Source organism: Manacus candei, unplaced genomic scaffold (assembly GCF_025592945.1).
Source record: "Manacus candei isolate 608988 ecotype Guabito, Panama unplaced genomic scaffold, ASM2559294v1 h1tg000025l, whole genome shotgun sequence".
NCBI lineage: Eukaryota > Metazoa > Chordata > Aves > Passeriformes > Pipridae > Manacus > Manacus candei.
Genome location: NW_026138073.1, coordinates 565,383 through 708,617, shown reverse-complemented (window position 1 = coordinate 708,617; position 143,235 = coordinate 565,383). Strand labels below are relative to the sequence as shown.

General features: G+C 50.1%; 2 protein-coding genes across 6 annotated transcripts; both read right to left on the bottom strand.

Annotated features, from left to right (window-relative positions):
- Positions 1 to 10,776: 10,776 nt before the first annotated feature.
- RAD18 (RAD18 E3 ubiquitin protein ligase) lies at positions 10,777 to 42,585 on the bottom strand. 2 transcript variants are annotated; one of them, XM_051788692.1, is made up of 13 exons: positions 42,449 to 42,585; positions 42,018 to 42,099; positions 39,369 to 39,430; positions 37,860 to 37,930; positions 32,825 to 33,177; positions 30,990 to 31,089; positions 29,029 to 29,213; positions 27,845 to 27,921; positions 27,091 to 27,151; positions 24,494 to 24,628; positions 21,195 to 21,351; positions 14,314 to 14,376; positions 10,777 to 11,851 (listed from the first exon to the last, which is right to left on the bottom strand). In XM_051788692.1, exons 1-13 carry the CDS (start codon positions 42,506 to 42,508, stop codon positions 11,743 to 11,745), a joined length of 1,515 nt encoding a protein of 504 aa, XP_051644652.1. In that variant the 5' UTR covers positions 42,509 to 42,585; the 3' UTR covers positions 10,777 to 11,742. The 2 variants fall into 2 exon arrangements, with proteins under 2 accessions (XP_051644652.1, XP_051644653.1); XM_051788693.1 differs by having other exon boundaries at positions 10,777 to 11,848.
- A 15,479-nt stretch (positions 42,586 to 58,064) lies between these two features.
- Positions 58,065 to 141,444, bottom strand: SRGAP3 (SLIT-ROBO Rho GTPase activating protein 3). Of its 4 annotated transcripts, none has more exons than XM_051788632.1 (22): positions 141,076 to 141,444; positions 101,131 to 101,323; positions 98,275 to 98,437; positions 92,231 to 92,293; positions 87,603 to 87,788; positions 86,034 to 86,162; positions 79,962 to 80,183; positions 79,398 to 79,499; positions 78,970 to 79,167; positions 77,578 to 77,662; positions 75,389 to 75,416; positions 73,509 to 73,611; positions 71,661 to 71,721; positions 71,179 to 71,256; positions 70,024 to 70,158; positions 66,978 to 67,083; positions 66,508 to 66,735; positions 65,549 to 65,628; positions 63,676 to 63,856; positions 62,945 to 63,094; positions 62,150 to 62,477; positions 58,065 to 61,288 (listed from the first exon to the last, which is right to left on the bottom strand). In XM_051788632.1, the coding sequence occupies exons 1-22, from the start codon at positions 141,140 to 141,142 to the stop codon at positions 60,872 to 60,874; spliced, it is 3,303 nt and encodes a 1,100-aa protein (XP_051644592.1). In that variant the 5' UTR covers positions 141,143 to 141,444; the 3' UTR covers positions 58,065 to 60,871. The 4 variants fall into 4 exon arrangements, with proteins under 4 accessions (XP_051644592.1, XP_051644593.1, XP_051644594.1 ...); XM_051788633.1 differs by lacking the exon at positions 73,509 to 73,611 and adding an exon at positions 72,384 to 72,414; XM_051788634.1 differs by lacking the exons at positions 58,065 to 61,288; positions 62,150 to 62,477 and having other exon boundaries at positions 62,941 to 63,094; positions 141,076 to 141,442.
- Between the last annotated feature and the right edge of the window lie 1,791 nt (positions 141,445 to 143,235).

The window sequence follows — 143,235 nt, the reverse complement described above, 5'->3', positions numbered from 1 at the left end:
CCTCTCCGGAGCGCGGCCGCGGCGGGGCGGGGGCCGGTCCCGCTCGACCGGCGGCCCCCGGGCAGTCCCGTCATCCCCGGGCAGCCCCGTTACCCTACACAGCCCCGTTTCCCCGCAGCCCCTCTCCCGCACAGCCCCGGTCCCCCCGCAGCCCCGGTTCCCGCACAGCCCCGGTCCCCCCGCAGCCCCGGTTCCCGCACAGCCCCGGTCCCCCCGCAGCCCCGGTTCCCGCACAGCCCCGGTCCCCCCGCAGCCCCGGTTCCCGCACAGCCCATCTCCCGCCCGCCTCCGGCCGTGCCCGGAGCGGGGAGCGGAGGAGCGGCCGCGGTGCCGGGCGGGGTCCGGGGCAGCGGGGCAGGCAGAGCCCCGGGGGCCGCCAGCGCCCGACAGCACAGAGACCTCCCGGCACCGGGCAGGCAGCGGGGCGGGAGAACGCTCACCAGGCTCATCTCCCCGCTCCGGGCTCATCTCCCCCGTCCCAGGCTCACCCCCAGCACAGCCCTGTCCCGCTGGAGCTGCCGTCGCAGGACCCGCAGATAATGTCCCCCAGTATCTTCCAGCCCAGCCTCGTCCAAGGAGCAGGCGTGTGCATCGGTCACTTGGCAGTTAAAACATCCACCAACAACTTCACCTTTCTTTCAGGAGGATTATTTCAGAGTATTATTTCTATAAAAGAAGGAGAGGTGGCTCTGTGACACCATTTGCCACCAGCTCATTAGCACAGTTCACTGGTTTTCCCTGTTTTCAGGCTCTCTACAAGGGACCTAAGAGTGCAGGTGGGATGTTCAGAGAAGCATCAAACCCACCCAGCCCCCCCTCAGCCCAGTGGCAGCTGCCACTGAGTCACTCCCAGACCCTCAAACCAAAAAGGTGTCCCAGCCAGCAGGGACCTGCCTGGTCTGGCCCTGAAGGCCCCCAGCATCACCCCCATGCCCCTGCTCTAAAGCCACATCTCAAATCCTGCTCAGCCCAGCCTTAGGCCCTGAACAAATATCCCTGCAGTTATTTTTAAAGATTTTTGGGAACCTTTAGCTGCATGCAGGATGTAGAAATCTTAAATACTTTGGCAAGTTCTTCCCTCCAGGGTTCACGTTCTTCCTCCTTCAGGCAATAAAACTGCTGTGGGAATCGCTGTGGATCACGGCTCACCATGTGCAATGCTTTTTTCATTGTTCTGCCTTTTTTGGGAGAGCTCTGGAGGAGGACGTGACTGGGGTAAAACCGTGGCTCCAGTGGAGGCAAGGAGAGGTTTGCCCTTGGCTTCTGCGTGGCTCGTTGAGCATCTCGCAGGCACCGAGGGATGGAAATGTGCTTGAGGACCCAGGTGGGGTGGCAGCACGGTGAGATGCTGCCTCAGGTGAGGCAGAGCAGCCATCGCTCCTCTTTGGCCTTGGAGGAGGTGTCACTCACAGCTGCACAGAGCCCAGCTCCTTCAGACCAGACCTGAACTGCCAGGAAGGAGCCCCCTGCCCCTTGTGCAGCTCCTACACGTGGCAGCAGAGCACCTCCAGGGTGGTTGTAACTGTGAAATACATTTGATTTCAGCAGCCAGTCACAGGTGCTCAGCTGGGGAAGAGCTCTCCAAGGATTCATCCTGTTTCTCCCTGTGCCAATGCCACGCACTCCCAGGGCCATGTTCTCTGGCATGCTCTGTGCTGACCCGGAGTGCACGAGTGCTCGCAGGCAAGGTGAAGGGTCACATGCCTGGGGACTGAAATTTGGGGTTAAAAGGCCAAGCCATGGAAGGGGTTCATTAGTTTTACTGTAAGTGCTTGGCTCCAGCCTGGGCTCCATGCTCAGGGGCAGGGACTGAGCCGGGTGGGAGCAGTGCCGTGGGAGCCTGGGCCTGGATGCTCCAGGCACAGCCAAGCCCCGCAGTGCCAGGACAGCAGGACAGGGACCCTGCAGGGCTGAACCTCACCCCTGTCCCCATCAGCTTCAGTCAGGTCCACATGGTGCTCTGGACACAGGGTTGTGCTTTAGATGGTGCCCCTGCCCAGGGCAGGCTGCAAGGATCAAGGGGTCCCAGAAATCCCCCTTCCATGGCACTCCCAGCCAAGGTCCTGCCTTATTTCATCCCAGATCTCAAACTGCTAAGAAAAAAAAGGAACTCCCCCTGCAACTGCAAGGACTGTTACCTGCCCCAGGAACTCACAGCCCCGACACACATTAATTTGGGCAATTAACGCTGGCCCGGGCCCAGGTTGGCTGCAGCTCCTGGAGCCAGCCAGCCAGTCCAGCCTCCCAGCCCACGAGGACAATAACACTGTCACTGGGTGACATTAAAATGCTTTACTGCTCATTGGGTGCAGTTGCTGCCTGCTGCATGTTCGACTGTGGGACAGGTTTGGTTCTGCTACTGGAAGCCAGCACTGGAGCCAGACTGCTGGGGGTTCCCTCATAGCAGAAGAGGAGACAGACAAGGTTTAATCATTCTCTCCATATGTCACTTTTCTCACATAAATTACCCAGTATTAAACCCATGAGGGGCTCAGAAAGTGGCACTTCTGAACACAAGGTCATTGCTGCACTGGCACAGCCCCAGGCACAGCAATGGTGGGGAGGCAGCCCCACGGCTGGAGCTTGGCCCCATGGACCCTCTCCATGGGCTTTGGGTGGCCATGGCTGAGTCTGGTCAGGGTCAGATAAAAGGATCCAGCCATAAGGTTTTAATGCCCTTCCCTTCCTCTGTAGTGGGAAGAGAGTGGAGGGAATTGCCATGGCAAAATGTGCCACCTACACCAAATGGGATGTGGGAGCTCAGGACAACCAGCTCCTGGTGCCCTTCCCTGGGTGATCCTGTCGGGTCTGGGCACTGGCCCCCAGCAGCCAGAGATGCTCATGGTCCCCTGTAACCCCTCGGTCCTTATTCAGGCAAAGCTGCAGTTGCCCCACAACTAAAACCCAAACACGTGACTTTAAAGTAAAGAATCCTGTGAGAATCAGAGGGTTTTCTGAGTCATCCCCTGCTCCTTCCAGCTTTAAACATTCAGGGATGCCATAGAGCTGGAAACATTCTTATTTTAAAAACACATGCTTTGGGATAATCAAAAGCACAAACACTACATAAAGCTAAATTTAATTGCATGTTGGTTCACTGCTGAATCTGAAATAGCTGTTTTTCCAATAGCTATCTGGAATCCCAACTTTACGGTCCCCATGACACAAGAGGTCTGGCAAAACGTCAAGGCCAGGCCATGGCTTTGCAGATGGAGCTGCAGCTACCCATGAACTCCTGTGTGTGGCTGTGGCCCACAGCAGGCACTGCAGGCTGCAGAGCTGGGATATTTTATCTGGCTGCTCTGGCATGGGAATTTCTCTTTATCCTAGAAATTGTCCTAGTCCTCACGTGCTGCACTCAGCCTGCAAGAAGGCCAATTTTGGTAAATTCACTAGAACCACAGAGATGAGCAGTCTCACACACACACCTTCCTGGAGGAGGTGTCTCTGTGTGGAACACAGAGCTGTGAGGGCTCTGGGCCTTATGTGAGGCCTGGGAACACACGAAGGCCAGAGTAAATTACAAGTTTTCTGTGTCTTCCTTAAATGTGCACATGATTAAATCCCCAAGTCAGATATCAGCTTTCTCCATGGCTCACCAGCTGGTTGTGCTGATTTCCAGAGGAATACAGAGTCAATATTGTAAAATGTTCTGTACTGAAGGCAATAAGGCTTTGGAGACAAACCATGGAAATACCAGCAATGCACAGAATTATGTGGACCCAAAACTTACTCAAAACTCATTGTGTTACTGAGTTCACTTATCAGTGGTAACATACCTCCATCTGAACATGCTGTGTGGACTGGGTTAACACAGTTACACTCCTGGATAATGTCGTGTCACCCATCACATCACCCACCTGAACTGTGCTCTGGCAGTGGTAATTCTTTCTGTTAGTTAAGAAAGAAAAAAAAATCAAAAGGCAAAACTAGTCCTCAGATTGATCACAGTAAATAAAAAATGAAAAGTACAACTGCAGCCCATGGTCAGTCCCAGCATTTCTGCCCCAGCACATGACCCCACTGCCTGAGCTCTGTGCAGGGCTGGGCCATGGCTGGGGGAGGTTCTGGAAACTGAGTCACTGGAAGGAGAAAAGGAGCTGGCGAAGCCACCTTGTATGTGGAGAAGGGAGGAACAACTTGGAACCTGAAGCCTCGAGCTCTAGACAGCATTCACAGCAGAAAGAATTTCCAAGATCATTTCTTCTGTTCCCTTCTTTTTGTTTATCTGGGAACACGCTGAACTTACTCAAGGAACTCAGTGTTAAAGATCCCTTCACATCATGTCCCTGAAAGGTTCATGGGATTCAAACCACTTCCTTCGAAGAAATCCCCAACTCACTGAAATGTGTCAGCCCCTGCCCCAGTGGCCTCCTGCCCACACCAGCGCTGGAGCCCGGCTCAGGCTCACCCAGCTTTGGGACAGAATGTCTGCAAAAAGAGCCTGAATTTCTTGGCATTAAGCCAGTACCATTTCTATACCATCACCACTGGCACCCTAAGGGAAGCCTTGGAGCCTCTGGAGACACACTGGGTTTCACCTGGTGCCCAGAGTGCAGTGGGATGCACCTCCTGCCCCGAGGCCCGGGGATCTCACCTGGGCTATGGCAGCAGTGCTGCCATCAAATCCATGAGCTTAAAGCCATTTAAACCAAAGCAGACTCTGGATCCCACTGATCCCTTAATCCACACTGATCCTACCATTCAGAAAGTCCCATTCAGGCTGGGGCAGACCCTCACAGGGTAGAGGTCTGTGATTTCCACAGGGAATCCCCCCTGCTCCCACCCCCCTGCTGCACACAGGCCACATCCAACCACTGAAAGGGTGACAAGGCTCTCCCCAGGCACCTCCCTGAGGAACTGGGTCCGTACAGGGAGCTGTTTGTGCTAAAATGTTTCTCACTTCATCCTGTTACAGCCTCAAAGCCATAAAAACCAATGGAGCCTGCACAGACCCTGGGAATAACAAGCTGGTCAAATACAAACATGAATCCATACAGTTTTTAACAAAGAGGATTCAGATTCAGCTGTTGGGAGATATTATATAATGACTTTACTATTTTGGGGGGGTTTACTGTATTTGTGAGTAACTTCAGGCTGTTCATTTCAGCTGCCCTGAAATGTCACTCACCAAACAGGAGGAATGAAAAGCAAACCAGACACAGTGAGATGCAGTGCCCTGTTCCCAGGCAGCCATACCCACAGCACTGGGATTCACACCTGCAGCAACAGTAGGTCTCATGGGACCTGCACACCCCAGGAACCAAGGGACACACTGAGCATCATCTCCTGGAATTTTAGATATTAACTAAACATTTCCATAGCCAAAGGTATGGATCACCCAGCTACTGCCAAGCACCAGATGCACAGCACTGTCCCGTGCTGCAGCCTGAACCCCTGCACACACAGATGTTCTGCACAATACAATGAGGCACTTTTCTACTTGAGCAAAACATCTGGTTAGGCAAAGGTACAGGAGCCAGAACAAGACCAGAATATACCTGACTGCCTATTTCAATACATATTCATACATAACTTCTACAATAAACATATATGTGAAGGAAAGTGAATCAATATTGCTGCTCATCACTACTTCAACAAAATCCATGCTGAGCGATACAAAAGGGGCTGCAGTCCTCAGGATGCTTCAGTATACACATGTATATATGTGTGAATGTGTAGAAGCACGTGCACGTCTGGAAATGCCCACACAGGTGAGGGGGTTTCCACCCCCACCCATTTCTCTCCCACTAAGTACCTGCCATGAAACCCCCAGCCCAGGCTCCAGGAATGCAGCTGTGGGGCCAAATAACCAACCAGGCTGCTGAGCTTAGCTCTGAAAATGAAGCCCAGCTATATTTATACAAACTTTTCTGCCTTACTAATTACTCCCCATTTGTCCTCCTCTTTATTTAATTGCAGGTGGTTGATTTGGAGCCAACTCATCAGTTTGTCTGAATTGTTTTGAATTCGGCCCCTCTGACTCCTCTGGCTCCTCCACTGCCAGGTGGGACAGAACCACAGTTATTCTTTCCTCTGGACAGCAGGTCCCAGTGTTGGGTTTGCCCAGCAGGCAACAGCGATGATCCAGCTGCAATTCCTGCCCTTGGGTAAGGTGTTCCAATTCCAGAATATCTGTTGTTCTGTCAAAAGACTCACCTTAAACTAAATATCATTTATTATTAACTCCTGCCAGTAACACAGCACCCTTGGAGAAGTGGTCCTGAGGGACCTCGACCCCTGCCTGTCCCCTGCCCACCCTCGGCTGCTGCAGGTCCATCCCAGGGGTGCAAGGGGAGCTCTCCAGTTCAGGGCAGCACATGGCCAGAGCACAGCCAGCCCAGAGCACCATGTCAGTGTGATGATGGGAATCCCACAGGGATCCACACCCTCATTCCCACCCAGCACAGGCACAGCCCAGCACCAGCTCCAAGCCCCCCCGTGTCCCAGCTGGAGCAGCTCGCTGAGATGGAGCCCATTTCCAGCCAGCAGCAAGAGTGGCTCACAGGATCCAATGGGACAGCAGAGCCAGCACATGGAGCATCCCCAGGGAGAGGCTCACTTTTCTGGGAAGCAAGCAAAATCTGCTCCCTCTGCCCTCTGTGAGGATGGTCGATGGCCCTCAACCCAAGTGGGCACTGGGCTTGGGCTGGGACCTGCAACCAGAACCAACCACCCGGCTATGAAGAGAGCCAGCATTCAGATCTCAGCCTAGGAAAGGGCTCTTCCTACCCACAGCCAGACACACCCACTCCCTGAGCCCACAGTGTTACCAGAGATGGCATGAGGGGGCTGGAGTGTGGACTGTTTATCTTAGAGAATGTGAACTCCCCAAAACATAGAAATTTAACAAAACATTAGAGCTGGAAAGACAATGAAAAAAACCCAAAAGGTCAGCATTAAAGTGAATCCTTGCTGTAAAAGCCCTCATTACCTGGGAAAAAAACTTTTCTCCCCTGTGAGAAAAGTGGAGGTGGAAATTTTTCAAATCACCTGATCCCAGATCCACTTTCAGAAAACTAAGCCATTTTTCATCTTGTTCAGATTCTGAAGCATCGACCAAACACAGCTGCTGTTCTGGTATTTGTGACGCAGAACATCCAACCAAAGGCTGGAGGAATTGGCCCATCATTGCAGTTCTCCTGCAAAACCAGAACTTTTGAGAAAACACCAGAAAACACCCTAGCACAGCCATCCCTGAAGCAAAACCAGGTAACCCCCAGCTATTTGATTTGGAGGGGGACATGGGGTGAGAGCACACAGGGAGCCCCGTGCCTGTCAGGGTGACTCCAGTCCTGCTCTCTCCCATTCCCAGGACCGCTGTCTTTCACATGGCTCCACTGCTGGGCTGGGGGAACAGGACATTTTTATTGTCTGTGATTATTTTGTTTCCAGCTTTGCCCTCCTGCCCTGGCCTGAGGGACTGCTCTGTGACTAAATTAATTTCCTTCTGAATGGATTCGCCGCCCAAAGCAGCCGTTCCCAAAGCCTTCCAGTGGCAGCCCCCCCACATAGCCTGGCATCGCCCCAGCCCGGCTGCCAGCACCACTATGGGCCCCCCAGGAGCTTCTCCCCACTCCCAACTCCCCAGGGAGCCACAGCTGTCAGGGATCTGCTGGCTGGGGATGGCTGCAGAGGGGCTGGACCCGCAGTGGGGCAGGATGGAGGGTCCCCAGGATCCCACATCCCTGGCAGAGGGTGGGATGGAGGGTCCCTGCAACACCACACTCCTCCCAGCACAAGGCACATGCTGTGGGTGATGTAACAAACATCAGTCATGAAAAGGTGCAAGGAGAATGCAGTAACTTCATGATTACTCAAACCCCACCACTGTGGGGTTCCTCCCCTCTCGCTGGGGCCGCAGCTCAGCCACGGCAACGCTGGGCAGGAGGACACGACCCAGCCTCTCACTGTGCATCACCACTGCAAAGCTCCTCCGTGCTGGGACTGCTGTCCCCAGCCCGGCTGTTCACAAGTCCCCAACTGCTCCCACTTGCCCCTTGACTTGGTGACGGAGGAGGAGCCGCCCAGGGGAGCGAGGGGACAGGACAGCGTGGGGAGGACACTGCGTTTCCTTCCTCGCTGTTGTTTTTTCCCTTACGTTATCCAATTTCTGCGAATTCAGGGCTGGGGAGATGTGCAGCAAGAGTCATTTATGGCACCCAGGGGATCAGCAGCCACTCCCAGCAAAGGCCAGACCTGGCAGTCCCTGGCACTCGCCTGGGGCTGGAGCTGGCCCTGGAGCTGTGTCTGGCAGGATCCTACCTGGGCACCTGCTCTGTCAGGGTGGGAATGAGGCATAGGACCATCAAATGCACACTTTTTCCTAAGTCTCCACATTGTCCAGTGTGTCTGCTCCATGCAGCCTCCCCCAACACCTCAACCACTGTGTCACATCCACACGCCCTGCTCAGATTTGTCACTTCTACAAACACCATCACCCACCTCTGGCACCAACTCACAGCTCCTTACAAAAGGGAGGGGAAAAAGCCCCATCTCTGGTAAAGGTCACCAATTTGGATTTAAATGGTGAGTTCAACAGTAAGAGATATAAAATAATGAATCTCCACAGGTTGTCAGGGAGCCAGTTTGATTTACATCCATATTTAACGTGTCATGGCTTTTCTCTCTCCTACTACACCAAGTAACTGTCTCGCTATCTTAACGCCCCAGTTCCTGTAGCAGCTCTTCAGTTCACTGTCAGTGGCCTTACCTGCAGCCACACCAGTGCAGGGAACAGTGCTGGGGCAGGACTCGTGTCCTGCTCATCCCCACGCACCAGCAGCTGCTTTGCCAACACTTGGAGAAAGCTCTTTACAGTATTATTGCTGCTCTAACACCAAAGGTTTCCCAGTTTGCCCAGTTGTGCATGGCAAGGGGTTTTTCTGAGGAGCAGTAGAGAATTTTTATGAGAAAAACTATCACATGTCAGCAGTGAATGAATCTGTGAGTTGCTGTCAGTTTTCAGTGATTTTTAACTACTTGCAAGTCATTTCCTTTCAGCCATGAAGGACTTTGCTGAAATAAACACACTTCCTTCAGCTGCTCTTATCAATGGCACTAAATACAGCAGCCAAGCAGTTTTTCCAAGTAGCAACACTAAAAAAAAACTCAGCAAAAAAAATCCCAAATCCATGAGAAATCAGGTGAGACATAACAGCACAGTCACCCTCCTGTCCCCATCCCTTGGCACTTGAGGTGTCTGACAGCTGCCAGTGCTGCTGGGACCACATTGGGGGGAGTATTTCAGTGTGTCTCTGCCTATGCTGTCTGGGACCATGGCTGACATTCAGGCTCCAAAATCTTCAGGGAGTTTAATAAAAAGGTTAAACTTTGAGAAATATTTCAGAGTGTTTTCTTTCCTTTTTATAAAGGTGCCTTTTGAACTGCTTTGGAGGGCAGCTCCTCTCAAGGTTTCCTTTGTCTGAGCTGCATTCCAGCAGGCAAAACACCCCCATGAAAATCCAAGCATTTTCTCATAGCACAGCAAGGCTGTCATCCAGTAAACCCCAGACTGGGAAGGGTAAGGGCTGTTTGCAAACTCAACAGCAAACACACCACCATGGGAGTGTTTGAGGGCTCTCTGAACCCAAACCAACCTCTTCACCACGAGGTGCTTTAGGAACCACAGGAACTCCCCATTCTGCCCAGGCTGCCAAGACAGGAATCCTTGGAAGTGGATTCCAGGAGGGACTACAGAGGGACTGAGCCCTGCTGGAGAAACCACAGTGTGATTGAATGAGCAAAGGAAAACATCATTCCCAAAGCTCATGGCTTTGTACACATTCTGAGCACAGCTCCAAGGACAACACTCTTCCTTGGGTTCTTCAAGAGCCACAGGGGACATATCCTGAGGTCACCACAACAGTCAGACCGTGACGCTGCTGTCCAGGAGCTGTTTCTTGTCTTGCTCGGAATCCCCACCAGCCCTTGGGCACCAGGATGCCAGGACAGAACCCCCTGCCAGCCCCTCAGGCACCCAGGACAACAGGACAGAACCCCCCACCAGTCCCTGGGCACCAGGATGCAAGAACAGAACCCCCAGGACTCGGTTCATGAGGGTTCACTCCCCCTTGGGCACTTGCCCAATACTGATTTTTTCTGAGTACTTTCCAGCCCGTACTTACTAAATTAGACTATTTCTCCTTCTTGGGTAGGGAAACATATTTTTCTCTCACCTCAGGAGTTACTGCCAGTAACTGCAAATTAACTCTGGGAGACAGGAAGGATCTGCCGCTGATCCGACACGTTTCCAGCCCGTTCCCTGGACTGAAGGCAGAAGCCCCTGGGAGTTAAGATTGCAGGACCCCAATTTTCCCTACAGATCGAGGTAAGGACCTTGAGCAGCACCTGGTGTGCCATTTCCAGGTTGAGCTTAGGCAAGGTGGGCACGTGCTCCCTTAGGCTCTGTCAGCAGCAAAACCACACTGCTGACAGCCCAGCTCAGGGTTTATCTGCCAGCAGCACTAACAGAGCCTTCCCAGGCTATTCTCTGTGTGTGACAGGGGACATCGTGACCATATTAAAGAAAACTCTGCTGCTAACTCAAACAGAAGTAAACCACACCAGTAAACCCTTCCGGGGCTACCCAGCAGCTGATGCAAACCCCATCCACATCGATTCCATGGCCATTCCACACATAAACATCTTTATTCCTCCCTGGCCAACTGCACCCAATTTCAATGCCTTGTGTGAGCTACTGTGATGAAAAGGCAGCCCTAGAACAGACACCAAAAATTTTCTTTCAAAAGGTTTTCTTTAGTAAAAATGAAACAAACGCAATCAGCTTCCTGCTTTGCCTCTGCCCCTCCTCACCTTGTGCAGTTATGATGGTTTATATTTGCTGTGATTCAGCCCGTTCCAAACACAAACGTTCCTGGGAACAACAGCTTGAGGAGGAATACTTATAAAAGTCAAACACCCAGGCCCAGCTACAGTCTGAAGTCAACTGGCACACAACTCTCAATTTTACCCAGATTTTGTGCCTTCTTTGCCAAGCTCCCCTGATGGGCTCTGACCAAAGCTTCGGGGCTCAGCAGAAGCACCTGTGAGTATTTTTCATGGGATGTATTTTGCTTACAAGCCATATTTTTAAAAACGTCCCCTGGTGTTCAGATTTACTTTCATCTTCTTGCATTGCTTTATTTCATTACAAAATTCTACTACCTTCCAAGGAAGACCAGACTTTTCAATGTTACTATTTATTTTAAAGCTAGAATACTTTGTGTCCAATGACCTTCCAACTTCCTTCCAGTTTCACTACTTCAAACCAAAATAACGAAACATAATACCGAGCAATTTGACACAGACATATATAAAAAAGCCTATTTCTGTAGAGCAGAATCCCCCAGCATCCCTCTGCCTCCCCCCACCTCCCCAGCTGCACCAGGGAACTGGGGCACCAGCACCAGCCCAACCCCAAGCAAAACACTGTCCTGCAGCTGCTTCCAGGAGTTTCCACGGGGTATGAGCAGGAACAGCAGCAACACACAGTCCTGCACTGGTGAGGGGACACGAGGGACAGGAGCCAGCTCACGCTCCCACAGGGCTCTGGCACCCCGGGCCCAGTCTCAAAGGTAAATGGCCACAGTGCTGTGGACAAACCCACCAGCCTTGTCATTAAGGCAGTTGGAATGGCAGTGATGCATAAATTCAGCGCTTTACTCAGTATTCAGACACACTGAGGATGGGAAAAAGCCAAGCAGTGTTTCCCAGCGTTGAGGATTCCCCATCCCTGCAGCACTAGCTCCTCTTCCGCTTGCTCCTGGGAAGAACTCCATCGTTCTCCGGCATCCGCGGCCGCTGCGACTTCCTCCTGATCACTGTCAGAGCCAGGGAGCTGCTGCTGCTGCTGGAAAAAAAGGAAAATAAGGAAAAAAGGGAGTTGCAAGTGCCCTAAACACAGCATGCATGACCCTGCTGAAGCGCTGGGAGCAGCACAGGGGCACCACATATGCACGTGTTCCTGGCCATGGGCAGGGAAAGGACCTCAGAGCTCAGCTCATCCCACCCCCCTGCCATGGGCAGGGACGCCTTCCACCAGACCAGGCTGTTCCAAGCTCTGTCCAACCTGGCCTTGGACAATTCCAGGGATGGGGAAATATTGCTCTGCCTTCTCAGCTGAAGAAAATAACAACACCCACAAACCCAGTGTCGTGGTGCCTCTCCTCCTGTCCCCAGGAACCAGTTTGGAATACAAGGAGGAGCAACAACCTCCCAGATTCCTTGTCCGTAACTGAGAAGAGCCCCTGGTGCTGAGAAAAAACCATGATGATGTTCTATCAGAAAATGCCAACTTGAGTCACTGTCCTCCTTGGGGGCACAGTCACCCAGGCACAGGACAAGGGCTTGGTCAGGGTTACCCCTGAACGAAAGCGCACAGGACTCCCAGCTTTGCAGACACCCTCCTCATTTATGGACAAAGAATTTTCCACTGGAAACTCAACAAGTGTTTTCTTTTTAGTCACAGAGTTAATTTTAAAGAAAAAATTGTTAAATTAGCCATATTTAAATGAAGCAGCTGATTTCCATCATTCAGCCTTGGAGCTTAAAATTCCACTTATTGTTGACATGAAAGATGCCGCTCATCTGTCAACAGTTTTTGCTAATTAAACATTTCTTATAAATACACTCTGTTTTATACCATCTGCTAGGCTGAATCCATCCTGCAGGGACTATTAATTCAACTTAAACTGGGAATTCACAAATGAAAATAACAATGGAAAACTCTCAGATGCCCAAGTCCACATCTGCTGACTGTCATGAGACAGGTAACGATATAATAAAGAGATTAGTAGGAACAACTCGTGTTTCAGAGCTGTACCACGATGGAAATGGAGTTCTCACATCCCTGAGACCACTAACCACACCCAGGGAGATCTGTGTGAATCCCAGCTCTGCCAGATCCAGCTGGTACCTCGGCAGTGTGACTGAACACGCGTACCCTGAGTGCCAAAGGGAGGGACTACGTGGATCCATGGCCCTGTCCAGCTCTCCCCACTCACACTGTCACAAAAATTTCTCCCCAAACCATCACTAACAGACTGCCACTGTCACCTGCAGACCCCAGAGTGGGTTAAGCAAGCACTTGTTGCCTGAGGCAATTTGGAATGTAGATCTCCTGGAGCCCTGAACCTGCCAAGTTTCAGGCACTTGTCCCATGCCATGTGCAGCAACACGCTGGCATCAACAGAACTATTCACATCCACAGCTGCTGCCAGGAGCAGGTCACTATCAACACTTAGCTGCACAAAGACACTGCTCAGGAGCAGGAACTTAATTTATATGTGAGGGATTAAAACCTCACTGTTTCTCAACCTGAATTTACACCTACTTGTCCACCAATAAAGATTAAGTTGCCAACAGCACAGAGTAATAAATAACTGTAGTTCATGGGGGGAACAGGAGATGATTTGAGAATTCAACTTGGGGAATGGGGGCCACAGACCAGAGAAAAAAGACTGACTGTGGCTGAAGGACTCAGCTTATGGAGCAAATGCCTTCTCCTGAGAGCAGTGAGGTGTCCTGCCACAGTGAGCCTGGTTAACACACAGCACTGTGCTGCTGGGGAGCTGCTGCTTACTGAGCCTCCAGAAAGGAAGAGTTAGAGGTGATTTTAATGGAGTCAGGCATGTTCTTCACTCAAAGAGAAAGGAAGTCAACTATTTTAATAACAAACTACAGAGCATTTAACTCCAAACTGTCTCTCAGCGGAACACTTTAAAAGCACAGGGAAAAAGGTCTCTGCAGGACATGGCTAAACACACACTGAACTGGGACAAACATTTCTCATCTTGGATTGAATTCCACAGCCATTAATAGGGAGTTTTAAGAGCCATCCCAGTCTATGACCACATACATGTAACAGAAGGGGATTTTTGGTTTAAAGAAGTAAGATGTTAATGTCTTAGCAACAAGAACTCTTCCCACTTCAAAACAGATGCTCGATTCCAGCATGTTCAACTTGTCAGCCTTATATACAGCTCTGCCAACAGTGGAACTTCAAATACAACAGAAGATCAGATTGAATTTTCCATAAAAATCAGTCTCCTCATTTTTTTCTCAATTAAAATATATATTTATACTCGTGTACCTTAGTAATAATCTTCAATTGGGCATCTGTGGATTCTTAGAGCATCCAGGTATTATTTCTCAAGGATTCAAACTCACTGACAAAATCCTGCTTCCCACAACTGTGAGGATTCTCCAAGTACCTGACTTTCCAGAGGCATTTGCTTTTCCAGAATTCCACCAACTGCAAACTACTGATCTAAACCCGTCGCAAGGACTTCAGTGTGTGGATATTCCACTCACCTGTCAGAGGACACTGAACACGTCTCAGACTCTTCCACATCTGCCAAAATGTCCGAATTGGTGCTGAAGGGGAAAATAAAACAGATGTAAATTATTTTAGCAACACAGCAGGGCTCGACTGGCAGTGGTAGCAGAACCTGTGGATGAGACCGACCCCTCTCATAGCACTGGCAATGAGAAATAACTTCAACCTACAGGACAGGTCAAGAACTTCTGTCTCTGCATTGCTTAATTTTTAGTTATTCCCAGGTCTCAATGTCATTATTTAACACACAAGACAATTCTCTCTGTTCGTGTCTCCTTAGTGGTATCTAAACAGCTTTGCATTCCCAGGCACCAGGCAATTTCACTGGAGAGGATCTGCAAGATGCTTTGGTGGGTAAAGTGTAGGTAAAGTGCATTTCTTTCCTAGAAGCTTTTCTTCAATAAATCAATAAATGATATACAACTTCTAGAAGATGGTAGGATTTTTTCACCCTTTGCCATTTTGTCTGCTCTCTGAAGTGAGAGTCATCAGCTGTTACTGTGGCAATAACTAATACAGAACCACCAACAGGAATTCAGGTGGACAAACAGAGCCATGTTAGAGGACCCTCTAACTCGTGCACATACAGTCATACAGATATAATAGAAAAAGACACCAAAAATGGATGGGGAAAGTTTTGAAGCTCAGCATTGTTTTTACTCTCAGAATTAAAAGTCCATCAAAAGCTCATTTTTGGTGCACAAACTGGATTCCCAGGGAATGAGTTATTATCATATTTCCAAACTACTCTGATGTTCCGATTACATTTAAAAAAAGAAGTGGGGCTATTTGTGTGCTTTTAGTCCCCTAAAATAGAAAAAGAACAGGTTTGAGGCCTGAACATGATGTACTCCCCTGCCTTGAAAACCGCAGCATTATCATCATTTATCACCCACCGCGTTTGCCACCGCAAAACAATAAAAATGAGAAAACTTGGCTAACACTCAAACCAATACTGCTTGTTCAGAATTTTCATGTGGAATCCTTGGTCTTTGCCTACCAAATTTTTTTAAAACTGAGCACAAAATGTCCTGGAGCGAGTTCCCCCTTGGCCTACACGTGGAGCTGTGAACGGGCCACCAGAGGGTCCCCAGAGAACCCAATTAACTGCTCTGTCCTAACTGCAACGAGACACTGAGGGGCTGCAGTAACTGTACAAACCAGGGTTCTGAACTTCCCAGCTGTAGCTAAAAGCTCTTTGTTTCAGGATTCCTTCCAACATCCCACTGCTCCCCAGCAGCCCCCCACTGAAGCAGTTCTCTGCATCGCGGCTCTCCCAGACACCAGTTTTGGTTACAAAGCCCAAGGAAGGCAGGATTTGGAGCTGAGGTAATTATACACCTTTCTGCCACGTGCCAGGAGACAAAAGTGTCTGAAAATTTTAAAAAAAACCCACTTAAATATGCCACAGTTGAAAAGCAATTATCAAAAAACACTACCAACTAAGCAAAAACAGTTTTGACCACCAAGTGAATTCATATTTTAAATTAATTCTTTTCATCCCCTGAAGAAAACGCCTCCCCCCTCTTTGCATTTAATGATTAGCCCTGAAGTGGAAGAATATGAATTAAAAACCAAACAGTTGCCTTGTTGTGGAGGTTGTTTCTATACATTTTAGCCCAGAGGGGTCACAGAGATCACAGAATTTAGAACAGTTTTGTTAATTTCTTCGGTATTTTCTGCCTTTTCAGTACCCCACAGGTACCTACCTACACTGAGGTCAGGCACAGCAAAACATCATCAGACTTTATTCAGACTCCAAATCCAAGACAAATTCCCACAAGGTTTTCTGTCCTTTTCGTTACTAAAGGTCATTACTCTCCCAAGATTTTACAGATCATTTCCAGAGGAGTCAATTTTTACAGCAAAACCATTAAATTTCTGCACCTGAACTGCTCGAGATGCAGCCAGCATCCGGTGCCAGGGTGAGGAGAGGTTTCAGTTTCTGCTCTTATTCAAGGCCCCATGTTGGGAAAAGTACAGCTTCAGTGAGTCAGGCCATTCCCCAGTTCCTGCAGGACTGGTTTCCCTGAGCCCTTATGGACAATCAGCCAAGAGTCAGCTCTTCCTTTCTTGACCATCAGTGGGGTTTGATTTCCACCCCTCCTTTTTTTTTTTTTTTTTTTAAGATAAACACACAACTCTCAGACAGAGAGAAAAAAGTTGACATAAGTGTGAGTGACATGTCTTGTTCTAGAACCGAGAGGAGCAAGCAGCCCTTTGACCCTGTTTGTGCTGGGCAGACACAGCTCTCGTGTGAGCAGCCAGTGCCCTTCCCATCCATCCTGCCCTGCCTCGGGGACGTGCCTCTGCACGAGCCCTGGGCATTTCCCCTCAATGCTGGCACGAGAAATGAGCTCCAGCCTGTCTCATTTTGCCAATGTCACTTGGAGGTGAGTGCCCAGTTGAGGAGAGGTAAAATAGTTTTCTCCATCTTGCAATCCTGCTTCCACTGTGTCCTGCCTGTGATGAACTGGATGAGCTCACTGCTAGAACAGCCCAAGCACTGGGTGATATCCAAGATTACCTGTGCATCACAGTGCCTTCCCTGGCTTCCCAGGACCTCCTCTTCAAACCACGCGCCCGTGGCTTCATCGTCCTGCCTTTGGAGGAGGGCTCTCGTCTGAACCAAACCTTACACAGGTTCCACTCACGCTCTCACTGTTCTCCTTTACCCTTTCCAGGCTTCCTGGGCTTTCCATGGTATCCTCTGCAGCCCAAAACCATGCCTCTGAGGCTCTGCCTTTGGAAAAGGGAAAGCTCTGCTGGCTCTATCTGAACTCCTTCCCTCAGGAGCGTGGCAGCAGCTGGGCCATGGAGGCTGAGGCACCAGGAGCGCTGCAGACCAGCACTCCTGTTTTCAGGACTCAGATGTCCAGACCCCACAGCTCTCGATCACAGACCCATGTCTTCCTGGACACAGGCTGGATGTAATTGCTTCCCCCAGGCCCAGCTGAGGCCACTGATTGTCATGATGTCCCTGGGACTCTCTCCACCAAACCTCACAGCTCCTGCAATTTGTTACAGCTCACAGTTTTGGGGAAAAAAAGTATGAATCAACACCATAGCAGAGAAGTATCATCATCCTTCCACAATGAACCCATGTTTGAGGCCAAAATCCACAGATCAAACACTCCTGTCTAACACTGTGATATACATCATCTCTGAGCCAAAGTAGTGCAAGATTTATTAAGTCAAAAATGTACTGAAGAACTGAAAAAGGCAGTTATTGCCCTAATCAACACATTTTCATACACTTCTCTCATCTGACAGCAATGGCCAGGGAGCAGGACGGTGGTGCCTTTGAACTCAGACTGCAGCAACTGCCAGGGAGGAGCTCACACAGCCCTTCCAACCACTCCACCCTGCCAGCTTTGCCAAAGCAACGTCTGCTGGGTGGGTCTGGGAGGAGTGCTGCCATCCAGTGAACTCCTGGGTAACTGAAACACAGCTCCTATCTCTGCCTCTTCTGCTGCTGCTGAACTAAAGCCCATATTCTGCAAAGCACATAAATCCAAGGATAAGGGACCCATTAAATCCAGACCCTGGATCCTGATCAATGGCTCCTGAGCTTACAGCCAAAACCCCACACATCCTGCAAACAAGGCCCCTCCCCTGGGCATGAACCTCCCCTGGCACACACTGCAGTGGCTCTGGGCATCCCAACAGCAGAGGCATTTACACAAGCTGTGCAGGTAGCACTTTCCCACCACGATTCCAGAACTAAATCATCATGTTTCAGTACTTCAGATAAGGTCAGTGTTCTATTTTATCTGCTGTTCAAGTCTCTCACTCTAGTCATCAAGAACCAGCATTTGTCTCTAACATAAAGTTTTAAGAGAAATAATTTGCTTAAAAAACTGTGTATTATCCCCATTACATAAAATAGTTGTAATGGAATATTTCCTCTACATAGCTCATTAACCGGCTTATCATTGTCCCTCCTCATCTCTCTCATTTCTTCTCTAATTTCCCTATTGTTTAAGTAGTTATGCAAAATTTGGCTTCAGTCCCAGGAAGTCAAAGAACGCCACAGGACTATTTGTATGGAGCACTGCAGCCCTGTGGAAGCTTTATGTGTAACTGTGACTTCAGAGCTTTGAAAAATTACCCTTTCAAAGCCCCGGCTGTGTTTTGGTGTTTATCTATTACGCACAGTTTGCTCTCTTGGTGGGATCATCAATCTCTGCAGAGCCCAGGCATGTTTGGGCTGATGCTGCAACCTCCATTGCTGCAACCTCCATTCCTGCCCTGGATCTTTTCTCCAGCAGGTGTAAAACTCTTCTCCATTAAAGCATCAACTTTTGAATAGTATCAGTTAATCAGTGATTAGTGTACAATGGATGAATTTCTTATCTTGACCAACTGATATGAGACTGACAAAGGACAGGCCTTATGAAGGAGGAAACAGAAGAATTACTGATTTTCTTGAAGCATCTTTTTGCAGAACAGACATTTCATCTCTCCAAGTTGCAGATTGTTCTGTTATATTCAACGTGCTGCTCGATATCCTTGTCCCATCATAGCACCAGACCTCCATTTATAAGTGCTCTCCTCACAGGAACACAGCATGCAGATCTGGATTTTTGAATATATTTCAAGTTTTGACATTTCAATGTGAAAAACATTTACCCTTGGCAAAGGATATCCTCTTAATACTCAGAAATAAAACACAAGCCTCACAAAACCATTACTTAGTACAATAGCACAATGCTACTCAAAGCATCAACATATAAATCATTGTTTGATTTGTGCTGTATTTCTTTCACTACAATTAAAAAGATATCAGCCCCACAATAACCAGAGTGACCAAATACATCTTTTTTCATGCAGTTTATATGACTACACCTACTTGTTAGGGGCCCTGCCAATGTTGATACAATTATTTTGGATACACCAGACCTCTGAGCAGTGTGCTGGGAGGATGAGCCTCATTCCTGGATGGAACTGTGTGGTCCAAAGCTGGTCCACGGGCACAGCAGGACCCAAGAGATCTCCAAGGGCCAAACCAAGCCCTGGGCAGTGCACTGAGCCATCAGCCCTTTTGCTCCTTCAGAGCAGCTACCAAGGAACACAGTCAAGACAAAAAGCACATTTAACTCCTTTCCATAAGTGTTCAGAGAAGGGGTGGTCCCTGTAATCTTTGTTTCTCAGAAGACACAGGTAAACACTCCAAAGCGCTCTTCAGGAAGGTGCAGTGCGGCAGGAGGAACGTGGTGGTCAGGGGAGAGGGGCCTTCCCTCCTCACCAGGCAGCATCTGTCACTTCACTGAGCTTTCACTGCTTCACTGTTGGAGTTTTCATCTCTCTTTGAGCAGTCCAAGGCCAGGGGCTGCATGGAAAGCAGCAGAAGCTGCAGTGTGTGATGTCCCAAGGCTCAGGGGGCCTCTCCAGCTGCCTCTGCCCTGTGCAGGGTCAGACCAGAGGGTCACCCAAGCTCTGCAGGTCAGTGTGCCCCACTGAGGGCTGAGGAATCTGCTCTGACCCCACACACCTGCACGGGAGACACTCCAAAATGGGGTATGACAATGTGTGAGGGCTGCAGGAGCCCAGAACACTGGGCCCTGTGGTAAAGGTAAAGAAACGACCAAGAGAACAGTTCCCTGACCACAGGGAAGGAAAAACTGTCATCATCTGCATCCTGAGAAACTGAGATAAAACTAATCCCACACTAACCTTAACGGCTTGTTACATATGGAACAGCAAATAAACTGATATGCTGTGTTTATCAATTTTACAGTACCAGTTCAGGCAGAAAGACACAGACAGCACAGAGGGGAAAGGCCACGGGAAGGGAAGGGCTTTATTGGTCTATAACGCAGGGCTGAGGCCAAACAGAAATGCAGTGATGCTCTGCAAGGGCAGCAACGACCTTTCCTGCCTCCACACAGTGCTCTGCCAGCCAGCATATTGTTGTTTACTGACAAATATTTACTGTATGCTCCCATTTATTCAAGCAAATGGAAACAGGCAGCAAAGCCTGATCCTGTAAAACAGAGACATGTACAATTTGATGCTCTCTAACCCCCGACCTGATCTTCCTTTTCCAGTGTCTCCCCAGGTTTTCACTCACCATTCAACATTTCCATCTGTGAAAGGGAACCCTCGTGACAGCTTTTTAAAAGTTCTTTAGTTTCTGTTAAACTTTTTGATTAGATTGATCTGTTCATAACCAACAATAAAGCCAAGCACTACATTACTTTTAATATTTGCAGAACAAGGAGGAAGAGGCAGAGTGCTATGGCTGTAAGGGGTGGGAAATTGAGAAATGTCACTCCTAGCTCAGCTGATGACCTCGAGCTACTTCCTCTGATTATCTCCCACTTCTAAACCTTTTTAGTCCTGGTAATGCTGACCTGCATTCTCCTCTCATTTCCTTTATCAACAAGATAGCCAAATCAGCTCTCTTGCTTTTATATCAAAACCCAATTATTCTGTATTTGTTGTCAATTATTTTTTCACTTTTCCTCCAGAAACTGGGGTCACACTTCCTTACAGCAATACTACTTAAAAGACTTGGGCCGTTATCCATTTTGGGACCTCTCTAAATAAAGCTTGCAGCAGAAGGGAAGGTGATGCACTGGAAGGAATTCACCAAATGTACTCCTGATACCCCAGACATTGCCCTCCCTGTTTCTGTCCCAAAAGGGACATTTACACTATCAACCCCCTATGAAGTCATTACAATACTATTTGAGCTCCATCCCTCAAGCCACCAAGCATCCAGGAACACAGAGAATGGATCTGTGCCCACAGCCCAGCACCCATCCTGTGAAGCAGGATACAGGCACTGCCAAGTTCATCCATGTTTGGTCTAAGCTGGCACTAAGCAGGGAGAAGACACCACCTCACTAACCTGCTTGTTGATCCAGATGACAGTGAGAGTTCAGGAGAGGCAGATCTCTGGCCTTCCCCCAGGCAAGGAGATTCACTTCTCTGGCCATCAGGAGTATGTGAATGGAGTTCCTGGGCTTCTCCCAGGACAGCAGCTGTGGGATGCTCTTCCTGAGGCTCTACCAAGGGGAAAGGCACAGATTAGAATGACAATACAAAATACTATTGTTTAAAGTTCTACAGCCAGGAGACAGATTTTTAAGAAAAAATAAAGTTATAAATATTTAAATACCAACACCTCATTCCCACTTACTTGTTTCTCAAAGCTTTCCCAGGTTGAATTTTCAAGAGTTTAATTTCTTTTCCTAGATAAAAAAAAAACAAACAAACCAAACAAAACTAACCACCCTCTGAGAACCAGAAGTGTTTCATGTTTCATTGTTGAATTTCAAACAGAAACAAGGAGAGGAATAAAGGGGAAGGATATGTGCTACATTTCATAAGATGGAACTTTATTTCAGAAATTGGCAAACACTTAACAAGACAGTGCTGTTGGCTGCTTGTGGTACCAATCCCCTTCATCCCCTGCATCAAACAGCTTGACAGCTTCAAGTTTTACAGATCAAGTTAACAGGCTTGTTTTCAGTTGTGATTTATTTCCTTATGCACCTTAGAAAGACAATGTCAATCCAGATAATTGACATTTCCATTTCTATAGGAAAAATAATTTCTAGACAAACACATATGGGATAAAAATTGTAAAACCATTCTGTTGTTTTTATGTCAAATGTTTTGGTCTATGAAAAGATGAACAGTTCTCTGAAAAGATACTTTCTGCCTCTCCAAAGAGAAAACAAATATAGACTAGAAATTAAGGTAGAAAAGATCTTTATACCATACCCACAAATACTTTCAAAGTAGTTATTTTACTAGAAAGCTGCCCAGGACATTAAACCCTCCCCAGACCCATCTCACTGACAACTGTGATTGGGACAGTCACAGACATGCCCCTTCGAGGCCCAAGCTCTGACTTTTCCACTCCTCCAGCAATATTTTGGACAGAAAAGGCCAAGCAGAACTGTAACTGGAGTGTGGAAGGGCTTCACAGTCTTTGGATTGAGCTCAGCTTGCCATTTCCCTCCAGCTAACAGGCATAATTAAATATCAGGGGCATATTTTTGTCTGCTGAAAACAACCAACATATTCCAGTGAGTCAGTTGTCCAACTAATGAAACACAATTCTGAAATTAGCAGGGTAAAAATAGCAAAGGTCTGTGCAATAATGCAGACCAGCACAGCCAATACTTATCAAATCAAATTATTTATCACCAGTATTTATCAAATGTTTTTGGCACTTTCCCTCAGGCAAAGCAAAGCTTCACATTTAAAAGTTATAAAAACTGGAAAACAGACATTTTAAGCTTAAAGATGCAAAGTAAGATGATGTAAATCAGGAACAGGTGATTAAAACACCACCACAAACAGAGTGAGATTTTCAGAGAGGTTAAATTGCATCAACCAATACTACAGGAAAGGGCAGTGGGAGAGATGGAGGGGGGAAAATAAATAAACTGACAAAACCCAACCCCAAAAAAGGTCTGTTTTAATTCTGTACAATTCCACCACTTCCATAAGAAGCCAAAGGAAGTGGGTAAGGAATGCAGACAGAGCCTTTCCATCAGGTCACTGCTGGTTTGTTCCTTTCCTGTACTGTAATTCCCATTTAATACAAAGGTAATTGCTGTTAACAAGGAACCCTGAGGAAATAGGCTTTAGGCATCTGTTCCTTCAACCATAAACCATCTTTTTGTTTTTTTCAATGGTTTACAAACAGTCAACTGGGTGCAGATGTTTGGCATAAAACTAGGAACTGCAATTCCAAGGATTATTGGAAGCTCAGTGGACTGAGTGCAGTGGGAATTGTGCAGGTTTGCCGGATCCAGACCAGGTGGTGCCACGGACTGAACACAGCACAGGATGACACACCTGAGCCAAGTTATCTTCTACCTGAGCACTCTTTTGGAAGAACTCCATGGCTTTAATTCAGCTTCTCAGAGCCTGTAGGGCAGCACACACAGGGGAGGTGGTAACCTGAAAGCCACAGCAGTCCACCCTGCCAGGGCAGAGCTGGAAATAAAGGCTGTGGTCCCACCATCTAACAACACATCACCTCTGCCTCTGCTATAGATGAGGAACATCTTCAAATCTTTTATCCTTGAGATTCCTTAACTTTTACCCTTCACACAGAAAGGATTATGCATTGAATCAAGGTCTGCAGGAAATGATCAGGATAAAATTCATATTATTTTACTGGGTTTTCATTTCTTTTTATTCTTGAGGACTCTGCTGGAGGAGACAGTGCGGGAGAGAGACACAGATTAACTCAGCTCAAGAGCACAGGGATTTGTGAGAGCTGGGGCAAACTGCACTGCCACGTTTTCCCAAGGGCACAGACAACAGCACATCCCATTCTGGCCAGCGGAATTCCCTCCAAAACTCAAGTGTCTTGAATAGATTATAAATCCACAAGTTCTATTAGGCTGAGGAATGTTCTTCTAAATCCCACATTCAAAGCTAGATGTTCCCTGCCAAAGCAGCCATGAAGCACAAACCAAAGGAGACCAAAGGATCCTGCAAGGAACACGCTCAGAGCACACTTGGTAAGGTTTGATGCTGCAGGGAGGGAGGATCACAAACAGGCTGGATGCTGTCCCTAACTCCTAACAAGTGAGTAACTGCAGCCCTGCATTCCCACTTTTTACTGAGCTCAAGTATATAAACACAAAACAAGGCAAGTTAAAAACAGAGGCAACATCCTGCATAAACAGCCTGAAAGAAGACCAAGTATTTTATTGCTTCAGCCTCAGGACAAACAAGTCCTGGATCCAATCCACACAAATACCTCAGCAGTTCCCAGTTACTGACTCCCTCTCACAGTAGGGATCAGGGAAGGCTCAAAGGCAGTGAGAGCACTGACCATCACCTTCATTCCAGAGGTGGCCACATGCCCAGCTCAGCACCTGCAGCACACCTGGATTGGAACCTGAGATCCCTTTTCAACAACTGCCTGCAACGTGTCCCCAGACAAAGCACATCCAGACACAACCCACTGAAATCAAACCCAGATAATCATTATGGGTCTTGCTTATGTTCCACACCAAAATCAATGGTAGTCAATTGTTTTAGGGTCTGTTTGACCTTTATGTTATTTTTTCCCTTAAAGGCTGTAGGAGAAGAACATCAGGAGAAAACAGCATTTCTTTGGGAACCCCCCACTTCTTAGTGTGGATCCAAGAGGGGACCATACTAAACAACACTGACCTGTGGCTGCTGGTAGCTCTTTGACAGCAACTTCTTTTTTGTTTTGAGCACTTTCTGTTTTCCTCTCACCACTCTTCTTCCACCGGTTATTTACTTGATCCATCAAGAATTTGAATTCCTTTCTGTGTTTGTTTCCTGAAAGGTAGCAGAGCATCACTAACTATCCCCACAGGACTAAGGTACACCATAAACACTGAAATGAGGTGAAGAGAAATGGACACAAAACACTGAATTAAAACCATTTTTGTTACAGTAACTGAAAACCAACTCAGCACTGCAATATGGTCCATGTTCTATTAATGATCCAAATGTGTGTCTGTGCTTTTCCAGAGCTACCCACAGCCAAGAATGCTGGCACAGATGAACACTTCATGCTCCTGTGTCATGCTCATTACACTGCTGAAATTCAGACCCTTTAAATCAGTTAATAACGCAAATACTCTTTGCACTTTCAATCACTTGGTATGTTTTAAGCAATCTTCTGGTGTTCAGCCAAAGCAATGTTGTTGTTTCATCTGGATACTTCAAATTCTTTACTCAGAGGCTGGGAAAATACCCAGTGTCCTCAGCCAGACATTGTGGATCACCCATCCCTGGCCAGGCAGGGAGGGAACACACTGACAAGGAGGCTGGAGCCAGGTGGGGATCAGCCTTTTCTCCCAGGGAACAAGTGACAGGACAAGAGGAAACAGCCTCAAGCTGTGCCAGGGGAGGTTGGGGTTGGACATCAGAGTTAGTTCTTCACAGACAGCATTGTCAAGCACTGGAACACCTCCAGGGTGGTGACTCCACCACCTCCCTGAGCAGTCCATTCCAATACCTGACCACCCTTCCAGTGACACAATTCTTTGATATATTCTATGATAAAATAACACCAAGTCCTGCCCCACAGAAGGAAAAAGATTTGACATAACTCCCTTTCCCTGAGCAGCTGAAAGCACCACAAAAGGCCAAAAACTCCATTAAGTAAAAGCAAATTCTGTCCCAGATGCCAAGTCTGAGCCACTGCACACTTGCTATGGAATTCCTTTAGCATTTCAGTTTTCACAGCACTGCTTTCTTTTGTTGTCCTGGTTTATGGTGTGAATACAAAGCTTTGCAAAAAGAAATGTCCTGGCACACAAGCACTGCTGAGCTGTGCTGTAAATCCCCGTGGTGCTGAAATGCCACACCACACACAGCACAGCAACCTGCAGCATCTCAGTAATAAACCAAACTGCAGCATTTCAATAAACCAACCACGGAAAGAACTACAAATATTTAAACACAAGACAAAGCAGTGGAGTTCTGAAGAACAATGCAAATGGAAAGATTTATAAGCAGAAAAGGCAACAGAATACATTTTTCAACAAATGTATTTCTTTTCCTGTAGATTTTTTAACTCTTTAACTAGAGACCATGAAAAAAAGCAGAATGGGGTTGACACCAGGGTGAGGGTGTCCCTGAGTCTCCAGCAGCAGAAGGAAGTGACAGCAACTGTAATTGCACCTTCCAGGCATGGACTCCAGCAGCTGCTCCAGCAGAGCTCCCAGACAGCACAGGAACCATCCTCAGCTCCAGCAAGCAAAGTATTAATTGGTATTTCATAAATGGTAAAAAAAAATACCAGCAGTGCAATTCACAATTTGCCAAGAGCCTGGAACAGTGCAAAGAAGCAGAAAAAAAGCACTTTCTCCAGCTGGTTTGTCTTGCCTTTCCCAAGGCTGTTCACAGCCCCAGTGTGTTCTGTTTCATATGGAAATGCAGAACAAAAGTACATGGTGGGGTTGGGATTCTTTATCCAGAACTTACACCAGAGTTAATTTATTCAGCTGGGAATTAGGGACCTCGAGTGCAAATGTTGTAAAATAAAAGAAAAAAAGAAGTTCATTGTGCAATAAAGCTTTTTAAAGTCCATCTGTGGTACAGTGAAAAAACGGCCTTTGATGAAAGTTCTTTTAATCTGTCCTTGAATTTTACTGTACAGTTCTTCTTTCATGCTTAGGATTTCCTCCTTATTGCTTTTATGAGAAATAACTACCTGACACCAGTTACTACTTACCTCTTTGATCAACACTTTTTATTAGTTTGGAAACCGTATGTTCCCCTTAAAAATCTCCTTTCTTTGCTTCTTTCCTATTTTTTTTTAGATTTTTAAGTGTTCAGTTAAGCTGCCTGAGACTTATTCTCTTGGAGATCTTGCTAATTTTGAAGCCATGTCCTTTTAACAATATAAACTCAATTTTTCAAAGACAGGAATTTTATTAAGATAGTATTTAATTTTTTGGTTTTGTTCTAAATGTGTATAACAGACCAAGAAAATGAAACCAGAGGCAGGAAGGCCAGTCCCTGGCTGGAGCTCAGGAAGCCCTTTCAGAGCAGTTCTGCTGTGGAGGGTTCCCAGTGACACCACACAACTGCACATCTCACAGCTCAGCAGGAGACACAGACACCCTGCTCTGCTCTTCTGCAGGTCCAGCAAACATGAGAGGACACTAAGAGGGCACAAAGTGCATAAATGGAGATGCACTCAGAGGCAATCAGTGTGTATATTTTAGTTCAAAGGAAAAGAAAGTGAATTTAAGAGCAAAACAAAGTGCAACTTGTGCATTACTCACGATATTCAGCGTGGATCTCATCTATTTCTTCCTCTGTCTGGTCCTTTGTGAAGGTCAAGCTCTACAGAAATCACACAAATGTTTGTTTTTAACAGAAATAAAAAGATGATAGGGCAGCAGACTTTGAAATTAGAGACTTCAAAGTGGAAGAAGAAGCAGTTACCTGCTTTTCCCCCTCCAGCTCTCAGCTTCTCATCAAAGACCCTTATACATTTCCAGAACACATCCATGGTGTCCTGCTCCACTTCCACCCAGGCACCAGGACCAAGTCAGCCCCTGTCACACCCAGCACACCTGGGCCATAAGATATTTCTTAACTCTGTGCAACAAACAGGCTTCAGAAGTCACCAAAGTACCCAGTGTCACGGGAAAAGAACAGGCGCTATTGCCCCCACGGAAGCATGGAATTTGCCAGCTAAATCCTGCAGGATTCCAGGAAGTGAAATATTCCCCACACTGCCATGGAGGGTCAAAATCCTCCAGTGTGGCCAAGGGGAACATTTCTCAAGAGCTTTTACTGCAGTCAAAGAAGTGCTCCCACTTCAGTGGTTTGGGCAGAAAGCTCAGCACTGCACCAAGGGCTGCCCACGGCAAAGGCGTCGTGTGAGAATATCGGGCTGATTACAGGATGGCATGTGAATTCCAACACTGAGGCTGGGAATCCCCACTATAAAGCAATAGGCAAACATATTCAGTGCCCACCCTGCAGTTTCTGCTGGCCACCCCTCTGTGAGAACAAAGATCAGTCACCTACATTTTCACTGGGTTTATTACATTCCAGCTGAACCCGAATCTTCTCGTTCTTTTCCAGCTCTTTAACAACCTCTGCAACTGTTCAGAAATAGAAGAAAGGGATCGCTGAAACAGGAGCTGTGTAATAAAAAGCTGTAACAGCACTGAATGAAACTACCATGACTTTAAAACACAAACAGCATCAGCACTCCAACAATGAAAGCTCGGGCTCGAATCCCAGGCAAACCTGCCATCTTTCCAAATCCCACTGAACCTCCCTCCTCCACACTACAAGTGTTTCTGTGGTGCACAGGTATGTCATTCAGAAAGAGTTTCCATTTTAGACTGGATGTTTCAATGAAAGATATAATAATTGTATCTTCTGTTTATCTTATTTTACCCCCAGACCACCTTCCAGTGTGCAGGCTCATGGCCAAAGCACACAGATGAATCACAACCTACCCCAACGATTATGTCAGACACGTTCAAAGCCTACAAACAGACATAGCTGTGTTTCTTAACATTTAACGAGAGCCACAGCTATGCAGGACCCTGCACAGTTTATTTTGACATTTACTTTTACAAATCTGTTCCTGCATTTCATCATCTCCACAGCACTGCCAGGTAGCTGCAGGCAGTTATCAAAACAAACACTTTCACCAGACAGTGAAGCAGTCAGAGAACAAAAGCTTAGTAAGCTGTGAAGGAATAAAACCTGTTCCAAACTGGTTTAAGCAAACTCCCAGAATTTGGCACCTCTGCTTCCTCAGAAGCTCAGCTACTCCTGTTACATAGTGACCTCAGGCTCACTGCTACTACCCAAAATGCATGTCTGCATCTTAAGTGTGAGTTTAATAATTCACCCTTTGTGCCCAGGGTTTGAACAGAGGAAGAGTTTTGCATTATTTAGGGTAGAGCAGCTGAATTACACTGAACACACCCTGGCACTCTTCCTTTAGTCTGGAGGAACAAGGCAGAGACTTGGAGCCACTTCATCACCAGCACGGAGTGAAGAACCCCCCTGAGTACCCCCCACATTACAGGAGTATTTTGCATTACCCTTGTTTTACACAAGATAAATTCTTCCAGCTCCAGTTCCCCCAAACCATTCAAACCAGTGTTCCTCCCGCCCCAAGAGCCAACAGAGGGAGAAATGCAGACAAATGGGTTGTGATGGCAACAACTTCCCTACAGCTTCTCACTTACCTGATTTGGGACTTAGGGAATCACACTGAGCATTGTACATGTGCACAAATTCCTGGTGTCTCTTAATGAGCTGCTGACGGGTCCCAGAGGTGGACAGACCATGTTCCTTGAGCTTCTTCTTCAGGTCTCGGTCCGACAGCAAGTTATAAACAACTTTAGACATCGGCTTCCTTTTGTGAGTAGAACTGCCAAAGGAAAAGGAAACAGACTTTATTTATTACTCCTGTGAAAATCAAAATACTGACAAATATTTAAGGGCATTTCACCCACTCGAGATGAAAAATACCTGAAAGAAACTTCGGTTCTGCAGCAAAACAAAGTTCAGCTGTACTGCTCTGGATTAGAGAGCAGTTAACAGCTTTCCACAGTGACAGCAAGAGATTTATTTCAAAACTATTCAGCACTTTCAACTTTCACATTGAAAACAAATTTCACATTGAAAAAAAGGCTTACACAAAAATTGTTATTAATTCATTTGCTCTCATCCAGCCCCTGAGGCACAGTTGGCAAAAAGAAGATGGATTACTACAATAGACTCTTCAGGGAAACTTTTTTCAGATTCTTTTGGGAAATATAAAAAATGTCATCAAATAATTAAATCTTTTGGAAGTCCTGCAGAAGCTTGGTGTGTATTCCAGTTCACCAGCAGCATGACCTAAAGAGTGCCCACAGCTTTGCCAGCAGCCACAGGAAAACAGCTCACAACAGGTTTGGATTTGAATGTTGCTGGGTTTTCCCCACCTTCGAGAGGTGCAGTGTTCTCTAGGAACACACACACACACGTTGGAATTACCCCTGTGAAAGTTTGGGGGGTTAAATTAGCAGTTTTGCTAAAATACTGCTCAGCCATGTGCTCCTGCTTTGAGAATAACAGAGCTCCCATTCCTCAGAGAAGCACTGGGGATGTGCTGTTACTGGAACCAAACATCACAGTCATAAACCACACCCTGCCAAGAGCCAGCATTTACCCCAGAGAGCCAGTCCCTACGGGGCAGTGTCTGGTGTGACACATACTGAAGGTCTAAGCAGCCTAGAGATAAAATAAGCAGAATTTAAAATCCCGTTAGGGACATGAGTTTGACACCAAGGAAAGATCTGGCTTTTATGTGCATTTATTGAGAGCAGAGAAAGCACTAAAAACATCCCAAATGGAAATTAAAATATAACATCAAATTTCAATATTAATTTATGATTTTTTCAACCCCAAAGTCCTTTAGCTTATATATTGCACTTTAAGCATGACTGGGCAAAACAAGAGCTTTAACATAAAATTACTTTCTAATTCAAGTTTCAGAGGACTTGGGAAAATAAGCATTGCAGTAGAAGCCCCTCCCATTTCTTCAGCCTGATCAGTCAGAAATAATAACAGCCTACATTTCTGCTGTAAGTAAAACAAACTGAAATCTCCATTTCTGATGTGAATGTGGCGACCGTGACCAATGCTGGGGCAGGGGCACAAAGCCAAAGGAATGCATCAATCTTATGGAAATTAAGATCTTCAGGAAACTTGAACAGCCCCACAGTGAGGAGAGAAAGGTGCAATTTTTATTCTTTAACTTGACAGCTATTGAAGCAAATGTCTCCTGGCCCACCTGAAGTGAGGGAAGTGATTCATTCACTAGGTGAAAAATGGGAACCGGAGTTACCCAGAGGGAATGTCAATGCCAGGGAGCAGAACGGGGACAAGAACAGTGCACAGACTGAGGGCTGCTCCCCGTGCTGAATTCTTTAAAGCACTGGCCAGTGTTTTCTTGCCACTAAAAGCCAAAAAGTAATTCTACTGGCAATCCACATGCTTTCTTGAGAGGTCACAATGCCCACAGCGTTTCATAGTGCTCTGTGCAGCAGGTAAGCCAGAAACAAGCACAGCCCACTGCTATTACACCCCAGCAACTGAGAGGAATTTCAGCAGAGCACAAAACCAGCCACGAGCACGGGAAAGTTCTTAAAGCTGTCCTTACCTTCGGAGGCTGTCCTTCTTCTCCTCTCTGGTCAAGCAGCTATCCAGGTGTTTGTTTATATATTGCTCTGGAATAGCCACCTCACAAACAGGACATTCCACTGAAAGCAAGCAGGAAGGAATTTACTAGTGTGGATATAACAGCAAAAAGCAAATGTTTTCATCTGAGAGAATAATTGCTGATTGAAGAAAATGAAAATCCAGAATTCCAAATGTCTTGTTTGAAAAGATCTGGCACGTCTATTCAGAATCTTCCTTTTTAGCTTTCATTTTCGTTCCACAGCACTGAATTCCCTCTCTATGTAATAACAGAGTGGCTCTCATCTTCCCTGCAGACAGATGGAATCAAATCCCTAATAACCTAGACTAACACACATCCTACAAGAAAACCCAAGGGCTAACAGAAACAGCAGCAGATGTCCCTGTTAATGCTTTCCACTTTTGCAGTATTTCACTTCTAAATAAAGGAGGTTGCTTCTTTTTGACAAAACACTATAGCACCGCTTTTATTCTTGTTAACATCGTGTTCCCAATGTATGGTTCTTAGGACAGTCAATCCACAAGTTAACTCAGCCTCACAGGAATCCCATGATCCAGCCAGACCCCCCACTCATTTCTGGATTCTGTGCCTGGGCTGGAGGCTCAGGAACATCCCATGGCACAGGCCCACCCCACTCAATCACTCTTGCATCATATCTGCAAGAGGCACCTATAAACACTGCCTGTCAAGGCAGACAATAAACACAGACTTAAAACATTCCTCTTTAGCAATCAGATTTCATCACAAATGGTTAATTTTGAATGAACAGAATGAGAGTCTTTAACTAACACCCTCTGTGTCAGTGTGAGGGAAGCCAGCTCTGATTTAAACAAAACAAAAACCAACCTCTGAAATGTTGGTTTTTCACAACTGTGAAATATTGTGGGATTTGAGAGTTCTCTGGTAATACTGCTCTGCAACTCCTGACTCCCAACCACGTCATATTCCAAAGGTTAAACACCCCAAACAGTTGGGACAGTAACAAAAACCAGGACAGGTTTCCCATGGCTCCTTTCCTGGCTGTGATACATCTTTAAGAAGGATTTACCTAGCTAATGAATCAATATGAACTTCAGAATTGAATACATTGTTAAACAAAAGAACAGATAAATCGGAACTAATAAGAACCAGGGTTCTACTCCTACATGGTCTTTTATTTTAATTTAGGCTTTTAGCTGGGTCAAGAGGATGGCTGCCAGCACGTCAGGACTAAGAAGATTCTGCCACTTTATTGTGGTTTATTAGTATAAATGGGTATTTTCATGCTTCAAAATAAATTAACCTTAACCCTGTGGAATTACAGAAGAATAAAGCAGATGACTCTTTTGGAGAGTGTATGAACAGGAACATTAACAGAACTGCTGCCATGTTCACTTCGAGTTTGGACTCACCCCTCAAATAACAAACACAGTATAAAATAACCTGCATCTGGGTACTCAAGGACACAAAGGCAGAATGAATGTTGGTGTCTGTCTAGTCACTGGGAGAAGGAGAAATTGCTTCATTTTTACTAAGTCTGTTGCACAACTATTGTTTTTCAGCATTGTTACTCAAAGCAAAGGAATCTGTAAGTGCTGAATTCCATTTCATTCCTTGTCAGCAGCCCAAGCTTCCTCATCAAGAACATGCTTGGAGCAGAGCACAGCCAGTTAAAGGGGAAGGAGCTGCATGTGCCAAGAGGGATCAGAACCAGGCAGAGAAACGGGCTGAGTGCCACGTACTGAGGGTCCTCTTACACACACAGCTGGCTCCCCTGGCAGAGAGAGCAGGGCATAACCAAAACCTAAACAACTCACCTTTCTTGACTCCTTTGACCACAGATGTAGAAGGTTTTTCATGACTTTTGGTGCACTCAGGACTCTCCTGTGATCCCACTTCACTGTCTGTATCACCAGCCTCTGCAGAAGTGCCATGAAGGTCACGGTGTTCCTCACTTTTGAAAGTCCCCTGATCAGTCCCTGCCAGGCCCCCTGCCTTTGCCAAGGTGCAGACTTTGTCCTTTCTCAAGAAACTGTCCATCACTGGCAGCTCCTTTGACTCTGGCTGAGAAGCAGGAGCCCTGCCATGGCTCTGGGCAGCTGGACTCCTGCTGCAGGCCAGCGGGGCCGGAACGGCGGGAGCATCCAACACCAACTGGAACAGCTGCTGCCTGGGAGCATCCAGGAGAAAGCATGCAGTTATCCACGTTGGACAGTGCTGGGGTTTTTTTGGAGAAACGAGAATGCAAACTGATGGAGTTTTTTCCCCATTCCTTCTTCCCTCTCCCCCTTGCTCACATGCAGCACTTGGGGATTGCCCATCCCACAGGAACCTGGACCAGGAGCCAGCCAAGCCTTACCACACTCTGCAGAACCTCAGCACTGTCTTCCTGATTTCAGACTAAACAAACTGCATTTTGCAAATGCAATGAAATGCCTCTCAAAAGTCACATGGAACACAGCAGAGACCCAATAGCTTTCCCCCTCACTTGAATAGAAGAGCGTTTTCAAGTCAGAGCACCTCAAACAAGGTGTCACCCAGTTGTGACAGAGGCTCCCGGAGCCAAGGGCTCAGCAGCAGCCACTGCCATATTCCATTGCTCTGTAGCCAAATGCCATGGCTTTACAGCTCTGTGTGACACAGTTCACTGCAGCTGGGGTGACAAAGCCCCTGAAAGCACACAGCTGTGGCTCCTCAACTTGCAAGGTTTTTAACTGGGGAACGCTAAATAACAGCAGAAACAATTTGGATTCCCATTCCTTTAAAAGGAGGGGACTGTGAGTGATATTCCTACACAATCTGCACACCACAGAAGTCTTTCTCAGAGCACTTCCCTGAAGCCCCAAGGCCCACTGCCCAAGGAGAACCAGCTCACTTCATATGCAGGGTATTGGCTTCACATGAAGGCAGCCAGGAGAAATCTGAACAGAAACTTCAGATTCTCTAGTAACAGTTGGCTCAATAAAATACAACCTCATCTAAGATAAAGAAACTGGAAAAACAGTACAAAACTCAATCTATCCTAACAATAATTGAATAACAAACGTTGTTTTAATTACACCACTGATCTACAAAAAATCCTGGGAGCTTTTCTTCATATTGAAACATAAAGACTTGGGAATAGACCTTCCAAAGGGATCTGATCTTGGCACAGAATCAGTGGAAAGAACACCAGGACGAGAACTTGAAAATTTTTTGCCAAAACACACTTTTTTTTTTGGTGGGAAAATACAGAAAACTCTAGTACTGAATGCAAAAGAGGAGAGAGCAGTCCCAGGCTGGTTTTTCCCAGAATGTGGTATTTTGGGCTCGTGAGCAGCTTCCCTGGCTGGGTGATGACATCTAGTGGTCCCACCCCACGGATGGAAGAGCTGGGACACAGCCCTGAGCTCTTGGGTAGCACTTTATCACCTGCCACACCTCCCTCAGCCCCAGAGCGAATGACTCAAATCTCTGGTTATTCAGAGATCTGGACAGGCATGACTAGACTGGAAGACTCATCCATCATTCAGAGAGCCCAGAGAAAGCATGGAATGATGGGGAAGTCCAACCTCTGCATCACCAGCCTGTCCAGCTCACCTGGAAACCAATTCTATGGCAAACCTCAATTCAATTTTCAAGAAGCTCTGTGTTTTGTGTGGTCTTCATTGCTATCTAAGACTCTCCAGAATTGCTATCAGTTCTGAGAGGTCCCAGCAGACACAATTAACCTTCCTGGCACAAAGCAGTAACAGCTGACAGAAAGCTGAATTCATGAGCACCAGCAGCACCCCTCCCTTTAAAGGCTGAGAGATGAATGAATCAGGTGTCAGGGAGTCCAGACCCGCTGTTATAGCCAGCACCCAAACCCTCCTGTGAGACCCATCCTCCTTAATCCTGGGTCAGGTCAGGACAGGCACTTACACTGCTTTTGTTTGACTAAAAATGGGATGGTTTAACACCCTCCCCCAGCACACTCCCTCTGCTTCAAAAACAGCACAAAAAACTTGCCACCTTTTTTATTTCAGATCTGTAAGACCTGCAAAAAGGTTTTCGGAGTCCTTCATCAGGAATATGGTTCCCATTTTATGGTCCCTTTAATTCTCCCTTGCCAAAACAGTAACAAAGCGAAGTCACAGGGAATTTAGTGCTTCCACATAAACAAATTCCAGGGAAGAGCTGGAGTTGTGAATCTTCCCAGGAACAGCTCACACAGGATGGTTCTACCTGCACTAAAGGCAATGCATCTCCTTGAAACTCTGTCTGCATTCCTGCTGGAGGTTTAATCAGTGTATCAGCAGTGACAGCACCTGCTCTCTCAGCACTCAGAGTCCACGTGTTTATTCCTGTGAATCACTACCTGTCAAGTTGTCCCGATTAGGAAACTAAGATATAAACTTGAAAGTAACAGCATATTTTTCTTCCCTATGTATGAAGAAAAGCAGAGATCCTTGTCAGCAAGGACTACTTTTCTGCCTATGCAACTGTAACTCTAATTTCTATCGCTAAATTTTCTAACAAGGTGTCGCAAAAACTTACAAATTTTATCAAAATAATCTCTTTATTAGAGGACAATGAAATTAATTCTTTACACTTCACACAAAACTTTACACTTATTTTTGAAGACACTGGCCTTACTGCAAGTGATAAAAGTTCATAAAGGACAGCTGGCACAAATACTGCTCCTCGTCTTTCTCTCCTGACATGTCCAGAGCCAGGAATTCCATCCCAGAGCACCGGCAGGTGAGGGAAAACAAAACTGCTCATGTCAATGCCCCCCTGAGCTCCTGTGCCCCTCACACAGGGCACTGTCATTCACACCCATTACAGCCTGGTCAGAACTGCTCCTCTGCCTTTCACACTGAATAAAACATCGATGGGCCATGAGGAATGACAGGACACCTCCACTTTCACTGGGAAACAGGACAGCCCTCTCCCTGGATGGGGAGGGAGCAGCATTCCCACACATCACCCCAAGCACACCCACACCAGGTCACCCTGCAGACCCTTGGGCACAGGGTGTAAAGCAGAGAGTAGAGTACAAACGGGATCAGCACCTGGCCCTGGCTGGAATGATTCCTATTCCCTGCACACGCTGACCTTGGAGCACAGCTTGCACTCTAGGTACCACCAACATTACCATTTTCTTCCCCTCCAGGCCTGACTTAAGGAATGGGTTTGCACTTTGTGAAATGCTGAGAAGATTTAAGGTCTAATTTTCATAAACACTAAACCACCCAAGGCTCAAAGTCAGGTCAGGACAGACTTGATCTCTGAAATGTGCTGAGCTCTTCAACCCCTGGACTTTGGATTTGTTATGGGAGGGCCACAGGGAAACAAAGCAGATGGGGAAGCAGGGGGGAGACAGAAGATTTGTCCTATACCAACATCATCAGGGCAGAAATCAGCAATGGGGTTCTGATTCAGTGACACTCATCTCACACATTGCTCTCTGGCCAAGCTGTGTCCCCTCAGCCCAGGACATGGCAGAGCAAACACAGCCCGGGGGGTGCCCAGCACCTGACTCATTATCTACACTGCTCTGAGGGGTCTGTCTCATTAGAGCAGTCATTAGTGAGCCTTCATCGTGGGGCCTTTCCCACCCAGCTCCAGAGCAAGCCCTGTGCCCACTCCCACCCACCCCAAACGGAGCAGGGGACAGGGCACCACCACCCTACTGATCCCACCTCATGGGAGACACTGGCTGAACTCCAAGTCACACAAGGAAAGGTTATTAAACTACTCTCACTGCTAAGATTTATACTGATCCATTAAAGCAGCCAAAGAAATTAATGTTTAAGATTCAATATCATAATGGATCCAAGTCAGCACTACTTGTTCCCTACAAAATTGGATATTACCAAAAAAATAGTAATCCATTTATCACTAGGAAGCACCAGAGTTCAAGCTAAAACAATGGAACCGTAGGATTTAAATTATTCAAATAAATCACTTCAATCTAGCAGTGGTCATGTAGGAGATAAGATCTATCTACATTCTATGGTTTTCATCACAGAAAAATTCTCTCATGAAACAAAGCCATCAACTGAACTCTGTTTCCTGTCACTTATGAAGCCAGGTCTCATTGACTTCCAGCTTCAAGTTAATTTCAGAGAAAAAAATGAAAGTGCATTTATCTCCCAAAGACACAGGAATACCCACAGAATCCCCAGCAAACACTGAGCTGCTTCTCATCTAAAGGAAACAGATAATACAAGGAGCCTCATGCATCTACTGTGGTGAGAACTTACCAAGTCAAACTTATTCTGTTGTTCCTGTCTTTTAAAGGGATGAAATAAAAAATGAATTAAACAGGAAAGTAGCTAAGAAACCCAGGTGAAAGCAGAGCACTCCATTACTTCTCTTCCCCAGGAAAACTCACATTTGTGGTCCTTCAATACCTATGTTTTTCCCAGCCAGTGACTTCACCAAGAGAATTCTCTTGCAAGTTGATAGTTACCACTGGACAAAATCTTTCTGTTCAGAATTTTCCCTGCACACATAGCAAGGATCTTAGCAGAAAATCTTTATTACCATTATTTTTCCCACAGAATCCTGACATATCTGCTTGACTTCCTACACACTGGAAGAGACTGCAACTTACAGGGCAGTTAACCAGAACCAGGACCAAAACAAGCTTGTAGAGCCTCCACACCTCATCAAGTGGGCAGCAACCTTCAGCCAGAACCCTGTAGGATTTCTCCAAAAGTGTAAACATCCATCTTTGACAATGTTTCTGTGACACCACAATTGTTTTGCTCAGTCCTCACACCACTGCTCTCCAAGGACTCCGAGCCTGGTCACACACAGGCAGTCTCTTCTTTCCAGCTGCCAAACTAGAGAGAGAGAGTGGTCATAAAATTACATCAATACCTTGCAGAATTGAAGCTCTTCACTAGATCATCTAATGTTCGGTTGTTTTTCAGGTCAGATTCCGAGACTGCCTGTTGGAAAAGAAAGAGAGAAAAAGCAAAAAAAAAAACCAACCAAACAAACAAACATTCAAATGCAGTGAAAACAACAAGTGCCCAGAAAATGTTCAAGTGATCAATAACTTGCTACTTGGCTCAGCAACTCAACTACCCCCACTAAAGTGCTCTGAAAATGAAGATGTATAAAGGGTAAATGCTTTTTCCTGAAAAATATGTCATATTAAAATAACTGCCTGAGAACTGTAAGTCTGGAAAATTAGGGTAATAGATAAAAATGAAGTCTAAAGCCAAAGGAACAAAGCCCAGCATACCCAGGCTCCAACAATGGTCTATTGTAGCACAGGTCTAATTATTTTGAAAACCAAATCAAGGATTTTATGAAGGTGATAAGAACATTAAGCAACAAAGCATGAAAACCCATGAAGGGAAATGTTAATCTTCTGATTATGGAATTAAAATATGAAATATGAGATGACTTTGTGCATTCAATTCATTCTTTTGAAACAATTTCTGATTTTTATCTCTCTGTCTCTCTGTTCTTCTTTTTAACAAAGCTTCCATTAGTTTTTCTCATACCAATACCTGTGAGTTTTAAGCAGGTGGCAGTAAAATGTACTTCATCAAGTAGTCTGCACTTGTTTGGATGTTTAAAAACTGGCAAAGCCACAAACAGATCCATTTTCCAGTCTTGAAAGGTCTCATCTGTTTCATGCTTTAGAACACAGACCAAAATTACTCCTATTTTGCCAATACTCCTGAAGCACCATTCACTTGTTTGAGTTACTGTTTTTAACCACTTTCAGGAGGTCGATAAACCCCAATTGGCTTCAGGAGAAAAGTTAGATTAAGGCTTAGAAAAAATTGCATTTCATGTTCTTTAATCAAAAAAGGGCTTCAAGTGAGATCCTAATAACAAGCACCTGCAGAGCAGCTCAACCTGCCTCCAGTGCTCTGCACACTCAGCCTCCTGCTCCTGGCAAACACCTCCTCTCCCCAGAGCAGAACAGAGCCCTCTCATGCCCAAAAAGGCTACACCAGCCACTGTCAGGACTAGCAGGTTTGTGAACACTTTTAAAGACTCCTTGAGAGATGAAATGAGGCCACTCAAACATGGGAAATTTAAGTGCCTAAGTTTCAGCACTCCTGGTTTAAACGATGGTGTATTCTGACAAATTAATATTAAATGTTTTGTGACAGACTGTATGCACAGCCCTGAGCCAAACCCCAGGCTTGATGCTCCATCCACTTCCGCCTGTGCTGACAGAGAGCAACTCTGGAGCAGAAGAATTCCAGCTGTAAGAACATCCCACTTTGCCCAAAGAGCTGCTCACCAAACAGAAAGGTGGTAACGTGATCACAATTATTTAGCACAGTCCAAAGGGAAAAGTTCCTGAGATTTGCCAAAAAAATAAACAAAAAAACAAGCTGAGGGGGAAAGAAAAGCACTTACCACGCAGCACGTTGGACACTGAGTTTTGTAGGACAAAAACTTGCGGATACAAAGGGAACAATCTGGAAAAAGGAAATACGTCATTTTAAAGAAGGCATTCTTCCAAAGGCAGTTTCAAGTCCTTACTTGTGTATTTTCTTATTGTACAATATGTGCAAGCTATTCCACAATACACCAATGTTGAAAACACACCATCTTTCCATGGAATTGAGATTATCATTGTAGCAAAAAAAACCCAAACGTATTGTATGCAAACATATTTCAGTACCCAATGTCAGTCCCTCTGTCAAAAGATGATGTTCATTTCCTTTTGTTTCCCAGTGCAAGACAAGAAAACCTTGGTCAGCCAGCACCACTAAAGCCATGCTTGCACTGCTCACTCCCCCCACACTGGGTTTTTGACATGACTAATGTGGGACCACTTCCATCTTCCTGCACAGCCCCAGACACCCTCTGTCTCCTCCTCTTCCCAGGCTTTTCTGCTCCTTTCCAAAACCATACCAACTTGTTAGTGAAGGAAAAGGCTAAACAGAATGGAAGCCAGCACTGGAAGGCTGAGAGACAGCTTAATGCTTCCCAGGGAAAGCAAGTCATGTCATCATCACAGGATGGTTCAACAGACTGTGGTGAAACATGCCATAAGCTTCATTTTGTCACAGTAGATTTCTGAAATTGTTCTACTTTGTCAACTTATCTATGAGCTTTCACAGCCACTTAAAGATATAAAGTCTCATCACTCTCCAGTAAAACAGACATTCACTCACTAGATCATTATGGGTCAGAGTCTCAGCATTTAACACTCAGCAGCAGCTCCCAAAGCAGATTTATATTTCATAGACCCTCTGGGAGTGAGTCTGAAAAGCAGCAGGAGCATTAATTAATCACAGACTGGTTTGGGTTGGGAAGCCCCATCCAACCTGGCTTTAATGCACCAAATAACACTTAAACCACAAATCCAGCTAAATACTCAAAAGTTACTATATCTTTTAAGAAGTTATACAGGGTGGGAAATCCATAAAAAAAAACAAATTAACTTTAACTGTATGAATATGAATGAACTGGCAGATCCAGCTTGCTGACATCCAGCACACCAACACCAGCCTGCAGACAGAGCTCATGCTCCCATACCAGGTATAAGAAATCCCAGGGCCACAGTTCCTTCCATCCATGCTAGAGAAGACATTCACCTTCAGATGCCTTTATCATGTGAAAAAAATATGGATGGCACATCTATTCTGTCAGTAACAACACAGTCCAAAGCACCAGGACAGTTAAACAACTGCTGTCACATGAGCTACTGAACACTCCTGACACCCAAGGAGCAGAGGAGGAATTTAAGTGGCTACAGGTGCAAACACATCACAGGGATGTCTAGAGACCCTGGAATAGATCATTAAGAAAATGAGAGTCAGCAGAAAGGTTTGCAAGCAGACATACTTCATTTTCATCCATTCACAAACAATTACTCATTAAAGCAGAGGGCTTTTGGCTCCACTTGTCCAACCTCAGTTGACTCAAGAGATTAGAGACAAGCAACTGAAAGTGCTTCAAGAAATCTTGAGCTACTGTAGAAAACTTGGACCTTCTGCAGTTTGCATGGGGAAATAAATGTGTAACCTGTTAAAGAAAAGGCAGACAGATTCTTTCCAAAGCTAAGGGTCTCTGAACCCCACTGTGTCACCAGCGAGTAGAGAATTTCCAGTGCTCCCCACCACAAGAATACTGGTTTCAATGGTGAGAGCTTTGCCAAGCTAAACTAAACTTCACTGCCAAACTACAATGACCCCCTTCATGGAAGGAAGGGGAAGTGCTACAGTTTCTGAAGCAAACAATTACAAGCTTTTATTTTAACATGAGAAAAGCTAACATATTTCCCTCTAATCTGGCTTTCAGCAAACTGCTTGGGTCCAGGTTCCAACAGATATCAGCCCAAGGCAGGCGGAGCAGCATGGAAAATTTTAGCTCATAATGCTCTCTACATACAGCTTTGCTCCACCCTCAAGATGTTATGAAAGATATTTAAATGGAGACCTGTAGAAATAGGCAGCATTTTAAGTGCATTGATCCAGATGCCACGTGTTTATGCTGCAGCAGGAACTGCACGAGGGAAGGTTCTGGCTGCTTCCACCTCACAGACCTTCTCACAGCTTCCATCCCAAGGAGAACCATAGAATGCTGGAATGGTTTGGGTTGGAAGGGACCTTAAAGCCCATCCAGCTCCACACCCTGCCATGGGCAGGGACACCTTCCACTAGCCCAGGTTGCTCCAAGCCCCGTCCAACCTGGCCTTGGACACTCCCAGGGATGGGGCAGCCACAGCTTCTCTGGGCAACCTGTGCCAGGGCCTCACCACCCTCACAGCAAAGGATTTCTTCCCAATATCCCATCTAATCCTACTCTCTGTCGGTAAGAAGCAACTCCCCCTTTTCCTGTCACTCCAGGCTCTTGTCAACAGTCTCTCTCCATCCTTCTTCTAGGCTCCCTTCAGGTCCTGGAAGGCCACAATTATGTCACCCTGGAGCTTTCTCCAGGCTGAACAAACCCAATTCTCTCAGCCTTTCCTTACACTTCACACTCAGGAAGTTCACACAGGAGGCAGCAGGACTGGACAAGTCCCACCAGAGCAACAACCCCTCCCAGCAGACTCACAGTTGTGGGAGCACTGCGGGATGATCACGGCGATGCTGAAGTAGTCGAAGCAAATCCCACAGCGCAGCAAGTCATCCACGTCCTGCAGGGAGAGCGGGGTCAGCCACGGGCACGGCACGTGTGCCCGACACGGGGGAGCGGTACCGAGCGGGGGTGCCCGACACGGGGGTGCCCGACACGGGGGTGCCCGACACGGGGGTGCCCGACACGGGGGTGCCCGACACGGGAGGTTCGCTGTGCGAAGGGGCCGCTCAAGGCAAACAGGCTCGTGGGGCGAGGGCGGATCCACCGGCAGCGCCGGGATGTGCTGCCACGGCCTGCTGGCAGGGCAGAGGGGCCGTTCCCCGGCCCCTGGGCCCCGCTGGCCCCGGCCCGCCGGCCCGCCATGCCCGGGGCCGTGTCCCGCCATCCCCGGGTCCCGCCGCACGCACCTTCAGCGGGGCCAGGCTCGGCGGCCAGGGCGGCTCGGGCAGCGGCAGCGCCAGGGCCATGGCGGCGCGGCCCGGTCCGGCCCGCTCCTGTCCCGCACGGCCCGAGCGGACCCGGCCCCGCGCGCTCACCCCGCGCGCGCCTCCGCCCGCGCTTCCGGCGGCGCTTCCGGGAGGAACTTCCGGGAACGGGCGCCGGGAACGGGCGCCGGCCGCGGGGAAGGGGCGGAGCCGCCGCTCGCCCCCGGCCCTGTGCGGTACCCGCCGCGGTACCCCCCGTTCCCCAGGCCCGTTCCCCGGTGGCCTCCCAAAGGGCGGGGTTGTGCCACAGCTGCAACACGTTCCGTGCTCGCTGTCTAATGATGCTCAATTAAACACCTGCGCGGGCAGTTCTGAAATCCTGCGGATGGACGTGAACGGGGGAGACCCCAGCAGGGTCTGCGGCTCCTCCCGAGGGGCAGCTCCGACCTGTGCTCTGGGTGAGCAGGGACAGGACCCAGGGAAGGGCTGGAGCTGGGACAGGGCAGGGTCAGGTTGGATCTCAGGGAAAGGTTTTTCCCCCAGAGGGTGGTTGGCACTGCCCAGGCTCCCCAGGGCAGTGGGCACAGCCCCAAGGCTGCCAGAGCTCCAGGAGGGTTTGGACAACGCTCTGAGGGACAGGGTGGGATTGTTGGGGTGTCCTGCACAGGATGATCCTTGTGAGTCCCTTCCAGCTCAGGATATTCTATGATTCTGCGATTCCAACCAGGTAGCTTTTCAGCACTGAATGAATCATCTACCAGGCATTTCTACACCTTCTCTCCCCTGTGTGCCTCTCACCCCTGGAGGAGCTAAAATAACAGCACTGGTCTCTGTGCATCCCATGTGCCTGTGGAACTCCCTTGGACAGCTGATGGATGGAATAGGACTCTCAGAACTCCTGTGCTCAGCTGATGGATTCTCAGCCACTGTGATCAGTTGTTTACTCAGGGGACAAATGAGATATGTGTCTGAGTGCTCCCATAAGATGGGCCTGAGAGTCTTCATCTGTGTCTCCCAGGAGATACTAACTGAAAACACATCTAAGACACTGTGTGGGCGAGATTTGGAACTGCGCTCACCCACCTCACTCCCTCCTCAGTGACCTCCCACCGCCCAGCCCTGTGCTCTGCACAGGTGCAGGTCAGCCCCTTGCCATGGGAATGCCCTTCCCCACAGCCCTGCTGGGTTCCTATGGGAATGGGCATCATCCCCAGCACCTCTGCCCCGGGCACGGCCAGATCTGCTTCTGAATTCCACAGAGGGGACAGCAAAACCCAGACTAAAAATACACAGCCTGGTGACTGCAAACCACCCCCAGGGCAGGTGTGACCGGGGCTCAGTGCTGCCCTGGGCTCTCAGGAGGGCTCAGAACTGCCGGGAGGTCAGGGAAATGAATGCACTGCCCAAGTCACAGAGGATAAAATTGCAAAGCAAACTGCAGTGTCTGGGTGGAGTTCAGGTTTCCGAGGGCAGGTACTGACCCAGGCTGTGCCCAGGCACTGCCCATCACACACGGGGCTCGCTGCCCCCCCTCCCCTGGCAGGTACTCTGGCACACTCTACACTTACAACATTCCTGTTCCTTAAATTTGTTGTAGCAGAGGTTTTCAGACACGCACACAAGGCACATTTAACCATTTTTTATAATAGTATGGAACAGTAACAGCTCCCTTTACTTCCTTAGTTACACAGGTCTGAAACACTTCTGCAGCAGCTGGCGACTCAAACGTGCTGTTCCCCAAAAGCTGCGTGTATGTGTGCCTGGTTTTTCCTACGAGTTTGTTTGTAGTAGTGTAATTTCCATGTGCTTGCTCTTGATCTGTGCTAGTCTGATTTTTGAATTGGATAAAATCAAGCCAAGCTCCCTGAACTGGCACTCAATGTCTATATATAAATATATAGCTATATAAAAGGTGCTCCATGACCCACACGATGGGGAAGGTCAGAGGAAATAATCACAATGGTCTGTGCTGGCCTTGGGCACTATGAATCTCTGAATTTATATATTTGAATGGCTCTGATTACTGCCTGCCCCTTGCCAAAAATGCTAGAATTTACAGAATAGTGTCACTTAAGTGCCTGTTCTTTTCACCTTAAGGAATCCATTTCTATTTTCTCTGTGAGCTGTGACAAATGAATGTATCAAACTCTTGTAATTTTCTGTTCTTTCCCTTCCCTCACACACGTGGCCACTCTCAGTCCAGGTTCACTCATATGTATCAGACATGAGCTTATTGGGTGGGAATTAACTCACCCCCCAGGAATGGGCACAGGGGTGCAGGTTCATTCCTGCAGCAACATGTTTATTTTTTATTTTGGACCAATGAAGAGCAAAGAGCAGGGAGTCTACAGCCAAACACCATCCACAGAGACCACTACTGAATAAAAACACAATTTAAATTATTTCCACTGTAAAAGTACCATATATATATTAAAAAAAAAAAAAACAAAAAAAAAACAAAAACAAAAAAAACCACCAACTTGGAAAACCTGTACTTTCACCTGAATCCTGTACAATGGCAAAGCTGGAGAGCATCCACCTCCTTAGGCTGTGTGCTCAGATGATCCCCCCAGCCTGTGGTGCACAGCCTGGTTATCTGTGGGCATTGTCCCATTGGGATGAAGTCCCTTGGGCTCTCCCACCACAGGAGAGGCACTAGGAAGCCTCTCACACCCCTTCAGCCCTATTGCACTGCCCGGGGACTTGGCCAGGCAAAGCACTGCTCAGCTGGAGCATGACAGGTCCCAGGGAGCAGATCCAACCCCCAGAGTCCTGCCGAGTGAGGACACTTGTCCTCCCTGTAGGAATGCTTCCCACTGTTTTATTGGCACTTTGGGCTTTGGTGTAGCAATACTAAACTGGTTTATTTTGCTGAACAACCAAGTTACAACTTGTTATTATACACAGAACACCAAACATATCCCCTCCTCCCAAGCCACTGAAATGCTCATTTAAATTAAAATACCAGGAAGACCCAACTGCATTTCCATAAGCTTGTTGCCCTGTTCTGTTAGCAGAGAAATGTGTGAAAAAGCTTAGTAGGAAGTGTAGTAGCCTGACACAAAGAAAATCTCCAACAGCAACTTATTTTCACATGTTCTATTGAGACAAAGAAAACATTTTCGGGAAGTTTTACATAATTCCCAGCTGGTTGTGCACAACTTAATAACGTAAAGAGTGCTTGTTCCCCCGTGGTGCCCAGTGCCATGTGCAGAACTGTTGTTTTTCTCTGTGCTCCAACAGACAAACGGCTCATCCTCAGCTGCCCTTCATCCACTGATCTTAAAACTAAAAACTGACACTCCACCTCGGTCTGCCTCACATGTCTGTGTGCCCCTGGACATTCTTCATTATAGATACACAAATGCACCACAGAAAGAAGCCTCTGGGACACCAGCGTGTAGATTGGATGAAAATCTGCAGAAGAACATACTGTACTTCAAAAAAAAATTAAACCCCAAAACAGAGAAGGTTTTGAGTTAATTGTTTCTAAGTATTTTCAGAGATTCCTTAATATTTAAAGCAGTGGAAAGTTTCTCATCATATCATTCCCAACTGGAGAAGCAAAGAGCCTGAAACCATGGGCAAGATTGCCCAGAAACATTTAACATTGACCTTGCTCTGCCCTTGTGTGAAAGTTGGCAGCCATTTATTGATTTCTACAGGACTAAATTTAGTCTGATGTTGAGACTTTTAGAACAAAAAGATCTCAAGTTGCCGTGGTTTAACCCCAACCAGCAGCCAAGCCCCAGCAGCCACTCGCTCACTCCCCCACCAGTGGGACTGGGGAGGGAATCAGAAGGGTAAAAGTGAGATGACTCATGTGTTGAGATAAAGACAGGTCAGTAGGTGAAGCAGAAGCCACACACATAAGCAAAGCAAAGGAATTCATTCCCTGCTTCCCATGGGCAGCAGGTGTTCAGCCATCCCCAGGACAGCAGGGCCCCATCACATGTAACAGTTCTTTGAGAAGACAAAGCCATCGCTCCAAACGTCCCCCCACCTTATTTACTGAGCATGACATCATACAGTATGGAGTACCCCTTGGATCAGTTGGGGTCACCTGTCCTGGCTGTGTCCCCTCCCACTGTCCCACACAGCCCCAGCCCCCTCCCCAGCGCGGCCGTACGAGGGGCAGGAAAGGCCTTGGCTCTGGGTAAGCCCTGCTCAGCAATAACAAAACCATCTCTGTTATAACCACTGTGCTCAGCACAAATCCCAAACACAGACCCATACCTGCCACTGCCAACAAAAGTAACTCTACCCCAGCCAAACCAGGCACAGGACTGGAGCAGTCAGTGAAGTATCAGAGTGCCTGTGAGGGGTGTGGGCCAGCCCTGCAGTACCTGCTGTATTTTTGCACATGTATAATTCACTGTGCTATTTAAAGATAGCAGACTGCTGGTTTTGCCTCCGTGTCATTAGTTTTTGGCTAAAAGCCTCTGGTGTAACGACAGTCCCACCATCCACTGCCGCTTCCTCGGCAAGCCAGCGGTGCCAAGAGCCTCAGTCACTGCCCTCCAAGCACAAACCACCACAGGGAAACGCTAACAACCTTTCATTAGTCAAAATGCTCCCAGCCCATGTGCTGAAGTGTATTTATCACCCCAGCATGGTTGTGTTGGCAGGTACTCCACACCCAACCTTTGCTGCTTTAGCTGTGCCACAGCTCCACGAACATCAGGTCATTTCACACAGAAATGCCTTGAAAGCACAAACAAAATAATTTTTTATTTTTTTTTTCTGCAATGTTTTTAGGTCAACATAAATCAATGAAAAACACATTACAGAGCAGCATAGAAGCTTCCATGAAAACATCATGAGAGTTAGTGGCTGAAAGAGCCAGAAATAATATTTAAACTTTCTCCTGGAATGCTTTGAGACAGACACGATGAGTAAAATGACTCTGGACATTTCATAGTAAACCAATGCTGATTGAGTTGGACCTGACCTGAGGGCAGAATGAGATGACAGTGGCTGCTAGATAGGCAGCCTGAGGAGAGAAGGCAGCAGATGAACCAGCACAGCCCTGACCCGAGACAGGGACACAGACTCAAACAATGAGCCATCGGTGAATTGGCCTTGGCTGGGTTTGGCCTTTTGCCACAGCAACGCTTGTTGATGTTAGAGAGACGTTGTTTTGCACATGCAGATACCTCCTGTTTGGCCACTGATGCAGATCCAGTGAATGTTAAGAAAATCTGAGTTACTCCAGTATAAAAAGTCCTGCACTGATAAGCCATGCACAGTTAGATGCAATGGTAGGTCTGTAATACTTTCCATTCTCTTGGATTTTCTCCAACAGCATATTCCATTGCCAGCTTTGTGGCTTAGAGTCTCTCTTTGTCTGCTTGGTTCATAGCCTGAGTTCCTTTCTTCCACCCTCATCCTCCCCCCCAAAAAAAAAGCTGAACTAGATTAATTCAGCTACTTACAGAAAAGTGATTCTGCTGCTTTTGAGAACCAGTATGAACAAAAAGAGCCTACAATTAGCATCCCACTCCAGGGAAGGTTAAGACCCTTCTCAGTGGGAAATGACTTTACTTTCCAGTGATGAATTTCTATTAGTGATTGGCTGTGCAGTTATTCCATGTCTCTGGGTGGACACAATGCTAAGTGCTCTGTATCCTCTTCAGAGAGCTGTGATGGAGGTCACAGACAGGGGCTATCAAATAGGAAACAACCTGCATTCCTATGCAGAGGAAAAATGGGTAAACCAGGTGAAATCCAAAGGTAAGTGTCAATAAGTTAATAAAGTGTTTCTCTGTTGATATTCCAATTCTCCTGCACAGATTTAGCCCTTTTCAGCTGAAGGACTCGGGAGCAGAGTTTGAGCACAAATTGTCCCCAACCCCTTGTGCTGTACAGCTGCTGTTTTGCCACCAAAATATCCATCACTGGAACTTCATTCCTTCGCTAAATATTGTTTGCATTGTTCTGCTGCTGTATTTATCACTTCATTGCTGCCCTCCCCGTCCCCAAACATTAAGCAGATCTCAGCCTTTGCAGTGCAGGGGTAGTGCAGCTCCCTGTGCTCCATCCCTATGCCAGGGTAAGACATTCCCCAAGCCCACCCTGCTCCAAAGAACATTTATTTATTACTCCCTTTAATTACTGGAAAGCGCAAAAGAGGCTGGACAGCTTCTCACAGGGCTCTGGCCCCCTCAAGCAGCTTCCCAGCTCCTGTTTAATTAGCAACACAACTTTTGCCAACAAGCCCTACGTGCTTTCCCATGGATCACGAACTTGTGCCTCTGCACTTTCTACCTGGAGCTGCCCAAGGGCAGAGATCCATCCAGCCTCCACCAGCCTCGGCCCTGCTTCTTAGCACACTCCAGCAGTCCCCAGCATTGTCTCACCAAGGTGCTGATGAGTCCCAGCAGCCACTGGAGATGTATTTCCCTGGATCACAGAGCCTCAGCAGAGTCTCCAGCTGCTCCTTGTGCTGCTGTGTGTCACCTACAGTTCAGCTCACTCTGCTGCTCATCAAACAAACAGGGGTAAACCAGACAGAACACGGAACTATGAACAGGCAATTTCAGCTTCCACCCAGCTTAGCATGCTTATGCCTGGATTTATGTGTCAGAGTGAGACTAAACAGGAGAAGAAGGAGCCATTTGTCACCAGAGCACCTGCAGAAAAAGCAGCTCCAGTCCCTCCGTGGCACTTGCAGCACAGCAGCCATCTCTGGGAGGGAGATGGATGGACACCAGTGACTCAGCCTGCAGAGAAAACTCTTCTTGCCAGGCTAGAGCCAAGATTCCAAGCCTGTTTCCAGACAAGTTCAATAGGACTGAAATGTACACCTAGGGGGGAAAATCTACAATTTATTAAAAGGGTTGGTCAGGACTCACCAGACATCGCCACAGCAATTTGAAGCACTTCTACTAGTGCTGCTTCTAGTTTGCCTTTCCCCTTCCTATAATTCAGTCCTCCGAGTAAGCACTCTCACAACAAATATAAGGACATTTCATTTTGATAAATTTAAAACAAAGTGTTTTTCTAATCAGCCCCTCCCTGTAACACACAATGGATTTAATACTTGTTTCCCCACCAAAAATTTCACTGAACATTTTCAGTCAGCTTTATCTGCAGAATCAGGACATATGAACTTATGTGATATTGGTCCTTCTTGAATTTGCAATTTAATCCAACACCTGTGCTAAGTGATTATCTGTGACTGAGCAAGCAGCAGCAAATCTGGCCCCAGCCAGCTGTTTGTAATGAAGTCTCCTGGTACAAATACATTCATACGCTAACTCATGACCTAACTGGGAAGGGCTACAATTGACACTGATGTCCCCTGGCTGTTTTGTGCTGCTGTGGCAACAAACTCTCCCATATATTGTTAAATTTACTAACCATAGGTCCTTCATGGTCCTGTTTTTGCTGCTCTGCTCCTGCAAGGGCATCCACACTCAGGCAGCCCTTCAGTGGGGCACTCCTTGGTCCAGGGTCCCAGGGTCCCACCAGCCTGCCTGGCAGAAAGCAGGAAAAAAAGAAAAGAAAAATGAAATCATAGGTTGTTTGTATTTCTAGGATGTTTGTGTTTCTGAGCCCCAGTGAGTGCTATAAACAGCAAAGATGACAAATGAAATTGATTTTTAAGTAGCCATTAAAGCAGCTGCTGTGGCTTTAACCCACTGCTGTGGGGTCCCCCCAGACCCCCAAACAGAGTGTGCAAGGGGAGCTGGATCCCTGCAGGGTCTGTGCCTGGGGCTCTGTGCCATGGCCAGGGGCGGGTGCCCAGCAGCAGGGGCAGGTCCTGTGCCTGCACCCCGGGGCTTCCAGCCAGGGGGACAAACCATTCTGTGACCTGTTAGAAAACATGCTCTGACTGATGCTTCCAAAGCAGAATCTACCACCTGGAGTTCTGACACCTTCCCAGATTCCTGCCCTGTGTGGACAGAGGCCTGTCATGCTCTGGTCATGCAGCGCTGCCCAGACACCAGGAATCCTCTGCACGGCAGGGAGGGCAAACCCGGGATCCGCTCTGTCCTCGGGGCTTCTCCCTCCTCCTGGCCAGCACAGCCCGACCATCCCTCAGACCAGCTACAGGGGAAGGTGAGCTCAGGGGCACAGTGGTGCCCAGCTCCTCACATCCCCCCTCACCCACCCTGACCCACGAGTCCAGGGTGAGACACAGTGTCAGGATTGACGCCAGTGGTGAAAAACAAAACCCCTCGTGTGTTGGCAGCTGAAATGCCAGGTAATTACTTAATTGACTCCATGATTTCCACGTAGGAGCAGCAGCCTGCAGCACTCAGGCTAAAAGCAGAAGGCCATTAGTAACGCTGGCAGCAGTTTATGTCCCAGCCCATGGAAAGCAGAAACCCGGAGCGTGTCCTGGTGCAGGATTTGGAGGCCCGAGAGACACCTGCATCCATCCAGCTGCCAGGAGCACTCACCTCTGCTGGACCCAGCTCCTGCTGCTCTAACCAAGACACAGACCCAAAGAGTCCAGAACTGAGAGATCCACACAAGGAAACTAGAACAAAACTCAAGCAAGGCATACCACTAAAAATTCAGCATAGAAGTGGTTTAGCCCAGTTCCCCACTGGGTGGTACTGGGCAGACTGGCAGCAGCAGCACTTCCACCAGGACATGGTTGGAGCCTTGAGCTGGACGGGGGCACCTGACCCACCTGAGGTTTAAATCAGCATCAAGAAGCAAAAGAGTCAGCAAAGTTAGAAAGATGCTGCAGGGCAGCACTGCCAGAATGGGGAAGTTCTGGAACAAAACCATGTCTGGGGGCCAGATTGTCTGTGGGGCCTGTAGAACACTTCCTTGCACTTCTCAGACAGACCAGCTGCCACAGAACTTTCTAGGCCCTTGCCAATACACATCCTCAAACCAAAGGCATGTGGATCCTGGGCTCTGCCACTGCATTTAATGCCATTAGCCTTGTCCTGGAGAAGGCACTGCTCCCCTGCCAGACAGGGTGGTCCAGAGGGCACAGCCAGTGTCACCAGAGGCCACCACAGGCACACCCCAGGCACCACACACAGCCCAACACTCAGCTAATTCAGCTGTCAGCACTGTACATCAATAATCTCTGCTTTCAAACACAGGTAATTGTCCCAGCTAAGCTGATTTTGGCAGGAATAAATCCACCCTGGCACCAGCTCACCAGGGACAATGGGTTTGGGCTTTGCTGCTCTCAGCTCACAGCAGCAGTACAGTGAGGCCACAGATCAGCTGGATCCAGAGCCACGAGCAAACAGGGCAAGGGAAGGGGTGGCTGAACATGAGGCTTGTCCCAAAAAGCCCTAAGAACAATGTATAACTTTTTACAGGAAACAATCATTTATCTAATTCCCATGGACTTCAGTTGCCACACCAGGGAGGAGGGAAGGCATTAGTCATGCACTAGCAGATGTTTTGACTTATGTAAGACTTAATTTTTTTTTCTTTCTTTTAAGAAAAAGACTTTATCTCACCCTGGAGCCTTCTTGAGAGCCTACTCACTCTCGGCCATTGCCACGGTCTCTTTAGCCCAGTGCTGCTCCACTGTGTGGTGGGGCTCTGCTGGCTTCAGTGCTTGCTCAGTCATTGCTAAATATATTATTTTTAAAACAGCTTTTTAAAGGGGCTGAAAAATGAACGTGATGACAATTTAAAGACAGAAATTCAACACTAGTTTCACCAGTGTTCAGCAGCAGCACATAGGGGTGTATAACACTGTCAGGGACGGTTATTTCTTGCCAGTTGAGACACATTGAGGGGGGAAACAAGCTCATTTGCTTTGAGCAGTGTAGGAAGGCTCAGGCTGGTGATGAGCATCCGCCACAGCCCTTCCCTAGAGGAGCGTGGCAGGCAGCACAGGGCCCTCACCCCCCGTCCTGTCCCATCAGCACCCCAGAGACTGCAGGAGCTCCCTGGAAGGATCTGCACCAGCTCCCAGCCAAGCTCATGCTCATATAATTTCCTGAGTGCCGCAGGCAGCTGGGTATCTTAATTAAGATATTTATCTTCATTGAATAGAACCGGACACATTTGCATGTCCAGAGACGTGTCTTGCTCACGCTGTTGGTGCTCGGGTGGAATGAGGAGCTGTCGGAGGGTGTCTGGCCTTTGGATGCTGTCAGGAAGGTGTTATTAGATTTAAAGGTCTGGGATAAGCTTTGCTCAGAGCTGGAGCTCTGTTTCTAAGACACAAACCTCCACTAACTTTGCAGCATCAAGGACTACAAGCCCAAGTCTCTGGAATATTCCTGAGGAGGGAAGTGGCATCTCTGTGGCACAAAGCAATGCTGGTTTACCTGCAATACTTACACTGATCTCAGTGCATGAGATATATTTAAAATCCAGACAATTACACTTTTATCTCATGAAACACTTAAACCAAAACACTTCAACAGCTGCTGCCCTCCACCCCACCAGCAAAGGAAGTGATTCCAAAGCACAGTGGGAATGTGGTGCTACTTTCCAGCTGAGCTGTGATCATAAAAAGGTTTCCAACAGCACACGGCTCTGCAGTATTTACAGAAGATGGATAATGCTGCAGTCCCCAAGGCCTGCTAAAGTCTGGTTTCCAATGTTTCTATAGTGAGGCTGTAGGTGTATATTAAGTGGAAATAAAAAAGTTATCAAAAGTTGGGGAAATGCTCTTATTTTTCCCTCTGTGCCTGTGCTCAGGCACAGGAGACAGCACAACCTCCCTGATGGAGCAGGCACACAGCCCTGTCTGCTCCACGTCCCACTGGAGCCCAGCAGTGGGCAGGGAGGGTGGGAACAGCCGAGGGCTCCACCAGTGGCACTGGGAGCACCCCCCCAGCAGATGGGCTCCCCCCAAATCAGTACTGATGAGCCTAGGGAAGGGCTGTGCTCCAGGGAGATGGGGACATTGTTCAGGCTTGTGCTGGAACAGGGAGAGAGACATTCAAAGAAAAAGATTAAAATTAAAACCAAACCCAGAATGCACCAAAACCCAGCAGGACCTGACTAGCTGGTGCCAGCCCCCTCCCTTGAGCTACCCTCAGCAGGGCCAGGGGGAACTGACTTCTAAAAAACACTTCACCAGTTTCGAGAATCGGTCTCATCGGGTAAGTCCGTTCTCCTCTCCACAAGAAATTAAACATATACTCACAGAGACAGACTCCAAACATATGGGTATCCACACAGCAAAATATCTGCCACGTGCCTGGGGCTGTGGTCGCTTCCACTGCTCTACCCTGGGGGATTGAACTGCTGGGCAGCCCCAGACACCAAGGGCAGAGGGGATCAGGGAGGAAAAAGGGCACTAAGTGGCCCAACATGGGCACAGTCCAGCCACAAGTGATGAGGGTGCAATTAATATACACCCTTAGCAATTAATACACCTCCTCAACAAACAAGCCAATGCAACAGAGCATCTCTCAAACGTCCACAAGACAGGGGAAGCTCCAGGCAGGTCAGAGCTGCTGCCCAAAGGGCCCCACAGCCCTGTCTGAGCTGAAACAACAGCAGGGGCTGTAAAATCCCTGCAAACTGGGATAGGTTAAGCCACCACCCTCGGGTGTCCCCAGACCACCCCACAGGGCCCTGGCTCTCACTGGGAGGGGATGCTCCTCTCTCCACCTGGGCTCGATGGTGGCTCCCCAGTGTGGCCCATGGCTTCATGCAGATGCCCCTAACAGAGCCATTCCCGGGGCACTGCAGGACAGGCTGCAGGAGAGATGGGTGGCCGTGCACAGCCTGTGCCATGAGCTCACTGCAGGCTCTGGGCACCCACAGCAGTGTTCTGTTTTAGTTTTAAACATGGATGGAAAATCTTTACCTCATTTCCTAAAAGCACTTTAATGTCTTTTCATAGGAAAAAAAAATACTAAAATGTATTAGTAATTTGGATTATTTAATTCAGTCAGCAGGATTGAGAGCTCTTGCTGCACTTCAAGTCCAGGTTCAAAGCATTAATCACTAAATTCTGCATCGTTTCCTTCACATTTCATTTCTATCTCATTTTTTCATTCATTAGCCACGAGTGTGACAAGTGCCAGAGTGCCCTTAGGTGCCCCTTGGAGCACATACAGTGCGTGGCTCTTGGATCCATCCAAGTATTCAGTTGCTGGACCCACCTAAATCAAAGGTGAATCACCCTCAGAGCATTCCTTGGCAGTCAGTTACCACGGGGATGAGTGGAGGAGGCTGAGGGTTCATTTCAGCACCTTAGGGGGGTCTAGAGTTAAATGAGGTCCTGGCGAGGCAGAGGCAAAGCCAGGCACTGCCAAACTCCAGCACTGCCACGCTCCGGAGCCCCATCGGTCCAGGAGCACCCACAGAGTCAAAAGCAAGTGCTGTGCTATTCCTCTTCACCAGAGGAGAGCAGGGCTGGCCTGGAACATCCCTGGAATACACCAAGAACACAAGTACAGCACACCTAAACCACACCTGGAACATGCTTCCCCGGATCGTTCCCACGAGCCACACCGGGACGTGCTTCCAAAGCTCACCGGTATTTCTGGCTTCCGAGGGAACCCAACACACGTGTCACCGAGCGGCAGCGTGGAAAGCGACTTATAATGCAAATGCTGCATTCGGCCCGTGGAAATTAATGAATAAACAACTCAGTGCGTTGTTTATGCCCAGAGTTAATGATTACCGAGCGGGGCGGGGGGAGCGGCCGGGACGGGCCAGGACGGGCGGCCCCGGGAGGGGTCGGGGCGATCCCGAGGGGGTCGGTCCGGAACAGGGGAGGGTCGGGCCTGGGGGGGATGTCGGTGCGGTCCCGGGGGGTGGTCCGTGCCGGGGAGGTCGGTCCCGTCAGGGATGGGGTCGGTCCGGTCCCCTCAGGGATGGGGTCGGTCCGGTCCCCTCAGGGATGGGGTCGGTCCGGTCCCCTCAGGGCTGGCTCCCCCCCACCCAGGGTCGGTCTCTCCCCGCCGCTCTGGGCGCGCGGGGCGCTGCTGCCCCCTGGCGGCGTCGGGCGGACACGGCAGTGGGACCCCGGGCCGGGCCCCCCCCGGGCCCCGCACGGGAGAGGACACGAGGAGCGCCCGGCACCGCCCGGCACGTACCTGGCACATACCTGGCACGTACCTGGCACGTACCTGGCACGTACCTGGCACATACCTGACGTGCTCGAGAGTCCGCTCAGGGCCCCGTCCCTCCACACGCCGCTGCTGCCCGCGGACCCGCTGGAATCCCCCCCAGCTCTCCCGCAGGACCGTGCCCAGGAGCCTCCCGGCCCGGGTGCCCCTTCAGGGGGTACCGGGCTGTGACAGCACCAGGCCCCGCGGCTCTCGGCCGCTCCGGCTGTTGGGGAGAGGGCGGGTGAGGGGTACGGACCACGATGGGACTGGCAGCCTGGAGCACACCCGGTACTGGGCTCATTAACCGAATTTAAGGAGGGGTGATGCAGGTCAAGCCCCACCTGCGGCTGAGCCAATCCTCCCCCGGCTCCTGGCCCACACAAACCTCTGCTCGAGCGTTGCCACCTGTGTTTGCAGCAGCCCCACCTCGGGGATGGATGGATGGATGGAAAGGACACAGGGCCCATTTACTACCCCAGTTGTGGCACTAAAAGCCTCATCAAAGGGAGGATGAACAGCTTCACATGAGCCTGGATTAGGAGTACTGGAGAACAGGGACTTTTATTTGGAAATCAGTTGTCAATTTACTGATAACAGTGACATTTACTCTCAGGCAAAGGCTTCATTTGGCTCATTAAGTGCCAGCATTGCTGTGGGGACCTTCCCAACTCAAGAGGGATTCCAGCACAGACTGATTTGGATGCAGGATAGACCCTTGATTGACCCAGCAGTGCAGGTGCATCAGAAAGCTGTTCAAGTGTTGCTTTACTGTATCTGGTGATGACCCGGGTTAGAGCTGCAGTGCAGCAGAGCCTGGCTGAGGGGTGACTGGCGTGGTGACCAGACAGTGATGATAGGGGCTGGCAGGGTTGGGCAGGGCTGTGCCACCTGGGCACCTCCCTGCAGGACACCAGACACACTGTGGGGCTGAGCCAGCATGGAGTGGGCTGTGATGGACGATGTCCTGTGCTCGCTGCAGTTCTCATGTCACTGACCTGGCTCCAGTTGATTCTATAAAACCCAAGGTGGGCTGTCCCAAGGGCTGGGGTTCCCATTGGGGACCAATTGCTACCAAGCTGCTCAGTCCTCCCTTTTGGGAGGTCATTGCTCTTGTCTCATTTGGCACGGAGTGAGCACTAAATTGCCTTTAAGTTCATTTTTACATCTACTTTTGTCTGACATCACTTGTGTATTGTGGGCATGGTCCCCTTCCCAGATCTGTGTGATGTGTCCCCAGTGCCAGGGCAGGGGGTTCCCAACACAGGGGGACATTTCTCGGCTGGCACAGACCAGCACAGGTCTGGCCATGCTAATGGAAATAGGCAAATTCTCACCCCTTGGAATTGGTGGGTGGGTCTTCTATTGGCCTACATCCCTCTCCCCTGCGTGTTTGCACCATAGGCCCAGGGCTGAGAAGAAAGAGCCCATCTGAGCTCGGGGTGGCCCATCCAAACACACGCAGCAGGACACACAAAGTCAGCTGGTGAGCATCCATGGGCATGGGGAGCAGCTACAGGATCAGCAGAGATGTGGCCAGTGGTACCACGGCTGCCTGCCAGCACAGGAGGGACTACGGGCTGTGGCACAGGCCTCTGGAGGACACCCTGGCCAACACCTCTGGCCAGGGCTGTGGGATGAGGACTGGGCAAGAGGCACAGGCAAGAGGCAGCAAATCACAGACAGCGTTTTTGAGAAAAGTTAAGCAGTTTATTCAACGGGATGAGTCCACACCCAACCAGTTGCTTCATCTACATGGCATCACCAGCACACACAAGGACCCACTCAGACACTCTAGCTGACGGCATCTCACCATACGTTACAGAGACAACACCGGGGAGGAGGAGGATGACCGGTACAAGGGGCAGCAGCCACAGTCTCCCACGGCTGCCCGGCATAACCAACCCCGTCCCCACCACAGCTCACGGCCCAGCCACGCGAAGCACATCAGACTCGGGACATCTACTGCCGCCCCCGAGAACCACAACACCGCTAGTTAAATGACACACCCGGGGTTACAAAAACGACCTACCAGGGGACTTCAGCCTAAGGAACAAAGTGCACTGTCATCGCCGCCCCGGCACCGCGCGCGCCGCTGAGGGTCCGTACAGGGAAGGGGCTGCTGCGGTACCATCACACTTGGTCAGCACCATCACAGGCCATGCCAGGCCCTGGTGAGGGCAGGCGAGGGCCAAACTGCCCCGGCACACGGGATGGACGGGGCAGGGCCGAGGGAGCCGGGCCAAGGTTGGCGCTCGCTCTGCACAGCAGAGGAACAGCCGCCCCCCTCAGGGCTGGGGGTCCCGGGGGCTGCACGGCCCCTCGCCCGCGGTGCTGCAGGGGGGCAGGAGCACACCCCACCCCGCTCCCGGCCCTGGGCTGGCACAGGGAAACTCTGTGAACTCTGAGGCCCACATGCAGTCTGTGCCCTCGGGGCGGTACCGAGGGTCAGGGTTGGTTACTCACAAACCATGAGCAGGTTCCAGTTATGATGCTCCTACAATGTACGTGGCTCAATTTTGTGCCAAGTTCGCTTACAGAAAAATACATTTCTTCCCTTAAATTTACAGTAGTTAAAACTACACTTGGAATACTGTATTACAAAGGGGGAGTTTATTCTCCAACAAAAAGTCTTGGTTCCCTTTTCATCAAACAGAAAAATGGAAGGACTTTAAAAGCAATCGCCCCCAGCACAACACAACTGCCCAGACGAACCCATGTGTGTACAGTTCCCAGGCCTGAACTCCAACTGTTTGTTCTGGTGCTCAAAAAGGCACTTAAAGATAAGAAAACAATTGTATTAAAAACCCACAACAAAACAAAACAAAGGAAAACAAAAGGCAATAATTTAATAGAAAGACACTGGAACTTGTACCGTATCTCCAAAAGTAAGAAGGAAGGAAATAAAACCCCTAGTGAACACAGGTTTGCTCTCAAGTCATCTTGCAAATAATATTAAAAAAAAGGAAACTGGCAAAGTGAATGTTCTCCAGGAACTAAACGGAAACAAAAATAATAATTACTGGCAACAGATACACAGCGCTCGTGCCAAATGGGTCCTTCCCTTCCCAGCACACGGCCCTGAGCAGCCCAGCCTGGTGGAACATCTGCTGCCACTGCGCTGGGCCGGGCCGGGGCCTGTGCCAGGAAAGGGGGATGATGGAGAAATAAACACCAACATGAACCAACTGTGGTCATTACAAACGCCAAGGACGTTCACAGACAAGCACACACACACCGTAGTCCCTGCCAAGGTGACAGGGAGGGACACGGGCAGAGCTGCTCCCCCCAGGCTCTGCGAGGGGCGCCGGCGGCTTCGCTTCCCTTCAGGGTTACTATTATTATTACTGGGTTTATTTTTACATCAAGCTACCTACTAAGTGCAAAGATTTGGTGAGTGGCATTGGCTTTTATCTAATCTTAGCCTATTTTTTACAGTTTACAGGTTAACAGTTACTTTCCAGCAGTTAAGCAAGTAGGGCAATATATACAGGGCTGGCAGAGCAGGGGGCAAGGGGACACGTGCGCTGGGCACGGGACAGGGACAGGCACCAGCCAGTCCTGACGGGTCTGTGACCCCGCTCCGTGCCTGGTGCATGGAGGCACAGGCGTGGAGGGGCAGATATGGAGGTTCAGGTGGGGAGGTATGGACATGGAAGTGCAGGCGTGCAGGGGCAGATATGGAGGTTCAGGTGTGCAGGTATGGATATGGAAGTGCAGGCGTGGAGGGGCAGGTGGAGAAGGGCACATATGGAGGTGCAGGCGGCCTCACATGAGGGTGAGCTCCCAGGCTGAGGACAAGCCCTAGCAGGACCAGTGGGCTCTGCTGCCCTGGCCGGTGCCTCCACCACCCTCTGGAAGTCAAGCTGCTCCTCCTGCAGAGCTGGGGTCCGCAGTGGTGCTGGAGAGGTGAGGAAGATGAAGGGGAGACAAAGCAAAGGCCCGGGCAGGGGCAGGTGGCTGCTGGGTGAGGCAGGAGGGTTCGTGGGCATCTTTGCCCAGGCACAGACAGAGCAGCAGGGTCAGAGAGAGCGGGGAAGAAGGATGGATGTTAAGGAGCCATTAGTACATGACCATGGGGAAGTGCCAAATCAAACCATGGGGCATTGCATGGAAATCTGTACAAGGAAAAGCTGCAGGAGAAGCACAGAGCGTCTTGGATTCAGCGCTTAGAGCGGAGTCTGGATTATCAGAAAGGACCATGCAATCCCCAGCTTTCTGCATATTTTTTCTCTGGGTAAAACAAAATGTAGATTCCTTTGCATAACTCAAACAGTTGTATTATATGGTACAGTACAGAAAGTGCAAAGTGTCACCCATCAGATCGGTTCTGCATTTGACACGGTCAAATATGGCTCATGCTTCTCATGCAGGATGACACACTCTGAACTGAGACCCCCCTGTGCCGCTGGGCAGCTTCACACCGAGGAACGTGGTGGTGCCAAAGCCTCCTCACTGCTTACACCTGACTGTCGAGAGACCATTGGGTTGTCTTCTTATTAATTAAAAAAAAAAAAAAAAAGTGTGCAGGGAAGGGGAGATGAAGGATCTCCAAACTGTGTAAGTTACTCCATACTTTACCACAGGTTTGTCACCAGTCCTTGTTCACTCTGAAACCTTCCAGAAAAGCAGCGTTCCATGGCCCCAGTGCAGCACAGCATCCTCCTCCTGTGTGAAGGTGATGGTGCACACCTTGCTCTGTCCCCACTCACGGCACACAGCTCACTCTGTCCCTGCTGCCCGGGGCATCACAGGCACACAAAGACGTCTCAGGATGCAGGACTGAACAGACTCCAGCTGGCTGGACACACACCATCATTTATGGATTTCCAACTCTTCTCTACAACCCAGCAGTGAACAGACCCCGCTGTATCCCCATCCCTTTTTTTTTAAATGCCAAGAGGTGCAGAAACTAAATTCCAGGATGGCCTTGTATTGCTCGACACATGGCTGCTGCGGTGTGGGCCTCCACACGTGCACAGTCTGGGAAACCCAGCCCAACCCACCATCTCCAGAGAGGACATTTCAGAGCCAGTTTCTGAGGTAAATCTACTGTTTTAAAAAGTCACTGAATTCTGTACACTTTGTTTTTAATATATACTCCTACAGAGAGCATGTGTTCTCCAGTGCTGACACGCAGACCCGCTGTCTCCTCCTGCTGTAGGACTGCAAGCTCGGGAAGTGTTTCTGCATGGAGAGGGTGTGTGCACACATATGTACATATACACACACACACGTATGTACAGCACCAGGCCCAGCTATGCATGTGTTCCCTTTTGGAGAGGCTCCCCCCAGCAGGGCTCTGACCCCCGGCTCGGCCCAGAGAGGCTTTGCCGTGTCGGGCCCCGCTCCCGCCATCCGGGCCCCGGCTCTCCCGCTGCGGTCCCCGCGCCCCAGCCTACATGGTGCCCGATTTATCCGCCGAGCCGCTGGGGAAGAGCTTCTCGGTGGGGGTGACAGCAGGGCTGCCCACCCCCGAGCTGCTGCTGCTGCTGGAGCGGTGCTGCACCACCGGCCGCACCGGCCGCATGGGCGGCGGCCGCAGCTGCGCCCCGGCCAGCCGGGCCGACAGCGCCGGTTTGAAGGTGGTCATCATCTCGGTGGTGGAGCTGCTGCTGCGCCGCATGGCCGCGTCGGGGTCCCGGATCAGGATGGTGTGCAGGGGGCTGGCCGGCTCCGAGTTGGCGGCGCCCATTGGGGGGTTCTTCATGGGCTCCAGCGTGTCCAGGACCACGTCGGGGGCCTGCTTGGCCGTGTTCTGCCTCTCCAGCTCCCGCAGCTCGTTCAGTGCCGTGCTCATGGTCTTCTCGATGTCCTGTGAATGCCAAAGGGATGTCAGCACTGTGCTACAGCATGACCCGCTCTCCTCTGGCTTCCCAGCAGCCATCCACTCCACCTGGGCATCATCTACTATCCCACAGCTGCTGTTCCTGACATGAACCAAACTGCTGGGACTGGGGGCACTGAACAGCCTGTCCACAGGTTTCCAGCCCCTGAGCCCCAGTCACGGCTGCTCAGACACAATGGGGGGGACTGTGCCTGAAAAAGGTGGTCTCTGAAGTGCTAGAGAATTCCACAGCCAGTTCTCTGAAAGATCCATTCTCTGGGATGTGAACAGGTTCACAATAACCTGACTGATTCCTAGCTGGGGCCTCCTGCCAGCAGCAGATAGAGGGACCTGGAGCTACATTGGGGTCACAAGAATTAAAGGAGCCCCATGGATCTGATGGCCTAATGTGACACCAATGGCACCACATGGATGGAGGCACCACACTGGGATCAAACTCACATTCTGAGGTCACAGCAACAAAGAGCCAATACAGAACTGCAGCACCTTTCCCCAGTGATCATCAGTCCAGTCAAACTGATTCGGCAAATCCAGTTTCCCCCCTGCGCTCCTTATGAGATAAAGCATTTCCCTCCCTGCAGAGGCAGGAGCTGCCAGTGCCTTTTGGTGGTGGATCCAACATTTTTGCCTACTGTTGGGCAGACACCAGGATTGTATAAGGAGCAGTATCTTCCATTACACCAACAGATACAGCTGGGCAGCAGACAAGCTGTTGGCTGCTCATTTTAACCTTTACACCACGGCAGCACTGAGTGTCTGAAGTGAAGGGGCTCTGAGCACTCCCCAGTGACCTCCCCTTTAGTCTCTCGGTCCCTTCCCAACACTTACCTCAGCAAGAGCTTCTGCTTCCAGAGATTTCTGGTCTCCAAGGCTGCTGTGCCGGGTGGACCCACAGGTTGATCTCAGGGGGTGGCCATCAGCCAGGGCCTTCCTGTCTGGAAAATTGATGCTGCCCGCGCTGCCAAACGTTGCCATCCTGCGCTTCTCAGGACTCTCGATCCTGCCCCTGTTGAGGGGGATCTTGTGGGGGCTGCTGGGGCAGGCTGCTGCTCGAGGAGGGGTGTCTATGCCAGGCCCCATCCCTCGGGGCGGGCTGTGGGTGTCTCCCCCGCTGCGGCGCCGAGGGATGGCTGCGCCGTCAGACCTCAACCTCACCCTGCAAAGAATCCAGCACCTCAGGTCACTACCTGTCAGCCCCAGCACAGCTGGCTATGGGCTGCAATCGCTCAGCTCTGAGTTCGGCTCAGACCAAACTCGAGCCTTTCAGCTCCAGAAGACCCAGGCAAGAGGGAAGACAGACACTTCAGTCAGCACCAAGAAAGTGACAGCACTGAATCACAGAATCCCAGAATGTTTTTGGCTGGGACCTTAAGAATTATCTTGTTCCAACCCCCTACCATGGGCAGGGACACCTCCCCCTGGACCAGGCTGCTCAGAGCCCCACTGCAGCCTCTGTACATGTTAAATCCCCGTTATCAATGCACATGAAACCCCCTCCATGCTCATGTTACCCCTCAGTGCTTACTGGACCGTTCCCTTCCATTCTGCCCCACCCCACACACTGACTGTCCCCACATGTGATGGTGACCAACTCCATGCTCACAGGAAAATGAGTTTCCCTACCTGCCCATCACTCCCCCGAAGCCATAGTCCATGATATGATCCGTTGGAGACTGGATGTCGTTCTTGGAGGAGGCTTTATCATCAAGCAGTGGCCCACTGCTCGCCTCGCTGTCTGCCTTCTGGCTCAGGCTGTCGGAGAACGCGTCATCCCTAGGGCAAGGAGATCCCATCAGTGACAGGGCTATGTCCCTGGGAGAGCCAGAGCCCAGCTACCACACAGATCTGAACATCCCCATTCCAGCAGCTCCAGACTTTGGCAACAAAGGGCTGGACCAAGGCTATCACTTCATTGGGAGCTTGGAAACAGCTGCCATCCTGTCTCCACATCTCCTGTGCTGTGGCTGCCATTGTAATGACTCCAGGTACAGCACTTGTAAGAGAAGCAGCACCTGCAAAGGGCCCTGGGATCTGCTCCCAGGCCAGGTGGGCACGGAACAATCCAGGTCAACACTCACAAGGGAAAGGCCAGTGGTAAGCCTGGGTCACACCACTCTGGGGAGCCAGTGAGAGATGGGGTCCAGGCACACTGAGGTACAGTGTTTAATGCTTGGCTTTATCAGCCTCAAAGAGGAACAATCAGAGCCAATACACGGAGATGTGAATAGGCTCAGATTTCTCAGTGAAGTCATTAAACCTTGGAAAACCAGACTCATTATTTTAGGTGGCTGAAGTGGAGCTTATGCAGGTACATGATTTTAACACCCTGGATCAACCCTTACCACTTTACTCACATGTCTTGCACCACGATGTACTGGTGGGGGATGAGCCCATCCACCCCGTTGTGTCTTCCTTCCCACCAGTCTTCTGATGCCCGATGGTACAGCAGGAGTGAGGCCCCTTTCTTGAAGGAGAGCTCCCGTGGAGATCGTCCAATGTAGTCAAACTTGGCTATAGCTTCAATCTGCTCCACCTCTGCACAGGAGAGAGGCACAGCAAGAGAACACCTCAGCTCAGCCCTCACCAGGGAAGATAAACCCTAGAGAGCCATCTCAGCAGAGCAGCAGTGCTGCTGCCCCCCAGCATCCCCAGAGCATCTCATACTGAGCACAAACCTTATTTTCAGACTGATCAATTCTTATTGTTGTTCTAGCCTTCCTGGGATCTCTCACAGACTCACAAACTACCAGCAGTTACAAACAGCTACAACCAGATGGAGAGCAGTTGGAATCTCCCTGTGTGCATATGGCATCCTCATCCACACTCCTATTTTCTGCCTTTGGTTACAGAACCCCATTATCCACCAGCCTGGGATCTCGTCAAGCTGTGTCAGATGCTGTATGACCAAACCCTGCTTACCTTCTCTTTCTTTCCTTATCCTGGAGACAGTTTGGCTTGAATTATTGATGAGCAACTAATGCCCCTTTTGGGGATCCCCATGGAAACGATGATACCAGCTCCAGCCACACAGCTGCTCTGCACCCACCTGCAGCACCACCTCACTGACTGCCCCTTCTCCTCGTGCCACCCCTGACACTGTCAGAGCCAGCCAGCAGGCGTTAACATGCCCTCATGATCTGAGACACCAATCATTTTAATCCCCACCTGGAGACGGGCAGACAGGTGATGACAAAGCCAAACAGGGCAAACGTGCCCAGTTCCTCCAGATCTGCCATGTTCTCATTAAACATTGGAACTTGCTCTGCCCCATCACTGCCCACGGGCTCAGCAGCCGTCAGGGTGTGACCCGATGCAAACTCACACAGAGCAGGGGACACTGGAGGAGGACACGGGAGACACTGCACCAGACACCTGCCCATTCCAGCCCCACCTGGGACAGGCCAGGCTGCTTCAGCAGACTCATCTTCCCCACCCTGAGCAACCCCCACACGAGGGCAGTGTCTGGGAGCACCACAGAGGCATCAGTGGGAATGTTCTGGAGGAGACAGAGCTGGCAGGTAGCCAGGAGGGCTCCCACAGCCCTGCCAGAACACTGGGCTCCCAGCAGGGAGTGTGTGCAGGGCAAGGGGGACAGGGAATATGTAAATTCACAAAATAAAGCTGCTCCTCTACTCTACACTCGACCCGCAGTTAATCACCCGGAAACCCCAACTGGAGCCATTAACGTGGTCACCCAAGGGTGAAATTGGCTGCACAGCAGCTCCTTCACCTTCCTCTGCCAAGGCCTGTCAGCTCCTGCCTGGAGCTGAGAGCAGGCCCTGAGCCCTTCCCTGGGCCATTCCCAGTTCCCCTGGCCCCACCAGCCAGGTGAGCCCTTCCTCCTCCCTGCAGCCCTCTGAGGGCAGATGTGCTCTGCCAGGGCAGGACAGCACTGAGGCAGCAGCTGCCAGGGAGGCAGAGGGTGCTCAGCTCCCCAGTGCCCTTCCAACACAGGAAACCCTGCCATGGAACAGAGCCACAGGGTTGGGCGTTCCCTGCCCCACAGCAGTGCCAGCAGGTTCACCCAGACTGCCCCCTCACCACTGGTGCCTCTGGGACACGGGAAGCGCTGCCTCCTGCTCCAGCACCACGATCAGGAGCACAGACACTCCTTGCTCAGCTCTGCCAGCAGTCAGCCCATCCCAGCTCTCTCCCAGCTCTGCAGGCTGCTCCCCTGCACGCCCAGCTCTGCTGACAGGGACCCAGGCCCTGCTCAGCCCTGCTCACCATCGTCGCTGGTGTGCGGCTCCGTCCCGTTGTCGTGGTCCCCCTCGTCGATGGTGCCTGGCTCGCTGTGCGGGCTGTCACTGCAAGGGAACATGGCACTGTCACACACCAGTGAGACCCTGCTCCCAGGGCACTCTGCAAACACAACTTGTTGGGGGACATTTTGGCCTCAGAGATACTTGGAAGTTGTGTTTTTAGTTTGCATAGGACCAAGATGGTCACTTTACATCACAGCAGATCTCTGAACTTCCTCTGAGAACACCAAACCCACCACGATCTCCAGCCGAGAACGTCACGCTCTGTTGCTCTTATGGTTTTACTCGTATATGGCAAAACAAACACAAAGTGTTTGCACCAAGTTAAATGTCCCATTTGCTCACTCATAGCGAGCTTTAGCACCTTATCATCTGCTGCACGAGGAAGGATGGTGGCAGGTGACCAGGGTCAGGAAAGGTGAGGTCTCAGAAATGTATAAAACTTGCACAGAAATTAGTTCAAGTGTGTTATCAATCCTCCTTTGTTAAACCCAGACCTGAATGTGAGATTAGAATTCCAGCAAAAAAGGGAACTGGAAGGTTCAGGTTAACCTCGGGCTGAGGGATTCCATCCAACCAGCAGATCATGGTGGTACTATGTGTCTTTACTCAAAATTTCCAGCCTAGGAGATATCTGGATAAAATGGACCTAAAATTCTGGTTTGCTCTGAATACACTTCTGTTGATCCAGAGCTGAAAGACTTTTCCATCAATATTAGTATTTATACTGGAAAGAATTTCTCCTGAAATTTTTACTCAGGTTTATAATGCTGAGTCAGCACAAGAAAAAGAAATACTTGGTTAAACTGCCTGTTTTAACTGATAGTACTAAATCAAATGAGCAGGGACTGCTCGGCTCGGGGTGCAAGAGCCTCTTGACCCGATGAAGGTGTTTGTATCCAAGAACCCTGCAGAGAACCTTACCAGTACTCCTCCCCTCCAGTCATGCACTTCTCGTAGACAGGCCCCTCCAGCTCTCGGTGGCTGGGGAAGATTCCCTCGTGGTGAATGATGATGGTTTTGATGACCTCATTGACGTGGGCCTGGCAGGACACCGGATCCTGCCCGTCGGGAATGTGCATCAGCGTGGGCCCGAAGCAGATGGCCAGGTTGTAGGGATCCATCATGTTCTCATCGCTGTACTGCGACAGGCTGCGGGCACACAGGGAGGGAGCTGCCGTGCCAGCGTTCCACCCCCAAAACCACCACCAGCCCCACTGCCCAGGGAGGCACCAGCACCGGGCTGTCCCCCTGCCCTGAGCACAGGGGGCTGGGGAAGAACCAAATACAACTCCCCACAGCAATAGCAGAAAGCTCTCGTGCCCCAAAGACAGGGAAACCCCGACAAAAGAGAGGGCAAGGAAAAGCTCAGTGGAAGAGGCAAACAGACTCACTGGTTAAGGAAAGCAAAGAGGTATCTCATGACCACGATGACAGCCCGAGGCAGAGTGACAACGATCTGCTGGATCTGGTGCACTCTCTCAGTGGGGTTCTCCATTTCTGGAACACATGAACAGAAAGCACATCCCTAAAAACCTTCTCAGGACCAGACAGCATGGCACCAGAGGACCTGCTCCAGATCTAGTGGCCCGCTAAGTGAGAAAAACAACACCCTGTGTCCAGACGTGATCCACAGGTTTGGCATTAAGGTGCAAGCAGAGAACGGGGCACAGTGCTGCTCCACAGGGGAATTCATACACTCAGGTTCAGTATAAACAGCAAATAAAGACATTTCCATGGGTTTATTTTTAAAATAAGTGTTTATGCATTATTTAGTTCATTCCTCAACAACTCTTCCGTTCCTCAAAAGCCTGAGTCAGTGTGGCACTGGAAATGGAACACTTCTTGATTTTCTAGGGCAGATTTTTAAATGAGGTTTTTATTCATCTGAATCTTCTGGATTATGCATTAGGTCCTTCTGAGCCCTTCCACTCCTGTCTCCCACTGCTTTCAATAGGAATTAGAAATTCCTAGGAAATAGATTAACTGAACCAGTGCTGAGTCAACACTTTCGGATTCACTTCTCTCCACAGGGATGCACAGAGCCCAGAGCTGCTGTTAGAAACCTGCTCCCTCCCATGGGAAGGAGAGTGACCAAGGGCTGTCCTGCCCTGAGCTATCTGTGTGTTCTGTGGAGTTAATCCTGCAGCTGCTGGTGCACAGAAAGCAGAGGATGAGCACCAGTCTCCTGGAGTGGGTGGATCACACAGAGGTGCTTGTGCTGGCTCAAACTGCAATTTGCTGATCACAATAAAAATCACTGATATCATGTAGCTGGGCTGCCATTTGCTCATAATTCTGAGTAAATCTGGCTTCAGTACCAAGATGGAAAGCATTATAATATTTAATTTAGGGGATTTTTCCATTTGAGGAATGGATTTATCCTGCTGCCTGGTGGGTTCTCTCCTTCTTCAGTCTGGTTTTACTAAAGAGGATGTTAGTTAAAAATACCCCCAACAAATAAATACAAACTGGATGAAACCCTATGACAACAGGCATATGTTCTGAAACCCAGAGGAACAAACTCTTGAGGCACTTGCTTTTCTCACTGAGCAAAACATTTTGACTGGCTGTAACCTGGGAATTAACAGCATAACCATCATCACTGTACACACGGGCACAGCCCTGTGTGGACTCTGCTGACAAAGGGCCTTTTGACCCATTTATTGCCCATGTGCCTTTGAGGAGCTTCTACATAAACCCTCAGGCCCCCAAGAGCAAAAGGAAGAGTTCTTCACTCTGCTTAGTCTGGACACTGACTGCACAGCCTGTGTTTGTGCATGTCTGTGTGGCACAAAGTCAGCTGCACTTCAGGTCAGATTCTTAATGGGAACAAAGCACTTTAATTCATTGAAAATCTATCCTTAATCAAAAGGTTGCAGGAGCAGCAGGAAAAGAAAGATGAGGAAAAGGAAGATTCTTGCTAAAATGAGAAAAATAAAGCAAGAGAGAGAGAGACAGAGAATACCATCCGGAAAATTAACAGATGCTGTTTGCAACAAAAAGCTCCCAAAAGTTTAATAAATTGTGCAAATTGGCATTAATTAGGGATAGTGCCAAAGCACAAGCAAGCACACAGGCAATCACATCATCAAGCACAAGTCCTGGTACCAGAGGAGACCCGTCCCCTTCTCCTGGGCTGTGCCCCCTGGGAAGGGCAGACAGAGTCAGCACCAGCCGGGCTGAAAATCCCTGTCCAGGGCCTGGAACTGGTGCAGAACCAGCTTCCTTTGCTTGTCTCACAGGTGTGCTGTGCTGTTTTACACATCAAAACAGCAACAGTGAATTTCCTAAAGCTGCTACATAAACAAACCATTCTTGAGAAACCAGAGTACATTCCTCTCCTCTGGAACAAGCCCATCCCTGCACCAGTCCCCTCCAGATATCGTCTGTCTCCCCTGACATCACCAGATCCCCAGCAGTTATGAGCATGCACATTCAGAAGGGGGGGAAGGAGTCATGAGCAGTGAAGCCAAACAAATGCCTTGAGCACACATTCCCAGTCAATGCCCCTGAACCACCCACGTACCAAGACACCCCAACCCCAAACAACCTCGACATCTCCCCTGAAAAATAAAGTCACCCTGTAGCCAGAACATGCAGCACCTCCATCACTTCTGAAACATCAGACTCGTTCTGCCTCCTTCCTTCCCCCCAGGGGAATAATTTCCACAACTTGCCAATAAATAAACGTCATTGCTACGAGGTACTGAGAGAAGCACACCCCAGCTGGGAGAGCTGATCCTGCAGCAGAATATGTGGAGCTGAGAGATTTCAGGACAGAACAAGAAGCAACCAGGCTCTCCCTGACATCAGTCCCAAAGCCCCTCAGCTTCTCCGTCTGCTCATCCCAAAGCACTTTCTAGTTTTCTTTGGGACAGCAAATGCATACAGCAAACATGTGGAGAACAACCAGGTCTGCAGACTGCAGGGTTGGGGCAGCTCTGCGAGTAGCCAGGAGTTCCTGACCCTCACTATCTTTAGCCACTGAGCCAAAGCAGCTAAACCCTGGTGGGTCCAGGAGCCACAGCTGTGGAGAGGTGACAGGCACGGGAACCACCGTCCCTGTGCAGACCTGAGGCAGCAGGAGCAGGACAGCAGCCACCCCATCACACCATTAATGACCCCTCGAGCAACCCTCAGATGTGGACACGGCCTTGCTGCACGTGCAGCCCCCTGGCCTAAGCTTGGAGACGGCTCCGGGGATCCTCATGATGTTGGGAAGAATTCAAAAGAGCCACAGTGAGATGTTTCCCCCCTCCCTCCTGCCAGCACTGCCAACACACACTCCTGATGTCCTTCCCTAACAATTCCCACTGCCCACCTGCCGCCCTCCTCACGGCACAAACCCCTGTTTGCAAGACTCAGGTGTGCCTGCCCCCCACTTAGTGCTTCTCTTACCCACCCTGTTCTCCACAAAGAGCTGTCACAGATACTTACTTATGGTAGATATCAAATCTTGAAACCTTTCCTTAGGAAAGAGGGGGTTTTCCAGTCCTCGGAAATACAGCTTCAAGACTCCAGCCACTGAGTTAATGTCCCGTTCATTCTGATCATCAGCGAGGGGATCTTCACCTGTCCAGAGAAGAGGTTTTATGTCCAGTATCACTATCATGCTGGACTAGCACAGCAAATGGTTTTTTCCTCACTCAGTGGAACCCTCAAATTTCACAGGGTTCAGAAACCCTCCTTGTATGCAATGGCAATGCTGAGTGGTTCCTGAAAACCAGTTTAGGGTGGGATTTCAAACCTTTCCTGAGGATGATGATGCTATTGATTGCCTCCCCTTCAGGTTTCCAGCCCAGTGCAGTTTGCATTTAAAGCACCAGCCCAGAGAGCTGAGCAGGTCTGAAGGACGGTGGGTGAGAGCCTGAGGGGACAGGCTTGACTGGAAGCAATTATGCCTCTGGAACAGACCCAATGGTTCTAGACAGCATTGTAGTGACTTAGATCTATGAAAGGCTTTCAATGCCCAAGGGATGTAGATTCCTCTTAAACTGTATGTGCAAATCCTCCAAATCCAGCCTTTGACAATCCCACCACTGCCTTATCCATTGGCCCGGCCACCTTCACCCTGATCTTTCTGATGCTGCTCAAGGATTAACATTAGGCCACTCTTCCCACCTGGGCTGTCCCTGTCACAGTTCCCCTCCACTGGGGACAGCAGGATTGCTCTGCCCTGTCTCAGCAGCCTGGCACCTTCAGTGTGGTTTTGATTTTCTCAACAAAATCACTGGCACCTCCACAGCCAGCACTGCCACCAGGGTGGGAATGCTCCTCCTTCCCTGGCAAACTGCTGAGGAGGAAGAAGGATCCCCCAAACTGTTTTATGGCTCTTGTGTTCTTAATGACTGTGGAAAAGATCTCTGCACCTACCCCTACTTCTCAGACTCCTTCCTCAGGTGACTGTTTGCTACTGCCAGAGATACAACATTGAGAAACCCAGAGGGGATAAACCCTCCTCGTGTCTCATAGCAGAAAGGGCTTTACACAGGCCTTACACCACAGCTAATGCACCCAGCACACACCAGCTCCCACCAAGGCTCCCTGCTCGGACACGGCCCCCCGCTGTACCTGCACAGCCTGGCTACACACCTCTCTCAAACGAGTTCTTGATGTCATTGACTTCCACCTGGGAGCCAGGGACTCTGAAGATGCCCTGCTGTTGGAGGCCTGGAAGAGAACAACACTTTAGGAGAGATTTTTGGAACTGCTGGGCAGTAGCTGCTGGTAAAAACAGCAGAACCCAGGAGTTTATGCACTGGAGAGGCTCAGAGCAAGTGGGGACAGTCCAATGTGAGTCACTGCTGCTCATATTCTCCAAGCAGGAACCCCAGATCAAGGTGCTGAAAGGGCTCGTGTCCTGAGCAAACAATGTAACCTGGGTATGTGCTAATAAGACCTAAATACTGGCGACTCATCCAGTGCTGCATCGCAGCCAATGTGACTGGAATTCTAAGCTGAGCCCACGGAGCAGGGGCTGCAGGCACCCCCAGGCTCTCTGCAGGACCTCACTGCTCACTCAAGGGCTTTGTTCCTGGGCAGAAGGTCTCTGTGGATGTCCCGAGCCAACTCACCGTACAGGTTGATGTAGCGGATGCAGCTCTCTACGACAAGTGGAATGGCCTGTCCCGAATCCTTCAGGAAAGGAAAGGAAAAAAAGGACAAAATGACTGGTTTATTGCTAACAAAGCACAGGAAAAGTGTTAGAGATGGTAAAATCAGAAGTTTGAAAATTGGTGCCATGGAGTTTAGTAAGAAGACAGGCAAGGAAAGGAGATGCTACAGACATGGAGCCACCAAAGAGCGCTGAGGATACTGTGTGCAGCCAATAATGTAAAAAAAGCTGTCACTAAAGGTGTGTGAAACACTGCTGCTCCCTGTCTGGCTCAGACAGGGGACTGCTGCAAGGATCACAGCTGTTCCATCCCAAAGGTGGAATGCTGAGCTGAAATAAAACTTGTGCTATACCTGGCTAATGGAACAAGCTTCCAGTAACAGAGCTTACAACAGTATTTTCCACTGAAGGAAAGAGTCCTTTCAGCAGGTGCTAAAAAACCCAACAAGCACCACAGTGTATGGAATGTACTTGGGTCTGAACCAGAGATGAGTTTTGGCTTTTATTTCAAAGCTGTTTCCCCCCCCAGGTCCCTCATGGCAGAGGCTCAAGGGAAAGGTGGGCTGTGTCTGACAGCCTGAGTGGACACTTATTATCCTTTGGGGCTCTGTTTGTTTTTCCAGCAGAGCACAGGGACTCCAGGCAAGTCCCTTCATCTCACAGACAGGCATCCAGTAAATACCTGATTCCTCATTCGTGCATTCCTCCTTCCTCTGAGCACACAAAAAAGCAGCAGAGTGGGAAAAAGAAAACAGATTAAGCAGGGATAAGTTCAGTTAGAGGCAAGCATCTCCTTCGGAGGCCATGAACGCTCAAATGCAACAGCAGCTTAGCAAGGGCCAACCCAGGCCTTTGGGATGTCCACCCTCCCTCCCAAACCCTTCAGCACACTGCACCCAGCCTTGGCAACCTGCAGGGACAGCCTCTCGGATTTCCTCCCTCCTTGAACCTGTAGCATTCCCAGGAGCCCGAGGACAAGGCCAGGCAAGTTTCTGGGAGAGCTGCCCTACTGTAGGGACACCTGGCAGCCCTGGGGGCACTGGGTGACATGGGGACCACCGGGCAGCCACCCACAGCCCTGCTCCCTACGGGGCCATACATCCCAGGGGTTGGGCCATCCCTCAAGGGGTCTCTGATGGCAGGAACACCCCTTGGCTCAGATGGATTTCTAGAGCACATAATTTCTCCTCCGCAGTGCTCAACAGGCTAGGCTTTAATGAGCATTACTTTTTTATAAACCAGTTTAAATCAGGAGTAATCATAAGTCCTAAAGGGATTAGCAGCTTTGCCAGCAGGCCTCTACTCCCCATGCTGGGGTGCTGTGTACAGACACTGCCCTTGGGAATGTGGCTGAGCCTGAGGGAATAAACCAGATCTAAACAATGCCTATTAGTCACCTAATCCAACAGCTTGTCATTATTGCTTCCTACACTGTTTTCACTAAAGCTTTCTCCAGCACAGGGTTAAACACTGCAACTGGAACAGCATCGCTGCCTTTGGAAATCCTTCCTGCAGTCATGCCATTCCTTTCCAGGATGGGTGGGAGCAGCAGGACGATGGGGACACTCAGCCAGGACTGTCTCGTACTGCACTTGGCCCCGGCCAGCCCTCACTGCTCCCCTGGCACAAGGAGTGCACGAGGGGCAAGGGGAGCGGGGAAGAGAAATCGTCACCGAGGCAGAGCCGTGCTGGCCACGCCGGCTGGGGCAGGTGGCCGGAGGGACCCCGAGGACAGCGAGCAGCCAGGACAGGAGAGCCACTGTTCCATTCCCAGCGTTCACAGACACTCCTGCCAGCCAGCGAGTACCTTAATGAACGTTTCCATATTGCCGTTAAAGAGTTTATGATTATAGACTGAGAGAGGCCTAGGTCTCCTCATTTTCTGTGGCTTAGGGGGAAGACATGGGGGCCTGGGAGAAAATGGAACAAAATAAGTCAACAAAACACCAACATAAATGCAATGACAGGGTGAGATCTCAAAGGTTATGACTGAGCCTAAGAAATCAAACAGAAAAATCTCTCTGTGAGGACCTGGACAGTGGCTCCACGTGCCCTGCAGCCACTCACGCTGCTGTGTCCCACACTGCAAACTGAGGGCACTGGTGCTCAGCAGGATTTTAACACCCTCCTCCTTCCTCCACCAGCTCAGCACTCCTTCAGCCTGAAAAGGCACCAAGAGCAGCTAAGGATTTCAACCAGTTCCTTGATATATCCCAAATAAACCACAGCTACCCCTGGAAAATGCTGGGGTCTTCCCATTTGTTGCTAAAAATCTGCTAAAAATTGCTGGATCTCATTCTTCTCACAGAAAGAGGACAACAGGAACACCTCCATCTTCCTGTGTCTAACTTCCATTTGGGAATCCCAAGGATGGGAATCTTCTTCCCCTTTGCTAGGGATCGAGGGGCCTGTCTGGGACAGGGACAGACCCTGAGACCCTGCTTGAGATCCAGCCAGGGTAACACCCATCACTGCTGGAAATGAGGCCAGGGAAACCTGTGATGGGTTTCAGTGCAGTGCTCAGGGCTTTGGAGGGCTGCTCTCATTAATGCTATTCCCAGTCTGATTCCTTCGGATAATGAGGGACATTCAGAGCCTAGCCCCAGAAAAGGGAGAAAAGCATCACAAAATCCCAAATGGATTTGTGCCCTGCCTTCCCATGACTGCACACACACCCAGCCATGACTGCACACACACACACCTGACACCCAGCTCAGGGTGCAGGGGCAGCTCCCCGGGACCCACAGCAGGGCAGTGCTGGCAGCGAGGGGCAGCTCCTCAGAGTGCTCCAGGGCAGGGACACACTGCACAGCCCCCACTCTCAGAAGGTCCCTCTTGTCCCGACAGCCCCTCTCTGTCCTGATGCCCTGATGCCCTGGGCCTGGCACCAGCGGCACAAGGAGCCTCCTTCCTGCCTGGCAAGGCAGCCCAGGCTGCACCATCTGCTCCACCATTCCTAACAGCGAATGGGGCTTTTTTTGTTTGTATTGTAAATTTTATTACATGCTGAAACAAGGTTGGAACAAGCTCACACAGAGGGAGGCTGTGCATGTTCTGGGCAGCTGTTTGGAGGCTTTGCTGACTTGTGTCTTGCTGTCAGAACACCAGTACACTCCTGGCAAGCCACTGGAGCTCTGTGGAGATGTTTCATGAACTGGACATGGATCAAAGCCTCCTTCCTGTCACATTCACCCCAGCACTATCTCCTGCTGTAGAGGGATGAAGCCTGTGATACAGGCACGCTCTGCATTCCCAGGCAAAGCAGCCAGAGCTGGGAGAGGCTTTCAGGGCCATATCAAAGTCCTCAAACCAAGAGGGACGGCAGGGAGTGGGTGGACACCCTCGTGTCACCCTGCCTGAGCACAACCTGATCTCAGCCACGCTCCAGGGCACAGCACTGTGCTGACATGGCACGTCCAGGCACATCAGAGCCAGCCAGCCAGAAACCACACTGCAGCAGAACCAAGGGCCTGCTTGTCACCCCCTCATCCAGGCACTCCAGGCCATGCAGCTGGGAAGCAGGATGTGGGGCATGGGGACCACCAGCCTGCCAGCACAGGGGCTGGAGCTGGAAACTCTGAACCCCACCAAGCTGCACCAGTAGCAAAGCAAACCCCTCTTCCCACAGCCCCCTCCTGCCAGCACCAGCCCTCCCCAGGAGCAGATGAAGGGGAAGAAAGTGCTCACCTGGTTGTTCCGCACTCAGCTCTTTCACCTGCAAGAAACACAAGTTCCCATCATCCCTCCACATCAGCCACCAGTGCAGGAGCAGTACAGCACACCTGAGCAGGTGCTCACACCCTCACTGCTGGTTCCTCCACCCCGAGGTGACAGCTTCTGACAGAAAGAAGCTGCATTTGGGGAGAGGAGGTGCCCAGCTGTGCTGCACAAGCCCCCATCACTAAAAGACAGATTAGAAAACCAAGACTCGGCCACGGGAGAGGGAAAGGGGCTGCAGTCCCCACAGACATCACTGGTTCCTTTGCCATGTGAAGCCCTCCCTGCCCATACCCAGCAGCACTACAGGCCCACAGCACGGGCTCTGGGGCACCAGCCAGGACTGGCTGAGCCCCAGCAGGAACGGGGCAGCCTGAGAAGGGCTGGAGCCCCAGGGAGGCCAAGGGATCATCCGACTCCCAGGGGGCCACGAACAGCACCCGAAAGCAGCCGAGTATTCGGTTCCCCAGTTTCTCCTGGCAGATAACAGCCCATCAATCAGCTTTGAGCAGACTCTATCCTGGCTGTCAATATTCCCATTCCCTTTGTGTATTTTTAGTATTTGGATGTCATATAAATGCCAGCAGATCCCTGCTGATTAGATCTGTTCAATTTTTACAGTATTTGTCAATCCACTGAAAAAAACCAAACTGATTTCACATGCTGTTTGTGCCTCTCTCCCAGGGCCAGGAAAGCTGAGTTATACTTCCTTTGCTAAGACACATAAAAGGAAGCATTTGGCTGCACATGCCTCCTTCCTGCTCTCCCTTGGCACCTGCAGAAAGCAAGCTGGCAGCCAATTCCTCACTGAAACAGCAAACAACTCCACATGAGTGGTTTGCAAATCCAGACTCCTTCCTAACAAGAATCAGCTCACACTGAAATGCAGCATTTGGTATTTCTGGGCTAAATATTTGCTGAATGCCTACAGAGCAGAACAATCCCAAGGCCTGGGAGAAGCTCAGAAAGCTTCATGTAAGGATCTTCCACAGCTGCTTCTGCACAGCCCTAGTGAAGGAAATGTCTGGCCCTGCATCTCCCTCCTGAGCACAGCAGCACGTGGCTCAGGGGTGAGAGACCAGGATGGTGACAATGAACCTCCCCAAGATTCCTCACCTCTTGCCCCAGTCCACAGGAGCCTGAGTGCTGTATCCCAGCCCTGTGTACATGCCCTGGAGCCTCCCCTGTGCTCCCAGTTTGTGCCTGACTTGGCTCTGTGTTCATTGAGTGGAACACACCATAGGATCTAATTAGAAGGTGGATTTTAAGGTTAAATAAATTTGGCAAAGAATACATGTTTGGTAAAACAGCTGACAAAAATCTATTATTTATTTGTTTTACTCTGAGATGAGGAGTCCAATTTTTTTATTGTTAAAATAAGGCCTTGGACCATTTGCATGTTTTAATTTAAATATATTCTGTTGGGAGAATCAGGACACCAACTCATCTCCATCTTCCTTACACTGGAAACAATTCAGTTGGTTTAGACCCTTTAAAGAGCTAAAATCTTCTCCCAGGGCTGTGGTGACATCACCACTCCAGCAGTGGTGGGTCCCACCTGGAGCCACTTGCTGCCCTCTCAGAAGCCACTGTCCCTCTGCTGTGTGGAGCCTGTCTGTGTGCAGCTGCTCTGAACCACACTGGTGAGATTATCTGGGGGAATAAAAGTCTCCTGCGGAAAAACTGGTTTAAAAACAAGGATGTCCTTGCAGTTCTTGTTTAGGACAAGTTAAAAAACCCATGGCCGAGGACAAGGGGCCTGTTAAATCAGCAAGGGGGCTGCAAATGTGTGACACAGACACACAGCATCAAGGGCCAGGAAATACCTGTGTCAGGGCTGCAGTGAGGGCAGGAGAAGGGGGACAGGAACCAGAGAGGCAGAGAATGGAAGTAGGTGGGAATCTCTGCTGCTGGAGAAGTAACTCAGCACTTCAGTATCAGACTCAAAGAGATTTCTCTATGTGCACTCCCAAAGAAAGGTGGGAGGAGTAATATTCTAAGGAAATCATGATTTTTACATGTAGCTCAGGTGAGCAGCAGCAGCCAGACACAGACCCATCAGTCACTGAAGAACACACAGAGGTGAGGCTGACAAGTGACACCTGGTTTAAACCCTCTCAGGAGATGGAGGCTCCTCCCCAGATCTGACCCCGACTCACCTTCTCCCAGAGTCTGCTTCAGCAGGTCGTGTTTAGCCTGCAGCTTTGTGATGAGGTTACTGCCATTCAGATACTCCTTAAATTTCTGTAAATACAAAACAAACAAGGTGGGTTAAGCAACACAGCCCATAACTGATGTTCACTGTTGCCTGGGGCCTGCTGGAGGGGGATTGGGCTGCCAGAGGGGGCTCAGGAGTCTGTCAGGCTCAGTCTGATCACTTCTCCCTGCTCCAGTCACTGGCCTGGTGATCTTATTTGCCCAGTCTCCTTGGTGCTGCACCTCCTGCCTGGGAATGCAGGGAGGGCCAAAGAACAGAGTTCAAAGCTGGCTTTCCTTTGTCATGCTTCTGGGAATGGCCTGGGAAATCAAAGAGGCTTTCCCTGCAATGCCAGTGCTTCACCTCTGTGCAAAAGCAATGCCGAGGAGAACTCCCAGAGCCTGAGCCCTCCCAGGGCAGGGACTGTCAGGTGCTCCCTGTCTGGGTGACACTATGCAGCACAACCTCCCCTCCCATTGTGAGGCTGTAAGACACCCGGGAACACTCCAGATCAGGGCATTATATAGGTAAGAGGAGAGAGGGAGGCAGATATGGAAAATGAAAGAGAATGGGAAACATCAAATTTCTGCAAAAAGCATTAACATAATCCCAAGCACAACTCCAAATGAAAATTGCAATTGCCCCACCCCACCTCAATTTGCAATATTACTACTATTAAGAGAAACGAGAAGCTTTTCTACACATATGTAATGCATCACAAGATGCTGTTAACTGTAGTCTATAGCCCATGCTGAAATGAGGGTCACTGTTGAACTCATGGCTCTTCCTTGCATTTCAGGTACCAGAATGGAGACCTCAGCTCTGCCTGGGAGTGCAGCACAGGAGCAGGGCAAGCACACACAGCCCCTCTCCTGGCACATACTCCACAGCCCAATGCCACACAGCCTGGCTCTCGTGGCTTCCTTGGGGTGCACGTGGCTTCAGTTCATCCATGGGCCAAGGGCAAATTTCAGCTGTGCAGGATAGAGAGGGAAGGCCTGGCTGATAGTTCACAGTCCTGAAGGCCTCTAGGAAGAGCCCCTGGAAGGTGACACACAGCCAGAGGCTGCGCCCTGCTCTGAGCCTCTCCTATGGTGCTTGGTAAGCTTTTGGTCACAACTGGTCACTCCACTTGTTCCTTCAAAGAGAAGAATGAGGCAAATCCTGGGCTGTCAGTCCCTGTGCACTGCCCTGCCACTGAAATGCACTGAAATGCATTCCAGACCAAATCTGAGAGAAGACAAGCACTTAAAGAGACTCAATTGGTTCTTGCTCTTCACTAACGAGCACTTAACTGGGCCTCAGCCCTGGCAATTAATGCTTTGTGTCCTGTACAGCCTGAGCTGGGACTCACTGAGAAATAGAACATTTCTGTCTCCTGCTGGTTGGCTCTCCTCTTGGCAATGTTGATTTTGCTCATGTAGGTCTCCGACGCAGCTGATTTGACGGACTCAGTGGAGCGGCTGTGCTGGAAGGCATCTGAAACGTCAAAATCTTCCACTGTCAGCATGTCCTGCAAGGTCTGCATTGTGGCATCCAGCGTTTTCCGTACCTAGGGGAAACAGGACAGCGTGGGTTTGAAGCAGACTGGCAAAGGGACACATCTTGAACCAAAGCAACCAAGAGAGCTCCTGAGCCCTGGGCTTGCACTAGCCGTGGTCTGTGGGCACTCCCAGCTCTGTTTCAGGAGGGTTCCACACCTGAGCCCACCAGGAAACCCCCAGTGACAGGAGAAAGGCTCAGCAGTGCTGCCCGTGAGGCCGAATGTGAGACCCCTCTTACCTCTTCGTTCTCTATCTTGAGGGTGGCCAGTCGTGACTGCAGCTGGTGGTACCTCATCAGCAGCTCGGTCTGCACAGGCTGCTGGGCGCTCACCTGACACACCTGACACAGGAGACACTCCGTGGGTCACGCAGGCACCACACACACATTTGCATACCCACACAATTCCCTCCAGCCCCCACAAGCTCCTGGCAGCCTCCACGGAAGCAGCATTGCCCCGTTTCCCATCAGCAGTGCCCTGGACCTGGTCCAGCACTGAGCATTTTCTACCCCTCACTCTGCCATCTCCCAATTACAGCAGGTAAATCAAAGCTCCGCTGTACAGATCTGTGGGGCAGAGAGAGCCAAACCACAGGCTCCCTAATTGGGAGAGACACAGAGCAAGAGGCAGCCTGAAAGGAGAAACCCTAATGAGCCAAGAGTCTCATTAGGAAAGGAAACACGAACAGCAGTGTGTGAAGGCAGCACGGAGGGATAAAGAGTCCAGAACAATTTCACAGTGATAGTTCAGAGGAGGGGAGGCCAGGCCAGGCCCCTCTGCAGCCCCACAGGAGAGCCCGTTACCTCATCCCCCATGTGCGGCTGGAACTCGAACTTGAGTGGTGGGCAGAAGACCTGGTTGCACATGTCCATGATGGTGTGTTTGTCGCTCCGTGCATCCAGGTTGTCCACAGCATTCTCAATGATGTCCAGGCCCTCGTGGCGGGAGGTTTCCAGGTTGTACTCGGCAGACAGGTACGTCCTGAAGGTCCGAGCAAGGCTGGCGTGGAATCCCAGATCACAGCACTGAGAGACACCAAGGGAGGGTCTGCTCACACAAGCACTCCCAAACCATTTTCCAAAGTTCTCAGACACAGAGGGATGTTAAAGCAAAGTGGCACTGGACACCCTGCCCTCCAGTGTGTGCACACCCTGGTCCCTCCCTGGGCAGCTGCCTGCCTCCCACCACGGAGCAGCTCCTCATGCATAACTGATCACTCTCATGTCTACCTTGAGGAAAATGATAAAACTCAGAGCTAATTGCTGCTAAAATACTGTACCTTAGACAAAAGCCTCATTTTAAACTCTCTCCTCACTGTAACTGAGTCTGGCATGTTAAATGCCACACCAGCACAGGGACTTGCTGCTCTGAATGCTCCATCAGAGCTCAGCAAGAAGCAGCTCCTGGCAGCCCTGTGCCGGTCCCCTCCAGAGCCTGACCCAGTGCAGGGCTCCACAGGGCTCCAGGCCCACCAGCAGCGAGCAGGTGACCCCAGGAGGGGGGCAAGGACAGAACTGAAGCACCACCCAAAATCTGGAGGTCGACAGATCTTGTTCTGCAGGGAAAGGCGAGACAGAGGATGCTGGAAGCAGGAAGAGCAGAACAGCAGCACCTCAGCCTGAGCCACACAGGGCTGGAAGGACAGCACAGTGCAACAGAAGGGCTGCAGTCCAAATCTGAAGCACGTGTATTTCTGGGACATAAGAGAGGCTGGAGCTCCTGACAGAGGATGTAAAGTCAGATAACTATGGTAGAAACAGAGGGACCCTGTGAGAAACACCTCAAATACCTCCCACAGCCACAGCATCAAACTAACCACTGCCAGCAAATCACTCCTATCACATGAAAACTGCCATAGGACAATTTCTACTGCAGAAGTTAAGCTGCTTCGCTGCCACACAGTGTAGTCCCACCACAAGCACTGCTGGAAGGACCAGCATGGCACAAAAGCTATAGGAAAGAGAAGAAGGATTGCACTGCAATTCCAGTGACCCAAATGAGCCCAACTTTTCTGCAGAACTCCCTGTTGGGAGCTGCCATTTCAAAGGCACCTTCTCCAGCTCTGGGGCACCCACAGGCACTACTGAACCAGTGCAGAAAGGCACAGAAAGTGATTCTGCATTAGAATGTCAGTATTCACAGAATCACAGAATCACTGCGGTTGGAAAACACCTCCGAGAAGATCAAGTCCAATCTTTGATTAATCAACACCTTGTCAACCAGACCAGAGCACTGAGTGCCATGTCCAGGCTTTTACACTTCCAGGGATGGTGACTCCACCACCTCCCTGGGCAGCCTGTTCCAATGCCTGACAACCCTTTCTGTGAAGGCTCAAAGTGAAATCTGAAAACTCAGCTGGTGCCACAAGCAGCTCCAACCCAAGAAGCCGTCTTGTGCTCTGTGCTGATGTGAGGAGACACCGCTCAGCTCGGATCACGTCACGGTAGGGCTGTGTTTGGTTCAGTCTCTGCTAAAAGCAGCATCAGCAAAGCCTCAGGGGGCTGATTCCCGATCTCCCCCACAGGTACCCGAGCGAACACCCCTGTCCCCTTCTAGTCTTTAAAAGCTGTGAACCCCCCTGTGCAATAATGAGGAGTTTTGTAGAAACTATCGAATTGTCATAACCCTCCACTTCTCCTGCTTCTACTTAGCCTCTAATCCTATTAGCTGAGAGCATAGGCAGTTATGGACTGGCACAGCCTTGCCTTAAAAAAAATAACAAACAACACAAAAAGGAGGAAAAGACAAATTTCCATTCACCACTTGGGGGAAAAACCTCATCCTGTGCTGTCTCTCTCGTGGGACAGTTTTAGCATGAACACCCGTACATCTATTGTACAGAAACCCTGGAGCCAGGACGATGCAGCCCAGGGGCTGCCAGGCAGACAGGGCAGGGACCAGGGCTGGGACCCTCATGCCAGCACCAGGGCAGGACCAGCTCTCCTGCCACGACCAGCCGACCGCAGTCCTGTGCCCCGGGAACGGGACCACGCTGTTCCCCAGCACCTCCCAGACCTCACCAGGGTTCTTCCACTCCCTGAAATCACAGCTACTTGGCTACAGAAAACAGTGCCAGAAGGAAACAGTGCCACTGTCTGAGGGTAGGAGTTCCCAAAGCACACAAAACAGATCCATTACAAAGGCAAATCACCAGATGCCACAGAACCCAAGGAGACAGGCTCAGGGCATTGACAGAAGCTTTTGGGAAAAATTCCATGTGAAATCTTCCCTTTCCTTTGCTGCTGGGCTCGCACTGAAGCCAGTGGTGACTTGCACTGCCCAGAAATCAGCTGCTCCTGAAAAGCAGGGCAGGCACTTCCTGCACACAGCACAGCCCTTGAAGTCCCTGGAGATCAGCACCGTGCCGGCTGCTTCACACACGGGTGCCCAGAGAAGAAAAGACAGAGCAGAGACTTCCATGCAATTCCCAGAGGAACACACAATGGGGAGGGCAGAAGAAAAAGAAAAAGACTTCAAACTGCTGCTCCCAGCCCCAGAACAAATGGCATTTTCTCAGCCCTCTCATCCCTTTGATGGCAAATAAATTAGAACCACAAATAATAATCCCCAGCCCTCCTGCAGCGCCTTTCATCTGCCGAGCTCAGAGCTCCCCAAGCATTAATTCATCACGTCTGGTAACACCCTGTGAGGGGTGGAAATATCCCAGTGTTCCACTTGAAAAACAAACCGGCTCCTGGAGCTCAGGCAAGCTGGGTTTGGCCAAAACACTGCAAAAGCAGCCAAATACATGTGTGCCTCCCAGAGCCCACCCCAGAGCTGCACTGGGGGGCAGTTTTGGGCTCCAGGGAGAAGGAAATGCTTTCCCAGCTACTGATCCCTCTGCCTCATTTCCTCATGGGTTACATAGTGGTCTGTGGCTCCAGAACCTTTGAGTCCCTGTTATTTGGGAGGCTGAACCTGCACACCACACAGCTCAGCCAGGCCCACGCTGAGGCCACCAGCACCAATGCACCTCACCTAAGCAAGTGGCCACCCCAGAGTAACCCCTGAGCACCCACAGTCAGTGACCCCTGTCAGTGACCACTTCACTCCCCATGCAGAGCAGTAATGCCTCTGTCTCCACAGGACCCAGCACTATCTGCAAACAAACAGCCTACTCATTTGCTCTGCTCCTTCTTTTCCACATTTTTCTTTATGCTTTATTTAAAAAATATTCTGCATTATTTTTTAATTATATGCATAACATATAATAATATACACATATTGTAATTTCTAGCCTCTACTCTCTTGATGTTGCTTCAAAACCCAGAGCTGTATTGTGAGGCAAGTAAATCACAGAATCCCAGACTGGTTTGAGTTGGGTGAGACCTTAGAGATTATCCAGTTCCACCCCCCTGCCATGGGCAGGAACACCTTCCACTAGCCCAGATTGCTCCAAGCCCAGCCCAACCAGGCCAGTAAAGCCAACTGAAGATTTCTGGCATAACTATTTTGACTGATGTTTCTGTTCCCTAACTTGACTCAGCTAATTTTTCCAGGAACCAAACAATTTGGCAGTTATGTGTAACATTAAATTCCTCAGAGTTCCCCTCCTTTCCCTGCTTGTTCGTCTCGGATACAGCAAACACTACTCCATAGGGAAGCAAGCTGCTGCTCCAGAAGGACTCAGAGGAGGCTGCACACATTTTGGCAGATCAGCTTGTATGGCTGCTGACTGTTCCCTTCTCTCTGCTCAATCTGGCAATATCTTTCCTGTGATCACTTCAAACTATCTTGCAGCCATTTCCCACAGAACTCCAGAGGGATGGATAAGCAGCTTTATCTCCACTTCACATACGTGGCCAAAGAGATTAACTTGGTCACACAGTTAATGACAGAAATGAGATGAGCCCAGGCATTTAAACAGACACACGTGTTGTCCAAAGAAAAAGGCACCGTGGTGCACTGCCAGCCCCAGGCTAATTTGATCCATCTCTGTATTCTTTCCTTCCTTTCTAAAGGACAAAACAACGAGGCCACTGGAGACAGAGGCACAGACGGCTCCGCACCCCTTCACGGCTCCTCTGATGGGCTTTACAGTTCTCATTAAGCCGCGGCCCTGGAGCCCTCCCACCCTCTCCCGGAGCAGCTGGGACCCTCTGCCTCGCCAGGGCAGCATCAGAGCACAGCTTTGTCACCAGTCACTGCTCCGTGGTGACGCCCAGGGCGCGAGCCATGACAAGGCTGTGCCTGATAGATGACACTGAGCCAGCTGGGATGGGGGAAGCGCTGCTGACTTGGCTGCTGCCAATTCTGTCCTGACGGTTTGGATTTGTGTGAAATCAGCTGCTGCATGTGGCCATTTGTGCTGGAGATGGAGGGCGTGGCAAGAGCCCCCTCTCCCCTCCCATGTCCAGAAAGAGCCTGGTGTATCCCTCACCATCCCGCAGGGACACAGGGAGGAGCCGTGGGATCTGTAACTGCAGCGTGGGGACACGCACGATCCATCAGGGCACCTGCCAGGCCCCAAGCTCTGCTCTCCCATCCAGCCCCTTCTCACCCACCCTCTTCCCACAGACCTGCTCCCTCCGTGGGCTCAGGTGTCCTACACAGATCCCCTTCAGCACTCGTGGGATCTGGTGGTTGAGACCCCACAACTGGGATCCCCTTCTGGAGCTGCTGAAGCCCTTCTGGCCACACCCTTGCAAAATTCACTGAATTTGTACAAAAGCCTGTTCAGATAAACTGCTCTTCCTCTGGGGATTTAGAACCAGGACACCCACGTGCAGCTCACGCATCCAATATTTTGCTTCTTTAGTGAACAGAATTTACAACCTGGGGAATTTCCCTGCTCCGAGTTGGAGATGCTTCAGTGAAAGTCCCCAAAGGGATTCCTGGAGTGCAGGAGAAAAGCCATCTGCTGACTCCAGTGGAAGTGTCAGCGAGGAAATAAAGTTGGGAGGAATAATATAAACAGTCAGAGCTAAAGTGGAACTCAGCAACTCTCCAGGAAATCAAAGTCTCACAAACTCCACGAAAATAAGTCATTCTTGCTTTAAAATAAATAAACAAGAGAAAGAGACGATATACACAGCAAAAGCAGAAAGCCCACAGATAAATGAAGGTGTTCTCACACCTTGCCATTCAAATGTCTCCACAATCAAGCTACTAGTTCTCTAACACATCTTAAATAATAAAGAGAACAAAAGGGACTAGTAAGAATATTTTATCATATCTCAAAATCTCAAAGTCATCAGAGGTTTTGCATCAGACTTCATTAATTCTCAGAAGAGTAACTACATGTTAGTGGGTTAAGAAAGGAGATAAAAACTCCAGCACCTTTTTAAATTGTGCATTTAGGTAATGATGGTAACTCAGTGCTTGGAGCTCAGTTATTTATGTGCTCACTGAGGCAGAAGAAAGTGCATCGTGCGATCTGCACACTGTGGGATGCCCGTTAAAGGAAGAAACCAGAACCTCTTCTCTGGGTGAATCCCTTATTTGAATCATCTCAAAGCAGTTTGTAGGAGTCACCAACACACACACATTCAGTTCCTGTCATCCCCATGAAACCTGCCTTCAGCAGTTCCTGCCCTGAGGCTCTTCCCTGCAAGGAGTACTGGGATAAAGCTCCCAAGGCACCTTCCTCAGCCAGGACAGAACTTCCACATGTACTGAACTGCCACCAAAGCTACCAAGTAGGAGAAAGAAAAAACCTTCTGTTTCAGCACCAAAACCAAGGCTGTCTGACCTTGGCAAGTGTTTCTGCCTCAAATACAGACCAACTGATGGGCTCGCCTGGCTCATCCCAAGACAGATCTGAGTTACAGCACATCTTCAGCCCCAGTTAAGTGTATTTTAAAGACCCCCTGACACCCCCCCATGGCAGTTAGGGGCCCAGCCAGGCTGGGGGGCACAGGGGAGGGAGCACTCACGTCGATGAGGTCGGACACATCGTGGATGTAGTACTTGCTGACGGCGGCGTTGGTGGCCGCCAGGTTCAGCAGGTAGTCGTTCCTGGCTTTAGTACACTTCAGCTTGTTTTCAGAATACTTGGCTTGTCTCTGGAAAAGCAAAGCAGAGTCAGAGCACAAACAGGATGGTATTGGCACAGCTTCTCCTGCCATGGGGCCCCACAGCACCCTGCAGACTGGGTGTGATGAGGGAATTAATAAAATTTGGTATTTGAGACAAAACAGGGATCTTGCCAGGGTGAAGATCCCATGTGAACATCCCTGGTACAGCCAGTCAGCCGTGACAAGTGTGTCCTGCTCAGAGGTACCTGGAGCCCCCGAGCACAGCTGCTGCTGCTGCTCCTTCAGCTGCACCTTCGGGGGGGGGTTGGCATCAGTCAAAATCAGAGGGACAGATTTCCCCTGCAGAAATACTGACATATGTTTGGACTTGCTCCAGATGTGTGCAGCTGTATCAAAGTGGAATCTGGCCTAGAGGCCCAAGCAACACAATTTAGAACAGGACCCAGAATTCAAAACTCTGTAGGAAAGCAGATGTGCTCCAGATCCGGGACATCTGTTGAGGCAGATCCCTGCTCCAAAGGTTGAGTCAAAAGATTAACCCTTCCAAGAACTGCACTGCTACACATGTCCCAGCCTGTGAGCAAATGCAGCATGGCTGGGGAAGCTATTGCTTCTTCTCCAAAATTAACACAAAAACTGCAGTTGTGGAGATCCTGAGGCCGGGGAGATTTGCTGAGGCTGGAATGGTGTGAAGTCTTTTGCCTAGCAAAGCCATCTAAATCCTGCACTTTCCCTCCCAGACAGCCCACAGAGGAAGAACACTGGTATTTTATAGATCGACCCTTTTTTTGCTGTCAGGAGTCTGTGACTGAGGGAACGCTGGGGCTGCTGTTCATTTTTAAAAGTACTGTTTTTAAAGAATCAGTCATGGACAAGCCCCAGCTCCTCAGAGCAGGGTCCAGTGTCTGGATCACAATGCATCTTGAGCCAAGCCGGACAGCCCAAGGCACTGCCCTCCTCAGTGCAGCCTCCAGGGCCCCAGCTGGCACAGCCAAGCCCCCAGCAAGCCCCAGCTCAAGAGCTGCTGGAGGAGGTGCTCCCACCACCTCTGCCTGCCCTGTGCTCCATGAGCCATCGCCCCCAGGCCCCTCCAGCCACCCGTCTCTGCCCTCCCCCAGAGAGCCAGCCGGGAAGGTGTCACTGGTGGCCACGTGGCTCCCGTGCAGGTCCCCCAACCCCTCCAACACTTGGTGTCCCTTGTCCTTGTTGGGTCAGCCTGACTTTGGATCAATTCCTTGACAGGAGCTGTTCCTGGCACTTCTCCATGGTCAGGTGCAGGGAAGAGACTCCTGATGGCCTCCCCAGGCTGCCCTTCAGCAGAACACGCACACGAGTCAACGTCCTCCCTAACCCCTTCCCATGGGTACAGCAATGGTTGCATGGACATGGACAGGGCTGGAGCCAACACCCTGCCCACAAAGAGCCCAGACCCTAGCCAGGCTTCTCCACTCGTTCCCTCTCACCCACCTTCTCTTTCATCTTCTCAATCTTCTTGACGGAGCTGCGCCGCTGAGGCCGGTCCTCGTGCCGCAGCAGGTTCACGCTGATATCCCCTGACTTGTTGAACTGCTTCTCCTCCTGCTTCTCCGCCTCCTTCAGCTTGCTCTCGGCGCTGATGCTCTCTGCGTGGTACATGTGGTAGGTCTTCATCACCTGCAGACACAGGAGGTCGTGAGCCGCCTGCCCGTGGCCACAGGAGCACCAGAGCAGGGGAAGCCACAGCCACGGGCAGTGCAGAGGGGCTGTGGAGGCCACTACAGCACTAAGGAGCAAGATGGGGAGGGAAAGCCTGTGAGATTAACCCCATCCCCAGCTCTACTTCCAGCAGCTCCAGGTTGGTGTAAGAACCACGATCCAGCTCGGTCCTGCTGTGGGGACAGGCTGAGACATGTCCCCAGCACACACCTGCAGTCAAAGCACACTGTGTCTGCCAACAGGGAAACAAGGAATAACCTCCAGTGCTTTGCAGCTGGGATAAGGGTCTCCATGACAAGTGACTGTGAGGAGGCCACAGTGACCCTGAACTCCCTTTTGACCCAACACATTTGTTCCTCCACTTGGACTTGCTAAGACATCACACAGCCCCTTCTCCACCACCCAGACAGCAGGACCATCCAGAAGTAGAGGAGCTGCAATTCCCAAACAAAAATGGGGTTTGTCTCCTGTCACCACCTCATCCTTCTCTTGCTGCCGCCAGCAGGTACAGGCAGCACCGGTGGGTGCAGCAGCACCGTGTCCTTCACATTCCAGATCCAGGAGGGATGATGCTGATCCACTGCCAGGAACACTCTCTGCAGGTAAAACTTCCACCCTTCCAGCTTTCCCTTTCAGATACAAGGGTCCAAAGGGCACACTGGGATCATTTTAATGAAGCTGGCAAGAGGAACCCAACTGCTTCTCTCTCTTTATGCCTTCAGTCACACTGTCCCCTTCCATCATCTCCCTCTGGGATGTGGATGGTTCATCTCACACTGCCTTGACACAGCCTGCGGGGCCCGACTGCTCACTGGGATCAGCCTCAGCAGGGCTGGGACTCACTGGGACGGGCTGGGACACCCCAGGATGGGCTGGGACACACTGGGAAGGGCTGGGACACCCCGGGATGGGCTGGGACACCCCAGGATGGGCTGCCTGAGCCTCATGGGTTAAGGTAGAGCAGGAACCCACAAAGGCAGAGTAATTTTACACAAGGCTTAATGAAGAAAACACAGTTTTCCTCAGTTGTGGCTGCCAGCAGGACCCAGGAGTGTTTGACTTGGAGCAGGTCAGGCTGAGCCGCATGATCCCTCCTCCTGCCAAGCACAAACCTCGGCTGAAACGGGCTCCAAATGCTGCATGGGAGCCACACAGGATGTGCCACCGTGGGGAGATGTGACTGCAGGCAATGGCAAGGGACAGTGAGCAAAGGCTCCTGCCCTGGCCCTGAGCTACTTCATTGCAAAACCCTGCAAATTATAATGCACATTCCAGCCATGCATTGCAAACTGCAGTTTCTGCAGCGAATGTCACAGGACACACGTAAACAGACAATTCCCAGGATTTTCCCAAGGAGAACAATCAGAGGGCTTCACTGAGCCCTCCTTATCCTCACCATCTCCATCTTTTTATAAAATACTCAGAGGAAAGTGAAAAAGCAAAATGCTGCACATCAGGGCATCAGGCAGTAACAGGAGAGGTTTCTGCAGCACCCAGAGAGGCCCAGACACAACATGACAGAGATGCCCAATAATAACAGGGATCCAAATTGCAGGACTTTTGTGAAATCTAAAGGTTATGGGACTGTTACCCAACCTTAAACAGCTCACTGTGCACCTCACCAGCTGCCCTGTCACACAGGTCATGCTTGGAAATTCAGGGGATATTTTTGTGTAATATGTGCCTTGATTTTGGCTGGGGCCAACGTGCACTGCAGCAATCGGCCCGATCCGCAATTCCCTCGCGCTGTCTCAGTGCCTGCAATCGAGTCACACTGTCCCTGCCTTGCACTGCTGTGTCACAGAGACAAACTGCCACAGCTGCGGCCCGGGAAGCTTTCCTGCAAATCAGTTAATTAGCTGCAGCGGAGGAGGAAAAATATGTTCCAATGTTCATTAGTTATTTAACAACACGAGCTGTGTTTGCCATATTAATTACATGTTCTGGATAAAGGCTGTTGCCAAAATAGCGGCCATAAATGGCACTGTTGGCTGTATTCAGCTGCAAGGGCTTTGTCCTTCTGAATAGCTCATCCCCAAGGTTCTGACCCAGCAGAGGAGCCAGAGCAAAAACAGGGTGACTGTCAGGCACAGGCTCAGCCCATGAACATCCAGCCTGTACAGGCTCCAACTTGGTACCTGTCTGCTGCAGTCTGTAAGCAGGAATCAAAAGGATGAAGCTGGTTTTAATTCACAGCTGAACTGTTTCTGTGCAAAACCATTCACAAGCATCTCCACTTCAGAACAAAAGTCATCTGCTTCCTTTTTGATTGAAGTCAGCATGGGTTGGGTTTGGTTCTTTCCATACAGAGTCCACAGGGTGACTTGCATCAGAACAGCAACAAGACTGAGCTAAAATCAATTTGGTTGCTTTGGCTTAAGTTTGAGACAGTGAATGCCTGAGAAGCCTGTAAAAAATTATAGTTTCTGCCCAGTGCACAGAATTCCCCTCAGAGAGGCTTAAAAAGCAGCTGGGCCAGGGCACGGATGTGCTGCAGTTAAAGACTTGGACAGAGACGAGAGAAGTGACTTCCCTGTGCTGAGAGCAGACAAGTGACATTTCTCAAGCAGCATCCTGGTGTCCTGTGAGCCGGGTCCTTATCCTGTGTCTGGTCTCATCAGCAGTCACAGTTCTCGTGGGCACCCAACGTGCTGCACTGACCACACTGACAGCAGCTCGGTCCCAAAGGTGCCCCCAGCCACCCCCAGCACCTCAAGCCAGGGGTGCAGCCAGGCCTGTTTCACCTGGCTCAAGGACAGATCTCTCTGACCAGCACCAAGCAGACTTGAGGTGACCCCGTTTGCCCCACAGGCCCTAATTTTTCTTCATGCTTCATCATCATTTCTGAAGTGTGTCCCTTTCCTGCTCCTTCCCAGCTGGATGACAATTGGTTTGTTATCTTAGCAGCAAGCAAACACAAAGCTCCTTCAGCTGTTCCAGTGTCACATTCAAACCAGTGTGTTTCACCATTCAAACCCATTCTGCTCAGCACATGGAAAAAAGCAGTGAATGGGAGAAATCTCAGTTCCTGTGAGGACAAGTTTACCCCCAGACTCAGCAGGAGCACAATTTCCCTCTCTGCTCCTATTGACCACTGCTCACACTTTGGACCTCAGCACATTGACCCCCCTGCTGACCCCAGCATGTCCCTCGGGTGATGCCCCTGCCTCGTGTCCAGGTCCAGAGCACACTGGCCTGCAGGTATTAAGGTCAGCCCAGCCCTTGTTAGTCTTTCCTTGTATTGCACCTGTCAAGATGCTGTTGTAATTAATCTTAATTAGTCACCACTTCTTGAGCTTGTGACACTCAACCATCAACAATGCACTCCCAAATCTCACACAGGCTTTTTAATCCGATCTGCTGTCCACCCACACTGCAGGGCTCACAACAACCAAATCCTTCAACAGCCATTGCAAGAACAAGCCTGTTAAGAGAAGATTTATGGCAGAAATTTCAAATACGATCCTTCATGCTCTGTTGTTTAGGCCTGTTTTTCAAAAAGATGGAATGGAATGATTGTTTAGGAATAAACCTGTTGCAGTGTTATTTATATACCAGTAACAGATACAACCAAAGAAAGCAAATATATTGTCTCAGTTTTTCAACGCAAGACAGACTTTATGTTGCTTTGTTGCTCCTAAACCACAAGTAAAATATTTTTTTTTAAAAAGCAGTTGCTACAGGGCAAGAGACAGAAGCAACACAAAGAATTTTACTGTCCTGCTATGAAAACTTGCTTTTGAAGAGCCAAGTCCTGACTAACAGTGCACGATCTCACCAGGAGGCACAGACAGCTCCACAGCCAAAGTGCTCCTCAGAGCAGGAGATGGAGCTGAGCATCCATGAGCTAAACATTTCCTGCCTTCCACAGCAGAAGGTCATGTTCATCCATTCCCCCCAGGCCACGCACTCACAGGAGCAGGGCAGGTGTCAGCAACAACAAGCACAGCCAGCTCAGAGCCACCAGTGCCTGGAAATCACCAACCACGGCACTGAGAGGGGCCTGAAGGCAACGCGGTGCAGGAGCCGCAGAGGGGAGAGTGTGACGGACACAGGGACCACACAGATCCTGCCCAGACAGCCCCAGGGACGCTGGAGGGAAGCAGCCCTGCTCCCTGGAGCACTGTGGAATGCTCCAGATGGAAAAGGCCATGTGTGCCACAGGATGGTCGGGACAGAGCCCCTCGAGCCACCCCAGGGCTGGACACACACTCTGCTCCAACGAGCGGCACCGCGGGCGCTGCCAGCCAGGCATGGGCACTGCTCTCTGCTGGGCATGGGCTCTCTGCTGGGCATGGGCTCTCTGCTGGGCACTGCTCACGGCTGGGCATGGGCTCTCTGCTGGGCATGGGCTCATTGCTGGGCATGGGCTCACTGCTGGGCACCCCCTCACTGCTCACCGTGTACAGCTCGTTGGTGACTTTCAGGAGTTCTTCATGCATCTGCAGGCCAATCTCCTTACTCTGCAAGACAAAAAGAAAGAAGCATTGAGACTTTGTTCTGCCCAAAACATGCAGTTCTGAAAGGAAAAGATACTTTGGAGGGATTATAACTGTGAACACACAGCAGAACCTTGTTCTGTCTCAGAACTGCTGCGTTTTCATTTGAGGTCGATGTTTGCCCATGGATCACCCAACCTGGGTTTCAGAGACCACAAGGAAGAACATCAATCAATTTTACTTATTTATCCTGCAAAAGGGATCAATCTAAAATTACAGGCAATACTGCTTTGCCCTTCCACTGGCAGAATTTATCTCCAGCCCACAGACAACTCCCGCTGTGGGTCTAACACGTAACACCCTGTCCTAGTTTGGGGTCTGGTTTCACATAGAGACTGGCAGAGTGCACAAAGCTGGGCCCACTCCACAGCCAGGGGTGTTTTAGAGCTTGACTTTGCCTATTTTTCAACAAAACCTGCCTTGGTGCATGTGGGTGAGTGGCTGCTGCATTCTCCAACTGAGCAGGCTGCGTGTCAGTGCTGCGTGAACTCCCCTGTATAACTTACATCATCCAATAACCATTTGGGTACACAGATCCCTTAGATTGGCTTTCTCCAGTCCCACAGCATCACCTGTCAACCTGTCTTGATCTGATGAGACATGTTAAACACTTGCTGCTGGACTTGCAATTTCCAGCCAACACTGGTATTTCAGAAGGAGGATTATCAGGGCTCCCCAGCCCCAGCATCCCAGATTTAGATGATCCTTGGCCATGACTCACCCTCTCCAGCTTGTTCTCAGTAGCTCATTTTCACTATTCTGACCTGAGTGAATGAAAGTATCTCTGAAAAGGGACATTTTATTACAAAATAGCTACACCACAGTTATATAATAAAGTTTCCAGTTTCACAACTGCAGCAGCCAAAGTTCAGCCAGCTGAGGAGATGCTTATTGCCAGTGAGTAACTCCTGGCATCCTCCCGTCTGCTGAAATCCCATTATCAGTCTGTGTTTTCCCTTTCCTTGCCAGGCAGGATGAAGCAGATCCAGTCCTCAACCTCGCAAAGCACGGACATGGCACTTCTCAGAGAGGCCACAGCGTGGGGAGCTGCCCAGCATTGGAGCCTGGCTGCAGATCAAGCCACCTCCTCCCGCACCCCCACGTCTGGAGCTGCTGGGGGTGTGCTCACACTGCTTTCCTGCCTCCCTGTAATTACAGCCCAAATCTCCACAATGAATCCTCTAGGCTAGGGAACACTTATTATAGCTTGAAGATGTGTTTAAACTAAGTATAGACACTCCCCTCCTCCCTCCCTAAAACACCACCAAACCAAACCCAAGCAGCTTCTTTCAGATTTCCTCAACTCCAGGCAGTTTTGTGCACACAGGAAGGGAAAACAACATCCCATCAGGCTGAGTGGTGAGAGAGGTCCACAACACAGAGAGGTCCTTTCAGCCAACGGGACAACCCACGTCCTTGTGAAGTTTAACATTAGATTATTAAAAGTGGGAATCAAAGCAAAGCCTGAAGTAAAGAATCTGAAGAGTCAAAGTCCCTCGGATCCATGACCATCCAGTAACCACAGTGTATCCGTGAGCTAGAGCTGGGGTATCTGGGACAGTGCCATCCTCAGCAGTGTGACTGATGCCACTGCTCCCAATCCCACGGGCATGGGGTGCCAGGACGATGCCAAGGACCAGGAGGTGCTCGGTGCCCAGTCATCTGGAACCCTCATCTGGACTGAACCTCAGTCCCCATCTCCTACCCACTGACACCGGTGGTCACCAGTGCTCTCAGAAGTCTCACTGAGGCTTGCTAATACCAAGAGAGCTGTGACAGATCTGCATCCCCCCAGACACAGAAGCAACATGTTTGGAGACCTTCTCACTCTACAACTCCCTGACATGAGGTTGAAGCCAGGTGGGGGTCAGGCTCTGTTCCAAGGTAATAAGAGCCAGGACAAGAGGAAATAGCTTCAAGTTGCACCAGGGGAGGTTTAGATTGAATATTAGGGAAAACTTCTTCCCTGAAAGGGCTTCCCAGCCCTGGCCCAGCTGCCCAGGGCAGTGGTGGAGTCACCATTCCTGGAGGGATGTAAAAGCCACGTGGATGTGGCTCCTGGGGACGTGGGTTAATGGTGGGCTGGGCAGTGCTGGGGGAACAGTTGGACCTGGCAGTCTCAGAGGGCTTTTCCAACTCAATTGATTCTGTGATTCCAATACAAGTTATTTCAGTCAGGGTCTACAAACAGGGGTCTCAGAGCCTAGAGCCTGCAGGAGCTGAGTCACACACAGCCCCTCCAGCCATTCCTGCTTCCACAAGTCACTGCCCAGTCCCCAAACCAAGGCTTCCCAAAGCCAGCAGAGGAGGACAGGATGGGCTGGTAGCAAGAGCCATGGCCCAAGCTCAGCTGCAGCTGCTGCCTATGCCCTGGATTTCCTGCATGGTGCACAGCAAGGCCACAAAGCTGTAATTTCCAAGCCCAATTTTAGACTCCTAAATAGAGCAACACAAACTGGTTCAGTGTGTCATTCCGTGAGCCACACTGACACGGGGGACCATGGGTAGGAACCATGTTTAAAGAGCCATTTGCTTATAGACATTATAAACCAACACCCAGAATCCTGCTGCAGGAGACCAAAGGGTCTCTGGCATTGTCAGGAGTCTTCCAGCGTCCAAGAGAGCAATGTCCAGCCTGGGGATGCTGGAGCCTCTTCCAACCGCAGGCAGGTGAGCAGCTGAAGGACTCGCCACTTCTCTGAGCCTGCTGCCTGCCCTTTCTCTAAGGGAGAAATTACATGTATGGGCTTACAGGAGTCAACACCAAAACATCATTCCACTTACCTGGGACCATCTGCAAAACCCAAACTCCAATTTAGCTGCTTCCTTTATGCCTCCAATTCCTCCGAAAACACTGCTCCTCACTGGGACAGCAATGGCTTCAGGTTAGCAGTTTATTAAAATTCCTGCCACTGCCAACAAAGTAACAGGAAGCAGCAGCATGGATGACTGGTAGTGGAGGATGTTTATTCTACAGACAAAGACAAGAGTTCCCATCCAGATAGACACCACTTCTTCACCCAACGTCCATCTTGGACACCACGGCACAGAATTAAATTTACAGTCACGGCACGGAATTAAATAATCCCAAACTGGGGACTAACGCAGCATCATTACTTTGGACATAGTGATGTTCTGTCTCAAATCTACAATTTCCTGTATTTTGTACTTGGAAGAAGCTTTAAACTTCCTTCCTTCCACCACAGCGAGAGGTAAGAGGGGAGAAAACACCTGCCTGGCCATGGGTCCCTCAGCCTGGGTTTGGCTCTGCCAGGAGGATGTGCTGGGAGATTTTGTGGTGACAGAGACTCACCCTGACAGCAGATGGAGTCAGCTCTCTGCAGGGACACATCTCAGCATCCCCATTTATCACTGCCTATTAGCAACATCAACACACTCGCTTTGATCATTGCCTCCTGCACCAGGAATGTGACTCACACTGGAAGCTCCAGGGAAACTTGCCCAATTGAGTTTTCTTCCTCTGCGTTGCTCCCAGAGCAGTTTGGGCTGGAAGGGTTCCTGGCCAGCCACAGTGAGAGGCGAGTCAGAGCCAATGCCCGGACTGTCGGCGGAGGGCAGAACACTTGGGTGGAGAGGAACAAACTGCAGTGCCCCAATTTACTGAGGAACAGCCCCCCCAGCTCATCCAGGGCAGCTGAGGGAGCAGCAGCTCAGCACTCTGCATCTTTCTTGGCACACTGCCATGGCACTGAGCAATTGCTCCTCAGTTATGCTCACCCTGTACCTCAGCAGTCCCTCCCCGCTGCTTTGCTGGGATTGTTTACATTTACATAATGAACGAAGGAAACACAAAACCTCCCAGTTCCCCGTGTCCCCACAGCATGTCACAGCCCGTTAATAAACTCTAGGTGGGGGGAATTAAAAGTGACATCTCTGGAAAAAAATGTTACCCTAATTTACCATCAAAGAACAATCTCCAGCACACCCAGCAGCTAAACCACAACTGTGGGTGCTTTAACCCTTCCTGAGCCAGATCATCTGCCAGCAGCCCCGTGGGCACAGCCTCCCCAGAGAAGCACTCTGAGCACTTACTCAGCACAGAACCAGACCAGAGAGAACAGTGAAAGATCCCTCCTCTGAGCAACCTCGTACACTGCAAGGCTGGAGGGATGTCTTCAAAATCCATTTACCAGGATGCTCCTATTCCTACACACATGCCCAAGGCATCCCACCAAACACTACTGGGAAGTGGGATCCAGATCCCTCTGGATCCCAGCAAGGCGTGCCACAGGTTGAGAAAAATAAACAGCCTGAACAACCCCAAAAGTGGCAGCCTCTCCATCCACATGAAAGGGAAACGATGACACAAAATAAGCCTTTTCCCTGATTTAGCTGAGCATTATTTCCAGGGACAGGTGAGTCCAAGGGTCAGATGTGGTGAAATCAGAGATCCTCACACCTGTAAAGGCTCCTTTGGATGCAAAGCCGGTGCTGGCTCTGGCAGGCTGCAGATGGAGTCACACCAGCTCCCCAGTTAGAAGATGGACATGGAGGAGGGAGAAACAAGGAGCAACCATTTCTATAGGATGTAAGGGTTGAGCCTTAAAAGCTGAAATTTAGGTTCAAAAATGAGGAGGGAGAGACAGAAGAAAACCAATTACAAAGAAATAATTCTGCTGAGTGGGTAAAATACTTCGTCATCTTGTCCTGGCTGAGGACTGACCTACTATGAGAGAACACTGAACACTCCATGGGTGTCCTTGTTTGAATGCTGACTGGATTTGTCCTGTAGTTCCGCATGGGACACCACCCACACACATGGGCAGAAGGACAGTCTTAACATACATCTCAAAAACAGGTTCAGAGCAAAATGCAAATGGCAGGAAGACTTTGAGACAGGCTTAGAACTGAACTAACCAATATATCCCAAATGTCTCAAATTTCTAGAGGCCTGAAGGACAGGAAAAGGGATGATGTCCTATATCAGATCAGCAAACCCAAGCCTGACCTTGCAGTTTAATTTCTAGGTCAGATCTATAAAATAGAGGAAACTGGCCATAAAAATATCACATGAGATTTACTCTCCAGTCAGGCTGAAATTTCAAGATAAGCCCTGATTATGAGCCTTCCCCTGCTGGAGAGCCCTGTGGGCTTGCCCTGCTCCCTGACTGCAGGCTCCAGATGTCCTGGTGGCAAGGGACAAAAATTAAGGAAAACCTTAAAGTCACAGAGCCAACCCACTGCTGGGACTCTTCATTCCTTACCACACTCCCCCTCGCTTTCAGTGAAGAGTCCTGGTCCACCTGACTGTGAGATTCCCACAGGTATATGATGCTTCTTTTTATTTGGTTATTATCAATAATTCTGTATCTGTCATCTTACCCTTTACCCTTTTTCCAAATAATTTTTTAGGAACTGCACTGACATTCTCCTTCCTTTTGTTCCCTGTCTTTTAGTCAGTCATTAATACAGAAAACAACCACACCTTACTCTTCAACAGCTCTTCAGGAACTTCAATCTTGCCCACTGAAGGCACTGTGCCAGCTACTGACACGATCCCTGGCTCCTGGAAATACCTCCACCAGATTTCTGAGGCATGACTCTTCCCTTCAGGAAGCCATGACTCCTCTCCTGTAGCTGCCTCATGCCTGTCATCCTGCTCTTTACCACGGTTCCACCCAACAAGCCTGTTCTGATCTGTCCAGTGAAGGCCTCCAAGAGTCTTTAGAAAAAGTCATCTCAGTTCCACCTTTCATCTCTCCGGCACCGACACCACTTTGAGCACCAGGTCACACCTCACTGCTTGTCACTTGGCAGTTCTAGATCTGTTTCTTTAAAACTCTTGAATAAATATTATCTGGAAAGACTTATAGTGATAGTCCCTCAGAAGATTTGCTCTGCAACATCTATGATGGTTCCACTTCAGATTAAAATGCCAGGATGGACCCTGAGTGAGCAGGACTCCCCCCAGCTGCCCGGGTTACCTTTTTGAAGAGCCTGATGACATCCTCGCTGATCTGCGACAGCCGCACGATGACGTTGTTCATGAAAATGTCGTTCAGGGTGGCGTGGTCGCGGCTCTCCCGCCGGGTCTGCGTCAGGACCAGGTACCAGCAGTTCACAGGGGAAAGGAGGTGCTGATCTTTTCTGGGGAATTGGGGGGAAAAACGACAAAGGTCAAGTGAACAAGTCAAAAAGGCACATATTTTCAAATGAATGCTGCCAGCACACCACCTCCCTCCCTCGCACACATCCCCTGGGATCTGGCATGCCCACAGAAAGGTGCATGATCTCTTCTTCCAGCTGTCCAAGCGCTGCCCCACAGGGACGTTCAGTGGCACACGAGCATGGGAACCACACCAGCCCCCCAGTCAGCCAGCCCCTTCCTGCACTGGGTGCTCTGGAAGGTGGCACAGGAGAAGAGACATCCCTGGCAAGGAGAGTTCGGCTTTTTCTTTCCACTCATGCTATGAAATATGACTGTCAGTGCCCACTGCAGGAGGTCCCGTTTGCCACCCAATCCACTGGGCTGCTTTTAGTGCACTTAAAAGTGTTCAAGAAAGGGTTCTGCATCCAATGTTACCCCCAAGTGTCTGTGCACAACACGAACACGCTCAGGTGTGCTGGAGGGGACTCCAGAACACCTCTGTGTGCATACACAGACAGAACAACCACATACAGAAATCTGGATGAACCTGGATGTGAACTGGAATCAGCAGGAGCCGCAGCAGCACAGTGATTGCCAGCTCCAGGGCTGGGCACAGCCCGCTGCACACGGCGACACAGGGACAAAGGAGCACCACAGGGACTGTAATTCTTATGAGTGTCACAGCCTCAGCAGAATAATGACACACATGAGCAGCTGGGGAAACAGCACAGATGAGCCTGGTAAGGGCAGGTACAGAGCAGCAAGGAAGAACAAAGTGTATGAAGGGAGTCTCTCAACATGGAGTGGGCAGTGAGGACTCAGCAGGAGCAAGCGCTGAAATCCAGTTGACCCAATTAACACCATCACCGCCAGCACTTGTGCCCAGGTGTTTAATAAAGGTGGACAATCACTGTCACCTGTGGACACTGCACAGCAGCAGCTTCCAGAACTGTGAGCACACCAAGCAATGGAGAGCCTTAACACTGCTCTGAGCTAGTGGGAGAGACCAGACACCCCCCGATCCTTCGTGAGCTCATCTCTGAGCCACAGCTCCTTCCTGGCCAATTCCTTCTCCAGGACAGTTATCCCTGACACAGCACACAGCACCACACAACTGACACACAACAGCTGCATGCCAAGAGGACAGCAAGGATCTGAATGGCAACTCAGCAGCAGCAGAGTTTGGCATAAGACACCAGCAAAGCCTCACTCGCTGGAGAGACCAAGTAAACAGATTAAATGGGATTTAGTAATATAGAATAAATAGGATTTAGTAACGTAACAGCAGAAATCACTGCTCTTGCAGCTGAAATGGGAAAAAAAATCACAAGGAGTTAAAGGAAGAAACAGACTGTGAAGAGCCCAGGGCTGGCGAGGCGAAGGGCATCAGACAGGCAAACCTCTCCCAGGTTCTCTGGGAAAGGTGCTGAACAGTGGCTGCAGTCTTTGGCCACTGAACTGAATGGCACGAGTTTCATCTGGAGCAAAGGGCACAATTCCAGTTGAGAGATTCTGTCATGGACATCACTGGCAGAAGAAGAGTCAGAGGCCTTGCTGCAGCCCAGGGAGGCAAAGGTGGGGAGCTGGGGCTGCTGTGGTGCAGGGGAGCAGCCAGGGTGCTGCAGGGGCTGCCATGTGGCCCCGGGCACAGATCCTGCCGGGCACATCCCACGGCTCTGCCAGTGCTGCCCAGAGAGATCCTGTGCCCCGACAGCACCAGGAGAGCTGCTCATGGCAAGGGACACAATAAACCCTGACAGCCACTAACAGCCCGTGCAAGCGTCGTCCGAGCCGGCACACTCGGGGACGGGCGGGGAGCAGGGACCAGCCCCCAGCAGCAACAGGGCAGTGGCCTTCACCTGAGCCCTGAGGTCACCAGCCAGTGGAACACACCAGCCAGCACCCTCACCACAGAGTGCTCACCTCCAGAATGAAATTCCGCCTCAAGTTTGTTTTGCTTTCTATTTTTTTCAGATATTTTCTTGTTTAACCAAGCTCGAGAGTATGGTTAAACTGAAAAGAAGCTGCTTTTGAAAACACATATTCACACATCCACAGATTTCACAATTTGCATCATCGGTTTCATTCTCACACAATCCCAGCATCCAGTTCATACTTCCTATTTCAAAGTTTTGTTTCACAATATTTCCATTAAGGATGTGCTTGGCTCCAGCACCGCAGGCTGTGTACAGAAAACACACATGCTTCACTGCAAATAAATTGCAGTAAATTCGATTTCCAGAAACTGCTTCCAAGCCTGAGCCTGTCAGCGAGCCTGAGTGCAACACGCAGCTCCTGGAGAGCTGAGGACTGGGCTACATGCAGAAACCAGGGGTAAAGACCGGGCCCACTGCAATTTGCACAGTCAAACGAGTGGATGAATTCAAGCTCCTTCAAAAAATCAAGGGGTTTGACTCCTTCCTGGCCCCTGATTCCTATTTTTACTGTCTTACTCAAGAAGGGCATAGTAAGTGCAATTCAGGCAGCACAGACCAGTAATGCTGTGGTGGAAGTCTTGGCAAGAGACATGTCCAGTTCTTCTGGTGAGCCCTGCCTGGGGACAAGACAGAGGAGGTCACCTGATGGACTGTACTGCACTTTAGGACTGTGCAGCTACAAACCAACCTCCAGTGCTCGCAGCAGCCTCCAGCCAACCATTTCACACCAGTCTGCCCCGGGAACACCTGCTTACTTGAACTGGTGCTCTCTGGAACTGCGGATCTTGGAGGAGAAGCGCTCAGCCAGCTTCTCCAGGCTCCGGGAGTACTCCAGCTCAATCTCGGCCTTCCTGCGGAAGAACTCCTGCAGGTCCTGCAGCAGCTGCAGGCGCGACTCCGACTGCTGCTCCAGGCATTTGAACTGCTCCACCAGCTGCGTTCGGATTTCTGCAGACACACAAGAGAGAACAAAACACAATGTCAGCAGCAGACACTGGCAGGAGGGCTGTCCTTCCTTGTCCCAGAGCAAACAGCACAGCTCTGCTGGAGCTCCTTCTGAGCCCTGGGGTGAATCCAGGCTTTGCTAAAGGTGACAGATCTTCTTGCCAAGCAAGAGCTGAACAATTCCATTGACCAGCCTCATATTAAACCTCATTCTTGTCAAAACAAACAGCTGCATAGGAGCCCAAGAGCAACTTCAGAGCTTTCAATTGCCTTCTGAATTCAGCAAATGCTACTTCAATCTATCTGGTACTACCTGAAATCCCGTACTCTTTGCATATAAGCTAATATATTATTTCTTGATAAATGCCCATGTGAAGACCTACAGGACAGCCAGTACTGACCTGGAGGAAGCAGGCACTGCCATGCACCCTCCTTTCACCCCATCCTCCCACACTGCCGGGTTAATCAGCAAATCCAATGTGGCTTTGGCTCAAAGGCTTAAAAAGTCTTTTGGACCCTTCAAATCCCAGCTCACAAACACCACGAGCTTCATCTGTTCCAGGTTTATTTGCTTTCCCATAGGGACCTTCATTCACTGGGACAGACACACTGCAGCCCCCTCGATCTTTCCCAAAGTGGGCTCGGCAGTGTCCGGAGGTGCCTGTGTGGGAGTGGGGATGGGCTCCTTGGATAGCCAGTGTCTCCCACAGGAGCCCAGGTACCCACTGGGTCCTGCAGGGAACAGGCACTCCAGGAGCAGCAAACAGAGTTGGTCTCCAGTGCTGACCCTCACCTGGCCCTGCCAGAACCCACAACCTTGGGCACAGCACACTCCTGTTCAGCACACCCCGATTATTGGAACAGTTTAACATTTCTCCTCTTTCTATGCCAGAGTTGTACTTTTCACCTTGATCCTCCCCATTTTGAGGACAGTTCTCTCCCATGGTCAAAGACCAATTGCATTTTTTCCAGCTCCCTCATATCATATCACACAGTCAAGCTGCAAATCCCCAGCACAGAGCTGATCTCAGGAAGACAGGCAGGCACTGGGAAGGGAGCGCTGCTCAAGGACACAGCCAGACCCTCACCCTGTCTGCAAGAAGAGCAGCACAGCACCTGTGGCACAGGGCACAATGGAAATACACCCTCCCAACCCTTCCAAACCTTTCCCAACCCTTCCAGCCCCAGGCAGGGTTTCTGCAGCTCTCAGAAGCCCATGTGGCCGGGACACTTCTGCAGGAGCCGCTTGCTCTTCTTGGAGCAGCAGCTGGGCTCTGCCCGGAGGGATGGGGAGCCCCATGGGAGGGGGTGTGGAGAGCTGGAAACAGGAGGAAAAACGAGACTAGATGGTAGGAAAATCTATTCAAAGTGAGAACAATTGGGCTGAGCTGGCTTCAGGGAGCAGCTGCGCAGCGGAGGGATCAGAGGAGCCGGAATTGCAGGGGTGGGCTGATGGAACAGGTCCATATGCTGCCTGCCTGTTCCCAGAGCCCACGAGGAGAGGGGAGCGCAGCCCCACGCCCCCCACTGCCACACACCCCGTGGCAGAGGTGAGATAGCTCCTTGAGACACTTTGCTTTCCAGAGTTCATCTTTGGCTCCTTCTGCAAATTCAGCATGGTAGGATGACAAATGGTACCTTACTCACAAAACCCCCAGCAACTAAAAATACCTGCACCGCCTGAAATGGCTGCCATGGTCACTGGGACACTCAGTGACCCGCATCGAGGCAACACAGAGGTGTCATTCCTGTGCCTGGAATAATCCTCAGTGCCCACATATTACACACACGCACACAAGGCAGGCCCTGCCAGTCCCTGCCAGCACTGTGCTGTCCCACGGCCTCACCACTGCAAGATCCTGTCTACACAATCATCACTTCATGCTGGACGGTGAATTAATAAATGATGATGTAATGGTGATGCAAAGCACTGACTGAAATCACCAAAGATTTATGAACTATTTTGAGCTCCGTAAATTTGTGAGGCTCTCATGTAGAGGAGGTTAAAACTGCCATTATCGTAACCTGGCAATCCGGTATTTTTCAACATTTCTTCATACAACAACTCTCATGTGAGCCTGAGCTCTGGAAGCCTGGCAGGTAACTCATCACTGGGTCATTTAATGGTGGCAGTGATGGGACTGGAGGCTTCACAAAGGGCACCTAAAATCAAAACTCATGGAAATAAGGAATGCTGAAAGCACCAAAATTCATCACTCACCTTATGTGGGACCCTCCCTGGGCACTTTCTTTATGTTCTTGATACATTATGAGAGGACAGCACAATTGTTCATAAAAATGCCTCCAAGGCTCACACCCAGGCACGGCGAGGGACTCGACACGTGGCACGCGGCCACCAGCAAAGCCATTTTCTGTTCCCAGAGTCTGCCTGGAGAACCAGGTAACCATCCCTGCAGCAGCTGGAGTGCTCCAGCTCATTCCTGACCTGCATCCAGCCCATCTGCAGGCACGAGGATGCTGACACAGGAGCCAGAAGGGCTGAGGCCCCAGGCGGAGGAGGAAGGGTGAGACGCAGTGGGGATGCTCGGCACAACTGCAGCCTCTGCCCAGCCAGAGCCCCCCCAGGACTCTGGGCATCTGCTGCACACAGACATCAGCCCTCACACACAGCATGCAGAAACCCCAAAATGAAGGACAGTTTCACTCTACAGGGAATGCTAGAAAGACCCTTAAAATAAATAAATATGGCTGCTAAAAGAATGGAGAAAAAGAAACTAAATTGTCACTGCAAACAAGGTCTCACAATGACTGGTGTCAGAGTACCTCAGTTGTTACTCTCTCTGTCCCCAGTTTGCTGGGGTCCAGCTCTATCCCCAGCACACTTTGACCTTCATCAACAGAATATCTTTGTTTTTCCCATGCCTGTAATGTGTTGTTTTGACACTTCTAAGCCTCCTTGCAGGAGTTCAGCCAGGCCAGTGCCACCCCGGCGTGTGGCAGCAAAGGGCAGGCTCTGCAGACATGGGGAGCTGTGACCCTAAAGCCACCCAGCAATGAGCTGTCACACAAACAGTTGAGATGGACACTGACCCCTGGAGCTGCTGCTGCTGCTGAATGGGAAAGGTTTGTGTAGAAAACAAAACGAAGGGCTGCTGACATCATCAATGCAAAGACAGATGTGACAGCAGAGAGAAGGACACCGTTCAGTGTCCAGGGCCCCTGGGAGTCAGCGCTCACGGACACAGCCCCGACAGCACCTGCAGTCGCTTCCCTGCTTCCAGCTATGCTCTGCTGCCACATTTCATGGCACTCTCCTCTCAGTTAAATGCCTTTTCATCGAACCAGGAACAAACACAGGCAGGCAGCAAAGCCTTTTTCCACCCTTCAAGCCTGCTGCCTAGGGAACAGTAGGAGCACTCGGAGGGCATCCATCTCCCCCCGCCTGCGCAGTGGAGCTGCAGACCAGCCCCACGTGGGACAGGCAACCATGCACTGTTTGATCCCAACACCCTCTGCCCTCCCCCTCTCCCTCCGACCCAGCCTGCTCACACAGCAGGGGTGGGGACAGCGGGTCCCCAGCAAACCCAAACCCAACACAGCTCTGCTAATGCCCAGTGCAACACCTACAACCCAGATCAAAACCCACAGCCCTTCACCAGCAATCTTCTGGTCAGCAGCATCAGCATGAGCTGCATCCGTCCTGTTCATCATGGGGGGATTCACAGGCCTGGAATTCCAGCTTTAAACTGAATGCCAATTATGTTTTCCACATTAGATAATTATTTCTTCAGCACCCAACCCCAAAACCTTAACTTCTGCTCAGAAGAAGGAGCTTCCACTGTGAGCAGTCCTGTTATTTAAAATGCAGAATCGGGATAGAAAATGCAGGAAATCTGATTTCCTCAGCTCTTCTGAAACACACTGGCGAGGATCCTGGAGAAAACAAAATTCCTTGGCAAAGTAAGGAGCACAGCAATGGTCAAGATAGGCTGCAGGACTGCTAATCCAGAAGAGAGAGGGAACATCTGTAACCAGAACATCTGGCAAACTGCCTTCTGTAATGTTTCTGAATCAATCAACCCATATCACAGCCACAACTGCTCGTTATCCTCAGGCCACGTGAGATGCTGGCAGCAATCACACTTCTGGGCTGCCAAGGTATGGCAAAGCCTCCCACCACACTAAGACCCCCAAGAATGCTCCCATCCCTCTGAAACCTGGTGAAAGGCTTCCAAGAGCCAGAGGGGACACAGAGGGAACTGAGTGTGATGGCCACAGTCAGCCCCACAACACAGAGCACAGAATAAACCCATTGCAGGATAAACCCTTCCCACCACTAGAAGCCAGCTGGTACCCGAGTGCAACAGATCATGGAGATGAGAGGCATGATTTGCATTAAGCCTTTGGCAGGTTTGTAAGTGAACAGTAACATTAAAAAAAGTGGAAAAAAACCCACAAAAAAACAAATGGAAAAAAATTGGTAAGATTATGGGTCAGCCCAAGCAGCACATCAACAGCTCAAACTGGGCCCCGAGAGGAGTTGACTCTCAGGGGCACTTCTGCTGGGCTGCTGGAAACACGAACCTTTGGAAACCCTGGATTTCCTACGAGGCCAACCCCAAACCTGAGGGAGTGCTGGGTTGGAAACGGACACTCAGTGTGCCAGGGAGAGCATAAAGACAATTCCCCAAACCTTTTCAAGACACCAGAAAAGCGCTGATCTAACATCTCAGCCAGTAGATCAGGGTAAGCCTCATTTTTTCCTCTCCTTGGCTGTTCACCTCATCCATGTTCCAGTGAGGACAATGTTGGCAGCCACGCACAGAGCCCGGGAACACTCACACACATCCAAATAGCATACCTCTGACACAGGGATGAGGCAGGGTTTGACAAAGAGCAAAATTATCTGGGACACACTGTGACAAACTTGAGCACTCCTATAAGAACCAACACACTGATGTGGAGAGGTCAAGCCGAAGACAACAAGCTCAGCTCCAAGTCATTACGAACACGCTGCTACTCCAGCCCTTCCCACCCTCAGCTTGCTGAAGGATATTTTCCATATGGTCTCATTTTTTAAATATCACAATTAAAACACAGATGAATGCCATTAGATGAATGTGAATTTTACCAGTGGTAAACATTATTATTATTATTACTATCATCATCAATTTCATTCACTTATTCCTTGTGTTTCCATACAGTTCATGGATGTTCCTGGTGGGCAGCAGCATCTTTGAATTTCAGGAATTCACAAATACCATGCTGAAATCCCAGCTCCAGCTGAGACTGTGGTAGCACTCCCATCAGCTTCAATGGAGCTGGGATTTCATCCTCTGGCAGTAAATGGGCTGGTGAGACAATTCTGTTCTCAGGCAGTTATTTTGCAAGTCTCCCCCTCTTCCAGTAACTCTTGGCTCCAATACTTCTTACCTCAAGTGCTGGTAAGGGCCAAGCTCCTCAACTGGCATCAGCCACAGCAGAAGGACACTGGGACCTGCTGCAAAGTTCATGGAGGGCAATGCATGTCAAGTGTAGGGTGGGTTATTAAATAAACCAAATTCTACATGGGCAAACACCAGTGAAAAGCTGGCAGTGGAAAATCCTGGATAGTTAAGACTCGTGAGGGTGTGGAGCCTGAAGTGACATGTGAGAGACACAGGAGCCAGGTGTGCTCCAGCACAGGGGAGCCTGAAGCCCTGGGAATGGGTGACGCTCCAGCCAGCAGAGCCAGCTGGGAACCCCCCACAGCCCAGCCCCAGCAGCTGCAGATTGCAGCCAGCACCATCCTCCTCCTCCTCACACCGCCTCCTCCCCAGTGCCCTCCCCCAGGGTCCAGCCAGGCCAGAGCCAGGCTCTGGCTGCTCAGACAGGGACAGACAAAAGCAGAGGTTTCTGTAGCAACGGGCCGGGATGAAAGCTGTCTGAGACATCCGTCCTCGGCTGGCAGGGAGCAGGACCAAGCTCTGCAGCCAAATCCCAAGCCCAGGGGTCTGGCTGCAGCCCACCCACCTCCCCGGCCGGGGCGGCTGCTCTGCGATGCCAAATTATCTGTCCAGGAGAACGGTGGCGGATCCTCCCACTGGACAGCCTGGGACAGGCACTCCTCGAACATATGCTTCACCCCACTGATTTGTGACAAGTGAGAAAATATGCTTGGCAACAAAAGCCATTATTTTCCTCACCATTGGGATTAAAACCAATAGTTTATTGCAAATATAGCACAGCAAGCTGGACTCCGGGAGGATCCAATTCTTCTACAAATATGGAATACACTAACAAGGCCATTTGACTCCCAAATGCTTTTATTCCCACTTCAGAGTATCCATGTGCTGCCTCCCCTAAAAGCTCAGCCCTCTTCACCATGGAATTACCTCAGATGTATTTTCTAGTGCTTTGTCATCCCATGTTTCACCAGCACACACCATTTCCCTCAAGAGAGCCCTCACACACACAGAGCTAATGCACCTGGACTGTGGATCCATTATGAAATGCCAGCGGGCTGTTCCACCAGAAAAAGCCCCGCTCCAGGCAGGCACTGCCAGCGCAGCCCCGAGAGCCACCGGAACCCCCAGGTGATCCCAGGGAGAGCCAGGCTCAGCCCTCTCGGACAGGGATGCTGGCAGGGCAGAGCCTCGAGACCCACACGGCACAGCATGTTCAGGGGATGCTCCTGCTCCCACCACCTCCATCCACAGTCACTTCCACGTGCCAACATGGTCTGGCAGCAGTGGCAGGGAGAACAAGGGATGGTGCTGCCAAGGCTTTGTCAGGTCGAAGCAGTGCCACTATTGAGCTTGAACAGCCAAGGAGCTGCAGGGACCACGGCCTGGAGCATCCGCAGGCAGAGCTGCCAGCAGCGCATCCTTCCCAGCACAGCGGAGAGAAGCTGCAGGGAAGGCATACTGCAAACAGCCCAAAGCAAGCCAACAAGCCTCCCCCCTCCTTCCTTCCTTCTGTGTCATTAGTAACATCCCTGCCTAGTCAAAGACAAGAGATATGGCTCCTGGTAAAACAAAGAACAAGACAAGCTTTTTATCCGAAACGAGACATTCCAGGTTAAAAAAAAAAAAAAATAAAAAAGAGAAAGGAAAACACCTCTCTCCAGTCTGAAAACAACTACTGTGGCATTGGCATTTTTCATACAGGTTTTTCATGTGTGTCTTTAATCCCCAGCCCACTCTAGCACAGCGGCACTTCTCCTGCACGGCCCCAGCTTTGCCTGTACCCACATCGAACCCTCACACTGGCACTCGCTGGCTGTGAGGCAACACCTTCATCTGCAACTACTGAAAAGAAAAGTGTAAGAAATTAAATCTTGAATCCAGTGACTTCTTCCTCCCCTGAGAAACCCCTGTCCTGGAGGGAACCCAGGGCAGTGCACAGAAATGTCCTGGGGGCAGCATCCCTGAGGCCACAGGTTTGGAAGCCCCAACTCGCAGCTCAGGAGTCAGGAAAATAGCACATTCATTTGCTTCTAACCAAGGTGGTTTTGGGACCCTGCCCAAACCCCTGCTTGCTCATCTCTCATTCCTAAAGGGCACAGCCAGGTCCTGAGGGCTCCTGCAAGTCTGGACCAAGCATCCTGGTGCAGGATGGGCTCCCTCCCACACATCCAAGAAACAAGTGGCCAAACCGTGAAGAAAATCTCCATTTCTATAGGGATCTTTGCATAAACAGTATGAAACAAGGCTTCATTCCCCTGTAATTAACTGAAACAACACAGCAGAGCTGAGCGGCTGTGCCAGTACTCAGCACAGGGGCACCAGTGAGGGGGTGCCCAAAGACAGGCACCCCAGCAGGGCCAGGTATAGCACCTGAACACCCACCGTGCCATCAGCTCCACGCGTGCCATGGGCTCCACGAGGGGCAGTGACACTGTGGCTGTCACTCCCTCCCGGCAGTGCCACCCTCTCCTGCCGGCACGGGCAGCAACACAGCTGGGTCACACCGACCACAGCCACGGCTCGGGCTCTGCCTCCCACTCCCTCCTGTGACACACAGATTTTCTTTCTAACAAGACATCCCCGAAACCCAACTCACCCCCAGCAAAATGCACAGGTAAATAACATGGTGCAGTGTTTCCCACTGCCCCAGCCCAGATGGGCACACGTGGGGCGAACAGGGCATCAGGATGCACGGCCTGGGGTGGGCCTGGCCTTCATCAGGTTTCTTCCATTCCGTGGTCAGCCCACCGCAGCAATGGCTACAGGAATCATCTCCATGTGCATCCCCTCTGAGAGGCCCCAGCTGCAAGTGGGCAGAAATGGGTTGATAATGACTTTCCACGGCTTTCCACTCATCTGCGAGGAGTGTAAATCCCACACTGCATTCCTTAAACAGCATCCTTCTGCAATCCCAGCAGGGCAGGGGCCTCCTGACCCTCTGGGAACTTGGCCAAATGCACAGAAGCTGAGACCAAGGCAGAAAGTGCTATCCTTTCCATGAGATCTGCCGGCTCCTGTATCCCAGTAGGAACAAGCCCCACCCCAAGCCCCGGTCAGAAGAGTTTGATGGTATGTTCCTGCTCTCCCTGTGGAAGAAGCTAATGGCTCTGCACAGAAACATTCAGCAGCTTCCTGCAAAGCAACCCGAGCCAAAGGGTCCAGTGCTGTGACACTCCACTCTCCTGAGCAGTGGTCCCCAAACACGGAACATCACCAGAGGAAAAAGACCTGGCATCCAAGCCAGCCCCTTCCCCCCATGGGTCTGCAGGAACCACTGGGAGAACCCGGGCAGACCAGAGCAGACCAGCACAGTGGTCTAGAGAAACATCTAGAGCTGAAGGAAGCACCAGGCGTTGCTGGTGGCCACCTCACTCCCACTCCCCCTCTCCAGGGCACAGGGTCCGTGCTGGGGCTCCTGGCAGGAAGCTGCAGTGTGAGAAGGGGACAGACAAGGACATGGACACTGGAGCAGCAGAGATGTTCTACCTTCTGTTCTCTACCAGCACAAGGTACAACCTCCCTGCATGGAGGACTCAAGCCACAACAAGACATGCAGCTACTCAAGAGCATGTAGACATGACCCAACAGAGAAGACCTTCCATGGAGCACGTTTGAACCCCAGTGGGTCAGACTACCTGATCCCGAGATTCACAGCAATGCCTCTGTGAATACAGGAGAAACTTTTCCCCATCATCCCTTTCTGCTTTTTAACTGAAGCACAGACACTCACCCTGCAGCACCCAGAACTTCTCAGGAAACCACTGCAGCAGGGGCAACAGGTTAGGCCAGATTTAAAACACTGGTAATTTCTTCCCCCTCATTTTTCAAACCAAAATTCAAAATGCAAATGAAAAAGAGTTGTAAAGTTTTGAAAATAAAGCAACTGAGTCATTTTTTTGCTTTTATACTTTCAGAATATAAGTTAGTAGGGCATTCTTTGTGAGAAAAGCAGAACATCCTTGATCAGATGATCAGTTAGAGCCACCACAGCTATTTCCGTTTGACTGTTCACCGGCACATCAGAGAGGGGAATTCCATCCCACTAGAAATTTCTAGGTCACAAAACACCTTCCTAGATGACAAATAAGTCTCCAGCCACCAAATAACGAAAGATCAAAAGCAGCTGCTAAGAGAGCACAGGCTCCTGCTGTACAGACTGTGCACATACGGGGTTTCTCAGGAAACCTCTCAGATTGTTAGTCCTGGCCTAAACAGACACAATGCTTATGAGAGCACTGAACTGGGCTTAAGACTTAAAAAATGTCCACCAGCAGCCCCTCGCTAAATGCAGAGGGCAAAGGAAGATGAGGGCAGCTCCTCAGGGTCAGAGAACAAAGACCACAGCTGAGACAGCAACAGTGAAGCCTTGAAATGATGAAAATTAAACTGGGCAAGCACAAGAACAAGGTGGTAAAGCTCTGCCACCACAAGTCACAGCAGCAGATCCCATATGCTGCTCCTCACACAGTCCCCTTCCCTCTCCTGTCCCTGCACATGACAGCAAGGTGGTGGCATTTGTCACAGACCTTGGTACTCCAAACCCACAGGAGTTCCTGGCAGCAGATTTCCCTCAAAAACTGACCCTGGACAGAGATCTGGGAAGGGCCAGTCTGGCTCATGAGGAGGCAGCAGGGAGCAAGTGCTTTGCATAAAGCACAGCACCCAGCTCTCTTCCACAGGCAGCACTGCCAGGCTGACAGCTCTGCAGGACAGCCCACACTCCTGGCTCACAGGAAGACCAAAAACCAACCAAAGAAACCCAAACTGTGTTTATTCTTAACTTCAGCTGAGCCTCAAGGCCAAAATTTCCATGGATCAAGACCGTCTGAGAACAGATATAATGATGTGTTGCAATTACGTTCAATTTAAGAACAGAAACAGCACTTCAAACCACACACCATGTGTGCCAGACAGGAAGAGAGAGCGGGCAGGGGAGTGCCCGGACTGGGCACCCACGGGAACGCCGACAGCAGCTGCCCTGGCTCTGGGAACACCGACTGCAGCCGGGCAGCCATCCCTCCACGTGCTCTCAGCATGGAACCCAGTGTTGTCCAGGGATGCTGGGTCCTCCCTCTTTGAGACTAAAGAGCAGGCAAATCTGCTTGGAGGAGAAATCTCCACTCAACAGAGGAACGGCTGCTGTCCCATGGAAGCAGGCTGGAAAGCAGGAAGGTTGCCAGGAGCAGTGCAGCTCACACTACCTGCCTGCCACGCTTTATCACACACAAAAATCTCCTTCCATAAGGTTCACTGACTACAAAAATTAGCAAAGGGAAATTATTTCTTAAAAAAAAAAAAAAAAAAAAAAAAGCTGAACTCCAGTGTCAAAATATCTTTTCCCAATAAGAAAAATTCAAGTGTAGACCAAAACCCACTCAGATAAATCCACAAGCAGACAGGTCCTCAAGCGACTGTATTGCAAATTTTTCCATGGGGCGTCAGCCGCTCTCCTGCTGTCTCCATGCCAGCCCCTAATGAATTCAATGCGCTGGTGACTACACTGTTTTCTGAAGAACTTGGCAAGATGTTCATTATTAGAGAAGAGAGGAAAAACAGAGCAGAATTTAGTCATTTAATATTCTGTTTTCCAATAACTGAAGAAACATCCCAATCCCATTGAGATCACTATGGACACATCCGTCAGAGGCAAGGTGGTGGTACAGGAAGGACTGATGGGAAGAATGGCCAAGTTCACACATCTGAATCCAAACTTCCTATTGGAAATACTGCAAAAATGTGACATAATCCACCTAAAACCAGCATCAGGATTAGTCCAGAATCACTCCAGTGCTGCTGAAGACAGAATCCAGCCCAAAGGAATTGCAGCAAGAAGACATTTAACCAGTCTCTTAAAATACCTCTATTTTTTATAGCCATCCCTGAGCAGTGTGGAACACATGTTAGCAGAGAGGCAGCTGGTGACTCGGAAACGGGCGAGGGCAAGGAGGAACCAAAGGAGAAGCACAGCGAGCCCTGGCATGCGGATGTGGAGCAGAGCCAAGGGCTCAGTGCAGTCACTGACGGGAGCCATGTCCCAAGATGTCCCGAGGGCCAGCAGGCACCTGGCCAGCCCCGCCTGCAGGCACAGGGGACAGGGTCTGTCCTGCCCAAAATAAACCCCTGCACGACAGAGGGAACCTGCCCCCAGCACAGCACTTCAGCAGAGCTCTGCCCTACCCAGCCTGCAGTAACTCCCTGCCACTTGGCACAGGGGCTGCACCACGCAGAAATGAGGCAAATTAACCCAAAGTTGTTCTCTCTACCTCTCTCTGGGAAGAGAAGCATGTGTGCAGCTGGAGCCCAGCAGCAGGTGTTTACCCACATTCTTGTCAGACACTGGAGAAGTGGCTGACCCTCACTTTCAAGCTGTGGTTTACCACAGGAATTGCCACCAGGACCAAACAAGCTTTGGGGGCTAAATTTAGGCAGCAGAAATGCACATTTTCAAGTTTTTTCGTGCTTTGCACAGAGTTCTGCCAGCAGCACCACTAGTGTTGCTCGGCCATTGCCAGCACAGGTCATATCCAGGGGTGGCCCCAGGGGCAGTGCCTGAGCCCGGATCTCCCTGCGGCCACACAGGTACAGCCCCTGCCCACGAGGTGCAGGGCACAGGACCAGGAACACAGCACAGCTCTGCAACAGGTCCTCCTCCAGGGAGCTCCTGGGCCACTCCAGCCCTTTGCTTCATTTAACCCTCGCCTGCTTCAGCTGAGGGAAGGTCCATGTCAATGGAAGGGTCTGTGCCTGTCCCACTGCCCGCAGGGCTCTGGCAGTGACACCACACAGGGACAGCGACAGCAGCCCCAGGGAGGGCAGCCAGGCCGTGAAGGAAACCCCTGGCTGTGCCTCAGCTGCAGCATCTTCATGCTCCTCTTCCCACACCCCTTGGCACCTCCCTGTTTGCTTGGGAACAGAGACTGCCCAGTAGTAATTCACAGTCTGAACTGGTCACACCTCCCACCACTTCTGTCTGACTGTGAGCAGCACTAAGGGATTAAATCTCATTCACTGCCCCCACAACACCCTGTCATCTGAACTACACGGTCCTACACTGACCACACTGATCACTGCAAGGGAGAATTTACAGGACTGGAGGTGAAGCAAGACCTCAGAATTGCCCAGCAACTCAAAGCTTTCAGGGGATTTTGGTTGGTTTTGTTGTTTGGGGTTTATTTTCTTTTTCTTTGATTTGTGGTTTTTGGTGTTATTTTAAAGAAGTCAAACTTCAAAGAGGTCCAATCCAAGCCTCTGGCATCCCAAAGCCCCTGGCAATCTTCTGCTGCCCATGTCTTTTGGGGGTCCCTGCCTCCATCAGGCCCTTGTGTGCCACAGCCAGCAGCTCTGCCCCAGTGAGCTCTGTCCCGACCGACCACTTCCTAAGCAGGAACAGGACAAGAAAGTGGAAAGTGGCACAGCTGGCTTCCTCAGGCATGTGCCTCCTCTGACTTTGCCTGTTAGGAATATAAGGGGTGCAAGAAATCTGTAAGAACTGGTTAAAGCATTAAAAAGAAAGAGCCAAACAGATCTGCTGCATTTGTTCAAGATTTAAGAAGAGCAAAGGAAGCTTCACAAAAACAGATGGTGGCTTTTCCCCCAGAGAAAACAGCTCTTCTGGCTGCCCTCTTGCACAGCCGGCATCAGTTCCAGAGCCTTCATATGCCCACTCCCCAGCACAGAAACACAGCTAGTGGGGGGCACTGGAATGGGCTGGAGAAAGTCTTTTATGCACTGAATGCCCAAAAATGATGTAACCAGAGCTCGGGGCTTGGGGCTATTAAGATGCAAAGGAGAATGTATTCAAACTGGGAAAGAAAGAGCTGTACAAGAATGTGAATCCCGCCCTGAGCCACTGAGATGGAATAAAGGAGAAGATCATTAAGCGGTTCACTCCAGCACCTCACATTCCTTAATCCTGGCATGGAAAGATTTCACAGATCATTAAGAGAGCAGAGCTTTGCAGACAGTTCCTACAGCCAGCCCCGGGTATCTGCACAAGCTCCCCAACCTCTGTACAGCCCTAACAGGATCAAATATTATAACACAAGTCAGATCAGATTATCCAGCAGTGACTTCTGGCCTGAAAAAATCTGTGCATTCATGGATCCACTGAACCAATTCTCTTCCAGGGTAATGCTTTACATGCATTAAAAATATAGGATAATTCCTTAAAGAACTTTTCATCTCACGTCTCAAAGCATCCTGTAAATGGTAATCACATAAGCCTCAACATCTTCAAGAAAGAGGGAAGGACTACCAGCCTAATTTTACAGACAGGATAAAACAAGTCTTTCCTTGGACATCTCTGCCTTTGCTCTGTCTCCCACTGTGCCATTCTGCAGTGGAGACAAGCGTGAACTTTGGTCCAAGGCCAAACTGCTCCTAGTCTGGGAGGGACAGAGAAAATGATGAGGAAAATTGAATTGCAAAAGAGCAGACTCAAATTTAGGAGCCTGTAGGAATCAGCCAGACCAATAGCAGCCGTTGCCCAATTTCTTCTATTTGCTTGATTTAACGTTCCCAAAAATATCACAGGCAACAAGCTCCCTGAAGCTTGTACCCAGCACGGATGTGCCCCAGCAGTGCCCAGCCAGCTCCATGCTGTGCCTCCAGACCAAAACCTCCTGTGCATCTCCACAGCCTGATCATGCTTCACTTGGGGCACGTCCTCCTCACCCAGGAATGCTGCTCTTCCATGTCCTCTTGGTTAACTATCCCCACTGTGCCTTTGCAATCCCAGCACAGAGGACTGGGCTGAGGGCAAGGGCAGGTCTCTGCTCACTGCCTTCATCAGCACCAAGCAGGAAAGGCTCAGCTGCTGCCAGGAAATCAGTGGTGCTGCTTCCTCCGGAGCCTCGGCCTCAGAGATCAGCAAAACGTCAGCCCAAGGCAGGCGCTGCTCCTCACTCCTTTCCCAGAAAAAGCACAATATTGGAATAGCAAGGGAAAGCTGTGCTGTCACTGATGAAAGCACACCATCAGTCACCGGATCCAGCCAGCCTGCAGAGAGGAAGCACAAAGGCAGGGAGGAATTGCACCTTCCCAGGAACCAGCATGACACTCCCCAACGGCTGCAAACCCGGCCTCAAACTACACTAGCAGTTTTGGGTGAAGAAAGACCTGCAGAATCTCACTATCATACTGCAGAAGGACCATGTGGACATTCAGAAGGTAATGAATGTGCGATAGAGAATCCAACAGCTGTGGGGAGACACTCTCCAAAGGGTTTTCCACAGCAGACAGGATCCAGATGAATACTTCATAACTTCCTCACGAACCCATCATCTACTAGAGACCTGGAGCAAGTTCCAGGCTGCAGACAGCTCAACTTGAGGCTAATAATATGTTCTGTGTTGGGATCGCTGGGCTGTGCCACCCACAAAGCGGAGATAATTACCCTTGCTTGCTTCACTTCTGTGAGAGTCATCACATCCTCTGGACAAAGTGATCGCATTCCTGCCTTCAAAGGAGGGGAAGTCAGCATAAAGCACATTGTCTACTCTCACCATCTTCCCCAGCATCCCAGGCTTCATTTATTTCATTTATATGTGGGTGCAGAACCAGATGGTTATAGATAAACAATACCAATGAAAACACAGAAATAGCCTAGTGTAGTACAAGAGTGTTAAATTCCCACTCAGAAATCAGAAGAGGCTTAAAGGTACTTGGGCAGCTCCAGGGGAAGCAAGTCAGCAGGCAAATGCAATCCATGTACACCAGTGTGCGTGGATTGTTCCTGAAGCACCATCAGGGCAGAAAGGCCTCCCACAGCTACAGCTCTGGCTAAAATCAGCTGTCACTGCAGGTGACAGAAAATAATCCCTCAAATATTTCACTTGATTCCCTTGGTATGCAGAGAGCCAGAACTGCAGTGCTCTCCCTGCAGGACTCTCCTGCCGTGCTTGCCTTGTGTCACATGTGCAGAGAAGACAAGGACTGCATGTAAGCATTCCAGCATTCCTTCTGTCAAGGCACTATTTAAAAAAGAAAATCCCTTCCTTCTCTTCTGCTCATGCTCCAATGTGCAGAATTCTCCAATTCTCTGAATTACATCCCTTCACATAAGGCAAAAATATGGAGTTTTCGGGTTGGCTGAGGTACCAGCCAGGTAACAACAGTCGATTAAACACCGAAGTAACGCATCGTCCTGGCAGGTGAGCAAATAAAGACTGTCACTTGTTTCTTTACGTGAACTGACACCGAGAGGCAGATCTAACCCTCGTTCAGATCTCCCTGACAGTCAGCTGGCACGTGCCATGGCCTGACCCACCTCAGCTCCCCACAGGCATAGGGTGAGGAGGCACCACAGGACATCCTGGGGCAGCCTGTGCCCCTCATGAGGGGGTACCTGGGTTTGAACGTCAGGCTATGGACACGCCTCTGCCTCTCCTGTAGAGCACTGCTGCCACATTCCCCGGGCTTCACCTGAGCCTGTGAGACCGCACCTGCATCTCCACTCCAGCAGTAACTCCCACGTTCATCCCGTGCAGTGGCTTTACTCCACTGCGGGCTGTCGGCAGGGGCTGTCGGCAGGACGGGAGCACCTCACTGACGGACGGCCACGAGCCCACGGGCTACCGTGGAGACGTGTTGGTTGAGGTCAGTGCTGGGGCCGGTGCTTTGCATGCCACAGAGCTGCTGTCTGCCTCTTTCCTAGCTCCCTCCTGAGCAGATTGCTAATTGCTCCTGATTTTTCACTTCTAAAATAAGCTCAAACCGCAATCTGCATAGATGCTGCAGAAAGACTAATGAACTGCCCGCCCACCCGAACTCCAGACTTGAGCAAAACACACAGGAGACAGAGGGATGGAATCAGCCACCAGCAACCCTCACCATGCCACTGCCACCTCAGTGGGGGACAGGGTGAGCAAGAGGGAACATGGGGACTGTTCCAAATAAAGCCATCCAAATATAACCTAATCTAAGGACTGAAAACAAAGACTAAAAGGAAGCACAAGAAACCCCATAGCTGCACCACTCCAGCAAGTGGGGACAGAAGAGGGGAGCATGTCAGAGGGCAGAGCCCTGCAGGACTGGGAGAACGGGGGGAATTAAAGCTGTCAGCCCCTGGTTTCTACCATTCATTTAAAAAACATATGGCTGCAAATGCCCAAGGCACAAATAGAAGCAATTATGTACAGAAACCTCCCTACAAATAAACATCTAACACATCTCATGACTTTCTCACCAGATAATCTTCAAAGGCAAAAGCACATCAGAACATTATTTTGCCTTTAATCCTTCTGAATTGTCAGCTGTGACCATGCCATCTCCACGCACCCCCCTCCACAGCATGCAGGCACTGCTCCCCTGCTTCTGCATCTCCCAAAAGCACCACACAGAGCCAGTTACTGTAGACTTCCTGTTAAATTAAGGGTGTATTTACCGCTGTGAACTCTCCCCCCCAACTGCTAGGAATACAGACACAAAAGCAACACCAGCATTGCTCCAGTGCAGGTGAGGTGTCTGTGCACCTGCACGAGCTCCTCCACGCCCCCTCCACAACTGAAGCACAACTTCGAGTCACCACTTCTGTTTCTTCCTTGATCTAACGGAGGACCTACAGAAATCAACCATTTAACTCTAGACTAAGCATCTGGAGAGCACCTTGTAATTACCAGTTCTGGTTCTCTTCTCTCTGACAGCTTCTCAAAACACGTGCAGATCCCGGTACATCCCAGAGCCTCCCAGCTCCCTTCTCTCCTGCTGCCCCCCCAGCTGCAGCTGCTGCATCAGCTCCAGTATTTATAGCCCCTCTCTGCTGAATCACTACTGCTCCCGGCTTATTTAGAAGCTGCTTTAACTACATTTGCTTTTGATAATATCACATTTATCACTCACACGTGTAATTTTGATACTTTGTCCTTCCAAAGCTGATACAGAAGACACATCCTCTGCCTCTCTGTGCAGATGGGTGGGCACATCCAGGATTTCCTTGCCTTGCACTTTCTTTCCTCCTCCCAACTTCAGGAGTTCAGAGGAACAGAACCTGGCTAAATCTGTTAGAAACACTGTGAGTTTGGCAAGAGAGCTGAGATCACAGGGCAGCCAAGGCGGGACGGCGGGTCTGAGGGGGGGCACTCGGGAGCAGAGGCACAGAGAGCCCTTGAGCTGCTGCTCTCTACACTGAGCTCATGCACAGCTTCTCCTCAGCCCTGTCCCTAGGTATCCTTCCATGTGGCCTTAGGATGCTCCTCCACACCACATTAAATTGCCAACGCTATCTCAGGCTAGTTGGAACGAGACTAAAGCAAGCAATTAGAGCTGTGTTACAAAGAAGAAGGATTTGCCACAGGTTGGTATTAATACTTAGCTAAAACATAGAGGGTTTAGGCAACAACAGTGCTTTACACACGTGATCATCTTTTACTGCATTATTGTTCCATGCAAGTCTGTATTCCATATGGAAATTTTTTTACCGCAGTCCTTCCAAATCCCCTTTTTGAAATGCTGAGTAATCTCTGGGCACGGATCTTGAACCTCCCTTGGCCCCAAGATCATCTCGAGGGGTCATATCCTCAGGCAGTTTTAGCCCGTTTTTAGGACAGGGTTTGACATTTGGCACACGGACAAATGCTCCTTGTCCACTCCCAGCAGTGACTGACAGGTTCTTGCCTCCTCCAACCCAGAGCACACCTGCAGCTCCCCAAGGAACCATTTCTTTTCTCTGCATGATGGGAAAAGCTGCTTCTCATGATTTGTCAGCCTAAGAGGGAAAAAGAAGTAAAATTACTTAGGAAAGTGTTTCTCCATGGCTCCTGCATGTACGAAGCCCTCTCTGACAGCTTGATGAAAATCTGGCAAAACATTTTCCTTCTAAGTTAAAAAAAATAAATGTTTGAAGCACAAAGTTGTTACACAAGTACCTCAGAGCTATCAAAATACACACTGAAATGACCTTAGTAACAAGGGCAAGTCAAGCTTAGCAAGAGGAGAACTTACTGTTCTTGATATTTGCTTTGTCCAAGTAGCCTGTGGGCTCAGCTATTTTAAACATCATTCCCCGAGCCTACATAATACATGTGCAATATGTTACATGTTGGGAGCATTCCAAACACGTGTTATCTCTTCTTCTCAAACCTCCCATGTTTTGAAAGCATCAGCCACAATTTTACCCACTTAAAATGGCAGAATTCAGCCCAAGGGTTCCTCTGAGTGCTCCTCCCCAGTGAGCAGCTGCCCAAAGCCAGGCTCCACCTCACACCTCTGCCCACTCCTGGGGCAGAGTCCCCTTTGTGCTTCCTTCTGGCATCATTTATCCCAGAGAACAGCTTCACAAAGGGGCCCACCCTGTTCTCATCAGCTCCTCCAGCAGCGCCTTTAACCTCTGCCCCTGAGACACCCATCACCACTTGCTTGGATGAACTCTCTGAAAAAGTAGGAGTCCCTCAGGCTCCTTCTGACAGCCATTCCTTCCTTTGCTCCGTATGTTATTCTCATTCTCTCCCACACATCAGCTTGCCCGAATTTATGTGACTCTGAACTTTGTTCAGCACCATCTCTTCACTCAACAGCCAGACCTGAACTGAAGTCTAAATCTCTCCACCCAACACTATAAAATGCCTCCTCTTGTAGCATCTCAGGCAAGACAAGCTAACCAGGTGTGTGGGAGGACAAAAGGCAGCCTGGGAAGGTCTATGTGGGTCTATCCTCTCGCTGTGCACAGGGGCAGGAGTCACCTCTGTGGCTCTGGGATTCAGACCGGACCCCCATGCACAGCAGTGTATTTTAGACACATTGGGAACACGCCTCCTCCCTACTCTGAAACTGGCTCTGCCCCTCTCGACACAAACCAGACAAAACCTGTCTGGGTGAACAGCTCACCATTGATGTCCAATAGCACTTTATGGACTGAGATCCCCCCTGGAATTGCACTTACTGTGGAAAATGGGTAAGCACAGTGTAGACCAAGGAATTCCCAAGGCCCCAGACAGCAGATTTTGTGGGTTTGGATCCCAAAGTGAAAGAACATTTTCACAACCTTTTTCTTTCAAAGCATTCTTCATTATTGCACGTATGTCCTTACCAATTAATTTCTAAATGGAAGGAAGTATTGAAGCACTTCTGGTAGAAAACTGTATTTTCCTTATCTCCTTATGCTGTACACAGACTTCTTAAAAAATAAAATTTCAAACAAGTAAAGGTGGCAGCATGCTGCCACTATTCCTCACGTGAATTACTAATGTTATGACTATATCCTGTCATCAATGCCAGGGATAACAGAAGTCTCTAATCCTACAACAACCGTGTTCCTTGTTTAACACAAGTCCTGCTGTATCGCACAGATTCAGAGCACGTCCTCATTCCAATCTGACAGCACAAAGCTGAAGCAGTGAGGAACTTAGGGGCTCACTTATTTAGCTGTCAATAATGAATGTGGAACAATGACTTGCAGCAGAATACACAGAACCAGCCTGAGCAGCATCCAGCTCCACATCTCCCAACACACCACATTATCCCAGACTAATCAAACTGATGCCCACCCCTCCCTGCACCTAAAGTGTGTAACCAACACCCTGGCAAATGCTCCTCAATGGAGATTTCTTTTCAATTACTAAAATTCTGCCAATGCCAGCAAAATAATCCAGAAACTATACCTGACACAGCTCACTGGGGTTTGTTTACAGTGCAAGAGCTGTTCCTTCTGTGAGACACTCCCAGTGAGGGACTGTGCTCACCACAAGCAGCCAATATTGACTGGAATCACACGGGGCTGTGGGGCTGTTCCTGCTGAGCAGGGCCAGCTGATCCAACACTGGCACTAGTCTGCACAGGAGCAGTTTCAAGCTCATTGGAAAAACAGAAGAGATTTATCTCACTGAATTGAGAAAACAAGGTTTTAAGCACTGAAGCACCACGAACACTAACCCCATACATAGTTGTTATTCTCCTCCAATATGCATATGACCACTGGAGCCCTATCCACTGCTCAGTCTGTCCTCTAACCTGAACTGAATCCTGCCTTTTCCTGCCCTTCTCTAAGGATTACTCTCTCCATGTCTCTGTCTACCAAGGCACTCTTATTTCATCACATCACATTTGGCTTTCAGAGCAGCATCTGTAACCCAGAGCAAAAGAACATAGTCAGTATTTTTAGGCCATGAGTCTCATTTGACACTAGGATATTCATCTTCATGGCCTAGTTCAAAAACTCTGGATGATCTGGAGACAATAACACTTCAGAGCACTGTAGAGGTGAGTGACCCTCCCAAACCCCCCAGAACTGACGGTACAGCCAAGACCTTCCCCCACTGGCCCTGGTCATGAAGGAGACTCCAGTGCCCATCCCTATGGCCAAGGGCAGGCACAAATACGTTATACCCTGAAGCTTTGTGTGCTCCCTGATAACAGAAGCACTTATGAATTTAACCCTACTTGTGCACAGAGAGGGAACCCACTTGGGAACGGTGGAACGACCTAGCATGTGGTTTTGTCTGTTTTCATGCTGTCTTCCATAAGATGACGTTGTTCCTCACTGAAGAGACACAGAAATGAGATGAGAAGCATAAATGGACTTTTGAGGTGTGGAGCACATTTCAGAGACGACCTTTTGCACCAACCATCAAACTCAGTTCCAGTAACTGCAGTGACTTGACATGGTCGCTTACATAAAATGCACCCTATTTCTTTTGTGCCGTATCCTTATTCCCTTTGATGCATTATCATTCCCTGCTCCTCTTGATTGCTTTTCAAAAGCCATCTAAATTAATGTGAATTGGTAAAGGGTAATTATTCCTATGAATAATTAGTATATGCTAATAAATGCAAAATAGGACAAAACACTAAGTTTCAGCAGCACTGACTGTTCCTGTCGAGGACTGTCCCCAGTAAAGGGCACCTCCTGCACTGACAGAGAGACAGAGGGACAGCTGTGTCCTCACTGCAGGAGCAGAGTTCCTGTGCTCACAAAGACTGACACGGAAGCTCCTGCTCTTTGCCTGAGCACCAAAGAATGGCTGGTTTGCTCTTAGCAAAGTACTGCAGGAATCTCTGCTAATGAAGATGCAGGATAACACAAAAAGAGGAAGAAGGCATTACCAAGAAGAGGAAGACAAAGACAAAATATTGCCAACAAGAGAAAGCAAAGGGAGGGTTGTACTCCAACAGGTATTTGTCCTTGACTCTCCATGTGCTGTCCTCCCACTGACTGCCAGGCAGAGCTGGGTGCCAGCACACACTGGGTCCCTGGGGCCAGGGCAAGGGGCCAGGAACAGGAAGGGCTGGAATCACCTCGGGCACAGGCCACTGAACTGTGTGCCCCAGGCAAGCATCTAACATTTACCACCTCCATTAAACTGTATTGAACTGAATAGCTTCACACAGCACTATTTACGGGGGGGCCTCCAGCACACGGATGGGATTAAATAGCACACAAGAACAAGGAGAAACGTTTAAGTGCCTTCTCAGCAATAGCAGGAAGCTCTACAAGTGAGAACTAAGATCCTGCCTAAAATAAATGGCGTTCAGAATTCTCTCCAAATTGCATTTGCTGCCTCCTCAAAGTCACAACAGACGTTCTGGCATCATGATGGGAAAGACATTAGTGAATTATGAGAAACATTTTAAATCCAGTTAGAGACCAGCCCACCATTATTTTATTAGTGTGCTTTTTAAGAAATGCAACCTGTAATAGTATAATGACTCTAAAAGGGCTATTTCCCCATCTTTTGGAAAAAAGACGACTTGGCACTTCCCTTGCTGAGCCTCAGGAGACCCCTGCTGCCCTCTCTCCAGCCCCTCTGGGCAGCAGCACGACCATCAAGTCCATCAGAACACACAGTAGCTTCCCCGAACACCTCAGTCCAGCCTTCCAGGTGGAGGACTGCCACAGTGGCTCTGTGCTTCACCTGGGATACAACTGCACTCTCATGGAAATTTTAAGATATTTCTAATGCAGTTTTCTCCTTAGATAATCCCTCTTCACAAGTTTGCTTCACTAGCACTGAGGGAAATGCAGGAACAAAATGCAAATACAATTTCGCAAAACAAAATGCAAATACAATTCAAGTTCAACACTGGGGAAAAAAGCATCAAACAGACCAACAGGTTAGCAGACCAACCAGGGAGGATGTCACATCTCCCAGCACCACAGGTTTTTACCAACAGACTAGATGAGCATCTGTCAAAGACGTCTGTGCTGCCAGGAAGATCTAAAGATACAGAGGAGAGGCATCTTTTTGGGGAAATAATACATGGTTTAATAAGCCAATGGGTAAAATATTAGCTTGGAAAGTCTTTTTGACTAAGCAGCCTCTTCCACAGAGCCAGGGGCTGTCACTGCCTTCCCCCCCCAGCCCAGGGCGGCCGTGCCACGGTGCAGGTCTGCAGCAGAGAAAGCCTGGTTGACCTGGGGCCTCACCAGACCACAAAAATCCCCCTACAAACACCTGAAAAAATCACAGTTATTGGTACAAAAATGGTACAGCTAAAAATATTTTAGTGAAACACACATCAAACTTCTTCCAAGAGCTGGGTGCTGCTCTCAGAGAGGGCACATGTCCCTCATCCCAGCAGACAAACCACAGCAGCTCCCAAGGCTTTATCATTTGATGGCCTTGTTCTTGCTCCCTCTTTGGGAAAAATCACACATAACGGCCTTCGGGGAACTAATTAAGGAAAACATGCTGGAGTTGAGGAAGGCACAGGTTAGGGATAGATCAGCCAGGAGGTAAAATACAGGAAATAAAATATCTGAGACACTTATAAATAATTGTATTTTTCTAACTATATTGGAAATTTTAAGACCAAACTTGAGATTCATAATTTTATTGAAAGGTTTTTTTAAATGTAAATTATGAATGAAGTTACAATCACTTCAGTGAAAAGGTAGAACACTACATATTAATATTTCCCTGAAATAATGTCAGTCTATATTTATGTGACTATCTCTTAGTAGGGATTAATTCCAAACTCTTTAATTCAGTGAAAAAAATCTCCCTTTAACTTAGGAGCTATTGATTCAAATGAACACTGAAACTGAATAAAACAAGGCAGAAAAGTTGTTCAAACTAAGCAATGTATAAAGAACTCAACTAAATTTAGGCATAGATTTCATTAATAACTATAAGCAAATGAACTTTTTGAAAATACATGGGGTTTATCCTAACAATTTTACTGTAAATGTTAATGGATTATTTTCTCTCTCCCTCTCCCAAAAAATGTCACAAGATGCCTCTGCACATAAATTATGTCTAATAAGTTGCCTCCAGCCAGGATATTTTATTAAGATAAAGAACAGCTGCATTATACAGACCTATAATTACATTTCAAGGGAAAGATCATCATCATGGAAGTATGATTTTCTGCTTGGATTTAAAACAATCCCAGGTTCCTCTGGAGCATCCCCACGTGTCTGGCCGCACCAGCCCACGCTCGATGGCAGGGCCACGGGGTTCGGCCGAGGCCAACACGCACTGACCAGTCACTGAGAAACAGGACATCACCCAGAGTCTGCAGACTCCCTCCAGAGGGCTTCTCCACTCTGCTCTGGGCATGGGGCTTCTCCTAAGAGAGGAGGAACAGAAACAGCACCTCTGTCCCGCCGCGGTGGCCAGAGGAGCCAGCCCTGCTGCACCCCACAGCTCCTGTTCCCAGAAATGTCAGAGTTCTCCTTTCCTATCGCTGCTCTGCTTCCCCTGGGCATCTCCTCCCCCGCTCTGGCTGCACCCAGTGCTGTGTCCCTACGTGACCCATATTTATAAGGAACGGAGCAAGGCTGGGGGGCTGCAGAACACAGCCCTGCCAACAGCACACCCAACTGTCACCCCCAGCTGCAAACGGGGGGTACTCACAGTCAGCGCTTTGTCAGAAAAGGAATTTTCCTCATGGACTGTTGTACCTACACATTTCAGCAATAAACCACAGCCTGGCAACAGGAGAAGAAAAGGGCAGGGAAATCAAAGGGCTGTTATTTGTCTCTGATGAATTTCAGAAAATTTCTTATAAAAAAACCTGTTAACAGGAACAGGAAACAGGCAGTGCTGAGAATCGGGGAAACCACGGATTATAACATAAACACCAGGTTCAGCAAAATAACGGTCACCAATTACAAAAAGCTCAATACAAAAAGCCCACATTGATATGACACTGAAGATCTGAGCCCAGAGGTCAAAGAGCATTCAAAAATCTGGAGGTAAAATGGGAATATCCTACCTCATGCTCCCAGCGCCAGACAGGCTCACCCTTATAGAAAATCTTCAGTTACTATGGTGACGGAGAATCAAGAAAACTTAGATCCATATAAACACAGGTTTTCATATGCAGATTGCAGCACTCTGTACTGCCAGTTAATCCCAATTTATGAATTTTCAGTTACTCAGCCAGCCAGAGAAAACTGATTATTCATAAATATAAAAGTTAAAGTTCATTCCCAGATAAATCGCAAACAAAACCAGGCCTGACTTTCTCATATCTATTATTCACAATGACTAATTCACTCACCTCCAGTTACACATCAAAATCCAGCCAAGCTAACTTCAATTACTTATTTTAGGGGGCAACTCTTTCTTGCTTCCCTCATGCTAAATTTGTTTACACACATACCTCTCTTTTCTCCTCTCTGTGGATCACACACGCTAAACAGTGAACAGAGGCTGTTAGTGAAGGCTTCTGAAATTCACTATATTCAGCTTTGAACTGCTGGCCCGAGGGTGAAATCAGAACTGACTCATAATGTCTCAGATCTTTTTTAAGCTGCAACTGAACATTCACAGGAAAATGAAAATAGTCTGAAACAGTTTCAGCTACCAGTTGTGATGGTTTTTAGCTCCAATGTCCTGACACCAGCCGTCCATTTTTCTCCTTTTTTGAGCCTTTTCAAAAGTGAGTTCCAGGAACACAAAGAAGTCGGAGTCCTGCACCCCAGGCAGCTGCTGCCTCCACTCGCCTGCATGAACCTTATCCCGAGACTATGGCTTCCAAGGAAGAATCCAGTCCTGCCTCATTTATCAAACAGGTTTCTGGAAGATTAGGAATGTGCTGGCTCCCCCCAGGTGGGGATCCTGCAATTTGGATTCCCACAGCTGTTGAACAGTGGTACCCACTGCCAGCCTCTTCCAAACAGTCCAGGTTTCCAGCTTCCCAGCTCCAGCACATGCGTGTGCATCCTCCTTCTAACACTACCAGCTACTACACGAGCCTGACACGAGCTCACCCACCCCCCTGTGTGGTGCCAGAGGCACCAGGCATTGCTGCTCCGTGGAGCTGCTCCGCAGCCGCTGCCCCGGCACCTCCATCGCATCCCTCACTCCAAAGGGGCTGCAAGGCTCTGCTGGGGCGAGAAACAGCACTCGAGGCTTCACCTCTATCTGCTTTCCAGCATTTGTTGCTTTAATGATGAATTCCCTGTCGTACAAAGAACACCCGAGCAGCGAGGCACTGCGCGGCTCCAGGCGAGGCTGGTGAGGGAACCCTTCGGTAACTCAGCAGCAGCAATCAAGGCCTCACATTGTTCTGGCAGCATTACCAGGCAATCCAGGACCAGATGGATGTATTTGTAAATAAGGCAGATCAGTTTTGTCAGGTTGTAATTGGGTTTAGAACGAGCAATTCCCCCAGTGACAAACAATTAAAGAGCACAGAGCCCCACAGTGAAACGCCGAGCGGGCAGCACGGAGGGACAGCAGCAGAGGGGAGTGATGGCAGTGCCACCAACAACACACAGATGGCTTCACCCTGAGACGGGCCTAACGATGCAGCCAGGAGAACTGGAAAGCCCAGCAGCACTGTCAGGGTGATTCCAGAAGCAAGCAAAGCCTCTTCCTCCTCCAAGATGTCTGGCACCCATTCAAGCTACAGCTGGAGCCACAACAAACACCTTGGCAATTCAGAACCTGGAAACTCCAACTGTCCTTCCAGCCTTCCTCTGGATGCAGGTTGACAAGGGGTAGCTAACTACTGGGAAACTTGAGACTCTTCACACAAAGATGCTGAGGACAAGGAGTTCTTCCCACCAAACTCTGGACACGGGCAGTCTGGTAAAGACCCCAAAAAAGTGAAGGAAGAGGTCATTTGAAGGTTTTTTTTCTTTCTTCCAAAGGCATACTGCCACTGTGAATTGCTGCAGGCTCACTGGTTAGCTTGGAAGCCATAAATGTCTTTTTCACTGTCACTGCAATGTACACCACAGACAAGGCCACTGAGACAAACACAGTGACAATATGACCAGTCTCCACAGAAATTCTTGGCCGGAACCAGTGGGGCAGGCAGGGATTGTACCCAGCTCTCATACAGTCAGGGAAGTCATCAGGAGAAGACCTGTGACTACTCCCATGGCCAACTGCCACTAAATGCCCAATGAAAGTTTAATACTGAAGTTATTCTCTGCAAAATTACTTCCTTCCACCCTGAGCCTTGGAAGAGGCACACCATCTGCTCCAGGCTTCTCTCCCATCCAACACGGATGTCTCCTCACCACATTGGCCAGGTGTCTGTAAAGCAGGAGGCAGTCACATCAACAGCACAGCCCCAGAGATGTATGAGTGCATGCTGTGTGATTAGGAGAAGCAAACTGTGCATTTCTTTTCTCCTTTTTTTCCCACTCCCCCTCAGTTCCGAGCTGACCTCTCCCATGGAACAGACTATTGTTATTCCAACAGTGCATCTCACTCTGTCGTCCCACAGAACAATGCCTACATGAGTACTCTTTGTTACGGTTTCACTTGCAGGGCTTTTTAATATGACATTTTCACTTACAGTATGTTTACTCAGTGTTTCTTCAGGGATTTTAGCAAGAGTAGGTCAAGAGCACACAAGTACTGTGCAAGAAAAATTGCTTTTAAAGCCGTGAGTCACTCTGAACACAATCCAGCAAGGATGTTAAAAGAAACAAAAAATGCTTCGGAAGAACCTGCTGAGAGCCTGCTTCCCAGGTCACTTATCTATTCCAAGTTAAAACTGTTTTTTGCCACACTTCCTCAGGCTCTTCCTGAACTATTTGAAAAATCCAAGTGGACATTCTGATTTCCAATTTCATTTATTACTGCAGTAGAAGTCCCATTTGCTTTAGTGGTAAAAATGAACAGGGCAATAGGAAAGTCCCTACAAAACATTTAACGTATTTAGTGGAAAGTAAAATGAAGAGTGGTTAAAGCAAAAGCTAGCAAGCTACAAGAGTTTCTGTCTAGGACTGCAGCAGTCGTTTCCAAGAGCTCCGAAGGGATACTCTCCCTCCCTGGATGCAGCAGGGCACACAGGCAGACCTCACACCCCCACAGGGCACTCACAGGCCCTCTGCTGCAGAATGGCCTCTGCAATGAGTCCATCTTCCACATCTCTCCTGGCTGATGCAGGTGTCCAGCCCCAGACACAGAACAGAGTTCAGTTCCCCGAGGTGTGACATGACTGGGTTCCTTCCCAGAGCAAGGTGAGCTCCCCCAGCTACGGGTGTTTCTGCACAACACCTCAGGAGCCCACATTCCACCCCCCCCCCCCCCCCCCCGATGGATGCAGCTCGGGTTGTAGCCCGCTCTCTCCTGGAGCTGCAGTACGTCTGTCTCCCCCACGTGAATTATGCACTGCTCCCACCGCCGTGGGGAAGATCCATCCCTTTCTGCCCCATGGACAGAGGAACACGTACTCCTGCCCCGGGAGCCAACAGCCCCCCCTGCAAACAGGAAGCAGCAGTGGGGTTGGGGAACAGGTGAGAGCAGCAGGACCCCAGTGACTCACCCCACAGGTCAGCCCAGCTCATGTAGCCCCACAGCCCCCGTGGGAGGATCCCACTCCCCGGCCCCTGCTCGGGCACTTCCCAGTCCCTGCATGAGAGACAGAGTTCAGGACCCCACTGCTGCTCCTGCTCCCCACTCTGCCCTCTCAAGTCCCCCAGGCTCTGCCCCACCCCGCCAGCTGGGTGGGCACAACGATCCCAACCTGCCTCTCAGCAGCTCTGGGGAAATACAACCATTAATACCCTTAACCATTCTGAAGCTATTACACGGGTATTTACAGATATGCCAATGGGACTTAATCCAGTGGCCTCTCAGAGCATTGCTTTGATGCTGCAGGGGAAACTCTTAACGTATACAGCCGATTGTGTAATGTTCTGCACAGGGAGAGAAATTGTTTTCTGATCTCTCTAGCAATCACATTCTACCCTGAAGCATCCTATTCACTAGTGCTGACTTCAGCATGCTTCACTGTACATAATATTGACTGTAAAAGTACTCAGCCCTTCGGAAAACATGCCCGCTTCCAAAGAGAAACAGTCATTAGGCAACAGGACAACACAAAAACACCCCATGGTACTCCAGCCTGTACTTGCAGAGTGACTGCACTGAGCAGCAAGGTGCAAACCCTTCCTGGTGAGCAGGGAGCACCTGCTGGCACACACCTTACTGCTGAAGTCCTCAGCGTGACAACAAAAAAGGATTTTTACCTACAGGAGGAGACATCCCAAAGGAGGAGCCTTTGCCAGGCTGGTTCTGACTGCCCATGCTGAAGGGGTGGGTGTGCACAGGCTTCAGCCACTGCAGGATGAAAAGCAATGGGACTCTTTTCCAATACTGTAACATGTTATCACTGCATGATCCCTCATGTAGGCAGGGATTTTGGCACATGACCCCAAGGGCATGAGGCACCACAGGCCAAAGTCCATAGGAGATACCCCACCCATTCAGGAGGACTTGCTCAAACCCACATTGCCAGAGTTGCCAGCGGCTGAGCACATTTGCAAACTAAACTCTCTCTTTTGGCCAGAGCAGGACTTCCCCACCCCTTAAGGTTTATTTAGGGCACGCTGTCCCTCTGGAGAAGTCAGCACACCCTCCCAAATAACAGAGGAGAGAGAACAGCTGCCTACAATAACATTTTCTTAGAAGGCCCAATACATCTTCATCAACTATGGGCGTGTCTCCTTCCAGTGGAAGTCACTGCTGGTCAGTGGTCCTCAGCATCCTTCCAGAGATGTTGCTGAACAGATGTTCCCACCCAGCTTATGAGGTCTGGAGACCCAACTGCACAGTGACCGTGGGTCACCTGCTCAGCACCACCATCAGTCTGGAGTGACTAATCAGCTTTTGAGGGTAGGCAGTAGCAGAATATGGGGAGTCTAAGAAAAAGCTAAATATACTCTCTGCTGTTGGCAGGATAACGTTGCCAGCAGTGTTTCCTCCCGCACTAACTGAGCAGCAAAACATGGACTCTTTCAGCACTCTCACATGGTTTTGGTGCATCACTCCCTGTTAAGGGCACAAGCGGCCTGTGAAAAGGTCAACAGCGCTGTTCCCATCTTGTCCTGAGCTGCAGCCCTGATCCATCCTGCATCCCACTCCAGGGTGACAGTCCCGAGCAGGACTTTTGACTGCACAAGGCTTTGCCTCCTCCTCCTCACTCTCTGACAATGCAGCCCCCACCTTCAAGCTCTCCTGCAGCTTCAGTCCTGCTCTGCTGCCAACGCTGCAAAATGGCAGCGGGACTTCCTTCTCTCAGCTCAGATGCAAGGCTGTATCTTTAACATTTCCAACACTAACAAACTGTCTTGAACGAAACACATTTAGGCTTTTCCCAAAGATCAATTAACCTTTTTTCACACAGAGAAAATCTTGAATTCTCTCTGGAGCCTTTGCCAACCCAAAAGTTTTAGGCTGCCACACCAACACTCTGATCTCTAATCCTTCCATGAGTTCCATAATCTCAATGATTAAAGCGTCAGAGTCAAATTCCACGAAAGGGAAAAAAAAAAAAAAGGGTGGACTTCTTCCCAAGCCCAGGCCATTTAAAGCCATTAGGCCACTTAGGCTGGATAGCCAGTCCTACCTATTGCAACAGGGCTGTGAGCCAGAGCTCTTCCACTGACGGTGATGTTCCAAAGCACCCCACTGTGTGAGCTCCCTCAGATCCCAGCTGCCAGCAGACTGTAGGTTACACACGCATGAAGTTTTCTGGAAAGCATTCAGCTTGCACCATACACTACAGCAGGATTCCATCACCTTGGGCAGGTGAAGCATTTTCAATCCTTACCAATACCAGTGTTTTATTCCCATTAAGCAATTATTGATTAACCAGTGCATTTGACAGAGAGAAAAATACTACATGCACACAAGGCCAGCAACCTAAAATTATCAAACTGCTGATTAGGCTTAGAAATCTGTTCTTGAGGTCATGTCCTCTAAACATTCCAAGAGCACAACATCCCCTCCGGCTCTCACCATGCCACAGAACCTCCTGGAGACACAAACGGCTCCTCAAACAACAAAGCAGCAAAAAGAAAACCTATCTTTGGGGATCTGCTGCAGTGAAGGGGAAGCCATTGGTTCAGCAAGTACATGACAGGGACTTGTGCTGCAGTCCTGCAGTGTGCAGACACTGCTCCGGAAAGTTTGGCCAAGAGAAGAGCCATGGAAAACTGCCTTCCCTTTTCCCTTAATGGAAATCATTAAAGCCAGCCCTCCATGTCTAGGTCTCTGGTCATTTACACAGGTTTGTATCCTGTTCTCTTTCTAAATATTTACTCTTACAATACAAGCCCGAGTAACCCAGCACCCAGCTGAGCCTCACCACTGCAGATCACCCTGCTGCCTCTGCAATAACCAAAGCATGAGCCACATGGATATAATCCCTGCCCTGGAGGGCTGCATCCTGAGCATTCCCAGGAGCAACAGGATGAGCAGCATCCCAAAGACCTGCACCTCCTCCCCTCTACCTGAGGCGGGACATAGGCACACTCAACCAAGGAGCAATCTCCTCTCCTCTCCCAGCTGATACAGACTGGAGATAATTTAACTCCACAGTCGCTCTAACAGCAAGTTTCTGAGCTGTCCTGCACACCTGCCATTGCTACAAGACAGAGCAATGTTTTACAGAGCTAATTTGAGAAGCAAGACACATTACAGTGACTGTCATCCCTTGCCACAGACACAACTGTTCCTCCTAAAGGCTGACATAAAAATAAAAGGAAAAGTTGGAGGTTTTTTTCTCCTCTTCAAAAATATTCTCCAACTCCAAAGGCAACACTACTAATGCAAATTCTTCTCTGAAGCTGCTGGACACAGCATGGCTGTGTAGTTTTCCCAATCTCCGCAGCACCAAATGTCTTCATGGAGAACCTCCCTGAACATCAGCCGGGCTTCAGGAGCCAGGGAAGGACACTGGGAAAGCTAACGGATACACTTCTGGAAGGCACATTGCTTAAGGCAGCTCAACAGCACAAGACATGTAAGCAAGAGGCTCTCACAGCCACAGCTTTCTCACCGTTCCCAGACCCCTGGTCTCCCAGTCCCTCCCAGGCCAGAGGTTCCCTAACTGGGGAACTCACACCAGTACAGGCAGATAAACCATTGCACAGCCACATTCCAAAAGCCACATAAGCACCAGTCCAGAGGCACTGCTGCTGCTCTCCTCTGACCAGGCAGGGCCCAGAGAGCTCATCTCGGGGACTAACTTCCAGAAGAGGCGGGGAAGCACCAACTTCCACACTGGAATTATGTCACCACACCTTTTTTACATATTTTTGTTGGTAAAACAAAGAGGAAGATTTAACATAAAAAAGAGGATTTGAAACCTCTCCCTCCCCACCATGGCCAGGATCCTACCAGCTGCCTTCTCACTGCTGAGCTCCAACAACCCTGGGATAAACGGCACAACCCTGAGATAAAAAGCAGGGCTGTACATCCCCGGCCTGGCAGGCAAAGGCTGCTGTGCTGTGATGGAACCATTTCTCACACAAGCTCAAAGCCAAGATGCTGGCTGCTCACGGGCATCAAATACTCCCACAGCACCACAGCAGTGAGGAACACACCAGCCCCATCACATCAGCTGGGTCCAGCCCCAGGAACACACCACAGCCACGTGAACTCCCTCGGTAATTTTATTTTGATGCTCCACTTCCTCTCTTAAAATTGCCTGTTGCAATATGCTGTTCAACAGCTGCCCCTGCCCAAACCACTGCAGTTGCCTTCCAGAGAGAAAATGTACTCTAAAATAAGTTATCTTAGGCCAGTTTGTCAGTGAAAAGTTTACAAATCAAGCTCTTGGAGACGTGAACAGCTTGAAGTGCACCCAACAACAGCAGGCACAGAACAGGAGCAGAGGGCGAGGGCAGCAGAGACAGGTACAACCCATCATCACCCCACGGGCTCACACTGTTTACACATCTCCATGTCTTCTGTCACTGCCAGGACACACACCACACACAGAGGTGGGGCACACACAGCACAGTAGTCATTAGTAAGGAATTAGAAAGGAATATTCACCTTTTCAGGAGGAGTGCTCTCTGGCAGCTCAGCAAAAGCCTCTTGGGATTAAACCAACACTTGGGACTAAAGAGCCACTCAGGTAGTGAGAAAAGGGAGATTACCTCATGCCGGTTTTGCTGAAAAGTCGCATGAGGAACACGCCACTGAGCCCCTCTGCAGCCACAAGCCCGAGCCAGGCATTACCTGTGTGACCTGTCCCATCACCTGGCAGGAGCACGGGTGCCTCCCAAGTCAGGAAATGGATTTCAGCTGCTGCTGCCGTGGGTGGTAGCTTGACAAATAGCTACTGAAACCGAGCCAAACCCAGGCAAGAGAAAATGTAACAGCTCAAGGGGGAGAGTTCTCCCCCACCTTCCACAGGCCCGCAAAGGGGAGAGTAAATCCTGCTCCTGACAGGGGCTGAAACTGCACACAGAACTTAAAATATTATACCTTGGAAAGGCTTATAAATATCTGTTAAGCACATGAAGCGCATTTGTTGCTGCACTCTGACGACCCTTAAAACTCTTCACCTGGAACCAGAACTAGCTACAGGCCATGAATAAGTGTTGTAAGAGGGTTTTATTGTTATCAGGAGGAAGGGTAGACTGACAAATAATGCCAGCTGCACCCAGGCAGCTGCCAGAGATCAGGAAAGAACAGGGCCAGGTTTACAGGATCAAAATACCCTTCTTTTGTATTGAAATCACCTGGGAGCACAGCAGGAACGCCAGCTCCTGCCACCAGCTCCCTGCCCCAGGACAAGCCCCAGCCCTGAGGCTGGATGTGCTGCCCAGCAGTTCTGACCACATCACACAGACAAGCCAGAGGAGCTGCTGAGGACAGACCAAGCCACTCAGGGCAGAGTCCCTCAGGCCCCTGTTCCTGGCCCGACAGGAGCCCAAAGCCCAGCCGGGAGCTCAGGGACACAAAGTCAGCCTCCAAAGCAGAGCAGAGCCCTAAGGAGGCCTCGTCACAACTGCACTTCTAAACACGGATTTCATTTTCTGAACACATTAAAAGAAAGTCACCTTAATGCAAAGTGTGGCTGTTGGGCCCGCAGCCTCCACGAGGGACGTGCAGCTCTGCCCAGCCCGTCAGCTGCAGAACTGCTGCTGCTCATTGCACACAGATGCTCCCATGGGAACCCAAGGGTTTAAGCAGCAGGGCTGCTAAATGCACCTTCACCCCATCCTGGGGGCCAGGCCACACTAATGAGCTTTAACCCAGAGCTCCAGCTTCCCCTCCCTCTGCGTGGCAGGAGAACACAACCCCCACGATCCCACCGTGTGGGAGACGAAGCCCATCCTGGCAGATGGAGCCAGGGACTGGATCAGCAAAGGCCAGTCCTGCAAGAGGCTCACAGCATATCCCTTGGCCACTCTCTTTACCAGCTTCCCCATCTGTAGGAGGAAAGCACTACTCTCCTGCTTATCCTGCCAGAGGCACCTCCACTCTGCTGTGTTGGCTTCAACAGCTTCAGCTGTGGCCAAAGAGTCCTAGGACAAGAAACACTTCAATGATGGCACCTCTGTTTTCAATATCACCCCTGCCCTGGTGGAGGCCAGCAGGGGCTTTCAGTCCCTCCCCAGCACCCATCCCAGAGGTTGAGCACTTGGAGAGCCTTTGAGCTCAGCAAGGTCTTCACACAAAACAGCAGCCTCAGTGCCTGGCCGCACTCCACTCAGGGCCCCCACGCACACGTGTACGCCCATTTCTGACCAGGTACCACAGGCTGGCAGCTCCTTTCCCCACTGTCCACAGAGGAGGCCCAAACCCAAGGTGTTTTAGGCAGGTCCAGAGCACAGAGCTGCTGGTGGTCAGTCATGTGCAGGAGCTGCTGACTCAGCTGAACCACCCCAGCCTCTGCCAAAGCGCCAGGACTTGAGCTTTGCAGGAAACATCTCCAATAGATTAAATTTGTTTCCATTAGAGCTTGCCAATTAATCTTTATTAGGACTTACATCTATACTCCCCTGCTATCCCTGCACATGGCCCGCCCAGTGCCCGCACACGGAGGGCTCTGTAAAACCCAGCTGCCAGGGCCACGCTCCCAGACCCAGCGAGAAAACACGGCGGGGAAGGAGATAACAACAAATAAATCTACACAGGAATCAACCAAACCAGGAGCAGCATGGAGCAGTTCTCCAAAAGTCTCACAGCAGAAACCACATCAGACCCATCAGAATCTGCTGCGTGCCACAGACAGCTGCACCAAAGCCAACAGAGTTATGCCAGGCACACCAGGTGCCCTTGGATCACACTTCCCCACTTTTTGTTAAGCAAGACAATTAAGCCAATGGATATTTTCTATCTGTTTCTGTGATCAATATTTAGTAGTTTCCCAACAGCCCCCCTGCACAAAGGGGTGCAATCTTCTCTTTTGCACAGAACCATTTTATTGAATGGGCTGTCAAGATCAAGCCTTCATGACTCCCCCAGTCGTGAACTAAAACTACTCCTCTGAGCAAACCACCATCCCAGAAAATGATTGGGTATGGGAATTTTCACAACATTTTCTGAGCAAAGCGGAAAGAGAGTAATAGGTAGGAAAAGAGAGTAGACACAAAAGAAGGGATGCAGCTACTGCAGTAGAAGTCAAAGCTAATGAGCACTGATAACCTAAGCTCTGTGAAAATGGGAAAGAACACATTGGGTTTTTTTGGCCCCAGGTTTGCAAGCCTTTTTAGTGTCTTTAATGGATTTAGCATATAAAATTCTAGTTCTGTTATCAATTTACACAGCAACTAAGAGTCTCAGTAGTGCAAGAAATCATCCCTTTCCCACTATTCAGCCAAACACACCATTTGGAGAGTCCCATCTCCAGGATCATCAGGGATCATGTCACCTGCCAGGCACACAATACAAGATGCTACTGCCTCGCAGCCATCTCCCTGCCAACAGCAGTCAGAGGGATCACACAGAGACCTGCATTTTGCCAGGGTTAAGGTAAAGCTGCAGGAAGCAATCCAACAGCCAATCAACACGATGCCCAATTTTCTGCAAGGTTTCCAATGCTGGACCACAGGCAGCTGCATCTGCATCATTAAAAATGGTTCGTTTTGCTGCATTAAAGCCACAAATCAGGCACGTGACAGTAATGAGAAAGAGACATTTATTTAGCTTTCTGGCCAGATAGACCAATTAAAACTGTATGTCTGAAAACACTCGCTTTAAATTGTGCGTCCAAGGATCCGCTGTCTTCTGTATTCCGCAGGCAGCTGTCATGTGGCAGTTGTAAATCTGCAGCCATATCTCCATTGGTGCTTATTTTTAATGCAATCACTCCTGTCTGCAAGGCTAAGGCAAATAAGAAAACCTGCCTCCTAAAAGTACCCCTAAATATTTTCTTTCTGGTACAGTCCAGCAAGCATCTCCTGCCAGTGCTGGGGCCAGCTCTCCCTCTCCCAACAGCTGAAAGCAGCAGCAGAAGGGAAGGGCAGACCCACGGATAACTGACAGGAAAGCCCACAGTGTGGGAAGGAGGTGTCAGCGCTGCGTGTGTGCAGCAGAGGTGAGAGCGAGAGGTCTCCGTGCACGGGCAGACGGCAAACGCTGCGCAGAGCTGCAAGGACAGCGCCTGCAGCAGCTGCAGACAGAAGCCATCAGGTATTCCCACTCCCAAAAGCAGACTGGCACCGAGCCAGAGCCCCAGGCACCCTGCAGAACTGCCAGCCTCATGTCACTAGGTCCCAGCCATCAGCCCCCAGCCTCCCCTGTGACACCCAGGAACAGCGTGTGCAGCAGGGCACTCACACAGACCCACACCCCACACACCCCCACTATATTTCCAAGCATTTTCAGGACAATTCCTTCCCACCGTGAGAGGAGCAGACACAATTCTCCAGGGAGAGAAAGAAGATACGGAGCCATTATGGTTGATAAATCACCCTGTGCACAAAGATTATTCCCCAGTCCAACCCTCCTCCCGCCAATCGTGCTCCCCACACAGCACGTGGGCTTCCCGATTGCCGTCCGGGGCTGCAGCACTCGGAGCACAGCAGGTCGGGCAGGGCTCAGCTCCCACACTGCAGCTACTGAGAGGCCATCCCCAAACCATCCCAGCCCTTGCTCTACTTCCCAACAGCCAGACCTAGAGGCTTCAGCAAAACATTCCCAAAATCCATCTAAGGAACTATTTTCCCCCACCATTCATTCCAGGTGTCCATCAGCTCCTCCAGCACTGAGGCTTTACACACACACTTCAGGCACTGCTGGAAGGTCATTACCTCACCCAGCACTAGCTGACACCTCGCACCAGCAGCACCCTGCCCACTCCCAATCCTCTCCAACATCCATCTTCAAATGCACTTCCAGTGCAGCTCTGCTGGAGCTACTTCCCTTCCACCCATGCTAGTGTATGCCCTGGAGCTCATGTGCAGGGTTTTCCACCTTTCTCCCTGCCATATTCCTGACCATGCCATGGGGACCAGCACTGTGTTCTGCTCAAATTCCAGTCCCGTCCTCCATAACAAGACATCACTTCTTCAATTTTTCACCTTTTATCATCTTCATATGTCAGCATTTCTGCGCCAACACTCTGGTCGTTAGTCCCCCTTGCCACCACTTCCCCTTTTCTTTTCTCGCTATTTGTCTTCCATTTTAGTCTCTTTCTGGAGGTTTGGGCACCCATCTTCACCAAGGGGTTAGATATGAATAGAACAGGGAAATAAACAGGGTATCTGAGATAATGAGGCAGCCTATATCCAATCCTTTGGTTGAGCCAGGGGAGACCAGGCCCAACCAAAGGGGAGCATAAGTGGAGGTGGGTGATCATGGTCACTGTCACAGAGAAGGTTAGATGGTGACACACCCTCCCCATGTGAGGTTCACACACACCTCTGAGTGCAGAAAAGCCCCACTCCCTCCGCAGCAGGTCCTGGGCCGCTGGCCCCCCTTGGGTCCCTATGAGCACAATGACCAACTGCTGCCTTCTCACCAAACCTGTCTGCCCACTCACGTTTGCTCCCACTGCTCCTGTGTAGTGAAGAAGCACAAGCTACAGCAGAGCTCTGCATCGACCCCTCCAGAGTCAGACTACTATCCTCCTCTCACAGTTTATCAAGGTGGGAAGGTCAGAGACCCTCTGGGTCTCTGTCAGGGACATGGGATGGCTGTCAGGACACAGCTGTGAGCACTGGAGACCCTGCATCTCACCAAGGTTACCCCAAAACCACCCTGGTCCTGTGACAGACCTGATGTGTCCAGGGATGGAGCTGCCACCTCCTCAAAGGCAGCAGGCTGGCAGCACACGTGGCCGTTGGGTCTGACTCTGCCCACCTCACCCCAGCTACAGGCGCAGTTACACCCTGCCCACATCCAAATTAGCCTTTATTCAGGTGAAAACACAGACCAAGTACCCTGCATCAGGAAACGGACATTCCTGGAGGTGTAATTAGGCACAGAACAGCATCAAGGAAATTATTACTAGCCCATCAGCAAACTATGTTACAGCTGCCCAAAACATGATTGCAGTGGTGCAATAAAACACCCTCACACGTACTCCAGCATTAACGGTCTCACATATGGAAACCATGAGGCTACAGAAGCCGGGCCAAAAATGATCGCGGCACACGAGTACTCCAGTTACAAACAACAATCAGAAAAAACACTGGAGACGTCTGCAGTGAAGCTTTGGAACAGCTCAGAGCCAGTCCTGCCCCAGCAGACCCTGTGCACCCTGAGCACCCGAGAAGCAGAAACAAGCCAGCCCAGGACATCTTTGAGAACAACGTGGAACAATGGGACAGTCTCTGGGAAAAAAATGCAAATCCCCTCCCATGAAATGAACAATACCACATGCTAAAAGAATATTTCATCTGCTTAACTGCGGGGTGCAATAACATCAATTTGCCCAAATTACACACAAGCAGAAAGGTAATTGGCACTGAGCAGAGTGTGTTGTGACTGTTCCGTCACTCTTTGAGGCCACCTACAAAAGACCCAAATGCAAGAAAGTAAACAATGGCACGAAACCAACAGCCAGCCCCTTCCCCAGAATCCCTCCCTCTGGCATGGCACTGCCGCAGCTAGGCAGAGACTTCCAAGAGGAGTCTGTGCAGACCAGCCATCACCCAGTTGAGCCGGGATCTGCAGAAAAAGGGAAGCTGCTGAGGTTGCACAAGCATGGGTTAATCTGCAGAAAAGCTATTTTTTACATTTTTAATTAACTCAGACTTAAACATAACAAAGTGGTGAACACATATCCATATAAAACAACTGAGCAAAGGGAGAGCAGAGACAGTTTTATATAATAGCAGGGGGACTGAAAGGGGACACAGAAGGAAAAGGCGTGAGGGAAGCAGCTGAGTATCCTCCAGCTGAAGGTGGGAAAAGGAATTGTCATCAGCTAACAGAACTGGCAATCGTTGCAACAGTGAGTAGATTGATAAACTGAAGTTATCCAAAAATATCCGTTAATACAGTTTGTTACGGACACTTAAAATTCCTGGGTGTGCAATAGAGAGCAGGTTACACCGGCTCATTTCCCTCTGCCTCCAACCAGCTTAGCCCTTCCCTAGGCTGAAGAGCTGCCATGTGTCACAGGGTACCAACTTTCTTTCGTAACAAGAATTAACTTGGAGCCTGGGATTTGACGCTTGGTGGTCTCAACAGACACAACCTCTCATTTTATTCCTCTCCAACTCTCAGGAAGGCAGCGGCTGCCGCACAGCTCCGCACCCCGCACCAGTACCGGCACTTGCATAATAATGACTGCGGGCCTGGAGGCGCGGGGCCGGAGCACGAAGGCGAAGTTCCTTACATAAGGACCGCAGGATCGATGCGCTGCTCGCCGGGAGGCCGCGGGCAGCGCTCCCGACACCGCACAGGCCCGGGGCTGCCTCCGAGCCCCGGTGCCGCTCCCGTCCCCGGGGCGGGCGCTGCCCGGGTGGGCGCGGGGCGCTGCCCCGACGCTCCCCGCGCAGGGCGGCCCCGGCCAGCGCGGCTTCGGCGGCAGAACGATCGCTGCCCATCCCCGCACGCCAAGTGCCCGCACGGCGATGGCACCGCCGCCCCCCGCGCCCGGCAGGCAGGGCCGGGGCTCCCGCGGCCGGCGGTGCCGCAGCGCGGGAGGGGCGGGGGTCGGCGGCACAGCCCCCGCGGCCGGAGCCGGCCCGTCCCCGCCCCGCCCCGCACACAAAGGCGGCCCCGCCGCGCCCGCACCGGCCCCGCTACGCACCTTTGACCTGCGCCTCGTAGTCGGCGATGATCTCTTTGTCCTTCTTGAACTTGCCCTGCGCCGACATCGTGCGGGAGGGCGCGGGTCCCGCCGGGACCGCCGCCCGCCGCGCTCCACCGCCGCCTCACCCGGCCGCGGCCCCGCCGCCGCCCGCGCCCACCGTCATTGGCGGCGCCGGGGACACCGCGCACCGCCCGCACCGCGGGGAGCGCGGCGGAGCCGGGAGCGGAGCGGAGCCGGCGGAGCCGACTGAGCCGAGCAGCGCCGGGCAGGGCTGAGCTGAGCCGGGCAGGGCTGAGCCGAGCCGGGCAGGGCCGAGCCGAGCCGGGCAGGGCCGGGCCGAGCCGAGCCGAGCCGAGCCGAGCCGAGCCGAGCCGAGCCGAGCCGAGCCGAGCCGAGCGCAGCCGCTCCCGCCGCCGGCCGAGGCGGGGCCCTGGCGCCGCTCCCGCGCTCAGGTTGCGCGCGGGGCGGGGCGTCCCTGGGGCCCGGCCCCGCCCCGGCCCCGCCCCGGCCCCGCCGGACTCGGCCCCGCCCCGCCGGGCTGCGAGCGCGGCCGGACCCCGGACCCCGGACCCCGGACCCCGGACCCGGACCCCCGACCCCGACCCCGGACCCGGACCCGGACCCGGCCGGACCCCGCCGAGCGGCCCCGCCGGTACCGGTGCGTGCCGATCGCCCCGGTTCCCACCCCGCGGGCGGCGTCTGTCGCTGTCCCCGCGTGTCCCCGCTCCCGGAGCAGCCCCTCCTCAGCCCAAGGCTCCGGCCCCATCCGGACGCCGCCGGGCCAGCGGGACTGCACTGGGGCAGATTTGTCACCTTTTGTTAAAATGAGGAAAAAAAGGATAAAGCGTTCGTTCCAGCAGAAGCAGCAACAGTGCTTAAGACTCTTTTCCAGGGGCCTTGGCTGAGCAGTTGGGACCCGGTGCCATGAAACCCCACACACTCGCCAGCAGCGTTTCCAATGGCTCATCCGAGCCCATACACCAGCCATGCTGCAGACTCGGCTTCTGCAGATCCACAGTCCACTGAGTGGCTCCTCTGTCCATTTCCAGCCACGCTCCCACCACTGCTCTGCACAATAGGTCCTTTTGTGGGTGTCCTGTGAGGACTGAATTCAGGGAGATTTGATGATTCACAGTTACTCTGCCAGCTTACAAAAAATAACCCCAGCCCATTACACAAATAATTTACCTAGTGCGAGCAGGCGGCACAGAGGAGCATTCTGCATCCCAGCGTCCGGGAAAGGCCCGGGGAGGAGGGAGACAAAGCAATCACTTCCAGGGAAGCACAGCCACTGCGGAGCACGAGGCCCGGGGTCAGGGCTGAGCAGGGTCACTCCTGCTCCGGGAGGGCCCCAGGGAGGGCACGAGCTGTGCCAGACCCCCACTGTCACAGGGAGAAGCAGAGCACAGGGACCACAGGGCAGGGAGAGCACAGTGACAATGGCCATGAGCGTGGTGCAGAGTTTTGTGGCGGGGCAGAAGCAGCTGGAGAGCGCATGCTGGTCCCTATGGCCAGTTGTGCACCGTGGGGGACATAGGAAAACACGATGCTCCAGCTCCAGCATTTAGGGGACAAACCCCTCTCGGGGTGACACGGACACACAACAGCAATCCAGTGGAGCTGCCCTGTGGGATTCTCCTTGTGCTGGTGTGCCAACCCACAGAGCTGTGAGGCTCCTGACCTGGCAGCTGCAGAAGTGGAGGAGAGAGCTGGGGGGAGCAGGGCAGCCTGGGCACAGCCGGGGGAGCAGTGGGGCTCTGTGAACCCCCGATCTGACAGCCGGGCACAGGGGAACGAGGGAGCCAAGTGGGGAGGTTGAACAAGAATAGAAGACCTGACAGCGGAGGGCTGGGTGCAGCCAGCACAAAAGAGGCAGGAGGAGAGAAATGGGGACAGAAAGAGGCCATGAGCAATCCTGGGGTGAGCTGGAAGGGTGCAAGAGGGACCTGGGCGCAGGAGCTGCTTCCCTGGTCTTGGCAAGGACATCAGTGAAGGGGTGTTGACACGTCAGCTGAGAGAGCTGGGAGGTCTGGGGGCAAAAACAGCAATTGCTGAACTGAGATAATGGAAAGGAGCGATGGAGGAAAAGCCATTGATCTGGGATGGGGAAGCCAGGAAGCTGTGTCCACTCTGTGCCCAAGGCTGTGTAAACCCTCA

Coding starts and splice junctions, on each gene's coding strand:
- RAD18 (XM_051788692.1), bottom strand. CDS start 42,508: ATGGCCCTGGCGCTGCCGCTGCCCGAGCCGCCCTGGCCGCCGAGCCTG. Junction 33,178..37,859: donor AAGAGCTTCAATTCTGCAAG/GTATTGATGTAA, acceptor GGATGCTCCCAG/GCAGCAGCTGTTCCAGTTGG. Junction 29,214..30,989: donor AAGAAGGACAGCCTCCGAAG/GTAAGGACAGCT, acceptor TTCCTTTGGCAG/TTCTACTCACAAAAGGAAGC.
- SRGAP3 (XM_051788632.1), bottom strand. CDS start 141,142: ATGTCGGCGCAGGGCAAGTTCAAGAAGGACAAAGAGATCATCGCCGAC. Junction 62,478..62,944: donor TTCGGGGGAGTGATGGGCAG/GTAGGGAAACTC, acceptor GATTCTTTGCAG/GGTGAGGTTGAGGTCTGACG. Junction 61,289..62,149: donor AAGCAGAAGCTCTTGCTGAG/GTAAGTGTTGGG, acceptor TGGCATTCACAG/GACATCGAGAAGACCATGAG.